General features: G+C 44.2%; 1 protein-coding gene and 2 long non-coding RNA genes across 3 annotated transcripts; 1 reads left to right on the top strand and 2 right to left on the bottom strand.

Moving 5' to 3' along the window:
* Positions 1-28,806: 28,806 nt before the first annotated feature.
* On the bottom strand, positions 28,807-69,442 carry PLPP4 (phospholipid phosphatase 4). Its single transcript, XM_075612059.1, has 7 exons — positions 69,332-69,442; positions 51,625-51,733; positions 49,489-49,579; positions 47,653-47,716; positions 46,227-46,351; positions 35,732-35,902; positions 28,807-35,355 (listed from the first exon to the last, which is right to left on the bottom strand). Exons 1-7 carry the CDS (start codon positions 69,388-69,390, stop codon positions 35,159-35,161), a joined length of 816 nt encoding a protein of 271 aa, XP_075468174.1. The 5' UTR covers positions 69,391-69,442; the 3' UTR covers positions 28,807-35,158.
* LOC142501750 (uncharacterized) lies at positions 31,763-128,419 on the top strand. The gene is made up of 4 exons (XR_012803565.1): positions 31,763-32,031; positions 125,909-126,015; positions 126,941-127,021; positions 127,861-128,419. It is a non-coding gene; the product is annotated as an uncharacterized LOC142501750 (long non-coding RNA).
* Positions 123,289-135,967, bottom strand: LOC142501749 (uncharacterized). The gene is made up of 3 exons (XR_012803564.1): positions 135,219-135,967; positions 130,404-130,587; positions 123,289-128,020 (listed from the first exon to the last, which is right to left on the bottom strand). It is a non-coding gene; the product is annotated as an uncharacterized LOC142501749 (long non-coding RNA).
* Positions 135,968-144,179: the final 8,212 nt, after the last annotated feature.

The raw sequence follows: 144,179 nt of genomic DNA, 5'->3' as shown, positions 1-144,179 counted from the left end.
ATTTTTCTTATATGGACTTTTTCCTGGCGGTGTTACACAGCTTGTACTGTACAACTGAGACAAGGAAGTACAGAATCAGTTGACCCACTCAGACAGTTGTTAATCTCTTTGAGCTCATCAGTCTGAGCTTGGTCTGTGAAGCAGGTTGTGGTGGCAAATTGGACACAATCAGGTAATGGTGGGTAAATAGGTGACAAAATCCATCTACCCTGCAGAGTACAGCAAGAATAGTTAACCCATGAGTTTATCTGCATGTCGTCCTACCCAGGTCCCTAAACCTGTTTTGGGGATCAGTGTGATACGTCTCTATTCCCAATAGAAGGAGCTCCAGTCCTAACACACCAGCTCATGAAATAGCTGTACTCCTGCCTGTACCAGCTCCTCAGAAGCAGTCCTGTCATCGGATGATAACTGTCTCAGTGTATAAGAATTGCCAGAAGCAAACAAGGCGTCTCGTACAGTTAGACCAGGGGTGGCTAACTCCAATCCTCAAGGGCCATCAACAGGTCAGGTTTTCAGGATATCCCTGCTTCAGCACAGTTGGCTCAATCAGTCGCAGCGGCTCAGTGAGTAAAGACACTGACTCTGACACTGAATTTGAAGCAGCGAACCTGGTTCAATTCCCAGTGTTGGCTCCTTGTGACCTTGGGTAAATCACTTTATTTCCCTGTGCCTCAGGCACCAAAAACATAGATTGTAAGCTCTACGGGACAGGACTGTGCCGACAAAATGTCTCTGTAAAGCGCTACGTAAAACTAGCAGCGCTATACAAGAACAAACACTTATGATTAAATATAGCTTCAGCACAGGGACTGTGCTGTACTGAAGCAGGAACACCCGGAACACCTTACCTGTTGGTGGCCCTTCAGGACTGGAGTTGGCCACCCCTGAATTAGACAATGGACAATTTCCCTTAATACATGTTCTGTAATACATCCTGCTCCTGAGTGTCACAAAGCATGTAATTGTGATTCTGAACCATTTGTGTCACAGCAAATCGGTTACAGTGATATTTATTTATTTATTTATTTATTTATAAAATATTTTACCAGGAAGTAATACATTGAGAGTTACCTCTCGTTTTCAAGTATGTCCTGGGCACAGAGTAAAACAAATAATACATGGTTACAAATACAGTTACATAAATGAACAAGGTATACATTTATATACAAGACATTGCATGCACAGTTAAAGAAAATATATATTATGAGCGTATGAAACATGAAGTCCCCATGCAAACACTGCTACTTAGCTCAACCTATTCAATTACAACACAGATTTGTGAATGTTAAACCAACAGTGTGTAACACGGTTACCCCCCCCCCCTCTCCCCCCAACCTCATTTAGGGACCCATGCTGGGGAATAGGCGTATTACCAGGTGTGCGTGATGCTCTACCTGTAGGCTTGCAGGAGTACAGGATCGGACAGGTCTCTGGGTTCTTCTGGGTTGTGTCAGCGCTTCCAGCTGTGATGGAACCCACGGGGTGTGGGAGTCAGCCCCATCACTGCACTATCATACCCCTCCTGCCCAGGAACTGACACCAGAGGCAGAGGTATCTCCGAACTGATTTTATTGTAGTACATGCTGCACCAGCTCTTGAGGACTGGAGTTGAGCACCCCTGCCTTAATGTAACCCCCCCCCCCCCAACAGGTCAGGTTTTTAGGAGCACCCCTGTATTAACACGTAACGGAGCTTGATGTGTCTGCCCCTTGGTTCTTTACACGAGTCACAGGCCAGCCTGTCCCCGGAGCATTGAAGACGATGAGACGATGATGTTAATGTGTTCAGTAGATAACAGAGAGTGAGGGTAAAAAGGTGTCCGGGAGGCAACAGTTTGGTAATAGAAAACTCAGACGCCAGGCGCGGCTATCAACTGGCGCAGAGTCACAAGGTGACGGATTCTCATTTGCCTGGTTTCGCTGACACGGACCATTTGTAATCAGTTTTGTTTCACTGTCTGTTTCCCTCTCAGCCCTAAATAAATGTTTGCTTGTGGGAGACCGTAACATATTGTTCATATAAGCAGCAGCCTGGCTGGAACAGCTGCACACAGAGGTGGCCACCTCCAGTCCTAAAGGGCCACCAACAGGCCAGGTTTTCAGAATATCCCTGCTTCAGCACAGGTGGTTCAATCAGTGGCACAGTCAACGACCTCATCGGTTTACAATAAAATATACTGGACATTTGCATTACTAGAAAGCAGAAATGACCAAACAAAAAAATATCAATCTGTTAAAATTCCAGAAAAACATGTAAGGAAAAAAAAAAAAAAACTAATTTTTCATTATCCATTCTTTCAGCACTGATGGAGTTAAAATATATATGTCCTAATTATAAGGCTGAAGGGAGAACTTCAGGTCATAATTCTGGAACCGTTCAGCCAACCTGAGCTTCACGCTCCTCTGCCCCTCCTTACATCTCAGCCCTAATTTCTCGTTATGCACCATCCAGACTCTTGCGTTCTGCTCAAGGATGTCTTCTTTCTACCCCCTTTGTATCTAAAGCCCTTTCCCGCCTTAAACCTTTCTCACTGACTGCCCCACACCTCTGGAATGCCCTTCCCCTCAGTACCCGACTAGCACCCTCTCTATCCACCTTTAAGACCCACCTTAAGACACACCTGCTTAAAGAAGCATATGAAATAAATCCCATAATCAAAATCCCAATTTAACAAAACGGGGTGGTGAACTTTTCCAAAAATTAGATCAATCCAATCACAGGTAAACAGGTTCAATTTATCGCTCAAAGACAATACTTATTAAATGTTAGATTTGACGTAACAAATGGCGTTTACAAAGAAACATGGCGTGAATCTGATCAGACAGTTTCCAATACAAGGGAAAAAAACAAAAGCCAAATGAAGTAAGAACTTCAAATAACTTGGAATAGGTTCCCCCAATGAGTTATGGGAAGATGTGAGACCCACACTCACAGGGTGTACACCCAGATAAATCTAAAAAGTGTGCCTCAAACACATATTTTTATACCCACTTATTGATTGATCTTTGTCGTAGAGTCCAGATCTTCTGATGGGGCCTGTGGGCTCGGGGGACCAGATATTCTGACAGAGCCTGTGGGCTCGGGGGACCAGATCTTCTGACGGGGCCTGTGGGCTCAGGGGACCAGATCTTCTGACGGGGCCTGTGGGCTCGGGGGTCCAGATCTTCTGATGGGGCCTGTGGGCTCAGGGGACCAGATCTTCTGACGGGGCCTGTGGGTTCGGGGGACCAGATCTTCTGACGGGGCCTGTGGGCTCGGGGGACCAGATCTGATGGGGCCTGTGGGCTCGGGGGAGACGAGATATTCTGATGGGGCCCGTGGGCTTGGGGGACCAGATCTTCTGATGGGGCCTGTGGGCTCGGGGGAGACCAGATATTCTGATGGGGCCCGTGGGCTTGGGGGACCAGATCTTCTGATGGGGCCTGTGGGCTTGGGGGACCAGATCTTCTGACAGAGCCTATGGGCTCGGGGGACAAGATCTTCTGACGGGGCCTGTGGGCTCGGGGGACCAGATCTTCTGATGGGGCCTGTGGGCTCAGGGGACCAGATCTTCTGACGGGGCCTGTGGGCTCGGGGGACCAGATCTTCTGATGGGGCCTGTGGGCTCAGGGGACCAGATCTTCTGACGGGGCCTGTGGGCTCGGGGGACCAGATCTTCTGACAGAGCCTATGGGCTCGGGGGACAAGATCTTCTGACGGGGCCTGTGGGCTCGGGGGACCAGATCTTCTGATGGGGCCTGTGGGCTCAGGGGACCAGATCTTCTGACGGGGCCTGTGGGCTCAGGGGACCAGATCTTCTGATGGGGCCTGTGGGCTCAGGGGACCAGATCTTCTGACGGGGCCTGTGGGCTCGGGGGACCAGATCTTCTGACGGGGCCTGTGGGCTCGGGGGACCAGATCTTCTGACGGGGCCTGTGGGCTCGGGGGGACCAGATCTTCTGACAGAGCCTGTGGGCTCGGGGGACCAGATCTTCTGACGGGGCCTGTGGGCTCGGGGGACCAGATCTTCTGATGGGGCCTGTGGGCTCGGGCGACCAGATCTTCTGACGGGGCCTGTGGGCTCAGGGGACCAGATCTTCTGACGGGGCCTGTGGGCTCGGGGGACCAGATCTTCTGACGGGGCCTGTGGGCTCGGGGGACCAGATCTTCTGATGGGGCCTGTGGGCTCGGGGGACCAGATCTTCTGACAGAGCCTGTGGGCTCGGGGGACCAGATCTTCTGATGGGGCCTGTGGGCTAGGAGGGGACCAGATCTTCTGACAGAGCCTGTGGGCTAGGAGGGGACCAGATCTTCTGACAGAGCCTGTGGGCTCGGGGTACCAGATCTTCTGTCAGAGCCTGTGGGCTCGGGGTACCAGATCTTCTGACAGAGCCTGTGGGCTCGGGGTATCAGATCTTCTGACAGAGCCTGTGGGCTCGGGGGATCAGATCTTCTGACAGAGCCTGTGGGCTCGGGGGACCAGATCTTCTGATGGGCCTGTGGGCTCGGTGGACCAGATCTTCTGACGGGGCCTGTGGGCTCGGGGGATCAGATCTTCTGACAGAGCCTGTGGGCTCGGGGGACCAGATCTTCTGACGGGGCCTGTGGGCTAGGAGGGGACCAGATCTTCTGACGGGGCCTGTGGGCTAGGAGGGGACCAGATCTTCTGACGGGGCCTGTGGGTTCGGGGGACCAGATCTTCTGACGGGGCCTGTGGGTTCGGGGGACCAGATCTTCTGACGGGGCCTGTGGGCTCGGCGGACCAGATCTTCTGACGGGGCCTGTGGGCTCAGGGGACCAGCTCTTGTGACGGGGCCTCTGGACTCGGGGGACCAGATCTTCTGACGGGGCCTGTGGGCTCGGGGGACCAGATCTTCTGACGGGGCCTGTGGGCTCGGGGGACCAGATCTTCTGATGGGGCCTGTGGGCTCGGGGGACCATATCTTCTGACGGGGCCTGTGGGCTCGGGGGACCAGATTTAAAAAAAATAAAAACTGGGGCACATTAAAAAATTATTTATGAAACAAATTACATCACTTAGAAGCAAATATTATAATGGTATTTGTCTAATAGTGTCCCCATTTATGATGGATTATTGATTTATTTATCTCTCTGTTTCCCCATTCTCTCTCCCTATCTCTCCATTCTCCCTCCATTATCTCTCTATCCCCCAATTTTCACTTCCCATCCCTCCATTTTTTCTCTCCCCCCCCAATCTCTCTCTCCCCTCTCCCTCCATCCCTACATTCTCTCCCTTCCCCATTCTCTCTACACCACTCCTCCCCATTCTCTATCCCTCCCTATTATCTCTCTTCCCCCTCTCCTCATTCTCTCGCCAGCCCCTCTCCAGAGCTTCTCCCCTCCCCCTCATCTACAACCCCTCTACAACCCTCTCCCCATCCTCTCTCCCCATTCTCTCACCCTCGCTTTCCCCCATTCTCTCTCCTTCCCTATTATCTCTCTTCCCCCTTCTCCTCATTCTCTCCAGCCCCTCTCCACATCTTCCTCTCCCCCTCCCAATTCTCTCTCCCCCTTCCACTTTCCCATTCTCTCTCCCCCTCTCATTCTCTCCTCCCCTTTCTCTCTCTCCTCCCATACCCATTCTCTCCTCCCCATTATCTCTTCCCCATTCTCCCCATTCTATCTCCCCCCTCCTCCCCATTCTCTTTCCCCTCCCTCATTCTCTCTCCCTCCTCTCCCTCTCCCTTCTCCTCTTCCCTCTCCCTATTCTCTATCATCCCCTGCCTCATTCTCTCTCATACCCCCCCCCCCCCATTCTCTGTCTCTCTTCATCCATTTTGTCTCAGCCCTGGCGTCAGACACCTGAAGTTCTGACTGACGTTCGGGTCGGACCACCGGGGTGGGGGTAAAATTTGGGACTAAACCAGGACATCTGATCACCCTACTTCTTCGGGCATGTCCTCTCAGTCTTTAGGGACACGTTTTCCCCCGTCAGATCTCCTGCTCTGAAAGCACAGCCGCAGACCACGGGTCGCGCCTGAAATGGGTGCACGCGCCGCCAGGCGCTCATCCAGCCGTGAATCCTGGGGCCGTAGCCTAAGGCTGCGTGGTTAAGATACTACTGCGCTATAACAGTAAATAAAAATCCCACTTGTGGCGCATTAGCAAGTCTCAGACAGGTCTGCAACCCTGTCTGTCCCCATTATCGCTTAGCATACAATGCTTCCACAGCAGCCAGGGATTCTGGGAAGTGACATGCAAATGAGCACAGTATGTCACTCTGCACTATAACGGCTGTCTAAGTCCCTACTGGTTCAATTAGAAATGACAGACTGGTGCACAAGGATTAAATGATAACTTGCACGTAGCAGCACATAGTAGCATTGTCTGTTTTGAGACTAGTTCACATTCATCAGCGCTTCCATTAATTACTCTTAGCTTCTGTTTTTCTAGCAATGAGAAATAATAATTTCCCAATAGAACACTAAGCTTCTTCTTTTTTTTTTCTTCTTTCTCTTATTAAAGACTCTGCATTAAATTATCTGAGCAGCCGCATAATAACCTGAAAAAGAAGATCTATCTTCCACATGGATCCTGCCAAACTGTTCTACCGGGATGTTTATTGTGCTTTTGTCAGGGAGTTTTATGACATTGAAGGTGAAAAGCAGACGCAATAATTCCCATATCCAATATGCATAGCACATAGATCTTCTACCCACAGTTCTTCTTCAGGACCACAGCCAGACCGACTACCAGCAGTCCCACAGCCCAGGACAGAAGTCTACATCTGAGTTCCCAGGTTGTTGGCTCGGGAAGGGGTAGTGCTGAGACCCTGAGGTTGGTCCACAAATAAAAGGTCAGACCAGGGTTGTCACCACGCAGGGCGGTAGTCAGAGGAGTTGGACGGCCGGGGAGGAGCGCGTCCCAGCGATCCAACCCGGAAGTCTTCACTGACTTCTCGGGGCGGCATCTCCCCCTGCATGCTCCTGTCAAAATGGCTCTGCGGCATCAAATAGCGGCGCGTTGCCATGATGTGATGTCACAGCGCCATGCCATGACAACGGGACACCCTGCGGCGTCACATTTCCATGACAAAGTGATGTCTCATGATGCCATGATGTTACGCTGTCATGGCAACGCAACGCCATTTGACGTCGCGGAGCCATTTTGACGGGAGCATGCAGGGGGAGATGCCACTTCCGCGGCCGGAGAAGGTATGATGGTTAAATATATAAATATAAAGATAAGTCTCTGGGTTATCACTCAGCAGAAGGTGGCCACCCTGGGTACGACCGATTCCAGAGGTTCTGTCCGCCGGCCTGAGGGCAGTTGGTCCAGTAGTCCCCCTGGCCACAAACCTAGGAAACTATCCCCTTGCCTGCAAAGTCCCTCTGACAATAGAAAGAAAAACGAAGGAGTTGGCGGTCGGGCCGATTTTGGCCGACAATCCCCGTAGAGGTGAAGGGAGAAAACTGCCACTTTGGCAGATCTAGAATTACCCCTAGGTGTTTAATGATAGTGGTTTTTTAAAGCTGCAGTCCCTCCTAAGAGCAAATTGACTTAATGGCAGTAACCTGTCAAAATACAATCAGAAAGGTATGTGTATTTTGAAAAACATTTTTTAAATATTGTTTTTTAAAAGTTGTACTCCAACAGCCGCAGAATGCACTGGGCGATTTATTACAATCTTCGTCGAAGATTAACCTTGGAATCTACAGGTACATTTGCTGTTCTCCTTTCATTTTCAACATATATCTGTCACGAACGGCACACCTGTGAGCACGTGACTTGTATATGTGACAAGGGTTAATACACACCGCTACCTCGCTGATTCACTTTACACCTACAATAGGTCCCTCAAAGGAATAATATCTACCCTCATTCCGTCGTAATATATACAGCATCTTTACTATGCTTCCTCCCCCAAAGAGTTACCAAATATTAATTTGCAGAATCTTTGGTCCCTGTTTACTAAAGAAAATATGCACTTAATTGTAGCAAAATGTGTCTGAAAAGGTAGTTTTCTCTCTACAAAGCGTGCAACAGTTCAATCAAAGCCTAAAGAGTTACTTATTACATTCTAGATTTAATATACCAAAATAGTACAGTAGTTAGGTTACACAAAAAGATTATTATAAGAACATACAGTACAATAAATGCAGACAGTTTCTTCAAATAAAAAGGTAGAAGTAAGGTTCCTATATGTTACCCCATAACATATATCTAATCTTTTCCATGGAGGGTGGAAGATGAAAATTCACGTATCTTTGTTGACATCAGACACTCCTCTGTTGAATGTCTATTTTTCTATTCACAAATGCAAGCTTTTTACCTTCTGCCTTGCAAACAGAATAATCCCACCTTTCTGGGCGTGTACCTCCTATCACCAATCTCTGCCACTTTTAAGATTTAAGGAAAGCAAAAACTTTAAAAAGTTACCTGGACATGTAAAACGTCCCACATCTTTATTTCTATAATATTTAGACGAACGCCATCTTCACTATTGCGTCTGTATACTTAAAATGCACGCATGGAAATGAAACGATACGGTTTTTTTTCGTGATCCATTTCAGTGACAACTGGATCTGTCCTTGGCATCCGCATAAACATCAAGTGTTTAGTATTACTGTATTTCATCCGTCTAATCACACCTGTAAGAAATATTTATTCATTATTCTTGCGAATCGCTGTCAGACCCAGGAGATTACAAATGTACATAGTTACATAGTAGATGAGGTTGAAAAAAGACATCCATCCATCAAGTTCAACCTATGCTAAATTTAGACGACAGATACTTATATCCATACTTAGAGCATATTGATCCAGAGGAAGGCAAACAAAAAACCCCAGTGACACATTATCCAATGAGATCTCATAAGGGGAAAAATAAATTTCTTCCTGACCAAGAATTGGCAATCAGATTAATCCCTGGATCAACATTCTTCCCGTTTACTTATTTGGTATATCCCTGTATACCTTTCCTTTCTAAATAGATGGCCATTGAACATATATATTGTATCTGCCATCACAGTCTCCATGGATAATGAATTCCACATTTTAACTGCCCTTACTGTAAAGAACCCTTTCCTTTGTTGTTGGTGAAATATCATTTCCTCCAACCTTAAGGGATGACCATGTGTCCTTTGTACTTCCCTTGGGATGAATAGTTCTTTTGAAATCTCCTTGCACTATCCCTGAATATATTTGTAAATAGTTATCATATCCCCTCTTAGATGCCTCTTTTCTAATGTAAATAAATCTAATTTAGCTAGCCTCTTCTCATAAGTTAGATTGTCCATCCCCTTTATTAATTTGGTGGCTCTTCTCTGCACTCTCTAGTTCCATAATGTCTTTTCTTAGGATTGGTGCCCAAAATTGTACTCCATATTCAAGGTGTGGTCTTACTAATAAAGGGTCATAATTATGTTTACTTCCCTTCCATCCATTGTATGTTTAATCCAAGATAAGATCTTGTTTGCCTTTGCAGCTACTGCATGACTTTGGGCACTACTGCTAAGCCTGCTATCTACAAGCACTCGTAAATCCTTCTCCATCAAGGATTCCTGTAATTTATCCCCATTTAAATTGTACGTCGACTGTTTATTCTTGTTTCCCAAATGCATAACCTTACATTTATCTGTATTAATCCTCATCTGCCATTTACCTGCCCAAGTTTCCAGTCTCTCCAAGTCCTTCTGAAGATACATTACATCCTGCTCTCATTCTATTACCTTACACAATTTAGTATCATCAGCAAAGATGGAGACTTTGCTCTCGATGCCAACCTCAAGGTCATTAATAAAAAGTTAAAAAGCAGCGGTCCCACTACCGATCCCTGAGGTACTCCACTCACAACTTTAGCCCAACCTGAAAAAGTTCCACTTATGACAACTCTCTGTTGTCTATTCCCCCCACTATTGATGTCAGGCTTACAGGTCAGTAAACTTACACTCTTTAGTAAACTTAGACCGCGCTTATAGTGACGGCGACGCGACCGATGATGTCACCCATCACCGTCGCGATAGTTGCATTTAAAGTTTTGGCGACGTTGCTGGCTAAAGGCCAGTGACGTCAGAAAAGGGGGAGGGCAGAGGGACAGAGAAGCTCCTGATTGGCCACAAGGGGAGACCATCGCCGAAAAAAAACAAATATCAGTGACGTCCAGATTTCTGGTAGCACTGTCGCTCCGTCGCCATCGTGTGAACTATAAGCGCCGACGACGGCGGCATTTGTTTTGACGCGACAGGCGCGTTGCCATCGCTGGCACTATAAGTGCAGCCTTACTGTCGTCCTGGTCACACCCCCGATATCCTGCAGAACGCCCAATGCCACCTCCCTTTCAAGTTAGCAGGAAGTTTCCACGAGGAAGAGAAGCAGAGCACAGCAAGAAGAATGGGGCTAACACCAATTAGTATGAGGTTAAAAACAACTTTTAATGCATGGTGAACATCTTGGTACAAAAGCAGGTCAAATCTCTAACGCGTTTCGGGCAGGAGCCCTTTGTCAAAGAGTGTTTGTATGTCACGTCTCTCACAGCTGATATAGATGTCCCCCCTCCTCCATCTGATGCGTGACGCGTCACCACAGTGGAGCGAAACCGGCTGGATACAACTCTATTGGTAGATGTAGATAACCAATGGGAAGTAAGCTCGGCGTCACAGATAAATGGATCGGGGGTTCGTGTATACAGCAGCTGCTATTTGTAAACAAATAAAACAAACAGACAAATAACATATTTAGCATCTTGTTCCATTGATCTGTGACGCCGAGCTTACCTCCCACCTTGAGAAAGCGCCAGCCCCCTGTGCGCGAAACGTACGTCGGGATGACGTCATCGCGTTGACGTCGTGGAGGAGTAACGGGTGAGATCGCTCTGGTGCAGTGGGGAGCGGTTTGTTTCTGTCTACTGCGCTATATGATATTGGTCTGCAGTTTATGCGGCGTTCACTGTGGGAGTTCCCTAGTTTGATTGCTCCTAGGAGTGTGTCCTTTACTTGCAGACCGCAGTTAGGGGGCTCCATTGTAGTAGCCTTTTACAATTATACTATTTTGCCTACTACGCACACTGAGACTTGGAGACCACCTATATACATATCCTACCCTGCACCCCACCCAGAGAGGGGAGGCTCTATTTAGAGACTGTCAGGCTATTTGGGTGTTAACTATATACATCTACCCACCCTGACATAGATATATATCTTGTTCCTCCACCTCTGATCTAGCCACCTATTAAAGGGAATATTTATGTATTGACTTTGGATTATCCACCTTATTTCCCTTTTTTTTGTGCCACCCACACTTTGTGTTTTAATTGTTTTTATGCTAATTCGAGTATGCGCCACTAACTATGTGTCGTTGTTTTGTTTATTAATAAAGTCTTTATTGTTTTGGCCATTATAGGCTTTTATTGGTAACTGCCCTCCCACAGCGCTGGGAGCGGTTACTTATTTGTACCCATTACAGCTTAATTCTATTTAATGTTAGTGGGTATTTGAACCCCTATTATACCTATCAGCCTTGTTGTGCAATCATTGGGGATCTTGTAGGAGAACTCTTTGTCTCCATATACTGTATGTTTGCGTTTATTAAAATGCTTACCACTTTCTGTCATTGATATTGTCAAGACAAACAAGAAAACATTTACTTTAAGGACAAGCACATTTTTCTAAGATAAAAAAAACAGGATTGGTAAATTGTTTAGAACAGGAGTGGCACAATGTCCCACGGCTAGCAGAGACTGTCTTGCAAGCAGCAAGGAAAACAGTGATGGTGAAATGGATAAAGCCTGAACCCCCCACTTTAGATATTAAACGATTATCTGAATCAATTGATGATGGACAAATTAGAACCTGAGACAAATAAAGAATTAGGAACCGAGAAAATGTTTACAAAATGGGAAGTTTATTGATACTATGTCACAACAAGATAGGGATTCAATCATACAGACATGAGCGCACACCTCCTGGGGTCTCCTCAGGCTGATTGCGATGAGTCACAGATAATTTCGCCCTTGAGGAAATATATTAGTATATTGTTGATGGGGGAGATAGTAAATGGGGAATCTTATGCCAGATTCTGTTAGTGTGGTGAGAGCTTTCATGTTAATCTTTGAAAATGCTATTGTCCGGTTTTTTCTTTTTATTATTATTATTTGTGTTAACGTGTTGCATTTTGAAATTATAAGTATGATGAGCAATACTAAAAAATAAGCAATACTAAAAAATAATTTTGTGTAAAAGTATGTGTTTCTGTGTATCTTATTGTATTTCTCTGTATTGTAATGTTGTTGTTTGATGCTTGTAAACCCAATAAAAAAACTATTAAAAAAAAGAACAGGAGTAGCCAACTCCAGTCTTCAAGGGCCACCAACAGGTCAGGTTTTAAGGATAGCCCTGCTTCAGCACAGGTGACTCAATCAGTCGCACCTTCAGCACAGGTGGCTCAATCACTGGCTCAGTCAAAGACTGAGCAACTGATTGAGCCACCTGTGCTGAAGCAGGGATATCCTGAAAACCTGAGCTGCTGGTGGCCATTGAAGACTGGAGTTAGCCACCTCTGACATAGAGGGTGAGGATGAGGCTGCAGTGACCTGTTGTTTGTGCCGTGCCATTGTGAGGCGTGGGGGAAAGCAGGGACTTCTCTGGTCACCTCTTATAGGACGCATGACACATCATCATAACCAGGGCCCGACAAACTAGGCAAAAACCCACTCGCTCTCCCCCAAAAGTCAGTCTCCCCCACCTCCCCAATCACGACACTTACCTGCGGCGGGGTCCGACGGCGGGTGCGGCCTTCTCTGTCTTCTCGCAGGAAGAAAGGTCCGGCGCCACAGCCAGTGACTAAACGAAGGCACTTCCGGTTTTGAACATGAAAACTTTATTGGCAGCCCATATGGACACACATGGACACAGGCTACACCACAGGCTCCCCCTCAACGCGTTTCACGCTTAGAATAGCGCTTCGTCTTGGAGTGGGGATCTGTGGTCTGAGCCTGCATTTTTAAATTGAAAAAAGCCCGCGAAAAACGGGATTTAAAATAGGTTACACATGTTTTATCAAAATTGTGATTAATGTTGACAGTGCTATTCAAAATCATCCCATTGTAATCTATTAAACAATAAAGGCACATAAGCCCTCACCATATAGGTAAAAATGTTTTGGGGAAAATGATTAATTGCACTGATGTATCACATAAGTGATACTCTTGGTTAAGATTAATTCACATGTGAACAGAAATATAAAAACACTGCATGCAACAGATCAGAATGAATTTAACTCCAAGGATCCTTAGTAAATTTTTAACCCCTATAATAAAAATAAGGTCTGAAAGATCCTATTGTAGTTTGGCTCTAAATGTCACTAGAGACATAATAAGCAATACAATAGTGATAACATTCTCTGTCTTCTCCCCTGCAAATTCATCTTTTTCCCCCTGCAGCTCAAGTTAAAACGGCCACGCGGCGTAAAATGATGCAGAGTTGCTATAGCAATGGCACGCAGTGACATAATGACATCATGCGGCATCGCGTAACGTGGCTCCAGGTGACGTCACGACGCGTCCCGTTGCCGACATCATTTGACACCACGCGGCCATTTTAACTGGAGCTGCAGGGGGAAAAGATGAATTTGCAAGAGAAGACCGGGAGACGCCGGTAAGCAGTCGACAACGGCCAAAATGCACACGCACGTGGTGACCAGGCGAGTGCATTTGTCGAGCCCTGATCATAATGCTACATGGCAAGCAAGTGAAAAGGGCACAAACAATAGCACAGTTGTGAGAAGGAAGGCTCAATTCCTGGTAGTCGATGAGGTGACTCAGAGGGTTTTGTGGGGGTGGTGTCACGGTAACTTTATGTCACGGTAACTTTATGATAAGATATAATATACACCAAAAATACCTGGGTTTAACTGAACACGGCTGAGATATAATAAAATATAATTTATTCCTTGAAAAAGGTGAACACACGAGATATACAAATAACAGACAAAATATAGACACTTACTTAAGATGGAATGATGAAACAGTCAAATCTGGACTGGCAGTTCATACAGCAATCTTCAAAATCACAAAGACACGAAAGACAATTGAGTAAGGGATGAGCCTGGTTTAAATACCATTTCAATCCCATCTCTTAACCCTAGGCGCCGAGCTGGCTAGCAGACCTCTTTGAAGTAGAATCTTTAAGTGTGAAGTATGACACTCACAAACCACTCAACTTCTTTGTTCCTGGCCCTAGTGGAAACAATCAGGGCGGTTAACCTTTGATCAGAGGGCTTATGCTAAACCATCCGGCTGCCCTTCCTGACCTATTAGCATAGCAGATGGGATCTGCATCCTCATCTCAGATCCAAAATACTATACACAGTTTAATATCTTCACATATTAATAAGTTCCGTTCTGTTGGGCTTAGTGGGTCGAAAATTGCCAGTTTTTTATGCCTACAGTGACTCTACATAGTGGCCAAATTTCAACTCTCTGCGACCTCCAGAACCGGAGATAAATAAATGCACTTTAAAACATTTTTAAAATACAGGATTCGTCCCTTTAAAAATGAATCTCTGCTTTTCACTCATTCCCCATTGAAACAACGGGCTCCGCCGCCATGGGCTTCAATGGAGCAACTCCGCCGTTGCAGTCAATGGAGTTCCCCGCCATAGACTTTCAATGGGGAAACCGCCGCCATTGAAGTCTATGGGAAAAACCACAATTCTTTACCTTTGCCCACACTCCGTCTGGTTGACCGGAGAGGGCTGGGAATGGCCATGCATTAAAGCCGGAACCTTGGCTACATGCCACCCAAATCCCATCTCTCTGGTCATTCCAGAACCGGAGATATGGACTTACATTTTTCACCATTTCGCACTTAGCCGTTTTTACGCCACGCGGCTTTTCCCCATTGGAATCAATGGCCGGCGCCGCCATAGACAATGCGTGGGCGCACGCCGCCATTGGATTCAATGGGGCCTCCGCTCCGCCATTAAAGTCAATGGCGCGACCCTCTATCTCCGCTCGACACTTTACGGGAGTCCCTCATTCCCGGATCCGGTGTGGGTCGTGTGCGGGGGTTCCTAGGGGCTAGGGGCAAAAATAATTTTATTCCCAGGTGCCCTAGAACCTAAGATTCCCACGCCAATTGTCATTGAACTTGACCGAAGTGATTAAACTCTTTTCAAAGACATTGTATCCGCTTTTGCGGTCTGCGGTTTGGATGGCTGCCAACCTGTTCCTCGAGGCTGGCGTCGAGGAATCCTCATTGAAGTCAATGGCCCCATTGACTTACAATGGGAAACCGCCGCTCCTCCTGTCGGACGCCACCTGCTGGTCGTCGCTGGAAAACAGGTCCAAAACCGCTACTTCTGCCATTAGAATGCATGGTGTCTCAATGGCGACCTATGGAAGGCTGCAAAATGGAGCCTGAAAAGGCGGGAAAAGGGAACAAAGGGCTAAAATCACTGAATTAACATTAACCCCTTCCCTCCCGCATCAACCCTAGTGTATGTGTTGGTGCAAACACTAGGATGAGACAATACATTTATACAGGGGAATAAACAGTTGGATTCTGAAACAAGATAAAAACATATTACTGGACACCAGTCCAGTTAACCCCTTGCTCCCCAAGTGAGAGCAGGGGGTGGCCAAATGGGGTGTAACCCCTTTAATCCCGGGCCAAACCCCCTCTCCCTTGACAGTGAAGGACATCATTCTGAAGATGTACTTGGTGGTAATAATGAGGACGAGGAGGAGGCGGCCGCTGTGCCACTGATTGAGCTACCTGTGCTGAAGCAGGGATATCCTTAAAACCTGACCTGCTGGTGGCCCTTGCGGATTGGAGTTTGCCACCCCTGGTTTGGAAGGTCTCTCGCCTGCGATGCGGGACGGTGTAATCTGTGTGTGTCAGTATGTGAGTGTATCAGAATGTGTGTCTGTGTATCTTGTTAGTGAATTAGTGGGTATCAGGTGGACGCTTTAACGGTCAGCACCTATAAAAATCCAGCTGCAACATTAACCCCTTCCCTGCTTTGCAATGCGTAGCTTGCAGCAAAGGATTAAAATTTGCCCTTCCAAAACATTTGCCCTGCCTGTCGCCCCAGCAGCCCTTAGATTTATACACGCGAGTTTAAGATGGGAGCTCAGTTGCTAAAGCCGCATTGTCAGCAGAGGGGAAGACATATAATGAGCATATATAATGAATATTGCACACACTTTCTGGTTCCATGCACTAGCAGCAGACGTACATTTTATGCTTACTGGTTACTTTTTTTATTTTTAAAGCTGCTTTGTGTAAATATGTGGGCTGCAGTAAAGAAACTGTTGTCATGACAACAGCCACAGAATGGATCGCCACGTCCTGATTTTAATCACTTTGATAGCAGAAGGTAATGAAACTCATTGCACAGCAGGGGTTCAGTCACCTCGCATTTGGACCCTCCAGCTAGAGACCGTTCAGTTTGACGAAGTATATGAGCTTATGAGTGTATATAGACCAGATGTTTCATTTCATATGGTCTCTTTGGATATGCTTCTTGGGCCTCGTCCTCACTGTGCGCGTGACAGCGTGTGCGTCGCGAACAAGATATGGCCCCCATGGTGCCGGCCCCATTCACTGCCTGCGCGCGCCTTCACAAAGCGCTTTGCGCGACCGCCTTTCCCAAAAGAAGTTTTTTGTCTTTTGGCGCGGCAGCCGAGCGCTGGCTACGTCACAGCGGCGGTTCAGCCAATGAGGGCGAACCAGCCGCGTGACGTCATGGCTGCGCCCCGCAACGATCTACTGCTGTACTCTGGACGCGTGTCCCAGACAACAGATCGCGGCTGAAACTGATGCACGCGCTCCAACGCGCGCCTGCACGCAGTGACTGGGGTAGTAACCTTGGGCAGGTAAGGGAGTGTTACATTATATCCTAGTAATGGCTACACCCCACCCCTACTCCCTGCACAGGGAAATACAAGCGGGATGTAAGCATATGTTGTGGTCGTACATCTCCAACCACCTCCTGCAGAGAGAAATGCAGAAACGTGGTTATCCTATGCCTAGTCACACATCTGTCCCCACCAAAGCCCAGTACAGGGGAATGCAGAGGATGGGTTATCCGATGCTTAGTCACACATCTGTCCCCACCAAAGCCCAGTACAGGGGAATGCAGAGGATGGGTTATCCGATGCCCTAGTCACACATTGTCATGATAGGGGGTTATGCCAGGCCTGAATAAAGGGGTCACCCCCCTCCCCCCCCCCGCTGGCAGCCCCTACAATCATGCGTGGGACACAAGGGGTTAATGTGGGTTGGGTAATAACTTGCATTCCCCTGTCACATCTGTTTTGTCCCCAGAATAAGGCTGGGGAAAAAGATGTTATATCTCTGGCGCCCTGCACATGTAAATAATGGGATAAAAAAGATATATACAACCAGGACTGGTAACTGTGTCAGATCCAGGGATGTACTCCAATCGATGAGTTGGTCATACATAAAATTAAAACAGATAAAAGCACATAGCGTGATACTGTATAGTAAATTCAAAGTCATCTATGACATAAAAGTTACAAACCATAAAAATTAAATTAAATTAAAAATAAGGACAAAAATCCAAAAACTAGAAACAAAATGCTCAGATGAACAACAGGTGACTGATATAAAAATAACACATTTAATAAACAATACAAAGTATGGACATAAACATATATAAAATTAGTAAATATAATGGAACGGGTCCGCTGGTAGATCTGCTGCTGCTGCTGCTGAAATAACTACTTACCGGACGTGAAGTGGTAACGAGCAGTGGATATTCAGAGAGTATCCCCTATCATCTGTGGCTTGTCAGCTCCTGGCGTCTCTGAGACCTGATGAACGTACACAACTGTTAAAAAAATTACACGAAAAAGACACACTTACTGTGGGAACTGGGGTACAAAACTAATCTTTTCTAGTTGCAAACGCACAGCAAAATAATCCCGGCCACTTTTCATTCCCGTAGCCTCTTGCTGTTGGATTCTGGTCACTTATCCTATGAGAAATTTAGATTATTTACTCAGAGCTGGAACTTCTCAAATGGGACTGAACGTCAGATGAATCACACAAGATGGAACTGATGAATCTCTTTACATGATAGAACTGATGGAACTCTTAGATGGAACTGACTTCCCCACTGACTGCACAAACTTTTAAAACTTTCACAGGTCCTATTTCCATAATGTACAGCCAATCTTTGGCATGGGAATTTTATCCCTGGCCACTCACACGCTTTGCCAGGTGGATAACTCCTGGCCACCCTGGCTTCAGAAAAGTGACAGAGCATGTGCACGAACCACCATTTTGCTCACTCACTATTCGAAACCCCCCCCCACCTGTCACTGGGCATATGGCATCCTGCTTTCTTAATGAATGCCGAACAGTCTGCCTCACTCCTGCCTGTGAACAAAGGTTTAACACCTCTAGAACAAAGGTCCCTTTCAACAGAGAACACAGCCTTTCCTGCTAATACAACAGATCGCACTTCTGGGACAAATGTCTCTTTCATCTATTAGCCATAAGCACCTGCTGGGTCTTTGCAGGACTAAAGATCCTGGCTAGTTTAATGCACAAAGGTTAACCATATCTTAAAACACTGTTGCTTAAAAAATATACTGGTTTCAATAACCTATACTTTTCTACAATTCTGTATTAACATGTACTATACCCATGTAATATAATATATTGTGACCTGTCTTATGTGTAGTAAAATATACACATTCTGCTGCTACAATGTGTTAGTTTTTTGATGCATGAAATAGAGTGTAACCCAAATGGTTCCCCTTACACTCGCCTTCATCTCTTACACACAGCAACTGGATCTTTAAACCAGGGGAGCGCAAACTTTTTGTGCTGCGCCCCCCTGTCTCTCTGCCCCCGGCTCTTGCGCCCCCTGCCTACCTTTATCCGCGTCAGATGACGCTGCGTGGGCGTGTGACGTCAGGTCACATGGAGACGCCGCGGCGACGCAACACAGACTGCTGAATCCCGGTAAGTAAACAGTTGCAGGGGCCTCACGCGATCCCCCGGCATTTAATTTAAATGCCTGGGGGAAGAGCGCGGGGCCTCTGCAACTGCCCGCGCCCCCCCAGCACAATCTCCCGCCCCCCCTGGGGGTCGCGCCCCCCACTTTGTGCACCGCTGCTTTAAACATTTCTTTACCCACCAATAAACTCTCAGCTTTTATCACCTAACTGGTGTTATTCCCTGAACCCCTAAACTAGGTTCAGTATACCTGGGCATGTATGTGGGTACCTCTGCTATACTGGGGAGCCCCTGCTATACTAAGGACTCTGTGTATACCTGCAGATATCTTTTAACCCCTTCATACCCATTTACCTTGTCTGGAAGATGTTGCAGCAGGGACTCTGGCGGTGAGTCGTAAGAACGTTTGCAGGGTCTGAGGTTGGTGGAGTAATGCACTTAGCTGTATCCGAAGATACTGTATCACTCAATCTCCAGATACAACTTTTGGGGTATCCCCTAACTCCGGAACCCCGCTACATAACCACATTCTGCTTAGACTTTCACCACCAAACCCACACTGAAACTTACAGCCTAGAAATCTCCTGATCCCAGCATCCCAGTAAAGGCCAAAAATCATAATTCTTTAATGTCGCAAAATCAATATACAGTTGCAGTAATACATTTTTGACATCTGGGTCCCAGAGCTGACACTCTTAAGACCCCAACACATGGGTCAGGGTTAACCAAGGGGGCTTGACCTTTATTATAAGCCTTGTTAACCCCTTCCCCGCCACACTTATATCCTGATTACACCTGCAATATATCCGTAAGCACTCCCCGCACAGAGTAATGCAAAGGGAGTCTATGGGGATTATTCATTAAACTGTGATAGTGCCAATCGGGGCACTATCAGACGGAAACTCCTATTGACTTTAATAGTCGTTTCCATGCAATAGTGCCTCTGACCGAGTAACCCTCTATGCTCTAGTGACACTTTTATTCACAGCTAAGAAAACTGTGCAAATGCTGTAATCAAGTATTCATTGAACGTATGCAAAAAAGGCATTAAAAATACTCCCTTTAATGTGGAAGCAGCTGATTGCTGTGATTTGGTACTTGCAGCTAACAGTGGGTGTGCAGGAGGCTTTTATAGGCAGTCTATATAATAACTGCTCATATTATTACTTATCCGTGTTGTTTTTTTAATCGTATACATACAAAAACATGTTTTCAAAATGTCTTGTTTCACACAAAAAAGGTATTAATAACTTACAGTACTTTTAAAAAAATGTAGGTTTCATTGACCTTCTAGACATAATCACACACAAGCTAATCTGAATACACACACACACAGACACATCACTTGTGAGCAAATTCACATGTCTTAGACAGGTCTGCACCTTGCCTTTCATCATTATATATATATATATATATATTTTAAATATATATATATATATATACAGTATATGGTTCAGAATAAATGAGTACTTCAGTATTAGGTGATACCTTCTTTATTTGGACTAACAGTTTGTCATAGGACAAGCTTTCGAGAGTTTTCCTCTCTTCCTCAGGTCAGCAATACTGATATACAAAGGTTTCTACGTCTTAGACAGGGATTGTAAAAAACATTAGGAAGAATGTAGAACAGAGAGATGTATATGAGGTGGGGTGGGGAAAGCACTATATATATATATATATATACATATATATATATATATATATATACATACACACACACACTAGCGTTTGTGCCCGGCTTTGCCCGGGGAATGGCCGGCTTTGCTCCCCCCCTCCCTTCTGGCACATCTCCCTGGAAACCCCCACCCGCTGCTGGATGTAGTGCGGGGTGAGATTTGTCTCTGTCTGTGTGTGTCTGTCTGCGTGTGTGTATATGTGTGTGTCTGTGTGTCTCCTCCCGCTGCTAGAACATGTCCCTGGCCCCCCTTCCCCCACTCGCTTGCGGCACATCTCCCCGTGCTGCTGTGGCATGTCCCCTCGCTGCTGGCACATCACCCCGCCCAACCCCCCCCCCGTTGGTACATCGCCCCCCGCTGCCGGCACATGTGTCCCCCCCCCGCCCCGCTGGTACATCACCCCCCGCTAGCTGGCACATCTCCCCCCCTCTCCCCCCCCCCCCCCCCCTGCTGGCACATCTCGCATCACACACACAGCCCCGATCCAGGCAAGGACACGCCCCCTCCCTTAGTAGCCCCGTCCCCGCCTAACAGATTTGCTGGACACCCGAGGGAAACTTAGAATGTCCATAATTTGGGAGGTGATTCACATTGGAAGCTCAAAATAGTTGCGTTGACCTACAAATCAGCAGCAGAATGTCCAGTGAAAGTTTTGTTGTGCTACGTGGTGTCGTTTCTGAGATTTCGATGCTTCCGACATACAATCAAACAGACGGAATCCAATTTAGAATTATGGTATAGATTACCATCCAGCAGGGCAGCAGAAAAGCAAAGAGAGGCAGCACTCAGAGGTAATAAGGAAGAAGATCCCTCTGGGGATCGAAACGTCGGATTTTTGTGTCTGTTACAATACAATTCTTTGTACACTTACCTCTGAGTGCTGTCTCTCTTTGCTTTTCTGCTGCCCTCTGGATGGTAACATACTCTTTACATTATTTATGGGACTAGCACCAGGTTTATTTGGATTACAACGTTGGAGTGCTTGCTGTTTTCCTTACCAATATATATATATGGTAATGCATTACCTGGAAAAAGGTCCCTCCCTGAGGACCGAAACGTTGGTAGCAGTGCCAGTATGTTTTAATACATCTTTTGGACTACAATATTGTATGCTGTCTCTTTTTACCAGCGTAAAATCTGTTTTATTTGTTCTATTGAATTTATATGGGACAAGTTTCTGGACTTCACTATATATATATATATATATATATATATATATATATATATATATATATATATATATATATATATATATATATATATATATATATACACACACACACACAGTGGTTGACAAATCACCAAAAAATCTACTCGCCACACAAAAAAATCTACTCGCCACCTAGTACCAAACGTGTGCTGCTTGGGCCAATATTTACTCGCCCGGGGGTTAAATCCACTCGCCCGGGGCGAGCAAATATATAGGTTTGTCGAACACTGTATATATATATATATATATATATATATGCAAATATAACTGTATGCTCATCTGCATGTCTTAGGCAGGTCTGCAACCCCGCCTTTCCCCATTATCACCCAGCATACAACACTTCCACTGCAGCAAGGGATTCTGGGAAATGACATGCAAATGAGCACACAGTGTCACTTTTTGCCTCAATAACCATTTTTAACATGGTTCCCTATAGGCTTAAGCTTGCTGCATGGTCACAGCTTTGAGCACAGCCAGGGTTAAGGTGCATACCCAGAAAACCACCCACAGACAGCCGTTTCAACCTTGATGGGTCTCATCAGTGTGGGGTTGATTTTACTAGGAATGCAAGAGAGGCTATGGGATAGGCTATATATATATATATATATATATATATATTTCATTCCCCTGTACCTCATCATGTGCATGAAATGCCCAGTGGACAGGGGCTAAACAAGAGAATGAATCTGCATCGCCAGAGCATCACAGGCGGAACAAGAGACAGTCCTGTCGGCGAACATTTTTCTGACTCTGGCCATAATATGAACGATCTGAAGGTGGCCATACTCAAAGGTAATCTTAGAACACTGAGGCGGTTCCATGAATATAAATTTATGCAACTGTTAGGGACACTTAGCAGTGGCCAAAACCGAGACCGCCGTTTCATAAGTCACTTCTGACACAAGAGAACTCTCTTCCCATGAGTGCTAAAGGCCATGTCTATACATACTGCTTATATGAATGCACACACAGCTGTCTCTTACACATACAAACACTCAATGTATTTCCATCCTTATATACCAATAGGGACCACATAGTATCCACACACACTTTTAGTAATGCAACACCCTCTCACATTTCCACACCTACCCACACCATTGGTATACACTCCCACTCCACACACACCTTTTGTAAAGCGCTGTATACATTGTGGGCACTTTATAAATGTACATTTACATACATACATACACACTCTTAAATCACTAACATTCAGGGACTATTTAACACCCCAGGTCATAAATCGTATACAGCACAGGGGAGGGATAGGTTTCAGTCACAGATAACATTCCAAGATGCACTGTTTTTACGTTAAACCTTACTTGCTTTATTCATTGTAACAACGCCGGAAGAAAAGATCATTGTATCTCGAAAGCTCGCACAAATATTTTGTGTTCAGATTAGCTTGTGTGTGATTGTGTAAAGAAGGTTTTTGGAACCAATATTACACCCCTATGTTTAGCTCAATTGTATTTCAATGCCAAAAGTGCCATAAGAAGATAAATGTTTTTGGAAGATCCTCCATCTTTTATTATTCCATTCCTAAATAATTAAGTCAATGCAGTTGACTCTTCGTCCTTGCCATAATTTATACTAGCACCATCCATACTAAGTAAGTATAAATGCAGTCAAACTTCCTGAAGACCACCTTTTAAAAGAAGGAGCATGGCTGTGATATGTGATGCATACCTTTTACTGCAAAATATACATATAAAAATATCAAAACTAAAATAGATTGTGGACAACACAGGGAAGTAAAACATTAATACAACCAACACAAAGGAAACCACAACCAAGACAGAGTCAAGTTTGTGTACTGGTGAAACTACAGTTAGCACTTGCAGCTAAATATGTATGCAAACATGCCGCACAGCACACGTGCCCCTTCACATACAGTGCACGTGTGTTTATTTAATCATGCGTGCAAACAAAAAGAGAGTTTTAGACACAGTTTGTCCTTTGGCAGAAATCCTCGCCCAGAGAGACGGCTATCTGAGCTGCCAAGCAAGATGCTCAATAATTAAACAAAGCCGACTATTACTGGTTTTCCATCCAGAATGTTAGGAGATGGACTGAACCAAATACAGGTATAAACAAAGCTGTTCAATACATCAGCCTGTTACATCCATAGGGTTATACAGGGGAGACGTTTGCCTGTTGTTACTGTGAAGTACATGAACTACATGTTACATATTAGGGGCAGCTCTAAAGAGCAGGAGGTGCTCAACTCCAGTCCTCCAGACCCCCAACGGGTCAGGTTTTCAGTATATCCCTGCTTCATCACAGGTCAAAGACAGAGCCTCTGATTCTGCCACCTGTGCTGAAGCTCGGATATCCTGAAAACCTGACCCGTTGGGGGACTGGAGTTGAGCCCCCCCCTGCTATAGCGCAGTATGAGCTATAAAAACATTTTGGGTCCCATTTGATGGTAAATTCAGATACAATCAATACAAGAGAAACATTTCTTATCATAGAGTGGAGTTTCAAAGACATGCTGATGAGAGATATGAAATTGTACTGGCAGCTTGAAATACATTGCAAAGCACAGATAAAGAATGGCTTCCTCCTGCAGGAAAGCATTCATGTATGGTGCTTTTTAATTTTATTGCCCCAATTTTCTAGCCGAGATTGCTGCATCCTTAAAAGAATCCATTTGTCCCTTCCAGCGTGACTGCGAATTTGTATATTTCTGAACTTCAATTGGCAGTGTTGATATTTTGCCCCATTAAATACAACTGCAATAATCTTGAGACAAAAACCAGCGCAAAATTCCCATAAAAAGGGATTTTAGAAACAAATTGTGGAAGAATTTAAAACCTATTAAGAGACCCTTTATGATGGGGCGAAGGTCTCCCAGAACGGGACCACTCGTGCGCAACTAAAAACATTCCTGAAGGGAGCAAAGTTACCTAGATTAAACAGAGAGGAAAGGGAAGCACTGCAGGAAGACTTCACAGGTGAGGAGCTGATGGAGGTAATAAAAACACTGAAGCCATCCAAAGCCCCGGGCCCGGATGGCTTCTCCAACCTATATTACAAAAAATTCCGGAAATTACTAGCTCCTCATCTACTACATCTATTCAATTCCTTCTTAGCGGGTGCCCCCATCCCTGGCCAGATGCTTCAGGCGTCTATCTCAGTGATGAAGTTCCTCAGTTGCTATAGTTAGACATATGCTAAACTCTGTATTTTGGAGCAGTCTAGTCAGTAGGTGACCAGTGTAAAAAGTGATGGAGTACTTATACCATAAGCTGCAAATATCACATTAATATGTGCAAAGTCTAATCCTTTGGTAAAGACTCCGTGTCCTATGTCCAACTGCACACGCGACACAGTGATCTGCCAGAGTAGTGGTATTCCAATCTGTCTAGTTGGGAATTGGAGGGGGATAGGTGGAGATGTTTTAACCCTTTGTGAGCTGGACAAGTATGAGCTCACTGTTGCTCAGTAATGTTGTCCTATGTTAAGGGAGTACTGTCAGTCATATTCAATCTGCGATGATACAGTAATGGTGTTTTGATCTCCCAAGTTAGGAGATACATGTAAATTGAGCTGAGATATTTTGCATGTCTGACTGCGCATGCGTCGCAGTTTGTATGCACGTATCGTGTTTATTATACCAGGGAGAGGGGTGACAGTAAAAAAGGTTGGTAAACCTTGGTAAGTAAATGAATTTATTTTTATGTCCTATAGTGGGGGATGGCTATGAGCCATATATTCATAGTGCTCTCACCCAGTTATATGTCCATTTTTAACCATACATATTATGTGAATAAAATTGATTTTATACTTAGTTATATTTTCCACCTCTGACCGCATTATTATATAAAGGTCTGCAGTGCGCCAATACCAGGGATCTTTTTGTATCCTGCTTTGGATACATTCCTTTAGTTTATATCATCACTCTCCCAGGCAGCACGCATATACCACCAAGGGGTTTGGAGCAAGGTTTTCTCTTTACATGTATTAGTCTATCTCAGTGATACATAAACAAGGAAAGGACCCAGCAGATTGCAAAAGCTATAGACCTATATCGTTGATAAATTCGGACACTAAAATCTTCTCCAAATTGCTGGCTTACCGCCTAAACAAGGTTATGCCAAAGCTGGTCCACCCTGATCAGGTGGGGTTCATATGCGGGAGAAAGGCGGCAGACAACACCAGACGGATAATAGATTTAATCGATTTGGCACAGAGGAAAAATATTCCGTCTATGGCACTAAGTCTGGATGCCGAGAAAGCGTTTGATCGGATTGATTGGCCCTACCTGAGAGAGACGCTTGGGGAATTTGGTATAGGGGGGAGAATGTTGGGCGCAATTCTAGCTCTTTATCGGGGACCGACGGCGAAGGTTAGGCACCAGGGCTTCCCGTCGGAGGAATTCCAGATAAAGAGTGGCACCAGACAGGGATGTCCCCTGTCCCCTCTTATCTTCGCATTGTGCATCGAGCCCTTGGCGGCGCATATTCGCCTCAGCCCAGACATAACAGGGATACAAATCCAGGAACAGTCACATAAGGTGGCCCTGTATGCAGATGATGTTATTTTAACATTATCAAAGCCCCTTACCTCTCTGCCGAATGTTTTTAGCTTGTTAGGAGAATTTAATAAGATCTGTGGTTTCAAAATCAATCAGACAAAGTTAGAAGCCCTAAACATAAACCTGCCAAAGGTCACAGAAAAATGAATCGATGTAAATTTCAATTTCAAATTGCAAGCCTCCTCCATTAAATATCTAGGGGTTAACATTACAAAAGAATATAGCGCCCTATACAAAGCCAATTACCACAGACTAATAAGGACCCTGAAGGAGGATCTCAAGAGATGGTCAGGCTACGGAATTTTCTGGATCGGCAGGATCCAGAGCCTCAAAATGAACCTTCTACCCAGAATCTTGTAACTTTTCCAGACCCTCCCGGTACAAGTGGCCAAGGATGACATCCTCCGTCTGCAGTCCTCTATGGTGAAATTCGTATGGGGTAACAAAAAACCACGCATTAAATCTAGTACGCTAGTTAGACCAACAATCAGAGGAGGACTGGCGGTACCTTGCTTGTTATCGTATTTCAGAGCGGCCCAATTATCCCAAATTACCCAATGGCACATGCACCCAAGCCTTAGACGGTGGGTTGAAATAGAAAGAGTGCTGTGCCCCTGTAGAATTACAGGACTTAATATGGTTGCCAAAACAGGTACTTAAAACCGTGTGTGAGCCGCTATCCGCATTGGGCAGCTCGTTGGCAACTTGGGAGGCTACCAGGTATAGGTGTGCCCTCACGACGCGGCACTCCTTAATGACCCCACTCGTGGGGAACCCCGATTTCGCTCCGGGTCTGCTGAGCAAGGATTTAGCAATTTGGAAACTAAAGGGCCTCACAAGGCTCTTACATCTGGAGGGTAGGAAATCAATAAAATCCTTTGAGCAAATTAAATCGGAAAAAGAGATGCCAAATTCTGAATTTTTTAGATACCTTCAGATACGAGCATTCTACACTAAAATTCCAAAACGCCCCGGGCGAGCAAATTTTGAGCAGCTCTGTTCAAGAGGGACGGACACCAAGGGACTTACTTCTAGGATCTACAGGGAGGTGGTCTGTCCTGCAAAAGATGACGACATTAAACTCAATTATAGGACTAAGTGGGAGATGGACTTAGGGGAGACACTAGAGGACGCAGACTGGGACACAATAGTACTGGCAGCGGCAAAAAACTCTATATGCACTACTTTAAAGGAGAATGCATATAAGGTCCTGACGCAAACTTTCTAAAGGTCTGGTCACCGTTGTTGGCCCAGTCTGACATTCCAGGGGTGGATGCCGCCAACATACTGCTCTGATAGCTCGAAATGCATTCTCCTTTGATGTGCCAGTACAGACTTTAGATAGGAAGGGAACAGGTAGGGCTGACTGGGTATAGCAACGATCCGATACAGAGTCAAGGGCCTAATGCTGGGGGCTTCACCAAGATGGTGCGAGCTAAATAGAGGACAAGGAGGTTGGTGCTCCCCGTGCGGCTTCCCCCCCCACCCCCAACTGTCGTTGTCTGTTGTCTTCTCTTGTCAGTTGGTCTCCCTTGTGAGTCAGGTTGGTTCACTTTGATGAAAAAAGAGGGGATGTGGATACAGAAATGTAAGACAATATGTTGTTTGACTCTGTTATGCATGTACCATACACCCAATAAAAAACTTTTGTTGAAAAAAAAAAAGGGATTTTAGTCAAATGTAAAATGTAAATATATAAAATGCACATAATAAAATACACATGAAGCACAAACATTTGCTAGAGGTATAAATGTGTAAACCATCAATGATACAGCGTTACCGGACTACCATGGTCATCATTGGGTTAGTGGTGTTTTCGTGAAGGGAACCGCCAAGGGCGGTAGACGAGGAATATGAATGTCCAAATTAGGTCCGTTAAGGAAAGCCCCCACTTCCCAGTCTCAGAGGTGAACACCCCACGCCCGCTATTTTTTTACTTTGAGCCCGTCTCCTGGAATAGCTTTGTTTCCACAATTCTTAGTCGCAATTGTCCTGCCTCCTGACGTCACTCCTGAATAACCCCGCCGTGGCTGGTGTGTCGACGGAGGTGATTTTATCTCCAATTATACCTGTTCAAATCGGCAGAGACGTGGGGCATTCACTTCTGAGACCGGGAGCATTCCCTACCGGAGCCCACCTTCCCCTGCCGTGCTGTGGGTGCCTGCCTGCTGGAGACCAGGAGTGTGTGCCGTGCTGAGTGGAGTTGGTCCTTTGTTTTTCATTGTCAACAGGACTATTTCTGCTGCCACAACCGGTAGCGGGGCTTTCCCTACCGGAGCGAATGCGCGTTCCAATTTTGACATTCAATTTCCTCGTCTACCGGCTTTGGCGGTTCCCTTCACGAGATCACCATACACCCAATGATGACCAGGCTGTATCATTGATGGTTTACACGTTTGTACCTCTAGCAAATGTTTGTGCTTCATGTGTATTTTATTATGTGCATTTTATATATTTACTTTTATATTTGACTAAAATTATTTTTTATGAGAATTGTGCGCTGGTTTTTGTCTTTAAATCTTCTTCTCTGATGCTCCAAGCCATCTATTTTGACTAGCTGCACATTCACATTTTTTTTGGAGCATTTCTATTTTTCCATTAGAAATTAATGTCATTTTATATACTTATATCCAGTATTTTTTTCTCATACTTCTCACTATTGTGTAGATTTCTAATATCAAGGTTTATTACAAGTAGTATAGAGCGCACTTCTGTCTCTACACAACTGCAATAATGCTATTATTCAAATATAGATGGGACAGGCAGGTTAACTCAATCCCATATATCAAGCAAGGGAACCTTCTTACTTGCTGAAGTGTTTATTTGGGGCAACAACATACAAATATAAAGGGGGGAAAAGTACTGAGGGAACACTGGGACATGAGAGCAATGGAGGGGAGGGGGAGCCTTGAGGGAAGTGGGCTAAATGCAGGATATAGGGATAGGTGAAAATCAGTAACTTAACCAGGATAGGAGAGATGACTGCTCAAGATGGCTGCTGATACTAAGAACCAGCATGCTGGTCTGGGCTGATGGGAAATTAACTTGGACAATACCACCTGGCACGGGGAGGGGGTGCAGTTCAACCTGGTAAAAGGCAGGGGGTTTCCAAGGCAACTGGTTAAAGCCAAGAAACCCACAAGGGATCACAACATTGTTGCAAAAGCTAGTCTGAGGAGTGCTGGCAGCCTGAAGACAGAGAAAAACACAATCCTGTTCCAGGACAAATAGTATTAAAAATGGTGCCAAGTTGAGGATACTTTAGTTAAGCTGTAATTTGACATATCAGAAACCTCGGTACTTGAACCCCAGGTAATACTGAATTTCTTAGGCTGAGTCCACGGTGTGGGAGACCGCGTGGAGGCGTCTGCACGGGGCGTGATCAGATTGCCTTAAGGCATTGATTATGCCCATAGACCGTGCAGGAGGGGGCACGCATTGCGCAATAAATCAGCTGAAACTGATTTCTTGGCGCGACACGCAGGTCACATGAGCGGTTCGCCCAATGAGGATGACCCAGCTCCGCGACGCCCCTAGGCACGACCCCACGGCCCGTCCACCATGGACAGGGAAAGCACCCACTTCACGCAGGTGACTTCACAGCCTCCGCTCGGGCGAAGGCCCCATGGTCTGGACCTTATACGTTAAGGAACATTCCCTTCTGTTTCTCAGCCTGACAAATACCTGTGGCATTTCTGCCGGACCAGCAATAAGAAATGCTTTGAAATATGTCCGATTGGTCGCAATGCCAGGATACGACTGCAGACTTCCAGCCATTCATATTTCTACAGCCCCATCTAAGAAAACAAGAGGTGATTGTCCTAGGTATGACCAAACTAGAAACGGCACAGTTGAAAGAAAGGTTGATCTTACCGCACTCCTTTTCAAGTATCCATAGGATTGTAGGTATAAATTCTGGCACTGGCTTAGAGGAATGGCCAGAATCCCACTTCTGCCATGAGTTGTAGTACAAAAAAAACAAGTATTTCTAAAGCCGCACTGTTCAGGATCTTAAGACTATAAACTTTAATTACATGTAGCCAGGTCACCTGATGGCTCCTATTCTGCCCTTGGGCTGGCAGTAAACCCTGGTACAATCAGGTTGCCAGTAGTTGATATGGGGTTTTCCCCCTCCGAGGAGCTGCATTTGAGTGACAGCGGGAGGCGGTGACATCAGGCCTGGGAATCACCAATCATGAGCCAGACCTGGTGCCCTCTTCTTGGCAGTACTTAAAGGCAGGACCGCCCTAAATTTGTAAGTTGTCCTTCTCCACTGAGGAAGGCAGGTCGCACAGTGGAAAGGCTGGGATTGGGCCTTCTCCAGTCCTCTTCCCTCCGGGGGAGAGTGAGTGTGGACTATACCTCTGCTAGAGAGGTGTGGAAGAGCTAGGACAGCTGCGGGTGCCCTTGGCCTGTAGTGACGGTCCAGGGACCATCCTTGAGCGAGCAGCCGAGAGTACTGCATCGGGCAGAACCTGCCTTGTTCCTGTAACTGTACAGAAGAGTAATGAACCCGTTCCTGTTGTTATACCTCCTGCTTGGTGCGTGACCTTACTGGGGGGAGAGGTAGTAAGTTTTACCGTGGGAGATCACCTTCAGCCACGGAAGCCTAAGGCAGATGGAGGTGCTGCACTGCTAAAGAGATATGTGGGGGTATAAACCCCAGAAGCCTAGTCCTTGTCCCCACTACCACCGGCGGACGACTCAGCCCTTCTGTTACCAGCAGGTATCATGCACCACACGACCAGTAATGGCCAAATCTCCCACCGAGTGGGGGAAACACCGTTACATACAGCTGTAAATATTGCATTGAAGGGGGTTCCCCCAAACCTTGTGCGCTTAAATCCTCTACTTAATAAAGCTTATATTCTTAAGCTGTCTTTGACCAGACCTATCCCTGAACAGTGCGGCTTTAGAAACACTTCTTTTTTTTTTTTTCAAACTAGAAACGAAGCATGTGCTTTGGTGCCCACATTTCTTTTATGTGTTTTTCTAATTATTTACGTTTTTCTTTATAATCTAACAGGGGTCAGTCAATATATTTAAGTTAAAAAATCTAAAATGTTATCAGAGAAAAAAAAGGGCCCAGCACTGTATTGCAAACAATGCTCTGTGTGTTAGGGTTGATGGTGATTGTAGAAGATGTGAGTTCCTAATACATTCCTGGGTGTAGCCCTCAGTTGGATGGCAACGCCTTTGAAACCAGCTATAAATTAGGGTTTAAGTAGCAGTATTGCCATGAGATTCCATGTCATCAACCCCTTCGCTGCTAGAGGGGCCATCAAAGGGGTTAAGTAAAGTAGTATGAGAACGGCAGCCAGAACCAGGCTCATGGGAGCACTAGAAAGTAATGGCAGCTTGTCCCAGAATGCACTGCGCACGGTACTTGGATTCAATCACTGTGAGATTAAGAAGCAGGCTCTAAATGTTTCATTCCCAGGCAGAGATGTTTATGGAGCATATGGCAGCCGTAATGGCCCCTATCTATTTTCGCTCTCCGAATGCAATTTGGAGAATCTACCGCAGGGAGTTTAACCACTTCACTGCTTCACTGCTGGATGGAGCAGCAGTGCACTACACAATGTGTCGAGTGTAATCTGTTGCTGCCCTTTTGCATCCAAGGGATTAGAGCACACGAGAGTCCCTAGGTGAGACTGGTCTGATTACGGAGAGGAGGTAAGATCTGTGGGAGGGAAAATTCTACTTGTGTTTAGAGCGGTTAAGAGGTTTATTTGGTATGGAGACTTCCTCTGGACTTTCATAATAAATGAAAATACGTGGCTACACAGGCCTATACATTATACACATATGTACATACACACATCAACAGGCATACAATCCTATGAACCTATGCGTTCATAAACACATGCATATTTATTCATGGCTGTACTGGTGGCAAAAGTGAAATTAACACAGAAATGAGAAGTACCAGGATTTTCACATCATTATATTGCCTTTTCTTCTAAACAGGTAACACGTTTACTAATCCATACACACAACACATGTGCAGGGATGCACACGCAAACAGATTCTAGGGAGAATTATAAATAAAAGAACCAATAAGAATGCCCACATACACACTGATATGCAGTGCTGCACACACAACACACCATGTGGTGCTCTCCCCCTGCTGCTCCTGCTGACACCAATACACTTTGTGCACTTTTATTAGTGCATTGACACATTATTGTTCACATAAAAACGGCATAAAAATACAGAAAACATGTTGACAAGACTTTGTCACGTTTACAAACCAGAGCTAAGCAGTGAGGCATCTTATGGCCAAATGAAGTGCCTTATGGTTTAGCGCCACTTAGAAAATATGGCTCTTTGCGTCACACACAAACCCCATGATCACCATGGCTACTGGAAGCCTACAATGCAGTGCTGATCTGCTGCATAGCACTCTGTAACACTGGCCTTCGGGAGGGAAAGGGTTAAAGAATGTATACTGACTATTCCAGGAGTCTAAGAGGAAAGTACCATTATTTACTCCGGATTGGAAGCTACCAGCCCACCTGAGAGTGAAGGATGTTTGGCTCTGACCGCTAGAAACATGTGACCTTATAGTTCAGAAAGCAGCAGGCTGTCTCAAAATGTTGTTTGCAAGAGCCAGACGCTGCAAATTTGTCCAACAGCAGAGCTGACATTCTATCAACTTTAAAAGGGTAATGGCGGGTAAAAAACATAAGTGACAAAACCCCTCCACCGTACAGCAAATACAAATACCACTTGTGGTACATTTGCATGTCTCAGACAGGTCTGCAACCCCAGTGCTTCCACTGCAGCCAGGGATTCTGGGTAATTACATGCAAATGAGCAACCAACCTCACACGGACAAGACCCAGAAGGTAAAAAAAGCTGTCTGAGAGTAGGCATACTGGCTCTGCACTTCTATAACCCAGGCTGTGCAGGAAAAGCGGTTAATATGGCAGGTATATGCTTATAGGGGTCCATGTTAAATTGGATAAGTAAAGAGTGACTCGCTGTCAGTGCTCATTTGCATGTCATTACCCAGAATCCCTGGGTGAAGTGAAGCACTGTATGCTAATAATGGGGCAAGGCAGGGTTAATGTGCTCACAACTGATATTTGTATTTGCTATCAACGTTAACAAATCTCTCTCACAATCAGTCAGACATGCCACCTTTGAAACAACTGGGATTGTAGTTATTTCTATTATTTTGATGTCATCCACTGTCTTAATCCAACACTTAACAGCCATACCAATGTGTACCAGCCCCATAACCAAGAGACACAGATGTACTTTTCATGTCATCATTTAGAATTCACTATAACCACTCTTTCTTCAATCTTTCAACAATTGGCAGTGTCGACACATCTGCAAGGCAACCCAGTCCTTTCCAGCACTGAAAGCATCAACAAGAAACAGAAACTTAAAGGAGGTCATATTATAGTGATCTCTGGGGTACACGTTAGATACAGGCTGGAGGCATTTTCTGTATGGAAAAAAAGATTTCTAAAAACAAATAACCATGCAATAAAACGGAAGGTAGATACTTGGAGGGATACATGAAAAATTACATTTCGACTGGAATGGCAGTGGCTGCGTGGAGCAAATACAACTTCAAAATATTCTTTGGATAGGCACATAGGATCCCTGGGGGTTAAGAATGAGGGAATGGAGTAGGGTCCACTATAGTAATAATACAGTAGTGGAGGGTCCACTGAAATAATGGAGAGACTAGACAGGGCAAGTGACCTTATCTGCTGTACACATTCTGTGGAACACAACAGAAGAACTAAGCACAGCACAGGAACGGAGAAATATATCGTGTGCATCATGCAACTGTAGACAAGTACATATTTCCATTTCTCGTTATTTGAGGGTTATTAATCACCATGTGTAGCAGGTACTCTTCTACACCCCCATAATGCAAAACCGACCAAGTGGCGCGGGCACATGGCGATACTGACCCCCATTGTTTTTGTTGCTACCGCTGACAGCAGCACATGTATAGCAATCCGCTGCTCTTATCCACATATAAAAGTGACACCACAACACGTTACATGCATGAACATCGTTTCATAGAGCATGTGCACATCTGCCAACTCCATTTACCCCTCATATACAGACCACACAGGACTGTGACATGCGCTGTGTGTCTGGGATGGGACCAGAGTGTCTGGTGCGTCCAGTCCTCATACAGCAGACTGTATTATCTGGCATGGGCGTCTAGGGATCTAGAGCACACACTGTGAAATATGAGACCTCTCGGAGAATGTCCATGTTGAACTGGTCCAGTCACAGACTCATGTTTTCAAAAATGTAAACGAATGTCAGAACTGCACAGTGAGACGTGGCATATTAGTGCTGTGATAGTGATATGAGGGAAGAGTTCTCCACTACACGGAACTAGAAGAGAAGATTCCTGCACTACTTAAGTGCTATGAGAGGGGGTCATTTTCATGTAACGAGAGGCTCGTGTCCAGACTACACAGCAATACCATGGACAGAATCAAATGTTGGGAATTGCATGGTGATTTCTGCGGGGGGGAGGGGTGGGAACAAAAAATGTTTGCTGGCAACACCATAGTAATGAGGCAGATGGCAAAACACGACACTGTTACAAAAGATGTGATATGAGCATTGCATATCAGTAAGGATGATGATGTCAGCACTGCGGGTTATGCTCCCTGGATTTCACACTGGTACGATGTTGTCAATGTGTTCGGTGCAGTGCGGCTGGTCACAGGGATGTGTGCGTGGTGCCATACACACAGTGTTGGAGATCCGGTGATGAGGCCGGGTGTAGCTATAAGTCAGGTAAGATCACTGCTGGTCATACAGGCCCCTCTGTCATGCCCTCATGTACCAGCCCGTCCGTGTTGTCTATGGCTGCTGCCTCCTCCTTCTGGGAGCTGATCTGACGCAGGCACACAGAGGGCCGGTGGCAGGAGATGTGCGCCAGGGGAGGGTAGTGCTGCCGGTAACACACGTAGGCTAAAACAAGGCCAATCACGCCACCTACAAAGGCATCTGGGAGGGAAACAAAACCATAGAAACATAAGGCGTGTTTCACAAACATACACAGCACAATGTGGGCACTCAGCCTGGCAAGCATTGTGTGTGTGTGGCATTTATCTGTACGCACTTCACTGGCCTCTCACATCACTCGCTGTGATCAAATGTGTAGGTACCATCTCCTGCTACCTTGACCAGCTGTTACTAATGCCAGCTATGCCAACAAGACTATGGGCGTCTCAACAACTCTGCCCAGATGTGTTTGATCATTTAACTTCCACAGCTGCGCCAGATGTGTAGAGGAGTCTTATCCTTCCAGGAAGCCTACATATTTCTGGGCCTTTTGCCCACGTGTGTAGAGGTGCTGTGCCCGGAATTGCTGAGCTCTCACCTTGCCAGTGGTGCTTGTAATCGCACATGCGTGACAGTGCGATCATCATGGCGCAATAGAGCGGCAGGAGCGCGGCACAGAGACGCCAGCTCTTCCCCTGCCCCATCTCTGTGAAACAGTGCAGCTTCCCTGCCAGGTACAACGAGGTGAATCCCAGCCCTGAGAAGGCAACTGGTAGAAAAGAGAAGGAGAGAAGAGGGCATGAGAGCAACTCAGGGAGAAGTCGGGAAAAGAGAAGCCTGGGAGAAAGGAGAAGGAGAGAAGAGGGCATGAGAGCAACTCAGGGAGAAGTCGGGAAAAGAGAAGCCTGGGAGAAAGGAGAAGGAGAGAAGAGGGCATGAGAGCAACTCAGGGAGAAGTCGGGAAAAGAGAAGCCTGGGAGAAAGGAGAGAAGAGGGCATGAGAGCAACTCAGGGAGAAGTCGGGAAAAGAGAAGCCTGGGAGAAAGGAGAAGGAGAGAAGAGGGCATGAGAGCAACTCAGGGAGAAGTCGGGAAAAGAGAAGCCTGGGAGAAAGGAGAAGGAGAGAAGAGGGCATGAGAGCAACTCAGGGAGAAGTCGGGAAAAGAGAAGCCTGGGAGAAAGGAGAAGCACGCAAATAAAATAAGAAAACATAGGACTCAACAAAGTACCATTACAGTGGGAATTCAGAGGATCCATCACACACCAAAACATGTTAACTCTTTCAGTGTCAGGGGAGCTTGCAACAAATTGCTCTGCAATACATTGTATTCCTCTCTGACACTGAAGTAGTTAAACTCTGGGAGTTACTTTTAGATTGCGTCACAGTTATAATACTAAGCAACTCTTGGCTGCAAAATGTGGTGGCTCTTTGTTAATTTGTCTTCCAAATCCTCAAGCACTAACATTACATTGTAAGCTCTTTGGGGCAAATGTTTTACTTTTGCTCCGGAGTGTAGCCAGGGTAGGGCCTAAAATTCAAACTGCCCAACTAAAACATCCAGCCCCTGATTGTTGCGCTGGGTGAGCTGTGGGCGAGGAGCAAGACGGAGATTCTCACGCTCACGCTCACGCTGCGTATCCGCATATAGAGGCAGCAGCACCGGAGTGTGAGCTTCACGTGAGGAGGGAAGGAGTATGCGGCGTTGAGCAAACACTACCCCCCTGTCACCACTGCCCAACCACGTCACCCACTGGTCCCCCATCACCCACTGCCCACCCTGTGTCACCCACTGCTCCCTTTGTCACACACCATCACATACTGCTCCATGTCACCTGCTTCCCATGTCACCTCCATCTTCCCTTCCCAATGTGTCCTCTTCCCTCCTCCCCTCCTCCCCCTTGTCACCCCTCTCCCATGTCTGTGACACCCCCTCTCCCTCCTCCCACTTGTACTCTGTCCGTGTATAGTGTGGTCAGGTTAGGCCTTGATTATACCAAGTGCTGCAAGGCAGCAGCGCTATTCTGTGACGTCAACCAGCGCTGCCGCCGAGCAACATCTTGATTATACTAGGGAGACAGAGGAGGCATGGAGGCGTGGCCGTGAGCGGTTCGCCCTCATTGGCTGAACCGCTCACATGACACAGCCGTCGCAAGAAAAAAACACATTTCTCCGTCTCTCCCGTAGCTGTCCACCTTGCAGTACAGCGCGCCGAGACCGTCAAATGCGATATGAGCACCTTCATTGGATGTAAGCTACTTGTTTTGGTGCCACGCGACGCCGCTACACGTGACGCCGCGCACGTTTTTTGGGTATAAGCACGGCCTTCTACTCCGTATACACTGACACAGAGTATAACCTGACCACACTATACACCGATGACGAGTATAACCACTGTATTCGTGCAATGCCAGGTCACCTTTGTGGCACGTTCCTTCCGGCAGCCACAGATGCCCCACCACCAACAAAAATGCCCTACTTCAGGCAAAGTCCAGGTGAAAGGGTAATTGGCGCCCTAGGCGAACCTTTCGCTTGATGTAGATTTATTAGAGAATGTGATGCAAAAGGTAATTATGATGGAAGGGAAAGATCTTTTAAAGGTCAACACAAAGGATAAGGAGGAGATGGAGAATTTTATTCCCTTCATCACTCAATATAATAATGAATCCTTCACCATAAAAGAGGATCATTGGCAAATATTGGCTAATATTAAAACAAGATCCAGTCCTTAGTGAGTTTTTACCAGATAAACCCCAATTTGTCTTCAATAAAGCGCCTAACTTGACAGATAAATTAGCACCAGGTGCTTTTCGGAGGAACCTTTGTACCAGCAAGGATCGAACATTTAAAAACAGGGAACATGGCTAGACAATAACCCAAAAGGTTTCTTTAAATGTATGGGATGTATGGCTTGTAAATTTGGCCTTGACAAAAGTAAACAGTTTTCCCCCTAAGATAACAGGAGAAGTATTTACTGTACCATTTAACGTTTGATCAACTGTAACACTGAATATGCGATTTATTTATTATAGTGCCCATGCGGCCTCCAATATGTTGTCCGCACTACAAGAAACCTTAACTTAAAATTAGAATTCTGGAACATGTCGGAAATATTAAAAATGGTCTGGAGTCACGATGTCTCTTGCACTTTAAGATCCATCATCATTCAGATCCAGGGGGGTTAAAGTTTTTGAGAATTGATGATATCCCAAAGAATTGGAGGGGAGGAAACAGAATTCAAACCATTTCCAAAAATAAAGTTTTTGGATATAAACTTAAAACTCTGAGACCTCTTGGACTGAAAGTTGATTTTGATATCAATGCATTTCTTGCTTAAAATGAATTCCAATTATGTCTTTTTGACGTGTTTAGATTTCAATCTGCATTTTTTACTGGGTTATTTTATAAATGCAACCATTCCACCCAACGTAAGGGATATTTTATCATTTACATTATTAATGAATTCTCATGTATTAGTAATTACATTAGAAATGTTTTTTTTTAAGTATTCATAATTGTCTATTAATATTGATTCAATTTTTTGCGGTTCTCATTACATTCAAATATCTGCCTTTTTAACACTTTTTAAATATTTTAAATCTAATTTTAGACTCTTACTTTTAATATGGATTTCTATTTGGATGACTACAATCCCCTTTTTGTGAACTATTTCTCCCTATTAGTTGAAATTTGTAATTTATTCAAGCCTAAATATAGTTTTTTTTTAATGTCATAAAAATTTGTAGGTTTGTGCGCGTGTGTGTGTATATATATATAATATATATATATATATATATATATATATATATATATATATATATATACATACATACATACACGATTTGTGTAATTTGTTATATTTGTCTAATGTTTTCTTCTCTTTATTATAGTTGGTCCACAATTGGTTATTATTAGAAATGGAATGTTATGTTTTTGTCACAGGGAGACTCCAGGAGGAGGAAGGACCTTGATTGCCAGGAACAGCAGGGAAGGCAAGGATTGTTGGGGTCACGGGCTGTGGTTGGTGGCAGAGGGCAAGCAGAATCGTCGGGGTCATAGGCAGGGTTCGTGGCAGGCACGGATCGTCGGGGTCCATGCAGGAACAGAACAGGGGAGCAGGAACTGAGAGGTCAGGGCACAAAACAAAGGCAAGGGAGGTACAGGAAACTATTAGGACAGAGGACAAGAGCAACAAGAGGAGACAGACAGAGGAGCCCCAGCGCAGACAGAAACAGCTGCACACCCAATAGACAGACAAGGAACAGAAGGGGAGAGGAGAACTAGAAAGACTGACAGTTTTATTAATTTATGATTAATAACATCTAGTTATATATTCTGTGTTTCTGATTGTCCATCAACGGCTACTAGGATTTCCAACTATATGATATTTTGTGTAGTATTAGGATTTGTAACTATATAAATATTGTGTACCTATTTTACTTGCATGTTCACTCGTGTATCTGTTTAGGCAAAATATTAGCCCCATAGCCTTTCCAAACATGTTTGATTGCAATTACATCTTCAATTTGATCAGGCTGAGGCAGTTGACCCTAGTAGGCATTCATTTTATTTATATTGTGCGACTAAGGAAGCCGGACAGAACGCCTGAGGAAGCCGCAAATGTGAGCGAAACGTGATGGGAATTGAGATTTTGAGGCCACCGTACCCACATAAAAAAAATGCATAAATAAAATCAGACAAATAAAAGTATTTAAAATGATTTGTGATAGTTTCCCCTTGTTCACTTTATAACTGGGGCAGATTTTACGCCCAACATTTCGTCAAACCCCAATGATTAGGTAATCATTCCTCCTTCCAGCGCTGTGCACCATCTAGATGAAGGGACAGAATAAGGCAGAGATAAGACTCACCTTATACTTTGGGTTAAAATGTTTACAAGAAAGCACTACAAAAAAAGTATTTTAATCTACTTGTTGGATATTTTTAAAAACAGGATAATCACATAGGCTATTCATATACCTATTAAACATAGTAATGCAAACAACTGCAGTTCAGCTTGGCCCTACGTGGGCATTTGATCACATTACCCTGTTCAGGTGACCTGGATTTATTTGCCATCACTGTACACAAGATATAAGGATAATAAGATAAGTGAATCATCATATTAATAATCGTCTGATTTCCAGCCCAGTGACGAGGCTGGCTCGTTAGAATCTCTCCCGCTGTCTGACCAGAATAACTAAATATTGCTTACAGTAGCTTTGCCTAAAATGACCCTGCATGCCTGCGTGTGCAGACTCAGAGCCACACGGCCTGCGTTAATACCTCTATCAGAACAGCGAGAGGCTGGCTAAGCTACAGTGCCGGCACAGAGAGCTGGGACCTGGTTAAGGGCTGACTGCTGTAGTGCCACCAACTTCAAGTATTAGTACTCTACGGGGGTTATTCATTAGACGGCGATAGCGCCAATCGGGGCATTATGGAATGGAAATTCCCATTTACTTCCTATTGAACCTCTATACTGATACAGTACAGCAGGGGTGGCCAACTGCAGTCCTTAAGGGCTACCAACAGGTCAGGTTTAGAGGATATCCCTGCTTCAGCACCGGTGGCTCAATCAGTGGTTCAGTCAAAGACTGAGCCACCTGTGCTGAAGCAGGGATATCCTCAAAACCTGACCTGTTGGTGGCCCTTAAAGACTGGAGTTGGCTTCCCCTGTCCTTTAGAAAGCAAATATGTCACATTTAAAGCCATACGACTACATTCATGTAACCATTAAAGTCTCCTTCTGCACCGACCCCTGATGGGACTTTAGCCGTGACAGCTCAGATAAAACTGAAACTCTTTCATCACTGATGATGTAGATCCGAGCATCCTCAGAGTAATTATCAGCTGCAGATAATTAACAATTCCAATCCAAAGAATGGCCTCGATTACAGAGCTGCGAGCCTCAGAATGACACAAATTGTCTTGTCACCTCAGGGAAATTAGTCATATTTTCATAGCGCTTAGAAAGAGGATACCACTGGAAGATAAATGTGCTGACAGTCTGCATATCAAGCGTCCCATTTATCCCTGGTGCAACTGGCTCAGCACCGGCAGCCAAGCTGAAATCTCCCTAATTATAACCACTCGTAGAACATGTAGCAATTTGCCCTAGACACTGCTCTACGGAAAGTAGGAAAAGGGAGAAGGAGGGTGTAGGTGATACACGCAGCGATAACGACAGGAGACTTGCGTTTGGCTGAATAAAAGCCTACATTTACTTTTCCAAAGTTCAGCAACTCAAAATACAGCTAGTAAAAGTCTATATGCATAACAGACCCAGTATCCCTCTGCAATCCTGGAACAGCTTGGGCTGCACTCCGCTCTCCTTTTAAACCTTTACTACTCAGCATTGGTTTGTTAATCCTCCCGGCAGGGATTAATTCCTTGCTGGCCGACACCCAAGCCTCCTAGCTGTTAGTAACAGGCTTGCCCCTTTTACGGGAGGGAGTTCATTTTGTCTTATGCACCTGCACTAATGTGAAAATAAGACATAATGGAAAGTGACTACCCGTGTGGGAGGTTCTTTAGTGGAGGTGCTCACATGTTTACAGTGATAGCTTGGATAGACTGACCTCAATGAGAGCCATGTAGTAAAGCGGCTGGCCACATGGCAAGAAAAAGTCATAAGTAACTTACCAATATAAATCGGACGTTACATATACCGGTAGTTACATAGTAACATAGGATGTATTTCTAATTACTCTTAAATGTTTCTTATTTTTTCAATAGCCATTTTCAATTTTAAAAACTGTAATGACTATTATAAGCAATAATAGATATTGTATTTCAGTGAATATATTAATAATACAGTAACAACAACTTGCAGCGCATAGGAATGTTACAGTCACAGTCCCTGCCCCGTAGAGCTGCCAATCTATGTTTTTGGTGCCTGAGGCACAGGAAGATAAAGTTATTTACCCAAGGTCACGAGGAGCCGACACCGGGAATTAAACCAGGTTTCCAATTCAAACTCGGTGTCATTGTTTAAAGACTCACGGAGCTGCTCCTTCTCCCGTATATATTCTAAATGCCCTATTTAGCTACAGGCCCAAGTCCACACACACGGGGCATGTACAGATCTTAAAGCTCCTGTCACTTTACGCTTAAAAAACAGGCATTCAACTCATCCATGCCCTGCAGCATTCTATGTGCTAGTATTACACAGCATGCTGCAGGGAGCACTGATTTGGACATCAGTACTGACACTCAGACACACAGTCTGACATCACTTATCGATTTTGCCCTGCGGATATCTGTTCCTCCATGCTCATGCACCAGATCAGAAGATAATTAAAGCTATGGGTCATTTACCTTCCATAACCAACAGTGTCCCTCCAATAAACCGGGGGTGCAAATTCAAGGGAAGGGACTGGTCCTGCACATTAGATTATCTTTACAAACACTTCTATTCTAGTCAATGGCTACATAGTGTTTGTGAAATAATGCGGGTTGTGGAAATAATAGGGTGTGGTGATGGGTACTTAATCCCAATCCCTTCCATCCCAATATCCCTGCATTTGGCCCATAAAAGCTAGAATCCAGTTTGCTAAGCTTATTCAAAGGATTATTACTTCTACTCTTATGGACAAGGTCACATCCCACAGATTAAGGGGTGGGCACTGCCACTGGTGTTTTCGTTCTATTACTACTGTGAAGTGCTATGTACATTAATGGCGCTAGACAAGTAAAGACATATATACAAAAGCATTTTTTTTTTTGCTGGAAATTGATTGGTTTTGTAAAAAATTATGGGGGAAAAAACCTCAATATAAGCAGGAATTATTTTTGCGCAAACTCAATTTCACCCAGTTTACAAGAAAAAACAAAAAAATGAATCCAAGAAGCCTTCCTTGGGTTTCCTATGGCGCAAAGAGAAAATAAAACATAGTGTAATCCAATTGGAAAATGATATGTGCTCCCCCACTCAAAAGAAATGTACTCACAAGAAGATTTATTTATGCAAGCGTGGTATCATGGAAATAATAAACCCCTAGACACGCCTCTGTTTCGCCTCCATAAATCTCCTCTGTATGTGAACACAAAGTAAGAAAACGCACAAATAGCACAATACTGTTTTAATGCTTTTAAAACATATAAAAGCTGTATGCTGGGCACTCACAATATAATGAATAAAAACCAGCATTGGAGAGAACAGCACGGAAGAAAACAGGACGGCTTGCGCCGTCTCAGCGCCAAGGACCCGGGTTGATGATACTTCTGCGTCACGTGACTTGGTCCTCTTGTCTGGCGGTACTTCTGCCTGGCTCTACCCCCCCCGTTACTTATCCCCAATCACCTGGGGCTTTCGGTTCGAATTTCACTCGGATTCAAACGTTTGTTACAATACTCGACGTGAACTTCCAAACGAACGTCGAAGTTGGCAAAGTGTGTATATCGAAACCGCGAGCCTTGCCATCCTTACCAGAAACAAATCGAGTTTGACGTTACTATGTATTCGGTGAGCTTGGCCAAACTGTGGTATCTGGATTTATGCTTGGGATACGCAGTGGTTCCCAACTCCAGTCAAGAACCACCAAGAGGTCAGGCTTGTGCACAGGTGGCTCAATCAGCGGTTCAGTCATTTTGACTGAACCACCTGTGCTGAAGCCGGGATATCATTAAAACCAGACCTGTTGGTGGTTAATGACGACTGCAGTTGGGACGCACTTCTTTGGAGGATTGTAACCTCCTCCTTTCGGTTTAAGCTCCACGCCCACCTACTCACAGGTGATCCACTTCATTGGTAGACAGCAAGTCTTCTTAAAGCAGAAATCCTGGCAAAGATGTCCATTTACTTTTTTTTTTTTACATAATTGGATCCGTGTGTGGGGGGGGGGGGGGTACTCCATACCTGAACCACTCTGTTCCTGAGATAGATACTTACAGGTCAACTTACTGGTGCTCCTTCATAGAGAAATCAATCTGCCAGTATTGTCCAATAGGAAGCTGCCACCAATGCTTTGCTGCTTCTTATTGGTCCGCTGATCTCACAATTTGCTTTTCCTAGGAGGGAATTTAAAACCTAGAACCTTCACCAGTAAGTATCCAGTACCTGGAGCTGAAAATATTTAGCTCAGGACGACCCTCAAGTTCCCACTACGTTATAAAAAATTGAATTAAAAAAAAAAAATCAAAAACATTCTACCAGACAAGGTTACTTCTTTAAACTGTAGAAGTCAGATCTTTCCCATGAAGAAGTTCAGACACGGGGACACTGTAAATATTTATTGTAGGACAGTTCTTCGACTGACCCAGAGATTGAGCAACTTGTGCTGAAGCAGAGAGACCCTGAAAACCTGACCTGTTGGTGGCCGTTGAGGACTGAAGTTGCCCATCCCTGGGGGATTGCCTGAGTCAAGTGGGAGGCGTTTCATGTTGTGGCCAAAATGTTTAAGATGCCCGGTTCTGAATGAAGAAACGTGGCATGAATGATTCTTGTGTCGTGCTGCATCCGCACAGACCAGAGAAGTGCTAACCTGTTGAGATTGAATATTGAAAATGCCATGCCATAGACTTTTTAGCATCAAGTAATCTTTTTGCGAACTTTTGGATCGAAGCAAACATTTTACACACAAAGAAAGGATTACAATTCTCCAACTTCTCTCCGGCCTGCGAGAAATGCACCCAGCTCTAACACAGGCCATTTGCTTAAACGTTAAGAGGGTGTTTCGGGTGAAATTGCAACAAAGAGGAGGTGGTGGAGAGAAGATTCTATTTATCTTCCTGTTGTTGGGACAGCTAAATTCCGAATAGATTGCCCCATCTCCCCAGACATTCGCTGCCGCCCAGACAATGCCACGAGTAATTTATCTCACGGCTTTAACAGCCCCATGACATCTAATTACAGCGAGTGGGGGATTTTTTTTTTACATGTCTGTGACAAATGATCAACCTCCTACTCAGAGCTGTATCTGGTGTCTCTCGTTGTGTCCACTACAGTTTTATAGGCAGTGGCACACTTTAGGAGTTGGGTTACCACTGAATAGCTCCTCTTATGGTGACAAATTATCCAATGGTGAGACCTTTAACCCTTTGGGTGTCTTGTGACGAAACCACTAGGTCATGGGGTCTGGCACACTTTGGGGGGCCCCTGACATAGTGGGTACTGTATGTCATACCCTAATTGTGCTCGTTTTCTAGGAGAGATCCCATTCCAGATCTGAAACTCAGGGAAATGAAGATGACAGTTCAGGGACGCCGTGATCACAATTTGCCGGTGGGGCCATGCCACTCCGGTGCGGCGGACCCTCAGTCAACCAAAGTAACCGGAAGGTTTTTGCTTTTCTAAATTACGAGTAAATCTCCAAACAAAAAAGGAAAAACCATCAGTCTCTTTAGCTCAACCTGCAGTACACTTATCTTATTCTAGGCTTTGCAATGCATTGCTGGAAGGATTCATTTATCACAGAGAAGAATCTCACGGATATGTGTCTTCATTACAACCAGGGTCCTCCAAATTCTGCGTCACCCAATTGTCACATCTCACGCAGTGATTACACTCCAGACACGTCTCCACTTCCATATTCTTCGTATTTTTGCTTTTTTTCTTCCACAACACCCAATGAAATAAAAAAAAAGGAAAGAGGAGAGAAAGAGAGAGAATCCTGTTTCCTCTTCCCTCAGAGGGTCACACTTGGCTCGCTGCTCCAGTTTTCTATCCGAGACACGATTTCCCTTTGCCCATCTGTGTGTGGCGACGTGCAACGCACTAATTAAACTGGCCGCTAAACTCTACCGTTATGTTTCATCAGGGTTATTCCAAGAGCTATACATCACCAAGTTCATTTAAGGAATTAAAAAAAACAACAAAAAACTAATTAACTAGCGAAGAAAGGCACATCTTGTATTCGAGAAGACAGTTAAGAGTACGCAAGACACTCTAGATGCCATCAAACATGTGACAGCAACAAACCATCCTGCCGTGTATTATTAACTCCTTTAGCTCAGTGGAATAGGAATGTAAGGGATATAAACCCAGAAGTCTTATTTGGTATTGGAGCAACTGCAATATACTGTGATCCTCTCCGTGCACATGGATGTGGGACACCAGAGTTTGCAGGACTTTTCTACAATGAAAGGTACTTACACGAGGAGTGGATGCTAGGGAAACTTTTTCTGCCCTCGGATACCAGGCTAGCATCACCTGTGCAGTGCATGTCTGCATTCATGAGTCCATCTGGAAAGCAGCGGTAAAAGAAATCGGGACGAGGTCTAAAAGAAGACACCACGGATATGTTCGGTCACTTTCTGCGCTTGGGCTGCTTCGGTCACAAGTCAAAATGTCAGCGATGGAGAAGGTTATTTACTGAAGTCTCCTGGTTGTCAAACTGCAGCAAAAGTCAGTACTTATTTTCTTTCCTAAACGTGACACTATTTAGGAAACAATTCTATATATTCCACAAGCAGCCGTTTGAAGCAGAATGGGCACCTTAGAATCTATAGGATAAGGCCATTAATCTGATGCTATTCTTTTACACTGGTATTAGCCCAGTTTTGCAACCAAGAGACTTTAGTAAGTGACCCCCAGAATGTTGACCCTCCCACCACCCTCATCTACTGCGTTTCCAGTCTTAGCTTTGCTTAGCTTTGCCCTTCCATTTTTCTCTCCCTCCCCGCAGTGACTCTCTTGCTTTTCCCTCCTCCTCCTATTGTCTCCCCCGCTCTCCACTAGCTTCCTCACACTCAAGCAAGTTATTGGTTTTAAAGGATAGAAAAAGAAGCAGGCCCAGCCCCAATAAAGTATTCATCACATAACTGCATGTTACAGTGAAAAAAAAAGAAATATATGGACAGCAGACTGGTGCTAGTAGCGATCTGTAAATCTTGTCTCATTACAAGTTACATCTGCAAAGGAAAATCAATGGACAATAATGGAACCCACTGCGTTTAAATGACCAATAAAAAGGATGGGGTTACACATACACAAACACAAATTTATTACAAAGGGAACACAACGATTTTTAATGTAATAAAAGGATGATGCTTAGGTTTTCCAATATGCCAGGGGGGGCCAACTCCAGTGCTAAAGGGCCACCAACAGGTCAGGTTTTCTGGATATCCCTGCTTCAGCACAGGTAGCTCAAGCAGTCTCTGCTTCAGCAAAGGTGGCTCAATCAGTGGGTCAGTCACTGATTGAGCCACCTGTGCTGAAGCAGGGATATCCTGAAAACCTGACCTGTTGGTGGTCCTTGAGGACTAGAGTTGGCCACACCTGCAATATTCTTTTCCCAGCTCCCAGAACTCTCACACATTGATATAAATCATATGCAGAAAATTGGCTGCCATGACAAATTAGGTGATAATTTCAGACACAAAGTCTTTCAGTAGCCCAGATGTTAAACACAATATCTGCAGGTAGCATTGGAGTGTGGAAATGCAAGGCTACCTTATCGAACATACTCGTTTTAACTCCATTGCTAGATGACTGCGTTGGGAGCAATGTGTTACTGTACCTCCAGGCAGTGAAGGGGTTAAGCGATTCAACAGTGATGGGAATAGTTCAGAAAACCTACCTTCCCACTATTAGTTTGATGGTGTTGGTGCACACTCCGTTCAGCGCCAACGCCAAGGAGACAGCTGCACAAGAAATCAGAAGGGAATATTCAGACAGATCAGGCAGATCTCCCAATGTAGCAATTCCACAAAGGAGGGGAAGTTGGATGTATCATCACACATCCTATGTCCTTTGATCTGACCCTGTGTGAAGTTTCTACTTATGTGAGATTGTGCAATGGGCTGGATGAGTATCTTAGATGTTGTGTCACTTGCCATTTTGAAATTAAACCTCTGTTGGGTAACATGCAAGAGAATCTCATCATATGCAATTAAAAATAATTTATGCCTGGCTGGCTGCCGGGCCCCTCTCTGCCTTGGGCAGCTGACCACAGCATTGTGAGCTCATCAGTGACATCATAATGCACAGAGTGTTGGTTAGCTATAAATACTGGTGCCTGCCAGGAGGAAGTATCAGTCATTGGGTAGCATGGAGCGAGGAGGTGGAGGATTTCATAGTGCCAGCATCAGCTTGGTTACCTCAATAACATCCTGAAAATCCATTGAAGACCAATGGAAGTTGAGAGAAGATGTGAGTGCAGCTCATTCTAACAAGGGGCGGGGTTGAATTTGGGGTGGGTTTTTTCATTGCATAAATATTCCATTATCTTACTATAGTATACAAAAAAAACTAACTTTCTTATTCAGTCTGATGTCATCGTGACCAAGTGTGACAGGAGAGATATGGGGGGGGGGAGGGGGGGAAGGAGCAGTGACAAGGGGGGGATTTAGTCTGACATCATCATCACCAAACAATGGAGCGTGATGGAGGGGAGTGAAAGGAGAGAGGGTGAGGGGGGAGTTACAGAAGTATTTAGTCTGATGTCATCATGACCAAATAAAGGAGGGTAATGGGGGGGGAGACCGGAGATGTAGGGGTGAGGGGAGAGTGACAGGAGATGTGGGGGTGAGGGGAGAGTGACAGGAAATGTGGGGGTGAGGGGGGAGTGACAGGAGATGTGGGGTGAGGGGGGAGTGACAGGAGTTGTGGGGGTGAGGGGAGAGTGACAGGAGATGTGGGGGTGAGGGGAGAGTGACAGGAGATGTGGGGGTGAGAGGAGAGCGACAGGAGATGTGGGGGTGAGAGGAGAGCGACAGGAGATGTGAGGGGGGAGTGACAGGAAATGTGGGGGTGAGGGTAAAGTGACAGGAGACATGGGGGTGAGGGGGGAGTGACAGGAGATGTGGGGGTGAGGGGGGAGTGACAGGAGTTGTGGGGGTGAGGGGAGAGTGACAGGAGATGTGGGGGGTGAGGGGAGAGTGACAGGAGATGTGGGGGTGAGGGGAGAGTGACAGGAGATGTGGGGGTGAGGGGAGAGTGACAGGAGATGTGGGGGTGAGGGTAAAGTGACAGGAGATGTGGGGGTGAGGGGAGAGTAACAGGAGATGTGGGGGTGAGGGGAGAGTGACAGGAGATGTGGGGGTGAGGGGAGAGTGACAGGAGATGAGGGGGAGTGAAATATTTCTTCTTCAGTTTCAATCATAACCAAATAAAGGGGGTGATGGGGGGGGGGGGGGTGGAGGTACCAGAATATTATTTAAATCGTAGAGAACATAAAAAACCTCACAATACAGGGATTGCAATTTTATTACATAAAAGCAGGATACTTCTAGATACTTCTAGTGCTCTGAGCACCGGATTGTGAGACGAGTACGGAAATAACAGCGGACTCGTATTTTCCGCTGCAGAACAAACAGGTTCCCTACTACTTTACGTAAAAAAAATACATGAATATACAACACATTGTAGGTCCCTCTGGCAGACAAAGGACTCATACAAGCGGCCCCCCACTTACCCAAACAGGCTTCCTTAACCTCCGTTCTGTCTGTTCGCTGGATTATTTTCACCACAAAAATCACAGCAAGAGGTGTCAGGAAAGAAATAACCTGTGGGTAAAGAAACAGGGCAGGAGTCCAATGTTACATAGTCCCATTTCCGCTTCGGATTTCTGTCCATGTCATTTAAAGCAACAAAAACATGAAAAATCCTATGGTTTTTTTTATATATAAATAAATCAGTTTTGTATTATTAGATAAACCAGCCTGCATTTTTTTTAAACTCCTAATGCCATGTTTAATGAATTTTTAAATTTACTGATCATCCTTTGATTGCTACAGCAACCATATAGAAAGTCATATCCACTTCCTCTTTTGAAACAGGCTCTGCCCGTTGGCAACAAAGTATCACAAAAAGATCTGTTGCTGTATTCCAAACAGCAGACTGTCTATTGGTCTGAAAGCTGTACCAATAATGTGTTACACTCAGAAATATAATGTTACATATCCGCTGCAGCATTTCACAGACTGCAACACAAAGTCAGAAGGCGGCCATTTTGTTAGACACACAATTAGGATGTTTACAGATTTATAACAACAGCACCAAACGATTGCCAGCTTAGGTAAGAATGTAGAATTATACATCGTCACACGCTTTACATGTAAAAAGAAGGAATGTAGTTTTGCTGCATTATTCCGTTTCCTGATGCCTCAGTATAAATGCATCTAGTCGACTAGACAATACAGACATACCCCGGTTTAAGGACACTTACTTTAAGTACACTCACGAGTAAGGACATCTCGCTCAATAGCACCACACCCCTGTGTCCGTACGCTCGCTTCGCGAGTACGGACACTTATTCTGCCCTACAGACCGCCATAGCAATGACGCGCTGATTCCCCTCGCCCAATAGGCAAATGGCAGCTCGCGCATGCGCCTGTCAGCACGTCCTGAACAGCAATACCGTCTCCCTACCTGTACCGAAGCATCGATAAGTGGAAAAAAGGTAGTGCTTCCCTTTAAGTACATTTTCGCTTTACATACATGCTCTGGACCCATTGCGTACGTTAATGCGGGGTATGTCTGTACTGGATTTGTGAGATCCATGGTCAATTTGCCCCCCCCCCTCCCTCCTCCATCCACCCCTGCTCTGTGCAGCCTGTATAAAAAGACAATCATAATCATCATCTCTAGAAGAGGCACTCATGGTCTTACAGTTGGTAACATGCCAGCACTTAGTATCAAGCTTAACAGCCATTATAGCACTGTTAGGCCACATCTGGCCAAGTGTCCTTATCCGTGGCTCAGACATGCTCTGTGTATAGAGCAGTGAACACCATGTTCAAGATTCAGTCCTACCAAGGACCAATAAGATTTCCTGCTAGTAAAACATTAAGGCCCATATTTACTAAGATGTGCTATGCCAGTGGTACTCAACTCCAGTCCTCAAGCCCCCCCAACAGGTTAGGTTCTACGGATATCCCTGGCTCAGTCAAAGACAGCCACCTGTGCTGAAGCAAGGATATCGGTAAAACCTTACCTGTTGGGGGGTGTTGAGGACTGGAATAGCACCATTTAGTAAATATGGCCCTGAATGGTTTAATTCCTGTCAACATTATCTTACAACAAAAATAGAGTAAATAAAGTACAAGTATTGTTACATAATTTTTTGCTCTTAAAAATGTCTTGTCACTATTATAAATTGACACTTGAGCACAGTGCACTGGCAGAGTGCAAATAAAAGTATATATACATACCATAAAGCAGGGTGCTCAACTCCAGTCTTCAACCCCTCCCCCAACATGTCATGCTTTCAGGATATCCCTGCTTCCGCGCAGGTGGTGCAGTCCTTGACTGAGTCGCTGGTTGAGCCACCTGTGCTGTAGCAGGGATATTCTGAAAACCTGACCTGTTGGGGGGAGGGGGGTTGAGGACTGGAGTTGAGCCCCCCTTGGCTGTAAAGTTCAGGACTTTGACTGTCACTCAAAGATTCTCAGTATCAACATGTAAGTATGAGCTTCAACACCCAACTCCAACCATCAGCTCTGCAATGCAAGTAGCGATGAAAATACGTTAGGTCGCAGATACAGACTTAGCCGTCGCATGGGCTTGACAATGGTATAAATCAACGCTCAGCCACTTGTATAAAACTTACAAACATGAGACGCGTGGGTATGTTGTCCGATTGCACCAGAGGGTTTTTATACAGCCAGATCTCCTCAGGCTGGATAACACGCTGAAAGGGGTCCAGAAATTCTGTAAACCTGCGGGAGATACACGGAAATGTGTCAGTTCCATCGCTCACGATATCTGCTCGGTTTGGTAGCACAGCATGTAGATCTGTGACATATCGGTTTGGTAGCACAACATGTAGATCTGTGACATATCGGTTTGGTAGCACAGCATGCAGATCTGTGACATATCGGTTTGGTAGCACAACATGTAGATCTGTGACATATCGGTTTGGTAGCACAGCATGCAGATCTGTGACATATCGGTTTGGTAGCACAACATGCAGATCTGTGACATCGGTTTGGTAGCACAGCATGTAGATCTGTGACATATCGGTTTGGTAGCACAGCATGCAGATCTGTGACATATCGGTTTGGTAGCACAGCATGTAGATCTGTGACATATCGGTTTGGTAGCACAACATGCAGATCTGTGACATATCGGTTTGGTAGCACAACATGCAGATCTGTGACATATCGGTTTGGTAGCACAGCATGTAGATCTGTGACATATCGGTTTGGTAGCACAGCATGTAGATCTGTGACATATCGGTTTGGTAGCACAGCATGTAGATTTGTGACATATCGGTTTGGTAGCACAGCATGTAGATCTGTGACATATCGGTTTGGTAGCACAGCATGCAGATCTGTGACATATCGGTTTGGTAGCACAGCATGTAGATTTGTGACATATCGGTTTGGTAGCACAGCATGCAGATCTGTGACATATCGGTTTGGTAGCACAACATGCAGATCTGTGACATATCGGTTTGGTAGCACAGCATGCAGATCTGTGACATATCGGTTTGGTAGCACAACATGCAGATCTGTGACATATCGGTTTGGTAGCACAACATGCAGATCTGTGACATATCGGTTTGGTAGCACAGCATGCAGATCTGCGACATATCGGTTTGGTAGCACAGCATGCAGATCTGTGACATATCGGTTTGGTAGCACAGCATGCAGATCTGTGACATATCGGTTTGGTAGCACAGCATGCAGATCTGTGACATATCGGTTTGGTAGCACAATATGCAGATCTGTGACATATCGGTTTGGTAGCACAGCATGTAGATCTGTGACATATCGGTTTGGTAGCACAGCATGTAGATCTGTGACATATCGGTTTGGTAGCACAGCATGTAGATCTGTGACATATCGGTTTGGTAGCACAGCATGCAGATCTGTGACATATCGGTTTGGTAGCACAACATGCAGATCTGTGACATATCGGTTTGGTAGCACAGCATGCAGATCTGTGACATATCGGTTTGGTAGCACAGCATGCAGATCTGTGACATATCGGTTTGGTAGCACAACATGCAGATCTGTGACATATCGGTTTGGTAGCACAACATGCAGATCTGTGACATCGGTTTGGTAGCACAGCATGCAGATCTGTGACATATCGGTTTGGTAGCACAACATGCAGATCTGCGACATATCGGTTTGGTAGCACAGCATGCAGATCTGTGACATATCGGTTTGGTAGCACAACATGGGGCAATCCAAAGGGCCATTTATTCTGTGATTTTCTTTTTACATGGGAATGAAGCAGGGGGTCCCCGGAGCTGAACCTCATTCATTGCAGCTCCGGGGACCCCCTGCTTTTGCAGATACAGACCTTATATGCTGTGCCGGGAGCTGCTCCCGCGTCACATGGGCCAATAGGAAGCCGAACCTGATGATTCACGGCTTCCTATTGGCCCGCAAAGCACAGGAGCTTTGAAACGTCGCCATTAACTGAACCCTGCTAGGCGAGCGGCTACCGGCACCCCCTACATGGGTCTGTAACTCCAGAAGCAGGGTGCCCCCAGAGCTCAAATTAGTGTGGTTCAGCTCCGGAGACCCCCTGCTTCAATCCTATGTTAAAAACAAAAATTGCATCCTTTGGATTGCCTCTTTAAGGATCATAATTTAAGCAAATTTGAGGCACTGTTTAAAAAAATGATTAATTTTGCACCATTTCCCATGAAGATACTTTGCATCAGTTTTGCTCTAATTGCACCAGTTAGCAATTTTGCATAATTTTTTTTATAAAGGGTGCGGCAATATTAGGCGTGTGCGTCAGTGTTAGGCGTGTGCGTCAGTGTTAGGCGTGTGCGTCAGTGTTAGGCGTGTGCGTCAGTGTTAGGCGTGTGCGTCAGTGTTAGGCGCGTGCGTCAGTGTTAGGCGCGTGCATCAGTGTTAGGCGCGTGCGTCAGTGTTAGGCGCGTGCGTCAGTGTTAGGCGCGTGGGTCAGTGTTAGGCACGTGCGTCAGTGTTAGGCGCGTGCGTCAGTGTTAGGCGCGTGCGTCAGTGTTAGGCGCGTGGGTCAGTGTTAGGCACGTGCGTCAGTGTTAGGCGCGTGGGTCAGTGTTAGGCGCGTGCGTCAGTGTTAGGCGCGTGCGTCAGTGTTAGGCGTGTGCGTCAGTGTTAGGCATGGGCGAATGTCTTTGCATTTGTTTTGCAAATGGTTTCATATTTTTCTTCTCAATTTCACATTTTTCGCATGACTCTCAGTTGTGCAAGTGTTAATGTCGCATGGGGAGAAAAAAGAAGGCAAACTTCGCCTGATCTGGAACTGTAGCCAAAATGTTGCACACATGTTTAGTGAATATAATGGAGCGGGTCTGCATCAATTCAACCTGCCAGGCCCGATGCTCCATTAATCTATTTTGCTCAGACCAAGAAGCTGAAATAACAAGCTTCATACATATGGAGCAGGATGCAAATTGACACAGATGAAAACCTTGCTCCATGCTCATACATATCCACCAGAAAACCTTTAAAGGTGCAGAGAAACTTTTTTTTGTTAGGTTTTAGGCTAAGTCTCCGCTAGCGCTGATCGGGCTGAGCTGGCGGCGCTTGCGGAGGGGACTTACATATATAGATATATGCAAGTCCCCGCTCACGCGGCGCTCGTGCGCTTAGGTAAACAAAAAAACTATACTTACCCGCGCGCTCAACTACCCACAATGCCCACCCCTCCCCCGCGAGTACAAGCAGGACACCCAGCGCTCATGCTTGGAGCACTCTCCAAGCATGAGCACGCTCAGCGCCAGCGGGGACTTAGCCTTAGCCTAGAGAGAAAAGAGCAGATTGGGTGACCCGCTCGCTGCAAGTTACAGGGAGGCGGAAGCGAATGAGATGCTTGAGCTTGTATTAATGATGTAGACAAGAGACAGCTGTGCAGAATGTGGTATATAAACGCGTGATGTAAACTGGCAGAAGCAGATTAAGAAATACATGTAAATGTTAGAGTAACGACACAGCAATAGTACTATACATTCCCCCTTTCTTACCTAAGCTGGCAATTGTTTGGAGCTCCTGTTATAGATCTGTAAAAATCCTTATGATGTGATTAACGTAATGGCTGCCTCAGTCAGTGTAACTCAGCAGCTACAATGTATTCTTATATTACTAAGGCGACATTATCTATTGTTACAGCTTACAGCTCAAACTGCTGGGAATAGTGTCAACAATTGTCACAAACAGGAAATTGTTGCAAAGATCTTGCACTTCTTGGAAGGTGGGTTAAAACATGCTCTAGAAATCAAAGGATGCTGTAAAAAGCATTAAGCGTTGAATATTTTTTCTAAAATGCAGTATCTAGTACTACAGAGCTGATTTTTTTTTAACTCATAAGATTTCACATGTTTTGCTGCTTAAACTAGATAAGAGAAAGAAGCAGAATGGGAGATAGTTGCAATAAGGGGCATGTTGTAATGAGAAGTGTATAATAAAATATACCTTGTTGCAGAGTTGGAGATGGCAGTGAATGTTACCGTGTGACACAAGCAGAATACTGCACACACAAGGAGACAAATAACAGGTGTGATCGCTGAGAACTGCCATTATACTGAATCAGCCCTTTAATATGTGTACAGTTACCATAATAATATTCTATATAGTGTAGTATTTAATTGTTATGGGATAGAAGCTGTCAAACAGAACAAGAGATAGAGTAGGTGGGTATGTTGTAAAGGGTGAAGAACAGAATGGGATATTAATTTGCATGAAATGTGGAGGCAGAAGCAGAAAGAAAGACAGCTGTGAATGTTTATCCGCTAGGACCAGGACAAGAGGTCGCTATGAACGTTAGAATGAAAATAGCGGTGCGGTATGAGGGAAGTTCCAGGTCCTATTCAATGATATGAAGCAGTGATCCCTTGCTTGGGAACATACATATACATATATATATCTATTCGTGTTAGCAGTGCTTAATAATCAAAAATGAAAAGACGCTACTGTTCTGTGGCTAACGAAATGCTTTTATTTGTGTGAGCTTTCAAGATACACTGATCTCTTCTTCCGGCGGTGTTACGCTGATCTCTTCTTCCGGCGGTGTTACACTGATCTCTTCTTCCGGCAGTGTTACACTGATCTCTTCTTCCGGCAGTGTTACACTGATCTCTTCTTCTGGCAGTGTTACACTGATCTCTTCTTCCGGCAGTGTTACACTGATCTCTTCTTCCGGCGGTGTTACGCTGATCTCTTCTTCCGGCGGTGTTACGCTGATCTCTTCTTCCGGCGGTGTTACGCTGATCTCTTCTTCCGGCGGTGTTACGCTGATCTCTTCTTCCGTCATTGTTACGCTGATCTCTTCTTCCGGCGGTGTTACGCTGATCTCTTCTTCCGGCGGTGTTACGCTGATCTCTTCTTCTGTCATTGTTACGCTGATCTCTTCTTCCGTCATTGTTACGCTGATCTCTTCTTCCGGCGGTGGTACGCTGATCTCTTCTTCCGTCATTGTTACGCTGATCTCTTCTTCCGGCTGTGTTACGCTGATCTCTTCTTCTGGCGATGTTACGCTGATCTCTTCTTCCGGCGGTGTTACGCTGATCTCTTCTTCCGGCGGTGTTACGCTGATCTCTTCTTCCGGCGGTGTTACGCTGATCTCTTCTTCCGGCGGTGTTACGCTGATCTCTTCGTCCGGCGGTGTTACGCTGATCTCTTCTTCCGGCTGTGTTACGCTGATCTCTTCTTCCAGCGGTGTTACGCTGATCTCTTCTTCCGGCGGTGTTACGCTGATCTCTTCTTCCGGCTGTGTTACGCTGATCTCTTCTTCCGGCGGTGTTACACTGATCTCTTCTTCCGTCATTGTTACGCTGATCTCTTCTTCCGGCGGTGTTACGCTGATCTCTTCTTCCGGCGGTGTTACGCTGATCTCTTCTTCCGGCGGTGTTACGCTGATCTCTTCTTCCGGCAGTGTTACGCTGATCTCTTCTTCCGGCGGTGTTACGCTGATCTCTTCTTCCGGCGGTGTTACGCTGATCTCTTCTTCCGGCGGTGTTACAATAGATAAAGCAAGAAAGGATTTTACTTAAAAATTATGCATCTCGGAATGTATCTGACTGAAGCCTATCCCTCCCCCCTGTGCAGTATGCGATTTATAACTTAAGGTGTTAAATCGTCCCTGAATGATGTAAGAGAGTGTGTGTGTGTGTGTGCAAATATAAATTTATAAAGTGCCCACAGAGAGTGTATATATATATATATAGAGAGAGAGAGAGAGACATATGGAGACCAGGGAATCCTGATAGCCAAAAAGAGACAGCACACTGCAGGTATGGTATCAAAAAAGTGTATTCAGTAACACAAGGCCGCCAACGTTTCGGTCCTCCCAACGGGACCTTCCTCAGGGCAGTGGACCGAAACGTTGGCGGCCTTGTGTTACTGAATACACTTTTTTGATACCATACCTACAGTGTGCTGTCTCTTTTTGGCTATCAGGATCCCCTGGTCTCCATATGTCTACATACTCTCTATGGGACAAGCATCTGCCTCCTGCAACAAAACCGTGAGTGCTAATCTCCATACCTGACTATATATATATATATATATCTTAATATATAAAATCGAAAGGTTGGTACTAGCTGTGGTGAATCTGATTGGTCCTCAGCCTCTGGCCAATCAGATTGGTGGCTCTATGATGTCACCCAACTCTCTCTCTCTCTCCCTCTCCCTCTCCCTACCCCCCACGACTCCCGGACGGGGGAAGCGCGGCGCGGCCCTCCTGCAGGACCCCCTTCCTCCTGCAGATGCCCCCGGTAAGATGGCGGCGCACAGCGGACAGGCGGGGGGTCGTATTCAGTCAGGAGAGAGGGGGGGGAGTTAGTCAGGAGAGAGGGGGGGAGGGAGTCAGGAGAGAGGTGGGGGAGTGAGTCAGGAGAGAGGGGGGGAGAGAGTCAGGAGAGAGGGGGGGGGGAGAGTCAGGAGAGGGGGGGGAGAGAGGGGGGGAGAGAGGGAGTCAGGAGAGAGGGGGGGGAGAGGGAGTCAGGAGAGAGGGGGGGGAAGCCTGAACAGCTGTGAAGAGGGGGGGAAGGGAGTTGAGAGGGAGGATGGGGGAGGCAGAACATTACATCACGGGCAACGCCGGGTATATCAGCTAGTATATATATATATATTACACTTTTGCCGTCGCTACTAATTCACAAAGGTGACACACAGAGCTATATTTACTACATTCTGTAGCCCCATTCATCTGAATAGGCAGCAAAACAATTATATTAAAAGAAGCAATTCACGCGATGATTTAAAAAATTTGTACACAGGTTTGAAGCAGGGGGTCTCCGGAGCGGACCCCATCCATTTCAGTTCCGGGGACCCCCTGCTTCCCGATATATAGATCTCCAAAGGGGGTGCTGGTATGTCGGTGAAGTTTAAGGCTCCCGCGTCACATGGGCCAATAGGGTGCCGAACCTGATGACATCACAGCTTCCTATTGGCCCGCAGGGTGCAGGACTTAGAAACTCCGCCATTACATGAACCCTGCTAGCTGTGCAGAGCAGCTAACGGCACCCCTACAAAAAGTAAGTATCTCAGGAAGCAGGGCTCCCCAGAGCTGAAATTAATGGGGTTCAGCTCCGGAGACCCCCTGCTTCAATCCTGTGTGGGAAAAAAGAAAAATAACTGAAAGGAAAATAAATCTCCAGCTTGGATTGCCTCTTTAATGAGCCGAGCTGGAAGGTGATTTATGGAGTAGCAGTGCTTAGTAAATATGGCCCACAGTGTCTCAGGTACCAACTGAGACACTCCTGAGGTGCAGTGCCCCTATCCCCACTACCACCTAAAGCTCCATTTGAGGCCAGATATGGTGTTTGTCCTGCCATCAATTTTTGTGATGTTCTGAGAAACACAAAATCAAGAAAGCGTCCTGCTAATCATCCCCTTGAACCACAGCCCATTTGGTACGAACCCCTAAAGAAGAGACTTGTGAGGTTTCGAAAGTTCTGCACAATATAATTTCACGAAAGAAGAACTCGCGTTGAAATATTAAAAGCAATGTGTATAGAGCTGAAAATGGAAGTATATCTTGTATCTGCTTACATTACCCCTGCTTTTTATTTATTCTTTAAGGCAGGGGTTCTCAACTCCAGTCCTCAAGTCGAAGACTGAGCCACTGATTGAGCCACCTGTGCTGAAGCAGGGATATCCTGAAAACCTGACCTTGGGGGGGGGGGGGGTGTGTCTTGAGGACTGGAGTTGAGAACCCTTGCATTAAGGGAGCTAAAAGGGTTAACATAATGGACTGAAATGTGCTCGAACCATAAAGGCAAAACCACGCTCTTTACTTCCAATTTAGCTGCACATGATCTCTGGGCCCCACATTTTCCACGCACAAAAGCTGTGGGCATATAAAATGCATGAGACATAGGACAGAAAAGAAGGAGAAGAACAGGACGGGATGAGGAATTCGGTTAGAAATTTGTGCCACAATGTGTGGGAGGCAGACAGGATCCGTGCAGACAGCTTTATGATAGTTTTATACATCCTCCCAGAGTTTTTTTCACTGTAATGATTGCAGTGTCACTTTCAGGCAAGGTTTCTGTCTCTGGATAGAACAGACTGGCTGCTCTGTGAGGGACCAGCTGTGCTGTAAGGGCCATGTACTGCAGTAATACATGTTATCAATCACCACCTTCCAACATCAAACGGTCAGCCTGTCCTGATTTAAGGTCTAGACTTGGCTGTGAGCCCTACCACATGAAGGATGGGAATTCGGGAACTTTGAAAGTGAACTGAATGAAAAGCCACAGTGTAACCTGAACATGAATGTCATTTCTAAAACACAGGTATTGAGGAACCCAGCTCATAAGGAAAAGGGGAGATAAGTTGGTACAGGTGAGGGGTCACTGCTCAGATGTTACAGGTACAGACAGCTACTGGTGAGGGGTCCTGGGTCTGACATTATAAGCACATACATACAGGTGAGGGGTCCTGGCCTGACATATGTATAGACAGTTACAGGTGAGGGGTCCTGGGTCTGACATTATTCGTATAGACCGTTACAGATGAGGGGTCCTGGGTCTGACATTATTCGTATAGACAGTTACAGGTGAGGGGTCCTGGGTCTGACATTATTCGTATAGACAGTTACAGGTGAGGGATCCTGGGTCTGACATTATTCGTATAGACAGTTACAGGTGAGGGGTCCCTCCTCAAATGATATTACAAGTACAGACCGTTATAGGTGAGGGATCCCTGTTCAAATATCATATCAAACATGATCAGACAGGTCAGGTGCCTCACACATTACAGGTATAGACAGGTGTAGACAGTTGTAGACAGTTACAAGGGGCAGGAAAGTGAACGTTATCTCACAGTCATTACATCACATCCTTTTGTGTCCCAGATACTTTATAACAGTTTGTCTTTGAGCCAACCCAGTTATCTCCTTTCTGTCACTCACCCTCAAACTGTCCTCAATTCTCACCCTCTAAGAGACAGACAAAACAGACAAATTGGATTTTGCTACATCAGCCAGTGGATTCAATAACCTTTGTAACAAGACGTGTCTCCCCTCTCAGCACACACTGTCAGCCTGGGATTAGTCCCTGCGAGATCTTCTCAAATCACTGAACAGCACTGTGCCCCGGTGACAAAAGCAGTCATGGGAACCGTAACTGGTCTGAATCATCCAGTATATACTGTACCTAATCTATTCATACAGGGGTTCTGAAGTGTAGTCTTCAAGACAAAACCCCTCTGAACAGGTCAGTCTTTGAGGATATCCTAGCTACAGCACAGGTGGCTCAATCAGCCACTGATTGAGCCACCTGTGCTGAAGCTGGGATATCCTTAAAACCTGACCTGTTGGGGGGTGGGGGTATTGAGGACTAGACGTCAGAACCCCTGTATTAATGAATGCACTTACGTGCAACACAATGCTCTTATTCACTGCACTTCCATATACTCCTGCTGTCTCACAACAAGAATTGCAAGCTCTTCAGGCAAAGACTTTCTATTTTCCAATATTTTCATTTATTTAATGTGCTTCCCCCTTTATTTCCTGTATGATATCCTATGTCTATAAATCACCGAGTGTAAGGGTGATGATATGAAAATAAAAAGGTATACATACATATAAAACATTCAGTGTGAATGAATGGAAAAAATTGTATTTGATTTGTCAATGACTGAGCCACCTGTGCTGAAGCAGGGGTATCCCTAATACTGACCCTTGAGAACGGGAGTTGGCAACCCCTGCAATACTTGCTTTAAAGGGTTGGTTAGAACCCATTTTACTGGTTTAATGCTGAAGTATTTTCACAGTTTACATTTTGAGAACCAAGTAAAGAAATATTGTTTTTAGAAAAAGTATTTATTATTAACAACGTTAATATATTTATTAGTGGCACAGTGCCCAGAAATGACGACTTCAAAATATATTATTATACAGTGGTTACACCTTTTAATTCAGACCGTGCACCGACTCTGCTTCGGATCAAACAATAAGTGATATAAAGGTTGGTAATCATTGCGTGAGGCTAATGTGACAAGGACATAAACCCCCCAGAGCAAAGCTGGAGCTATTTATCATGTCATCTACATATCATATATCCAGCACTTTGTACATTCTGTGTATTGTATTATTTCGTTTTACATCCAGACCTTGATAAGTAGCTGCTTCCAGCGTCACAATAACCAGCTCTGCTGCGGTTTACAGATGTTTACAAGTCAAACTGCCAAAGGCCAATTTGGATGCAGGAAGTGGTTTATAAGGCCGCGATTATAGTGCCCGTGTGACATCGCTCGCGCCGCAAATAAAATTTGTATTTGCCGCGCTACGGCCGGGTCAAGTGCGCGGTTCAGCAAATGAGGACGAACCGCTCACGTGACTTCACGGCCACGCCTCCCGATATCCTCAAGCCTCAGTGCATGTTTCGTGCGCGCATGACATTGCGCATGCGCGCCCCGACTATAATCTCCCCGACTATAATCTCCACCTAAGGAGTAACACAGTGAAGACGCTCCCTGTGGAGAAAAGTGTAGGGAAATTGCTGAGGCAGCGTATGCAGAAGGCAGCGCCTGTCCCAACACCATCCAAAATGCAGCTACCTGAATCATCTACATCACTCACCGCTCCACTTCTGCTGCTCCACTATGCAAATCCCTACACTGGCTTCCCATATCTGTTAGAATCAAATTTAAAACCCTATTTTTAATTTACTAAACTCTCAACAACGCTGCCCACCCCCCCCCTACATCTCAGCAACACAACATATATCCCTAAATGCCCCCTCCGCCTGCCTTATTACCTCTCACTTCCGCTTACAAGACTTGTCCCGTGCTGCTCCCTCTCTCGGGAATTCCCTAAGGCCAGGTCCCCGCTGGCTACTGCAGCGCCCAATGTGGCGGACGCTGCAAGGACATGAGCCGCCCCACAATGGGGCCGGGCCTGCTGCGAGGGGGGGGGGGGGGGCGGGCCTGCTGCGAGGGGGGTGGGGGGCGCCGCGCTGCGCCAACAGAAACTCCTGCTCTCAAGAAAATTGAGATCAGGAGACGTGACGGAGCGCTAAGCTACACCCCCCACCGGTTTAGCCAATAAGGGCGAACCAGCCGGGTGACATCACGGCCGCGCCCCCGTCACTCCCCCCCCCCTGTCTTTCCCCCTGCAGCTCACTGCAGACCGGGGGACTCAGCTGCATGCGCCGCCTGCCTCGCAGACGCGCGTGCAGCGCAGGCAGCGGGGCCGTAGCCTAACACGCACCATCAGACTCTCCCCCAGCTTTCAGATATTAAAAAACTCTGAAAAGTCACCTTTTCTAGGAAACCTATCTGGCATACACCTAACATACACCCCTCCCAGCCCTATTGGGACCTGCTGTGCAGCTGGATCAAACCCCTCACTAACACCCACAAGACTAAATGGGATCAGCTGTGTGGCTGGACCACACTCTATCCTGAAGCACGGTCCCAAACCGAGCAGCCACTTTACCTTTTGTTTCAACATTGTCCCTTATTCCCTCTAGCTTGTAACCTCCTAGGAGCAGAGCCCTCATCTTCTGCATGGGTATGTCCTTATTTGGTATGTCTTTCTGCTTACGTCATTTATATCATTCTGTACCCGCTACGAAATATGCTGGTGCTTTACAAATAAACGAGATTATTACTATCTGAAGACAGCTTAGCCAGAAGCAGAACATTTTTAATTTCCATTTTTATTGCAAAGGTTTTATCATTTTTGGGCTAAGTCTACAAAGCCCTGTGTGTCCATCTGCAAACAGTTATTTTAATGTGTTTAAAGGTGCAATTCCACATAGCTGGACAATTGAATTTCTTAGGGACCTCTGCATGGGGAAGTATTTGTCACTCAAGAGTTTTATTTCCCCTTATCAAAGACCCAATAAAGTTATTAGCAGATGGGGAGGGGGGCTCAGGCTGCACAGGCGCTCACTGGTCACACAGAGGAAATCAAACCCCCTTCCAACTAACTTTAAAATATAAACCAAAAATACTTACAGGTGTCAGATTTTGGTATAAAGGGTAACAATTACCCAGATAAGACCCCTTCAACATGTCACTCGAATTGGATCACTTTAGTCGTAGGAGGGATTGCCCCTTTTATAAAGTTCATGTGCATAACTGACAATAGACTCCAGATCAACTCTGTAATAAAGATCCAGTCGTGGTTTTGTATTTTCATCTGCACCTCTTAGCAACTTTGGTATACAAGAGCACAGTGAAGGAAGAGCAGCCCCTTACCCCTCTCCCCAACAGGTCAGGATTTAAGGCTATCCCTGCTTCAGCACAGGTGGCTCAATCAGTGGCTCAGTGGCTTGAGGGATATCCTGAAAACCTGACCTGTTTGAGGGGGGGTGGGGGGAGCTTGGTGACTGGAGTTGAGCACCCCGATATACTTCCTGACTGAATTCAGCAGCGATAAAACACCCTATATTGCTTTGGGATACACATCAAGCAGCCCTGAATATCCTACTCACGACTTTCACATTTATGCCCATAAAAAAGGCAATCGCGGACCATATGTGATTGAGAATTATTAGCTGGGAGCCAGCAGTCTCACAGAACAGTTGCCATGAAATATGCATGCTGTGAGATGTGTGCGATTCTATGAGTTACAGTTAGACAATGAGACGGGCGGCTGCAACGTGTGTAAGGAAGCAGACACGAGAAGATGGGGTTCATTCCCATTACTGCAATGAATACAAAACCAATATAAAACTGCAGATATTTGTTGCACTGTAAAGCAGACTTCTAATACTGGTTTATAAATGTGGTAGAAGAATTCCCTACGATTTCTTATTAAATCCCATATTACAGGGGTTCTCAACTCCAGTTATCAAGACTCCCCATACCCCCGCCAACCCCAACAGGTCAGGTTTTCAGGATATTCATGCGTCAGTACTGGTAGCCAACTAACCACACTTCTAAACTTTTTCTTAAAATTGATTTCAAATTTGGCTCGGGGCTTTTTCCATCCCTCTTTAGAAAAACAAGATATGTAGGTGTAATTTAGAAAAGAAATTCACACTTAATTTTTAATTATTATTATTATTATTAATAATAATAAAAATAATAATCTAAAAGGTGAACCTGTTCTAAACCTGATTAAACTGCAAGATCATTGTGTTGGAATTAAACAAGGGCTAAAATGAATGTGTCAAAATCCTACCAGTTTCCCCTCTGACTTGGAGAAACGCAATTAAATATTAATATAATTTCACCTCTACTGGAAGATAGGGTCCTTTGTAACTGCCTGCAGGCTCTGAGCAAAATCACAGCTAGGGAGAAATCCCACCCAATGCATAGTCTGAGAAACAGTGAGCTACTGTACTGACTGTACATGGTCCCCTCAAATAATGTCAGATTGAAGTTACAATGTATTGAAAGTATTCAGCCATGTAGCACAACACATTTGATGGATTCTACCTTAACTAGGTGAATATACTCAGATTCCAAAATGATCCCCGCCTGAGGTATTATTCCTTAGAACAGGAGCGGCCAATTCCAGTCCTCAAGAGCCTCCAACAGGTCAGGTTTCCAGGATATCCCTGCGTCAGCACAGGTGGCTCAGTCATCATGACAGCATCGCCTGTGCTGAAGCAGGGATATCCTGTAGTCCTGACCTGTGTGTGGTCCGTGAGGACTGGTGTTGGCTGCCCCATGTGTTAGAAAATACAGAATGGTGGCCACATCTAGTCGTAAAAAAATATTCTGCATCAATATTTCTCAGAAATCGCAAGATGCAGCAATAATTGGCAATGAAAAATGCGACCGGATGAAACCATGAATAAGTGCAGGCATTTTATTTTCTAAAAGAAAAAATATCCTCGAACCGTTAAGCTTTAAAAGGGGTTGTCATCAAATATTATTGGTATTAATCAGTAGAAGTACAGTTAGTAGGAATATGTTCTCTTATAAAAATCAGTGAGGGGTGAGTGGATACGAGTGGGAGCAAACAAAAGGAATGGCTGTTTGGTGATGGGAAGTATGCTAGAAAACAAGAGATGGATGGATAATTGGATAAATGGATGAATGGTCTGCAGTGTGTGTCAGAGCAATGAGTGACAGACCTGTACAGAGGCAAAGGCTGGTTTGAATAGACATGTAGTGGCTACACTTATATTCTATGGGAAACAGTACTAAGGTGCATGATATTAAAGGAGCAATTGATGCAATATTTTTTTTACACAGGTTTGAAGCAGGGGGTCTACAGAGCCAACCCCCCCCCCCCCCCCATTCATTTCAGCTCTGGGGACCCCTTGCTTCCCGAGATACTTACCTTCAAGAAGGGGGTGGTGGTATCTGAGCAAAGTTTAAAGCTCCCTCACCACGCAGACTAATAGCAAGCTGAACCTGATGACATCATGGCTTCCTATTGGCCAGCATGGCGCCGACGCTTTGAAACGCCGCCATTAAGTGATCCCTGATATCTGAGCACCCCCTACGGAGATAAGTATCTTTGGAAACAAGGGGTCCCCGGAAACAGGGGGTTCAGCTCCGGCAACCCCAAAGTATCTTTGGAAACAGGGGGTTCAGCTCCGGCAACCCCATGCTTCAACCCCATATGAAGAAGAAACACTGCCCAGTTGGATTGCCTCTTTAAAAGGATCTACAGGTAATACACACCGCTCAGGTTAATGTCACGTAGAGAGGTCGCCTTATTGTGAGGGACAGGCGGAGTAGTAGTAAAATCAGAGAGTTGTGGCGGAAACACAATAACAGAAACTCACATTGAAATGGCATGTATAAAAAGGGTAATAGGCTTAAGCAGAGAAATGACACGTATACACAAGATAAAAGGCTTAAACATACCAGTGACAGGTGTATATAGGGTAATATCAGGCTTAATAAAAAAAAATGACAGACAGATTCATCTGAGGCTCAAATAGAGCAATAGCAGGTATACTTTATAGGGTAATTTGCTACACAGGGTAATAACAGTTATGCTACACAGGGTAATAACAGTTATGCTACACAGGTTAATAACAGATATGCTACACAGGGTAATAAAAGGGATGCTACACAGGGTAATAACAGGTATGCGACACCGGGCAATAACAGGTATATTGCACAGAGCGATAACAGGTATACTACACAGGGCAATAACAGTTATTACCCTGTCATTACCCTGTGTATAACAGGTTCACACTAAATAATTTCGGAAGCACAAAGGGAAACCAGAGACCTGTGAAGTGGTCAGCCCAGAACAGATATGGAGTAAAAGACTGAAGGAAAGCATTAATATACAGTGTATAGGCAGATACATATGTCCACATTAATGAAACTGTGCACACAGTGTTTATTGATGGTGCTATTGGTATTGAGTGAACTTCCTGCTTTTGCACTTGATAAAATCTTCCCAATAGAAATCAATGCCAAGAGCACACAGGGAAAAGCAGACTCAAACTGAACATGTGTGCACAAGCATTACGCTAAGTGACAGGGAAAAGGTGTTGTACTGTTGTTGATTTCAGGACTGACTAGTTATATTAAATACAGCAGAGAAGCTACTTTCAAACTTGATTTTAGTACAGTTTATGCTACAAGAGAACAAAATGGGAGCTTCATTTAATATAATTTGAGCTTCCTTTAGAAATGAGTGAATTTTTATTTTCGAAAGAAAAGTTGTATCAGCATCGCTCCCTAAAACCACAACACAGATAATGTTACACAATTACAGCATGTTCCAACTGGGCAACTGAAGAAATTCAGCATTGTAGGAACAGGCAGAAAGGGGACAATGCCTTTACTGTGGGAGTTAGTTATTCATTAAAGTGTGATGTGCCTCTTGGGTATTACTGCAAAGAAGTCCCATTGAAGTCAGTGGGAGTTATTGTGTTGTTGGTTTCCAATCAGCACTATCACACTTAATAAATATATTAACCCACAAAGTCTGAATCAGGTAAATGCAGAAACATGACAGTGGCCTAGTGCTTTACTGTGTCACTGACATTGCATAGGGCTCCTTGTATCTTTAAGAAATCTCTTAATGTGTTATATACAATATCAACGCTATATACACTTTAACACCATTATAAAATGTGGGTTAATAGCAGGATCACACAACCCTGAAGTAATACAATTTACTCCTGCAAGTTGTGGAATAATATTGTTATCATAAACAAGACTAAAATGAACAGTTCATGCACACATCCTAAGATAAGGTAATGAGAAGTCGGTTCTGTAGCAGGAAGAGAATTCCACACAAGGTAAAAAGAGACTCTCAAAAAGGTCACACAAAGTATGTAACAGATAACAGGGAAGGAAACATGGTGTTTAGACATAGAGTAATTAGACTAGAGATAAGAAGGATTTGTCATGTGATCCGGCCCACAGACAGAAGATAATAAGAGGATTATATGTGGAACACAAGATGACAACAGACTACAGTAATGCAGATGTGCTCAAATCCAGTCCTCATGCCTCCCCAACAAGTCAGGTTTTCAGGATAGCCCAGCCTCAGCATAGGTGGCTCAAGCAGAGGCTTAGTGAAAGACTGAGCCTCTGATTGAGCCTCCTGTGCTGAAGCAGGGACTGATTGAGCCACTTGTGCTATCTTGAAAACCTGACCTGTTGGGGGGCTTAAGGACTTGAGTTGAGCACTCCTGAACTAATTCACAGTGCAACAGTCACACACACTATGTGACAGTCACATATACAGTAACAATGGAACAGACACTCAGCGGGGTGATGTATTGAAGTAAATTAAGTGTGAATAGTAGTTTGTTTTGACACATTGCTTGCGTTTCAGTCAAGTTGTTACCCAGAAAAGTTGTTGCCACTTGGGGGATGTATCTGATGCAAGCGTAATATGGTAATGTGATGCATTCAGACGCAGAACACATCTCATAATTCGTGGGCGTCATAACTTCTCTTATTGTCACCCGCTATTATTATTGTTTATTTGTAAAGTGCCAACATATTCAGTAGCGCAGTACAAACCCTACATCACAAGCTGACGTACACAGTGCAAAACATGGGTCAGTCCTTAATATATTCATGCAGACACACAAAATAAAAATTATACAATTTGGCTTAAAGTCATCAAAGAGTGGTGCAGGGTATTCTGATGGAGGTGCAGGGTATTCTGATGGAGGTGCAGGGTATTCTGATGGAGGTGCAGGGTATTCTGATGGAGGTGCAGGGTATTCTGATGGAGGTGCTGTCCATTCAAATCATTCAAATCAATGGCAGGTACGGCCAGATTGGCTGCGATATCACTCATTGAGCTTTGATGACACCCTGGCCTTTGGTCACCTCTATTGTGTATCAATGTAACAGTAATAACAGAATATCGCTGAGGGGGTATTGTGATAAGTACTTGGGGTATACAGGTACACATAGGGGGTATTGTAATTAATACTTGGGGTATACAGGGGGTATTGTAATAAATATTTGGAGTATACAGATATACAAAGGGGTATTGTAATAAATACTTGGGGTATACAGATACACACTGGATATTGTAATAAATACTTGGGGTATACAGATACACAAAGTGTATTGTAATAAATACTTGGGGTATACAGGGATATTGTAATAAATACTTGGGGTATACAGATACACACAGGGGTATTGTAATAAATACTTGGGGTATACATGGAGTATTGTAATAAATACTTGGGGTATACAGATATACACAGGGGTATTGTAATAAATACTTGGGGTATACAGATACACACTGGATATTGTAATAAATACTTGGGGTATACAGATACACAAAGTGTATTGTAATAAATACTTGGGGTATACAGGGATATTGTAATAAATACTTGGGGTATACAGATACACACAGGGGGTCTTGTAATAAATACTTGGGGTACACACAGGAGGTCTTGTGATAAATACTTGGGGTACACACAGGGGGTATTGTAATAAATAGATATACACAGTACTTACACAAAGACCCCAAATAGCAGAGTCCGGACCCCGAGCTCCTCCAGCACAGCCCGCATCATCCGGCATCAGAGACACCGCACCGGGGGAGAGACTGCACGGGGGGGGGGGGGGAGACTGCACGGGGGGGTGCACAGGGGGGGGGGAGACTGCACCGGGGCGACTGCACGGGGGTGGGGGGAGAGAGACTGCACGGGGGTGGGGGGAGAGAGACTGCACGGGGGTGGGGGGAGAGAGACTGCACGGGGGTGGGGGGAGAGAGACTGCACGGGGGTGGGGGGAGAGAGACTGCACGGGGGTGGGGGAGAGAGAGACTGCACGGGGGAGACCCTGCACCGGGGAGACTGAGAGAAAGAGAAGAGAGACAATGAGAAAGACTGCACAGGACCGCCTGCCGGGGAGGGACTGCTCACACCGGGAGATTCAGAGAGACTGCTCACTCTCAGAGACTGCTCTCATCTTTACACAGACTGCTCAAGCGAAGCTGCTCAGACTGAGAGACTGGTAAAAGAGAACAGAGATCTATTTTACCGAGACTCACAGCTAACTCACTCCGAGACAGACTTAGCATCAGAGTGCAGGAGAGAGAGAAGAGTGTAAAAGAGACATTAGAACGGGAGTGCTCATCTGTGCGAGAGAGAGAGAGAACTATAGTGAGCCTGTGTATGAGTGAGAGATTAGAGAGTGAGAGTGCCTGTGTATGAGTGAGAGATTAGAGAGTGAGTGTGCCTGTGTGTGAGAGTGCCTGTGTATGAAGGTGACAGCGGGTCTGTTATGTCTGTGTGTGTGATAGAGGGATGGGGTGGAGGGGGAGTTTACCTTTTAATATTAATTCAAAGCATGCAACATGGTGTATTTTTAATAACCCATTACAAGACAGTAATAATATTCTCGGAGACAGGCATTAATTATCCCATTATAATTATACACACAGGTTCCCTGTGATATTAAAAGTAGGGATCACCCTCAGGCGCAATGTGTTAGGATTCCCTCATTATAAACACACTACTATCACAATACAGGGGTTTCCTTTCTATGGGATTCCCTCCCCCCCTATAACATCTCAGACATTCCTCCTCCATTATAATACCTAGGAACTGCCACCTATAAATGTACAATGATCCCTAGCTATAAAAAATACCATTTGGATTATCCACTATAATAATCCCTGTGATAATACTCCAGTGAGATGTAATGATAATGTAATGTAATGATTCATGCTGCCCCCCACTGCAGCATGAAGATAAATGTGCACAATTCTGCGCCTTTATCATTTAAACAAACCTCATCACACATTCCTGCCTCCCTCAGCATGTCCACACGTCATCAGTTCTGCTGAATTATTTCATCTGTTTATACTTCAGCTTTATTTAAATTTTTTTTTCTTCCAACCTTTTCATGTCTTGGAAATTATCCTACAAGCGACAGCTCAAGATCTTACAAATGCCACAATAATCTGTCACCACACATGTCACGACATCAGCCCTGAGGTGGAACGCATCATTCTGAGTGCAGTGACAGCAGGGACTCGCTGAGTGTGGCAGAAAGGGAATTATGTGGAATAGGTTTGGGGCGATACATCAAGGCCTGTGCCTGGTTAATGACATTTAGTTCTAGCCTGCGTAATCTATCCAGGAAACCCCAAGGCGTGGAAAACAACCTTAATACAAATAGCATATTAGGCCATAGAGTAACTTGGAGAGGAGTAGATCTCGTCATTGCAGGTTGTGGTATCTTTTAGGATCAGCAGCAATAAAAAAAATATCCTCAAGCACATTAGGGGTCTTAAAATACAATATGTATTCAAGCCGTATTAAAGTAGCATATTGGTAGAAAAGCAGGGCCCAAATAAAGTCCAGAGGACACCACCTCTGTCTGATGAAGCATCCTGGTGTTGGGAAACACGTAAGGAGTATTGCATTGGAATTATGCACGTTATGTAAGCCCCTTTTTTTTCTACCACTATGCAAAGTTAATATGGATTGATTACATTTTGTATTTTAAGTCCCCTAATGTGCTCGAACATATTTCTTATTGCTGCTGATCTTTGCCGACAAAGGGAGGTTTGAGAATTTCGTGGCCTTCACATCCTTGAAGCCTCTATGATTTATCTCTATTTTTCTGGTATCTTTTAATAGATAAAAGTAAAGGGAGTGGGGAACATTAGATGGGTCAACTGCCCCATAGCTGCTGTCAATCTCTTTGCTAAAGCAGAGGTGCACCCTTTTCTACCAAATAATCTCTGGGACACAACACCTAAATCGCCCAAAAGGCGTGTAAAATTTTGGGTGATGCCATTTGCTGCCATTACAGCTGCTTGATTATTGGGTTGGATAAGGTATTTCAGATGCATATTGAAGCATTTCCATCTTCACACATTACCTGCTCTCACAGCTCTACCTCCGCACACTCCCACTTACTGCTTCCCCAACCCCAACTCCCTCACACATTACCTGCTCTCACAGCTCTACCTCTGCACACTCCCACTTACTGCTTCCCCAACACCAACTCCTTCACACATTACCTGCTCTCACAGCTCTACCTCTGCACACTCCCACTTACTGCTTCCCCAACCCCAACTCCCTCACACATTACCTGCTCTCACAGCTCTACCTCTGCACACTCCCACTTACTGCTTCCCCAACACCAACTCCTTCACACATTACCTGCTCTCACAGCTCTACCTCTGCACAATCCCACTTACTGCTTCCCCAACACCAACTCCTTCACACATTACCAGCTCTCACAGCTCTACCTCCCCACACTCCCACTTACTGCTTCCTCACACATTACCAGCTCTCACAGCTCTACCTCCACATAATCCCACTTACTGCTTCCTCACACATTACCTGCTCTCACAGCTCTACCTCCACACACTCCCACTGCTTTCCCAACTCCCTCACACATTACCTGCTCTCACAGCTCCACCTCTGCACACTCCCACTTACTGCTTCCCCAACCCCAACTCCCTCACACATTACCTGCTCTCACAGCTCCACCTCTGCACACTCCCACTTACTGCTTCCCCAACGCAAACTTCTTCACACATTACCTGCTCTCACAGCTCTACTTCCGCCTAATCCCACGTATTGCTTCACCAACACCAACTCCTTCACACATTACCTGCTTTCACACCTCTAAGGCCTCGGCCAGTGTGGCGCTGAGCTGGAGCGAGCGCCCGCGCCTGTTCCGTACTTAGCTTCTTACAGAGCAAGCAAATTTGATTTTGCTACTCGCAAGCGCGTCACGTGAGTGGTTCGTCCACGAATCGCCCGGCCGAGCAGGGCGCAGTACACGAGCGCCAGTGCGCCCGCTCCCTGCCTGGCCACAGCCAACCTCTGCATAATCCCACTTACTGCTTCCCCAACGCCAACTCCCTCACACATTACCTGCTCTCACAGCTCTACCTCCCCACACTCCCACTTACTGCTTCCCCAACCCCAACTCCCTCACACATTACCTGCTCTCACAGCTCTACCTCCCCACACTCCCAGTTACTGCTTCCCCAACGCCAACTCCCTCACACATTACCTGCTCTCACAGCTCTACCTCCCCACACTCCCACTTACTGCTTCCCCAACACGAACTCCCTCACACATTACCTGCTCTCACAGCTCTACCTCCCCACACTCCCACTTACTGCTTCCCCAACACGAACTCCTTCACACATTACCTGCTCTCACAGCTCTACCTCCCCACACTCCCACTGCTTTCCCAACTCCCTCACACATTACCTGCTCTCACAGCTCTACCTCTGCACAATCCCATTTACTGCTTCCCTCAACGCCAACTCCCTCACACATTACCTGCTCTCAAAGCTCTACCTCCGCATAATACCACTTACTTCTTCCCCAACCCCAACTCGCTCACACATTACCTGCGCTCACAGCTCTACCTCCATTCAATCCCACTTACTGCTTCCCAAATGCCAACTCCCTCACACATTACCTGCTCTCACAGCTCTACCTCCGCATAATCCCACTTACTGCTTCCTCAACACCAACTCCCTCACACTTTACCTGCTCTCACAGCTCTACCTCTGCACACTCACACTTACTGCTTCCCCAACACGAACTCCCTCACACATTACCTGCTCTCACAGCTCTACCTCTGCACACTCCCACTTACTGCTTCCCCAACGCCAACTCCCTCACACATTACCTGCTCTTACAGCTCTACCTCCGCACACTCCCACTTACTGCTTCCCCAACACCAACTCCCTCACACATTACCTGCTCTCTCAGCTCTACCTCCCCACACTCCCACTTACTGCTTCCCCAACCCCAACTCCCTCACACATTACCTGCTCTCACAGCTCCACCTCTGCATAATCCCACTTACTGCTTCCCCAACGCCATCTCCTTCAAATAACAAGCATCTCTCCGAAACACACCAACCTCCTTATCCCGCTGTACCTTATGTTTCCACGTACCCATCCTTATAGATTGTAAGCTCCTTAGCGCGGGGCCCTCCTTACCTACTGTAACAATGTGTGTTTGTGTGTTACGTATTGTGTTTTCGTCCCCCAACCTTATTGTACTACACTACGGAGTATGTTGGTGTGTTTATAAATAAATGATAATAATTAAAAAAAAAACATTCTGAGGCCGTACATTCAGTTTTTCTGTACCGCCTGCAGATTTAGGCAGCCCAACATTTAATAGCCAACATGTCATTAAACAAAGCAATATGACCATGCTCTAAGGACAGAGAGCTTTTCCCAATAAAAGCACCAAAGTCATGAACTGTACGTTAGTGTTTGCAAATAAACCTCTTTATTTCCAGCGAGGCCAGCAAGGTCCAGAAGTCTTGAGACTCTTAACCTCCACAAATGGCCAATATACTTCTCAGTGAGAGCTAACACTGCAGTGAATAATTCCCATTTGACATAGCATTAAAAGGTCTTCATCTTCCTATGAACTTGTGCTTTTAATTCCCCTGTGTAACGGTGCGGGTGCAGGGTCTTCATACACTATCTGAAAGATAAATCTGTTGTTTTATTTCATAGGATGGAAAGTCAAATGAAGTCACTCAGGTGTGAAATGCACAAAGTGAGCTAGGGGATAATAAAAAAAAACTGTCCAGTTGTGGGGCTGTTGTCGCCACTGACGGCGTGAAGGGGAGATCGGTGTGTTAACCATAAGGAAGACTGAAAATAATTACAGTGCAATAAAGAACTCGGAGAGACATAGGGGCCCCTTTTCAATGTGCTGTGAACACTTCCCAGTTCCAGAGAAGAGATCACGCCAATTGTACAACTGGCACTAAAATCTTCTCCAGCACAGGGGAGTGGCTTCCCAGCATACTGAGTAAGGGCCAGATGTGTCAGTCCATCAAGCAGATACCGTAGACTCCAAGAGTAGCCAACTCCAGTCCTCAAGATCTACCAACAGGTGAGGTTTTCATGATAGCCCTGCTTCAGCACTAGTGGCTCAATCAATGGCTTAGTCAAAGACTGAGCCACTGATTGAGCCACCTGTGCTAAAGCATGGATATCCTGAAAACCTGACCTGTTGGTAGCTCTTGAGGACTGGAGTTAGTTACCCCTGCCTCAGACACTGTCAGTTACATGTTATTCCACCATTAAAGTTACATCCCTCACTACTCTTCTTCCAGGGGGCAAAGCGACACAAGGGGTTAAGAACACATTATTGGACTGGTACAAATGTTTTACATACTTGTTTGGGTGACACTACTAACCGATAAAATGTAGCATTTATGGACTGTTGTTACAAGGAGGGGCTCAGTGAGTAAAGGCCCGGACTTTAAAGCCCCCACAAAACTGGATCACCTCCCAGAGCCAGCTCCTTGTGAGTAACCTTCGGAAAGTCACTTTTTCTCCCTGTGCCTCAGGCGCCAAACTTAATTTGTAAGTTCTGTGGGACCGGGAGTGCGCCTGTAAAATTCGACGTGCCACGCTGCAAACCGTGTACTGCATTGTGAAACGCTTCGAAAGAAATACATTCGTTTAGAATAAAGTTATCATATTTTAGAATTCTGAGGATGTAAAACTCTAACATTTGCATGATGAAATATAATTCATTAGCAGCCTAGTTATTCAATGCATGGATATGGATATACCAGTTTAAAGATTTTTTTAAAAAATATTACCCCTAAATATTATTTTTTTTAGAGGCAGTTGAAGCAAAGGGGTAAGGGTTATCTAGATTTTCTTGTGCCTTCCTCAAAATAGTTTTGTGGGGTTATTTTGTAACGGTAAAAGTTACTTGCCCAAGATCACGACTCTGCAATTTGAAAAAAGGGTGAGCCACTTAAGGCCCTGACATTATCCGCCACACTCCTCCATCACTCATCCTTTTCTATGGAGGCATTCCTGATTCCATACAATTAGAGAAATACTGTAGTAACTTGTTACTCTGATAGATGTTACCCATCCTGTATAGAGCATGAATATAGAATAGTATGGGTATATAACTGCATGATACAGTATAAGGAATTGTTAAAGGATACTGCAGGCATGTCTGAGAGTCTGTGGGTGGGCTGGAAGACTCATTAGTAACAACTGAAGGAATAGCTGAAAACAGAGAGGATTGCGGTCAGAGTTTGCCGAGGAGTGAGAAAGCACAGAGGAGTTGTGACACAACTGCCTGTGCTCTCCCCAATCAATAAGATAATAAATACAACGCATGGGTGAGCTTCCCAGTGCTAAGAGGACGGCAGGTTTCCTATGCACATACAATGCGCTCCAATATCCAGGAATTACTGCTTAATTACTTAAAGCTGAGGAGAAGCTAATTGTCTTATGAGTGCTCATAAGGGAACCTGGTGATTCTAGGCTTTCATACATCAATGGACTTTAGTGCCTGGTGGGAGTTTCATAGGGAAGGTTCTTGAAGCCATCTGGTGCTGAACCGATTGCTAGCAATGCAGAGAAAACCCTGCTCGCCCTCCGCAGAGAAAACTGCACTCATCCTTTATGTTTTTGCCTCAAGTTAAAGTCTTTGCTGCCAGTTAGCAGCATTGTCACTTATAATACTTTTATAACAAACTTTTCTCCCAAAGGGACTACAAGCGCGTCCACTTAGATTGTAAGTTCTTCAGGGCAGAGTCTCCCTTTCCATGATGTTGTCATTTACCTATCGTGCTTACCCCGACTGTTCGTATTGATGTTGTAAGTTTGTAAAGCACTGTTAGCACTATTTTGTGCTCAAGCACCGCACCCCCCCCAACGGGTCAGGTTTTCAGGATATCCCAGCTTCAGCACAGGTGGCTCAGTCTTTGGCTGAGCCACTGATTGAGCCACCTGTGATGAAGCAGGGATATCCTGAAAAGCTGCCGTGTTTGGGCGTCCTGAGGACTGTAGTTGAGCACCTCTGCAACACAGCACACAGCACTGTACATAGGATTTCCACGCGCACAAGCCCTGCACAATTACAATATATGTTTGATGCCTAAGGCTAGGTCCTGGTACATGCTGGAAACGAGAACTGCTCCTCAATGGGGCGGGGCCCACTAGCTGCCTTGGCCGCGGCGTTGCATGACCAGATTTTTCTGAAGACAGTAAATTAGTCTTCAGAACTGGCGACAGAGCGCTGGCCACGCTTACCCCGCCCCCCCCCCCCCGCCGGTTCAGCCAATGAGGGCAAACCAGCCGGGTGATAACTTGGCCGTGCCCCTGCCACGTCCCCCCTCGCAATCTCCTGCAACTTAACCGCAGACCGGAGATCACAGCTGCACGCACCGCCCGCCTGCAGGGCGCGCATGCAGCGCCGACACCGGGGCCATAGCCTTGGACACAAGAGGATAAAATAACTTGTCCAAGGTCCAGATAGGGGGATTTAAACCAGTCTCCCCCATTTGAGAGTCAGTGACTTTACCCAATGAACCACTTATTCTGCAACTGGAGACGACACGTCCGTTGGATGGTGCAGCTCCATCTGAAGTAAAGATAGCAGCAGAAATACAGACAAATACAAGGGACTAGATTCACTACCCTGTGCAAGCACTTTTATTTTGACATTTGCTTCAGGAAACAGCGCTTGTCTCAATACCGAAGCTCTGCATTGCTATTCCCTTGTGAATAGACCATTATGGTTCAAGGCATTTGCAAACCAAGCGAATGTTTAGGAGTGTCAGCAGCATCATGCAAAGGAATTTCATTTCCCTTTTGAAAGGCAGTCTTATTTGGTTTTAAATACTATTTTTTTTATCCTAACATGGTGTACTTTTTTTATTTACATGTGTATTGTATTAATTAGGCCGCGCTTATAGTGCCGGTGACGCAACGCTGACGTTGCTGGAAAAATCAAATTGAAGTGACTTCCCTCGATTGCGACCAAGCCGTCGCGTCGTGTCTACTATAAGCGCACGTGACGGCGTCAATACATTTGTTTTGATGCAACGTTGCTGTCGCTGTCGCCGGCACTATATGCGCAGCCTTAAGCTCTTTGCTGCCAGACTGACCTGCATCCCATTGCAAAGTCAGACCTGCATCCCATTGCAAAGTCAGACCTGCATCCCATTGCAAAGTCAGACCTGCATCCTATTGCAAAGTCAGACCTGCATCCCATTGCAAAGTCAGACCTGCATCCCATTGCGAAGTCAGACCTGCATCCCATTGCAAAGTCAGACCTGCATCCTATTGCAAAGTCAGACCTGCATCCCATTGCAAAGTCAGACCTGCATCCGATTGCGAAGTCAGACCTGCATCCCATTGCAAAGTCAGACCTGCATCCCATTGCAAAGTCAGACCTGCATCCCATTGCAAAGTCAGACCTGCATCCCATTGCAAAGTCAGACCTGCATCACATTGCAAAGTCAGACCTGCATCCCACTGCAAAGTCAGACCTGCATCCCATTGCAAAGTCAGACCTGCATCCCATTGCAAAGTCAGACCTGCATCCCATTGCAAAGTCAGACCTGCATCCCATTGCAAAGTCAGACCTGCATCCCATTGCAAAGTCAGACCTGCATCCCATTGCAAAGTCAGACCTGCATCCCATTGCAAAGTCAGACCTGCATCCCATTGCAAAGTCAGACCTGCATCCCATTGCAAAGTCAGACCTGCATCCCATTGCGCACCCCTGAGTTAGGCCATGGTAGGAGGTCCCATTGCGAAGTCAGTCCTGCATCCCATTGCGAAGTCAGACCTGCATCCCATTGCAAAGTCAGACCTGCATCCCATTGCAAAGTCAGACCTGCATCCCATTGCGCACCCCTGAGTTAGGCCATGGTAGGAGGTCCCATTGCGAAGTCAGTCCTGCATCCCATTGCGAAGTCAGACCTGTATGTAGGGTTGCCATGTGTCCAGTATTGAACTGAACTGTCCTGTATTTGGACATTCTGTTCAGTAAAAAATGAGTGGTAATACTGGACATGTGTGTCCGGTATTACCTCTCTGGACATAGTGACCTGACCGGCTTGGGGGGCTGCGGGATTTCCCCGAGCAGGGAGAGAGCAGGGCTGTTGCTAGGGGCCTAGGCAGCTTCCTCCATCCTGATTGGCTGCTGCTGGGTAAAGCAGCCAAACAGGAGGTGTCAGGAGCTTGAAAGTGGAGCCAAGGAGAGGAGGAAACTGCATGGACTGGAGAGAGGTGTTTGTGTGTCTCGAGCGCGTCGATCCTTTCACCATTAAGTCCAGTATTTTTGGAGAAGCCACCTGGCAACCCTACCTGTAACACAATGCAAAGCCAGAACTGCAACACATTGCAAAGCCAGAACTGCAACACATTGCAAAGTCAGGCCCGTGAGCCTGGGAGAGGACAACATGTTGGAGACTGGGGTTTTCCAATTCTCCACTGGTTCCTTTGCTTATTTGCGATGCCTTTTATTAGTCCAGCATAAAGATGATACAGTGACACTGCAGCTGTGCACTGACTTTTCTATAGGCCAAATATTTATTACTTGACTAGCTTTCACAAACGGAACTGCATTAAAGCGGGTGCTGGAGCTTTAAATCAACACAATAAAAACAATGTTCACTCAACACATTTTCTGATACCTGGGCTTTTAACGCAATGCAGGTTCCGTATTTGTATGGCGCTGACATATTCCGTAGCGCAGTACAATGTGGGAGGGAGGACAATAACATTGTCTGCCATAAAGAGTACCTATAAGCTAGGACAGGGGAACGCAAACCTTTTGCCCTGCGCCCCCTGCCTGCTATCCTCCACTGCTTGCGCCCCCCTTATCGTGTCTTAAGCGTTAAATGATGCAGGGGGGGGGTCATGTGAAGTGACGCCGCAATGGCGACGCGTCGCCTGAAGCTGTCTGAGTCAAGGTAAGGGTTCTTGTAGAGGCCTCGCGTGGTCCCCAGGCATTTCATTAAAATGCCTTGGGGAAGACCGCAGGGCCTCTGTAAGCGCCGCACACCCCCCAAAAAATCTGGCGCCCCCCAGTTTGTGCACCCCTGAGATAGGACATGGTAGGAGGTCCCTGCCCCAAAAAAACTCATAATCTAAAAATTCTGGCAGTGAAAAGGTTACAGATAGAAAGAACACAATACTTAATACAATCCAAAAAACATCATTTGTGCCGCAAAGAATATTTGAATTGTGTCTGCATTGATCCTTGCCCTTATTGTTTGTGCTTTAGATCCCCAAAGATATCTGATTCTATTTTTTTCCCCTTTGTTATTAAGAGAATAAACAACAGTGAGGCGATTGCTGGCGAGAAATGGAAGCAGCGCAGGTTGTTTTCAGGATTAAAATTATGTTACTTTCCTGTGTTTTCCTCCAAACCATTTTTTGTACAGGAAGGTGCTTATTACTTTATAAGCCCTATGGGTTAACGTGTTGCAATAAGTTGCCCTGGGAGTTAAGTTACCCTTTGAAAGCAGAGGCTGGATCAGGGGTGGCCAACTCCAGTCCTCAAGGGCCACCAACAGGACAGGTTTTCAGGATGTCATTGCTACAGTAGAGGTGGCTCAATCAGTGACTCAGTCAAATACTGAGCCACTGATTGAGCCACCTGTGGTGAAGCAATGATATCCTGAAAACCTGTCCTGTTTGGTGGCCCTTGAGGACTGGAGTTGGCCATCCCTGGGCTAGATGATCGGAAGTCACCTGGTGGTGGCTGGAAAGGTGGTGAGGTGAAAGAGTTAATGAAAGCTGGCAAGCAGAATAGTTTTAGGTCCCCTGCCAGAAACTACCAGAGCAAAGCGAGAGACAAGCGGACAAGCTCCCTGAGGCAATTAAGGGAAAGCGATTAGCTCGTGTCACTGTGGCTTCAAACTCAGGCGTTGACTTGAGCGCTGAGCTAACTGGGCTCCATACTGTGGCAAATCCATTGAACAGTAATAAGATTAGAGAGGGAGAACAGTGCTAAGTAGTCAAACAGGGTCCACAAAAAGCACATCGAGTACCTTCAACCAAATTAGGGATCTGACTTACTAATGATCTTTTAGATTTCATTCCAGCCTCGGCTCCGTGCACCATAGGGTGAGTCACGTTATCTCCCCTGTGTCTCAACACCACACATTAGATTGTCAGCTCTTTGGAATTAGAACGTATTGTACATGTGCTATTCTACTCTACACACAGCAATGTACACACCAGCGGGGTGGTAACAGAATAAGGTAGGATTATTCCTCAGTGATGCTGTCTTGCATTATTTATTTATAAAATGTTTACCATGAAGTAATACAGTGAGAGTCACCGCTCATTTTCAAGTATGTCCTGGGCATAGAGTTATGATGACAAATACATGGTTACATTAAGTTAAAAGGGTTTAACTTTATATACAAGACATTGCAGGCACAGTTAAAGATAGTATATATTATAGGCGTATGTAAAAGTTACAGCCCAGATTAAAATGTGAGCCAGCTATAGATTTGAAAGAACTTAGACTGGTGGCGGATGTGAGAGTCTCCGGTAGATTGTTCCAGTTTTGTGGTGCACGGTAAGAGAAGGAGGAACGTCCGGATACTTTGTTGAGCCTTGGGACCATGAACAGTCTTTTGGAGTCAGATCTCAGATGATAAGTGCTGCATGTGGTAGGGGTGAGGAGCTTGTTCAGGTAGACGGGTAGCTTGCCCAGAAAGTATTTGAAGGCAAAACAGGAAAGATTGGACATTTCAAACCTTGCCTATGATGTGCAGTTACAAAGGCACCTTTCACTAGGATGACACCATTATTGTCTGTGCTCTTTGTGGTTCTACTTTTTAACTTTTAAGCTACTTAACATAAATTTGCAAAGCTACTAAACATCTTACATTATGAAACCACTGTTAGAAAAGGTAGAGCTGATAGCTGTTCTGAAATGTCAGTATGTTGGTGAGTGAGAATGCACGTCTATATATTCCATTAAGAAGTAAATTATTCCTATATGTCAAAAGGATACATCTCCCCAGACGCCGGGCTCATCTCTCTAACCGCCGCCGTTCCGTCGGCATTGTGTGAGCGCACCCGTGTGTGCACCCAGCCAGGACACATTTTTAAATTGCTCTGCTGCCGAGGAGAGGGGTCGAGAACATTTAAAAATGGCGGATGGCAGGAGACAGCAAGGCGCCTGGAGGCGGGTTGTCCTGGCGGTGGTGCACCGGTGGCGATTTGGTCGCGGCCAAACGTCCTAGAGCACCTATTAAGCAGGCACACCACGTTTTTGGGTGCAATACGACCAGCGGTACCTATTAAACAGAATGGTTTCGTGTGTGGTAAACTGCATAGATGAGGAAACTTCCGTAGGGATTGCTTGGACGTGTCACCGTCCAGCATGAGGGACTTATATTTAGGTGCAAAATGTTCAGGGAGTCAGCAAAAGAAATGGAATCTCACTGGTGTTTTACAACAAACAATACATTTTACTTTTAACTTGTATAATTAGTGGGTCTCTATATTCACGTCTATCCTTTCTGCATGTCAAGTTGTTTCCATTTTACTCTTTGATAAAGCAAACACCACGGGAGCTTGGGTCTCATCTTCCGGGTTTTGATAGGAGATTTATGGACCACGTGATGCACAGATAAAAGATGGAGTCTAGAAGAAAGCACTGATTCATTCTATTGCATCCTCAATGTCTGCGGCTGGCGTCTATAATCTCTTCAGAAGGGGCTGCAATGTTTCGCGCAATGTGTTGCAGGCCGCTCCAGCAGTGAAAAGATTAAAGTTTAATTGAAGAAAAAGCTTGAAGGCGTCAGATCTCATAACCCAAGAGGTTCTGCTAAGGGCCATCTTCCTGTCAGCAGACGCATCCGGGAACCGTTGCTATGCAACAGCCATTATTCCTCTGTGAAAGCTGTCAAAATTCTCTTCAACTTATTCTCTGAGGACCGCATGGCTACTCTGACACTGAGTAACAATGTCAGCGTGGATACACGCGGAAATGTGGCCCATTCTGCTCTGTTTTTGTGACGCCCTGGTTAGGAGAAACCTGCTGCTGCCAGGTTGAGTAAGCAGACCCAGACACCCGCCGGATCACCACTCTCTCCAGTGGTTGCATGTATGGGGGCCGAATTTATTTCAAGATCGAGGTGTTGATGTTTAAAGCCCTACATTATCGGAGTCCCGGCTACCCCAAGGAGCTCTTGGTTCCATATAGTCCCACTCTCTCACTTCTCTCCGCAGGTGAACTGCGGCTGATACAGCAGTTCCTAGAATATTTGACATCCTTTTGGGGCCCCAACTTTTAGCCGTGCTGCTCCTACTCTCCGCTGCCTGGTACGATACGAGACGCTCCCTCTGCGGAAATGTGATGAACGCACCAACCTGACATGTAATACTGAACGTTCCACTCGGGATTTTTCATTCTGCTACACTAAGCAGTCCCACCCATGTTATAAACAAAATAACTGTCTGACTGGAAGTGTGTTAACACACATAGGTGATATGACATGACACGCCTTACAGACTATTGGAATGAATGGAATAGCACAGCTTATTAAATATGTCCCTGTAACAGGGACTTATCACTGTTTGAGAGAAACTGCCTCTAAATCCAGCAGTGTGCTGGTTAATTGCACACAGGCAATCAACCAGACTCCACCTGGCTGATTAGGACTCTTAAAAAAAGCCTGATGTGAGATACAGGAGGGCGATTCCTTAGCTCACATTTGGGCTGACATAAGGAGAAAGATGACTGCAGAGATTTCCTTAGCCCACAACTGGGCTGACCTGAGGAAAATATGATGTCTTGATTAGGGAGACCAGATGTCCCGGTTTAGCCGGGACAGTCCCGGATTTACTGCACATGTCCCGGTGTCCAGACAATTATTTGAAAATGTTTAAAATGTCCCGGTTTCGGCTGCAGAGGAAAAGGGGCGGGGCCAGGATCGGCAGGAAGGAGCTGGAAATATGAAGAGAGAAACATGCAGTTACAGCCACAGGGGGTGCTGCAAGGCTGCTCCTCAGCTGGTTTATGTGGGACAGTGTGTGTGTGCTTGTTTGTGTGATGGTCATTCTTTGTGTGTGGTGTTTGTGTGTCTGTTCAGGTCAGTGGCTTTGTGTGTCTCTGTGCAGGTCAGTGGCTGTGTGTGTCTCTGTGCAGGTCAGTGGCTGTGTGTCTGTGCAGGTCAGTGGCTGTGTGTGTGTGTCTGTGCAGGTCAGTGGCTGTGTGTGTGTGTGTGTGTGTGTCTGTGCAGGTCAGTGGCTGTGTGCGTGTCTGTGCAGGTCAGTGGCTGTGTGTGTGTGTGTCTGTGCAGGTCAGTGGCTGTGTGTGTGTGTCTGTGCAAGTCAGTGGCTGTGTGTGTGTGTCTGTGTAGGTCAGTGGTTGTGTGTGTGTGTGTGTGTGTGTGTGTGTGTGTGTGTGTGTGTGTGTGTGTGTGTGTGTGCAGGTCAGTGGCTGTGTGTGTGTGTGTGTGTGTGTCTGTGCAGGTCAGTGGCTGTGTGTGTCTGTGCAGGTCAGTGGCTGTGTGTGTCTGTGCAGGTCAGTGGCTGTGTGTGTGTGTGTGTGTGTCTGTCCAGGTCAGTGGCTGTGTGTGTGTGTCTGTGCAGGTCAGTGGCTGTGTGTGTGTCTGTGCAGGTCAGTGGCTGTGTGTGTGTGTGTGTCTGTGCAGGTCAGTGGCTGTGTGTGTGTGTCTGTGCAGGTCAGTGGCTGTGTGTGTCTGTGCAGGTCAGTGGCTGTGTGTGTCTGTGCAGGTCAGTGGCTGTGTGTCTGCAGGTCAGTAGCTGTTTCTGTGCGTGGTCAGTGGCTGTGTAGGGCTGTGTGTCTGCATGCCAGTGGCTGTGTGTCTGTGCATGTCTGTCTGTGATAAGGGGACATGATCTTCCCATCGTTCCCCATTTTCCCCATCGTCCCCCATGATCTTCCCATCGTTCCTCATTTTCCCCATCGTCCCCCATGATCTTCCCATCGTTCCCCATTTTCCCCATCATCCCCCATAATCTTCCCATCGTTCCCCATTTTCCCCCATGATCTTCCCATCGTTCCCCATTTTCCCCATCGTCCCCTATGATCTTCCCATCGTCCCCCATGATCTTCCCATCGTCCCCCATGATCTTCCCATCGTTCCCCATGATCTTCCCATCGTTCCCCATTTTCCCCACAATGGGGAAATATGGGAAGATCATGGGGGACGGTGGGGAAAATGGGGAACGATGGGAAGATAATGGGGAACGATGGGAAGATCATGGGGGACGATGGGGAAAATGGGGAATGATGGGAAGATCATGTGGGGTGATTGGGAAAATGGGGAACGATGGGAAGATCATGGGGACGATGGGGAAAATGGGGTACGATGGGGAATATGGGGAACGATGGGAAGATCATGGGGGTCGATGGGGAAAATGGGGAACGATGGGAAGATCATGGGGAACGATGGGGAAAATGGGGAACGATGGGAAGATCATGGGGGCGATGGGGAAAATGGGTAACGATGGGAAGATCATGGGGGATGATGGGGAACGATGGGAAGATCATGGGGGGCGATGGGAAAAATGGGGAACGATGGGAAATCATGGGGGACAATTGGGAAAATGGGGAACGATGGTAAGAACATGGGGGACGATGGGGAAAATGGGGAACGATGGGAAGATCATGGGGGACGATGGGGAAAATGGGGAACGATGGGAAGATCCTGGGGGAAAATGGGGAACGATGGGAAGATCATGGGGGAAAATGGGGAATGATAGGAAGATTATGGGGGACGATGGGGAAAATGGGGAACGATGGGAAGATCATGGGGGACGATGTGGAAAATGGGGAACGATGGGAAGATCATGGGGACGATAGGGAAAATGGGGAACAATGGGAAGATCATGGGGAAAATGGGGAACAATGGGAAGATCATGGGGAACGATGGGAAGATCATGGGGGACGATGGGGAAAATGGGGAATGATGGGAAGATCATGTGGGGTGATTGGGAAAATGGGGAACGATGGGAAGATCATGGGGACGATGGGGAAAATGGGGGACGATGGGGAATATGGGGAACGATGGGAAGATCATGGGGGTCGATGGGGAAAATGGGGAACGATGGGAAGATCATGGGGAACGATGGGGAAAATGGGGAACGATGGGAAGATCATGGGGGCGATGGGGAAAATGGGTAACGATGGGAAGATCATGGGGGATGATGGGGAACGATGGGAAGATCATGGGGGGCGATGGGAAAAATGGGGAACGATGGGAAATCATGGGGGACAATTGGGAAAATGGGGAACGATGGTAAGAACATGGGGGACGATGGGGAAAATGGGGAACGATGGGAAGATCATGGGGGACGATGGGGAAAATGGGGAACGATGGGAAGATCCTGGGGGAAAATGGGGAACGATGGGAAGATCATGGGGGAAAATGGGGAATGATAGGAAGATTATGGGGGACGATGGGGAAAATGGGGAACGATGGGAAGATCATGGGGGACGATGTGGAAAATGGGGAACGATGGGAAGATCATGGGGACGATAGGGAAAATGGGGAACAATGGGAAGATCATGGGGAAAATGGGGAACAATGGGAAGATCATGGGGAACGATGGGAAGATCATGGGGGACGATGGGGAAAATGGGGAATGATGGGAAGATCATGTGGGGTGATTGGGAAAATGGGGAACGATGGGAAGATCATGGGGACGATGGGGAAAATGGGGGACGATGGGGAATATGGGGAACGATGGGAAGATCATGGGGGTCGATGGGGAAAATGGGGAACGATGGGAAGATCATGGGGAACGATGGGGAAAATGGGGAACGATGGGAAGATCATGGGGGACGATGGGGAAAATGGGGAACGATGGGAAGATCATGGGGGACGATGTGGAAAATGGGGAACGATGGGAAGATCATGGGGACGATAGGGAAAATGGGGAACAATGGGAAGATCATGGGGACGATGGGGAAAATGGGGAACAATGGGAAGATCATGGGGGACGATGGGGAAAACCAGGAACGATGGGAAGATCATGGGGGATGATTTGGAATGATGGGAAAAGCATGGGGGATGATTAGGAATGATGGGAAGATCATGGGGGATGATTAGGACTGATGGGAAGATCATGAGGGATGATTAGGATTGAAGGGGAAATCATGGGCGATGATTAGGAATGATCGGAAAATCATGGGGGATGATTAGGAATGATGGGAAGATCGTAGGGGATGATTAGGAATGATGGGACAATCATGGGGGATGATTAGGAATGATGGGACAATCATGGGGGATGATTAGGAATGATGGGAAGAACATGGGGGATGATTAGGAATGATGGGTAGATCATGGGGGATGATTAGGAATGATGGGAAGACAATGGGGGATGATTAGGAATAATGGGAAATCATGGGGGATGATTAGGAATGATGGGAAGATCGTAGGGGGTGATTAGGAATGATGGGACAATCATGGGGGATGATTAGGAATGATGGGAAGATCATGGGGGATGATTAGGAATGATGGGAAGATCATGGGGAATGATTAGGAATGATGGGTAGATCATGGGGGATGATTAGGAATGATGGGAAGACAATGGGGGATGATTAGGAATGATGGGAAGATCATGGGGGATGATTAGGAATGATGGGAAGATCATGGGGGATGATTAGGAATGATGGGAAGATCATGGGGGATGATTAGGAATTATATTGTATGTCGTTATTTATATAGCGCCAAAAGTGTACTCAGCGCTTCACAAAGAATACAGTACAGGGAATTATAATTATACAATAAGTGCAGCAAAATCAGACAATAGGAAAGGAAATCCCTGCCCCGAAGAGCTTACAATCTAAGAGGTTTAATGGGAATCTTACAGAGACAGTAGGTGAGGGAGTAAGTGCTGTAGATGGTAGTGCTTGGTCACAATGGGTGGTAGGAGTGGCTGAGTGTGGGACAATAGCCATGAGCGCAGGATATTGGGATACTTGATTTGTGGGGTGAGATTTAAGGCTGGTCAGTTTTAAATGAAAACGTTAACACCATTTACAGGGGAAGAGGTGGCAGGGAGGCATGAGTGAGATCAGGTGTGTATGTCTGGCTGCAGGCTATGGGGAGATCCCCAGCAGCGGGAAGGAGTAGATAGAGGGTTTGAATAGAGGATTTGTGTGGGTGTTTTTTGTTGCGGGGTATAGAAGTTGTTGGGAGAGAGGTGTATAAATAATGGTGCAGTGGGGAGTGGGGAAGTTGGAGAGAACAGAGACATTCAGAAAAGAGTGAGAAAACAGTAAACGGAAAAATCAGTAGGGAGGGCACAGTAAGATGCAGGAGGAGAGACTTCACAGGTAATGGAGGATAAAAAGTGAACAAATAATCACAGATATTAAAAGTTAAGTTCTCACAGTGGCAAAGTTGTAATGCAGAGTCCAGATCGTCCTCCAATCTTCACTTCCAATTTCAACTCCAAAATTAACTCTTGTAGACACTTTAGATGTGACTGTAAGGATTCAGGAGTCACACCGCTCGCGGCGTGCTCCTCACTCACCTGCAGCCCTGCCAGGGTCTCCCGCGGCTCACATGGATTCCTCCTCTAAGACGCCGAGCTCCGTTTCCCCCGTGCGCGCGCGCGCACGTCAGTCCCCTTCTTCTGCCCTCAGTTCAGGGCGTGTGCCCGCACACGCATCCACAGGCGCAGCCACACAGAGGCGCACCAGCCTCTTAAAGGCACTTTTCCAATGCTGCAATTCAATACACCAATTCTTCTAGGATCTATAGCTCCTCCTCCAGGAACTCATCTAGACCTATCCCTGTCTCAGCCTGGCCCATTCACACACCCCCACCTTGCTACTCTGCCATTGGACCCTCTTGCCTATATATACCCTGCAGCTTCATTAACTCATCGGCTAAGCATAGAACCAGTTGTTCTCATCACTCTCTGCCTCCCTAGTCCTGTCTTGTCCTATCTTGTTTTGCAGTCTTCCTCGTGTACCGAACCGGCTTCCGCTACGTCTACCCGCACCTCTGGCATCCCGAACTCGGCATACGGCAACACGACTCTCCGCACCTCTAGCATCCCGATCTCGGCAAACGGTAAACGACAACGTCCCTCTCTCTAACCCCGGACTTGGCAAACAGCACCCTCTACCATCCGTACCTCTCCTGCCCCGATCCGGACTTCCAGACCACTCTACTCTCAAGACGTGCCCTCGTGGCTGTGGGTGGCGCTATATCCTATCCCACCTCAGCACCACGGTCCCGTCTCGTTTATGGTGAGCACGCCCTGACAGTGACTCTTTTGATGTTGCACAGCCAACTTAAGACACACTTGCTTAAACAAGCATATGAATAGCACTGTGGATAATACTGGACACATGATACATAAAGCTTAGCCCCCTACAGACGCACTTACCAGAACTCCCTCCTACTGTCTCTGTACGTTCTCCCTACCTACCAATAAGACTTTAAGCTCCTCGGAGCAGGGACTCCTCTTCCTTAATGTTACTTTTATGTCTGAAGCACTTATTCCCATGATCTGTTATTTATATTATCTGTTATTTATATGATTACCACGTGTATTACTACTGTGAAGCGCTATGTACATTAATGGCGCTATATAAATAAAGACATACAATACAATACAATACAAGACCTCTATACCAGGACACAGAGTGCTATAGCACAAAAGAATTCTGACCCAGGAGAACAAAGAGGCCTTCCCCTACAGCTACAACAGAAACAGATAAGAGACTTTCTTGTTGGAGTGTTGTGTGTGTATATATTTATGTGTGTGTGTAATTAATATATATATATATATATATATATATATATATATATATATATATATATATATATATATATATATATATATATATATATGTGTGGGGGGGGGGGGTGTTAATCAGCTTAACTACCCACGAGGGCTGGAGTATAAATTTAGATATTCTCCAAAGCGGAGTAGGCCTTTATTTTGTTTATTTTTTATATTTTGCCTTGTTAAAGGAGAAGGCGCAACAAAGCCAGGATTTCATTTCACCCTAATCGGTCTCCATTAAATGTACCTCTGCCCACATCTCTTACAGTCCCTTAGCATCTTTATGGAGTGAAGCAAACACTCCTAAAATGATTACTGTAGAAAGAAGATGCAAAGTGAAGCTAATCTTGGGTTTCTTACCCTCTATGTGAGAATAAGGAATATCGGCGAGCACTCATGGATCAAGGAAAGGGTTCTTTACAGTAAGGGCAATTAAAATGTGAAATTCATTACCCATGGAGACTGTGATGGCAGATACAATAGATTTGTTCAAAAAAAGGTTGGACATCTGTTTTAGAAAGGAATACAGGGATAGACCAAATAAGTAAACACGGGAAGGATGCTGATCCAGGGAGTAATCAGGAAGGAATTTATTTTTCCTCTTATAAGATATCATAGGATGATATGTCACTGGGTTTTTTGTTTGCCTTCCTCTGGATCAATATACTGTTAAGTACGGATACAGGATCTGCCATCTAAATTTAGCATAGGTTGAACTTGATGGATATATGTTTTTTTTCAACCTTATCTACTATGTAACTATTTAACTATCATCGCAGTTATTTATCAGTCATCTTTCAGCGGATAATGATACACAGACCTGCATTGCCTACGCGTTTCGCTCCCAGCCAGTTCCAGCTGCTGGGCTCAAAATGTGGTATACATACAAACATAAAGTCCTTCTTCTGCCTCCCCCCCCCCCCTCTAGTGGTACATCAATGCTGCGTAGCTTCTGCCACTATGGCGTGGAATAGTGATGTCATTCTGTCTCTATCCTGAATGCCGCTTGGTTACCATATCAACCATTTGTTAACAGAAAAGCACCATGACCTGTACAAATAAAGTATTAACGCATATCAACCTAAACATCAAACCGTAAAAGTGAAATAATAAAAGATAAATCATTTTTTTGACATATTTAACTGAAGTATAGAAGCAAACAGCTTATTTTCCTTCACAGTAGCAGTACAAAGTTTTTAATTCTAAACTTTGATGTGGCAGGTGCGGGCTTGAGCAATCCCCAACCTCACCGTTTATTCAGACCTGGAAAGAACAACACGAAATGAGAAGTTATCTTGAACCCAGGACCCAGTTTCACATGAGCAGGTTGTGTCCATTTGGAGTCACAGCGCTCAATCTGAAAATCCATTCTGCCTCTTTCTCCAAGAGAATTGTCCCTTTGTCCAGACTTCCCCATCCCCCGGGATTTAGTGATCTGTTTATTCCCCATGAAAAATATATATAAATCTATAAAGTAGCACTCCAGGGTAGTAATCAAGTGGTCAGTATTTATTCATCCAGCACAGTAGACCTTTCTCAAGGTAGAGAAACCTGGATGAGTAAATACTGATCCCTTGACCACTACCTTGAAGTAATAATCTTTTCACATATATATCTATAGGAATTCACCATTGAGTTTCAGCACCCGTAAGTATTGTTTGTTCTGAGTGCACGTATATTCTTTCCATATTCCCCGTAATGTTGACGATACATTCTGTCCATGCGGTGCTGTGTCTGTATAGTCTCATCTGTTTCCTTTTTCATTGTACGCTTATACTCTAATTTTGTTTAATATTTACTTTTTACATAGTGCATGCGTACTCCATCTATAATTTGTTTGTTATTTACCCTGCATCCTATGCTCTTAAAAGGATTATTAACAACAAGTTGGGTAACCATCTGGAAATCCGGTGAATCTCACGGAGCCAAAACATAATAAATGGGCACGAACAGGAGTGCAGGAAATGATTTTTCGGTTGGAGTGCAGTACATAGGATATTTGTAACTTAGATACATTACCATAATCTATAAAATCAGGGGGGCTGCAGCATGCCCTATGCCCAGGAGTACAATAAAACGTAAACAAAACCTCATCATGCATGGGACTAATAGATAATAAGGAATAAATAGATTACACAGACTCCCAAACATAGTTATCATTGTCTCTTACTGTAATAACAGAAATCACAGTGATCGTTTCTTTTATTGTTTAATATTAAACAATGAAAGGTCACTGCTTGCTATGCTGTGCATAACAGAATAATACAGGTATATTGGGATCTTTGCTTAAAGCATGTGAAATCTATTTGCCAACGATACCCAGAAGGTGGCATTAGTTCAAGGTCCACAGTTGTGATATTATATTCTTTCATTTGGTTACATAAACTGGAGGTTAATGGTACATTAAATGGCCATACCGAGACTTTAGTGAGTCTGGGCCTTAACTTTCTTTGTTACATAGCTCTCTAAAAACACTGGAGTACAGAAAATACCTTAGTGCAGGAGTGGCCAACTCCAGTCCTCAATGCTGCCACCAGGTTAGGCAAGTGTGGGCTTGGAGATAGTGGGAATCCACTAATTTGGGATAGTGGGGAATCTGCGAGAAATACTGTAATTGCTCTTTGTACCAGGCTGCTTTGTGCATTTGTTTTTAAGTCTCCTTATCCATGGGAATGTTATCCCAGTGAGATGTTGTACACCAGGGGAGGCCAACTCCAGTCTTTGAAGGCCACCAACAGGCCAGGTATTCACAATATCCCTGCTTCAGCACAGGTGACTCAATCAGTCTCTGCTTCAGCACAGGTGGCTCAATCAGTGGCTCAGTCTTAGACTGAGCCACTGTTTGAGCCACCTGTGCTGAAGCAGCAATATCCTGGAAACCTGACTTGTTGTTGGCTCTTGAGAACTGGAGTTCCACCCCTGCCTTAGTGTGTGATGGACTCCTTGTTGATAGTTCTCTCAGTTAAATATACTATGAAAGCTGCTATTTGTTTTTCTTCATATACTGTAGGTCAAAAAAAACTAAGGCGCTATCTCAAAAGGATAAGTATAAATAAGAATGAAAAAATAACAGCCAATACTACCGTACAAAAGGACCCTTAAGTACACCCCAATATTGGTGCCGCTTAAGGAGAGTAAAATTCCTGTTGCTCAACCCAGTAGGATCTATCCGTGATCCTTAGAAGTGTATAGACAGAAAAAATAGGCAGCACAGGGTCAGATATCGTTGGCAACTCTTCTCACTCTCTGGTCTATCAAACACCACATGAGCCATTCATTATGGACGTAGAGTTAGGAGACATAGAACCAGAGATGGATACCGCAGAAACAGAAACAGATACCGTAGAAATTACCCTTAGCATCTTTGAAAAAAGATTGCTGAGAGGTAAGGACATGGTAAGCAGAATGAAAATCACAGAAAAGAAGAATGATTCAGAAATTGTAAACGAGGAATTCGATCTATTAGATAAGCTCCTAAAAAAGGAAATTAGGAAAGTATTAGACATGGCATACTTAGAAGAATACATTAAGGTCAATAGGGTGCCACGAGGACTAAGAGTCAGTAAAAAAACCTCCTTTGACTTACACGAAATAGAGTTCACAGTGAGGTGGGAAACAATACTAGACACGTGTGGTAACGACCTCATGAAACTTTTAATAGAACACCATCAATTCACCCTAAAAACACTAGACGAGGAGATTAATGTAATAAGAGCCAAGTTAGAGCCCTTGAAACATTGTCCCACATTCAAAGAAAGAAATAAAAAAACTCTCAGGAGAAATAGATGCCCTAGAGAAGAGCCTCGAGATTTCTAAAAATCTGAAATTTAAAAGAGACGAGGAGGACTATAAAGAGGGACTTAATAAAAAATGGGATAAGAGTGGACAAAACAAACCTAACGATAAGAATAGGGATGGTAGTATCCACACACCAAGAAGATCCAGATTTAACTCCACTGACTGTAAACCAACAGATCATGTGGACAAAGAAATCCCAATAAAAGACCCCCCTACTAGGATTGATAAGAGGAGCCCAGATAGACACATAGATAGAAAACAAGGAAAGGAATAAAGGCCACCCCAGGAGAAAGAGGCAAACCATACACATAGATATTACCATCAGGAGAGGCCCCGACACTTTTGGGAAGGGGAGAGAAGATCTGACTACAGAGATAGAAGGGACTATTACCGTAGAGATTATCAGAGTCAGGAAAGACGCCATGGCTGGGGCAATAGATCCCATTACGAAAGGGAAGCCAGAGGGGAAAGACAAGAATGGAGAGGAGAAAGGGAGAAATACAGAGATAGGAGAGAACATTCGAGACAGAGAGAAAGAGAAGCAGAAAGAGTGAAGCGTTTGAGTAGATCACAAAACAGAAGTCCAGTATGGGAACGCACAAAAAAGGGAGCAACGGTGGCTTTTTTGGAACAGGGCACATCACACCCCCACACATCGAAACACAAACCAATAATTTTCACAGACCCAGGGACGGAAGAAAGGAAACAGGGGGAAAAAAGAGAAAGAGAGGAAAGAGAGGCAGAAGGAGGTCTCCAAAAAAAACAAATGAAGTAAAAGGGGTTTTTAACATAAGTAAAACTAAATTGACAGACAGACAACTGAGTCTCATAGCTAGGAGCCTCAATTTCGCACAGGCAACTAGACCAAGCGGTTTCACCATGTTTATGGATGCGAATAAATTTTTGAGGCAACTAACTATGAGGAGGTTCTTCCTCAATAAGGACGCTCAAACTAGATACACGATCAACACCAATTCGGTGGGAACGGTAGAAAGAGAAAAAGACAATTTTGTACACTCAGAGTTAAAAGCGAAATCTAAGTTTAACCCCACTGGCAGCAAAGGGCATCAATTAGAGGTGTACCATCAGCTGATACTAGAAGATCTTGAAAAACTAACAACTAATAAAAAGAACTTCAGAGATAATATAAGCAAAGAGGAGAAACAAGCACTAGAAGAACTATCAGAGGACAGGTCCATCACGATCAAGCTGGCAGACAAGGGTGGCGGCGTGGTGGTGATGGATACAGATTACTATCTTTTAGAGGCAAATAGGATTTTGGGGGATACGACAACATACCAGAACTTAACTCATGATCCCACAAAGGCTCACAAGCATGAATTAGATATAATCCTGGACAGAGGCAAGAATCTAGGAATCCTCAACGATAAGGAATGGGGGTATATCCATCAAGATAACCCAATCCTACCTGTATTTTATTTTCTGCCAAAGGTGCATAAGTGCATGGAAACTCCGCCAGGCAGGCCTATCATATCAGGCATTGGATCCCTATTACAGAATCTGTCAGAGTACTTAGATCATTTCCTACAAAAGTATGCAACAGGGGGAAGGTCATATCTTAAGGACACAAACCAAGTCATAAACTTACTTAAAAATGTACAATGGCAAGATGACTTTATATTGGCCACCTGCGATGTCAAATCCCTGTATACTAGCATCAAACATAGGGATGGCCTTGGGGCAGTTGAAAGGACTATAACAAAGGACAGTTTGATTTTAGAGGAACAGCGTAATTTTATAATCGACATCATTAAGTTTATTTTAACCCATAATGCTTTTTGGTTCAATGGTCTTTTTTACCTCCAAATGTGCGGAACCGCGATGGGGACCAGGTTTGCACCCAGTTACGCCAATATTTTTTTGGCGGACTGGGAGGAAGCAAACATTTGGTCTACGCACCCTTTCAGTGCAAACCTGGTCTCCTGGCACAGGTATATAGACGATGTACTATTCATATGGAAGGGGGGAGAGGCGGAACTTACACAGTTCATTGAATATATCAATGATAATAATGTGAATTTGGAGTTTACCTCTGAACACAGCAAAATGAACATCAATTTTTTGGACTTAACAATTTACATAGATCACTCAGCCATTAAGACAAAAACTTTTTTTAAACCCACTGATGCTAATAATTTTTTATTGACATCAAGCTGCTATCACCCAAAATGGCTCCAAAATATACCTTATGGACAATTTAGGCGAATAAAGAGAAATTGCACAGATGACAGCATATTTAAGGATCAAGCCCAGACATTACAAGGGAGATTCTTAGAAAGAGGCTATAAATCAGATCTAATAAAATCAGCAGTAGATAAAATGAACAAACTACCACACAGTGATTTATTGAAATCAAAGGTGAAGGATAAAAATTTCGATTTTAACATACCATTTATCACCACCTATAATTCGGACGCCACTAAAATACAACAAATCATCAAACGACATTGGCATGTGGTACAGACAGACCCTGTTCTGGGAGACCACATTCCAGATGTCCCGAGAGTAATTTTCAGAAAAGCCCCATGCATAAAATCAAAACTGGCCCCTAGCGTCTTCAGAAAAGGAGACGTAACAAAGACCCAGAGTTGGCTACCTCCGCCAAAAGTTTTTTTTAGCTGTTTTGGCTGTAAGGCATGCAAACAAGTTACAAAGGGGGAAAAAACGGAATTTACCTCCAATATTACGAAAGAGGTCTTTAAAATTAAACAAAACTTAAATTGCCGTACAGATTACATTGTGTACCTCCTGTCATGCCCATGTGGACTCCAGTATGTGGGCTGCACTACAAGACCTTTGAGGGTCCGCGTGCTGGAACACATGGGTAATATACGTAAGCAGCTCATGACACATAGTGTTTACAAACATTTCAGTCTAGCCCATGGAGGTAACCCAGGAGTCCTAACTTATAAAGGGATAGAGAGAGTAGACGCCCACTGGAGAGGGGGGGACAGGTTGCGTAAATTGTGCCAACGGGAAACGTTTTGGATTTACAAATTGAAGACGTTAACACCAAGGGGTCTCAATATAGATATAGACCTGGGGGCTTTTATGTAACCACACCACAGCTCTCATTTACCTTCATCTGTATGTACCCATCTCGATAAGCATTCGATAAAGTAATTTTATTAATATTATTAATATTTGATCCCTCAGCTGGAAACGACCACGTCATTATCTTTTTATTAGTTTATTAGTCTATACAACAATTATAGAAAGATTCCGCTTAATCCATTGGGTTCACCAATTCCCCTTTCCTGGATTTTCTCCCTTTCTATTTTCCTATTCTTCATTTCTTCATAGATACACCTACATCTAGGTTAGATTGGTCCATTTTTATTGTGGAACATTCAGCCCCAAAAACTGATAGATAGATTTGTATTGAGTGGGGTGACAATTCAGTTCCATTCTCTGAATTAGTATTATGTATTTATTTTATTTTATTGTATCTATCACATTTTTGATTTTATTTTTATTAGTAATACAAACTACAAGTATAACAATTCAACAGCAGCTATATTAGTTATAGGTTTTTTAACTCTATTCATATGTAATAACATATTTCAAGGCTAATAAAGCATTTCTCAGAAAGTTTTTTAGATAGATTATTTATAGGAACTTTTTGAAATATTTTAATTACAAGCTTTTACTATGTATGGAGAATATACTTTCTTAACATTCCTGATGGGTGTTTGCAACCATCCGTCTATGTATTTTAGAACTTCATGAGTGAACTCAACAACATATGGGAGCGCACACCATACGCTATCCCGCTCAACACAAGAAAGACTATGGGAAGCTCTAAATCCAGCATTTTGGACGAACTTCCAAAGCGCAGGTGCAGAGCATTGGAGTGGAAACACGCCTCCAACTACGAGGGCGCCACTCACAGACGTCATACCGGGCACCCACTGCAGGATGCGCGCGCATCCAACAAGATGGCGGCGCTCCGTCGCGCAGGACGGTCACATCTAATTGAAAATTACAGAGGACTGGCACGAGTCTATTTAAAGAAACTAAAACTCAGCCATTCCACTTTCTACGAGCCTGAGGAAGCCCTGTTCAGGGCAAAACGCGTAGCTCTTCATCGATAACAGCGTGCAGCGATCAGAGAGGAACCAGAGGTGCTGTGGAAACTCTCCATCCGGACGCGGAGATAAGAGACTTTTGTCCACTTACCACCAAGTGACTCCCTATGCTGTTTACATTTCCCCCCCTAGAAGCAACAGCTGCTTCTTTGTTTTTAACTTTTAAACCCTTCACCTTATTTTTTAATCCAATTGTATAAATACCTGTCATTACTGTTTGCCCGTTTTTTCAATAAAGTCATCCCCACCCATAGACCTCAGTGTCCCATAGTCCATCCATGTTTGTATATAGCCCCTAGGAGCTTTTCATCACAGGATCTTGGAGCCCAAAGATACTTCTACGAGTGTGTGCTCACACTGGCCCGTGTGAGTATTTTGATATATCATTTTATTCCCCTCTCACCATTGTTAACATCCGACCTTTGGTCTGTGTTTATTCACCTGAAGACCTGTTATCTACATGGGTGCCAACAAGATACGGCTATAGGAGATCACTAACATTAGGCCGTTCTCATGAGAGGCGAATTACTGTGAAGAATCCATCCATTCAACGACAAACATCCAGGACGCAGTGAGAAAAAAGGATCGGAAAGAAATAAGAACTATTATCCAGAAGAAAGATACGAATGCAAAAGAAACCTTGATGGGATAGAACTTACACAAGGCCGTGTAAGTGATCCAATTATGTATTTTGCAAACCTACACATTTACGTGAACTCCCCACCCAAGGAGTTAACCATCTCTCACTGAGGGTTCAATAGAGGTGTTAGCACCTCATTGACCATCAGCAAAAGAAAGTACACTTCAACCTCATCTTTCCTCACGCTGTGCTCCCCCATCTCTTCTTGTGTTCCATTCAGATATCGTAACGGAAGATATAAAAACACAAAATTATGACAGATAAACAGCAGGATGTCCTGAGATAAACAACAAGATATCACAAGAGGTGGTGTAACAACAGTGTTGGTGATATATGAATAGTAATACTCACCCGGCCATGTGTAAGCACAGGAGTTGTAAATGGTTTCTTTAGGGTCTTCCTTTCCCTGTTGTGTCTTTGGTTCTCTGCAGTTGATGGCAGACTTCCTCTGTATTTGTGGTGCATCTGTCTCTCCAGGCTCAAGTGCGATCCCACAGTTCAAATGGCACAACGGAGAGGCAATGGGTTAAAAACAAATAGTTTATTGCACAAAATATATCAAGAACTTACATATAAAACTGAATCTGGCAGCGACAGCACTCTCAGGTTCACCATGCTGCAGCCGAGCCCCTGCTACCACGTCCGGTATTAGCTGCTGGATCATAATTTTGTGTTTTTATATCTTCTGTTACGATATCTGACCCTGTGCTGCCCTATTTTCTTCTGTGTATACATTTGTTTTTCTTCAGCTGTTTTCACTTCAGATTTCTTTTCAAATTTGCCAACCCAGGACATACTTAAAAACAAGAGGTAATATTTCCAGGTAAAATAAGTGCATAAATAAAATGGTGACCTATCCACTGCTCGCCCCAAGCAAACAATCTGCACTTATCCCCTGCTCGCCCCCAAGCACACAATCTGCACTCCAAGGGTTCCTTATCCCTCCAACAACACGTAGGTTCAGAACTTAAAAAGGAATATGTAATCAATTCCAAATTTACTATGTTCAGGACACGCTTATAAAGCACTTTTTTTTTTTTACACAAGGTTTGCCATTATTAAGACTATCCGCAAAAAAATGTTTTGACACTGTTATTACTTGGACTGAGCAAGTGGATGTTACAAAGAAGCAGCCCAGGCAGCGGGAGTCCATTCTTCATTCGTCTGTCATTATCATCTACTGAGATGCAGGGAGAGCTTCATTTAAACTGAAAGCTCCCGATGTTTGATATATTCTCTTGCTCATTTCTCTCCTGCTGTAAATCCTAGAGAAATAAAGCAAGGTCTCAGCCTTTCCTGGCAGCCGCAGGCGGGGCATGTTTAACAGATCCACCAAAGTTTATTAAACGCTAATGGAGACATGAAATATATATGACCAATGGTACGCTGGGGGAAATAACCGCAGAGGCATCTGGGAAATGGGTACATGAAGTACTGAATTGGAAGAGGAAATATCACCTCCGCTTGAGACTCTTATTCTCATCCTGACCATATCTCACGCACGGAGCAGATCTATGGGAGAATCACTCAACAGCTTTCATAGAACTCACTCCCAGAACTAATTTAACCCGTTCCCCGAGGAGCCTACAATTAAGTGGCTAAGGAAGTCAAAATTAAACGTTCAATCTCAGAGGGGCAGGCAATCCACTGCATTGTAATGCATACATAGGTCAAAATGAAGAAAAACATTCATTTACTGTAAGGCCGCGCTTATAGTCCCGGCGACGGCGTGACATCATCCATCGCCGTTGTACTAGCGATTTCAGAGTATAGTGTAGGAGACAAGAGACAGCGACCGGGGGGCGTGGCCGTGAGAGGTTCGCCCTCATTGGTTGAGCCGCTCACATGCCGCTGATGTCACGTGGTGGTTGCCGAAAAAATCAACTTCCATTGACTTCCAGCGACTTTGGTCGCGCTGTCGCGGTCGCGTCCACTATAGGCGCACACAACGGATTCAATCAACTTGTTTTGATGCGACGTCGCCGGGACTATAATCGCGGCCTAAAGTGGAAAAAAGTTAAAGTTTTTATTTTTTAATATGGTTGTAAAATCAAATGTATCCCTAATACATAGGCCTGAAATCCATTGCGTTATAATGCTTATCTGACAGTGAAATGGATAAATTGTTACAATATACAGGAAAATTAACACTATTTTGTTAAATAAGACAACTGATTAATGAAGCGTTGCACATTATACTAATACTAATACTAATACTAATACTAATACACAACACAGAGTTTTTTCCATGAGACTTTGACAAAAAGCCCTCTCTCCCAATTAATGATGGTATCTAAGGTCAATGGAGCGGGTGACGTCTAAATTCATGAGTAGTTGGCATTGGGATCTCCCACTTCAATTTCCAGTGTCCTAGCAGAATATGCTCTGCAACAGGGGCAGCCAACTCAAGTCCTCGAGAGCTACCAACAGGTGAGGCTTTCAGGATATCCCTGCTTCAGCACAGGTGGCTAAATCAGTGGCTCTGTTGAAGACAGCACCACCTGTGCTGAAGCAAGGATATCCTGAAAACTTCACCTGTTTGTAGCTCTCGAGGACGGTCCATCTAACTGTTCGTACTTTGCATGCAAAGTACGAAGAACAGAGATGGCAGCTTTCACAGACATCTAAGGCCTCGTTCAGGGTGCAGGCTTCGGAGGGAGGGCGTGCTGCCGTGAGAGCTGCCGTGGGACACAATGTATTCAAATTGAATACTGGTTGTCAGGGTAGCAGCTGCCCTGTCTCCGAAGTACGGAGTTGACGCTGGCTACAGTTTCAATAAACAAACCAATTCGTTTTTTAAGCTGCAGCAGCGTCACTGGGACCTCGGCAGCCAATGAAATCATTCTTGAGAATGATTTCAAGACTGCAACTTGGATCCCTAACCTCAGGTCTGTAGCCCCCTCCCCGCCTCCTGAACTCCTGAAAACGTCTCCTGGGGAGGATGAACATACATCGCCCAGCAGACTGCCGCCCGCCCTCGCGAACGCCCTCCCTCCAACTCCTGCCTCTGGCACCCTGAACGAGGCCTAATAATAGTTGCAATTCTTTTTTTATTCAGTGCTGACAGTGTGCATACAGACTAATGGTACCTGTGCAATGGTAAATTAAGCAATATGCCCAAGATCACACAGAATGACCCAAAGGTCTTGTGTAGCCCATTTGAGAGGCTAGTGTCTTATCTACAAAGCCATCTCTATGATGGGTCTACTATTCAGGTTCTCAATTTGTATGGAAATTGGAAGCCGGCACAGGAGCTGAGAAGGTAGTTTCATACACACACTGATGCTGATTTAATTCCATGCTGAACAATAGGTGCAGTAGGAGACGCCCAATTATTTCACATAGTTTTTTAGACTGACTTCCATCCCTTTTGAGACATTTAAGTACCCCAGGCATTTAAACAGTTTACAGGAGTTAGGAAGTATCAGAAGAAAGCGGCTCCACCAAGAGGGCATGGTTATAGAGGGAAGAGTAGATTAAGATGGGAGAATATACATCTTTACCAAAAAGGTAGTACCTGTAGATGCATGGAACAATCTCACAGGGGTTTGGTCAAATATTCTAACTTTTTTTAAAAGAATGTATGGTCTGACACTAGAAGATGCCCCAGTTCCTATATCCCAGAAAGAAAGGGTACATGTCAAATGATTGCTAATATATGACAAGAAATTAGAATTCAAATAGAGAGGAGGATGGGTCCATGGTTGTATATTGAAAACCTAAAGTTGGAAAATCTCTATAGCTTTTATTCATACATTTTATGGGACAATGTTTTGAAGGCCAATTGAGACTTAGGGCCTCATGCAGTAAGCGACGATTATGTGAAATCGGCAAGCTTATCGATTAGTCATGTTATTGGCGTTTTTCCCTCTCCGTATGCAGTAAGTGCCGAATACATTCAAAATCAAGCCGAAAACAAATCCGCCCACTCTCACGATGATGAGCCGATCACACACAGGTGTATCGGCGTGCGTGGCGGGGTGCTGTTAGGTTGCACAATCACAAATCTTGCTGAATCAGGCGAAACAAGCATGTTTTTGATTGCGCGCCATATTTAAAGGCAACGTGTACTGCTAATCATTCTCTGTGTTGTTGGGAGTGAGAGAGAGAGAGAGACGCACAGAGCTGGACGATTGAAGATTTGCATATTGACTGAGAGACTTGTTGTGTATTGGGAGAGCTTTGTCCTTTGTTGTTTTGTTTACATCTTTGTCTTGTTTTATATGTGGAAGTGGGTCGTGTGATTGCCTGTACATTTCTTGTCTGTTTTTTGTGAGTGCTGGAAGTATGCCCGCAAAGCGTGGGAAGAGTGATGCTGGTGGGAGTGGGAGTGCTACTCGTGCGAGTACGCGTCGGAGTGAACGTTCTGTTCAGGGGAGTGATGTTGCTGGTGCACCGAGTGGTGTTGCTGGGAGTGGGAGTGCTGGTGCTGGGAGTGGGAGTGCTGTTGTTGGGAGTGGGAGTGCTGGTGCTGCGAGTGGTGTTGCTGGGAGTGGGAGTGCTGTTGTTGGGAGTGGGAGTGCTGGTGCTGCGAGTGGTGTTGCTGGGAGTGGGAGTGCTGTTGTTGGGAGTGGGAGTGCTGTTGTTGGGAGTGGGAGTGCTGTTGCTGTGAGTGGGAGTGCTGGTGCTGGGAGTGCTGGTGCTAGGAGTGTGAGTGCTGGTGCTAGGAGTGTGAGTGCTGGTGCTAGGAGTGGGAGTGCTGGTGCTGGGAGTGCTGCTGGTGGCGCAGTTGCTGATGGGGTGTCTGGTGGTGGCGTGCTTGCTGGTGGCCAGCTTTTGGAGGCTCTTCCATTGGAAGAAGGAGAGTCCAGTCAGCACCAGCCAAGCTCTGACCCTAAACCTGCTCGGAAGAAACGTGTGGAGAAGCCACGTAATCCTCGCTTCAATGACCAGGAAAATAGGGCTCTTGTCACTGGCATTCTGGAGCACTATGACAGTCTCTATGGACATTTAGTAGGTAAGTGTACCTTTACATTTATTATTCAAATACATGTGATCCTAGGTCATCTGAGTTTTGTTCATATGCAAATATGGGTACACAATATCTTTCTATGTTCATTAGTGTGGAAACACAGCTTTTTATCATGCCTTACAAGGACAAATAAACACAGGCGGTCAATTTGCCAGAACTGCATACAATATGAATGCAACCTTGCTTACATGTATAGGTTTAGTAGTGAATGCTCATGTGCTTCACATATTACACATAAAACAGCATGTTTGCTATCTCTTGGAACAGCTAGCAGTGTAGGAAACTGGTGCTTATATTATTATTAATTTACCTCATATCTTTTATATGTTTTTCAAGGGCGGACAAGTGCAGCAAGCAAAAAAGAAATGTGGGACACAATAGTCATTGGTGTCAATGCCTGTGGGAATAGTGTCAGGGACAAGTATCATTGTCGGAAAAGATTTGATGATATTAGGTCCAAATTGAAAAAGAAAATACAAGACCAACGCGTGCATGCTACTGGCACTGGAGGTGGGCCCACACCACAACGTCTCATATTGACTCCATTGGAGGAGCTGCTTCGGCCAAAATTACTTACCGTCGTCGTGGAAGGCTTGGCTGGTGACCGTGACATTGGAATTTATCCGTCACAATTTCCAGCAGGTGATAAATATTACTGTACTAGGCGTGTCGTTGCTTACAGTTATTTTGCATATTTACACTGCTTTTTATACTGTCTTCACAATATAAGCATACCTGCATCTATATATGTATATGTCTGATTCTGTATATATATATCTCAAAATAGACATATATGTAGTAGTCCTACTAAAAGCAGTAACTAATATAGCACGTGCCATTGCGTGCTCATTTACATGTGAATTCCCAAAATGCATAGCTGCAGTGGAAGCAATTGATGGTGGGCGAAGATGGGGAACAACAGGGTAGTACACATGTGTAACACATGTTCATGAGAAATTATTAGTAGCTACAGGTACAGAACAGAAATATGTATCATATTATTGTGTATTTTATTGATTTTACTCTGACAAACATGACATTACTGCCTATTTTAAGCATGCATCAAAGAAATTGCATGTAACGGCCTACAAACATCACTGGCACTAACACATCTATAGTTGCTTATGAAAAGGTCCATTTTTGCTTTATGTCATATACAGACAGCATAATGAGGCACACGTATCATATGTTATGTCATTGTTTTCATAACTTAAACACTGCAGATGACTACTTAGCTCATCTACCATTGTGTTAAAGCAGCTGCAATTAATATCTCATCACAGCATACACTTCAACAGAGGGGGTGGGGTTCAGCACACACACTAATTACAGCCTCATTTCACGGTCAACTTAGTTCACACCATTTTCACCTGTTTCAAGTAATTGAAAGGTGTGGCTGATTAGGCTTTTTGGGGAAGGGAATACCTTTCTTACAACCTGAATAGCACAACTGAAGTTAATCACACTCATTTGAAAGCTTAACTCTAGCTACTAAATGCCCCAACAACTCATTACTTATCAAAGCGTACGTCACACATTAGTTCACTCATATCTATAGTTGAACTACTATCAAAGACACATTATCACACACTGCATGTGTTGTCTTGTTGAGTCACAGCCACATTCAGGTGTGCCACATCTTCGATTAATGTACCACACATATCCTCTACCAAAAACAACACTTTTTGCAATATGACCACCTTCATGATAACCATTGTGAATGGTCATCTCATGATAGTTATGTACATTATGATACTGATATCACTACACAACATATGATTTTTATGTACTAATTTAATCTATTTATCCTCACGCATTACTGCAGAAACATAGTATGTTGTATGTTAGGGAACTCAAAACTTCTAAGTACACAGGCATGTACAGTGTTATTACAACTATTTATGTTCACTTTCACACACATTTTCGGTTAAGGAACTGATGTTGTTAGTTAATCATAAATACAGAACATACAATAAGTGTTTGTTCAATATTTACACATGTAAATGTAAAACTTATGTTATTGTTATATATAGTTGCCCCTGGAGGACATGTGTCACCTGAGATGGAACAAGTGTCTTCACCTGGGTCAGCCAGCTCAACACAACTAGAAGGTGAGTGTATCATTTGCTGGCCATATAATATGTGCTCTTCTATATGTTATGTTGTCATGTTCATTATTTGTTTTGCACATCTTCTTTAAATAGGATTACTTAGTGTCAGTGCAAATTAAGTGTAAGGCAACATGTATTGTGTTAGTGATGTGAACTATCATGTAGGACTTCTGAGTTTAGAGCAACTTTTCATTCATTCATATTTCATACTGAGTCCAAACATTATTCGTAAGTCAAGGTAGTTTTTAATGTGAGGTTATAAAACGTATGCTAACATGTTAGGTGTTACTTAGGACACAGTACAATTACATAGTAACACAGCATACATTAACATGCCATTTAATAATGTGTACATTTCTTTTTAGAACATCATGGTGATGAGGATGATGAGTATGATGAGGATGACGCCGCAGAAGAGACTGAAATACAATCATGTGACCATGAAGAGGTGCCAATAGAAACTGTTGTACCGCCAAATCGTCCATCAACTTCCACATACGATGCAATTGTAGCTTCAGAGGGAAAAATAGTGGACGCAGAAAATCGTCGCCATTCAGACATGATGACAGTGCTGGAAAGGATGATTGGACTGCAGGAAGAAACAGTATCACAATTGGCACATCTCCACAGAGTCTTCATTGAAGTGCCTAAACAGTTGCAAAAAATCAACACCTCATTCGAAGCATTAGTTGTTCAGCAAACCCAAGCTAATTACTTGAGAATGACTAATGTACCCCAATTCAACACCTCACAGGCTGGATCATTATATGCTGGCAACTTCTCACCACATTCATCTGATCTTCAGTCACCAGGTCCCAATGTTACCGGTCAAGTAGCACACATTGGTGTGCATGTTCCTGACGACATCCTACCGCTGCCATCTGTACTACATCAGCAGCTGACACCTACAAAGGAGGCCACAAAAACAAAACACAAGCAGTTACTACTGACCAGTTTTTGGTCAAAAACAAAAAAAGACTCACATGAAACAGACCGACCATCACTTGTGCAGTGTCTACCAACTTGCTCACATGTGTCAGTGGGCACAAGCTCTGTCGGTGAGTCACTTGCCACAAGCCCTGTCCGTGAACAGTCAGTACCCACAAGCCCTGTAGGTGAGTCACTGCCCAAAAGCCCTGTAGGTGAATCGCTGCCCAAAAGCCCTGTAGGTGAATCGCTGCCCAAAAGCCCTGTAGGTGAATCGCTGCCCAAAAGCCCTGTAGGTGAATCGCTGCCCAAAAGCCCTGTAGGTGAATCGCTGCCCAAAAGCCCTGTAGGTGAATCGCTGCCCAAAAGCCCTGTAGGTGAATCACTGCCCAAAAGCCCTGTAGGTGAGTCACTGGCCACAAGCCCTGTAGGTGAGTCACTGGCCACAAGCCCTGCCCGTGAAGTGCCAGAGGCCACTCAAAGTGGCTCTGTTGTGCCTAAAGTTGGTGGCAAAAGAAAAAGGAAAATTCAAGAGACAACAAGCAGGCCTGTTACTCGCTCGCAAAAGGAACAAAAAAAATAAATGTTATAATTCAGAAAATATGTCTTTGGCCTTGTTTTGTTGACTTCAGATTATCTAATTACTATTGTATGTATGCTGAAGACTGTGTTGTTTCCAAACTTTCAACTATGTTCTTGTACACGTGAAGTTTTGGAAATGTTAACACTCATAATTAATTGTGTTATAAATATTTATGTTTTAATCGTCTGTTCAGTAATGGTCCACCAGGAGCCAGTTGCTAAGTTTAGAGAAGCTGCCATTGACTTTGCAGCAAAACATTGCATTTGGGTGTGTTAATTGATGTAAGAATTGCATATGCATATTAGTCACATGCAATTATAAAAACACCTAAGTAAGTGCAAACATCTTTCTTGTACGTGTACAGCAGGATTATGTGTAAATTATTACTTACCTTTGCCTTGCTTGGCCATTGTAATTTTGTCCTTTAATAATTTGTGTGTTCGTTTCAATAACATCTCAGAATGTATAATAATATATATACACACACACACTGAGTGTGTGTGTGTGTGTGTGTGTGTGTGTGTGTGTGTGTGTGTGTGTATATATATGTATATATATGTATATATATATATATATATATATATATATATATATAGTACTATATAAACTGGTATACATGTATTTTACAAACTAATACACTTCATGCTTCCTTGTGAAAACACTATTTTAATAATACAGGGCTAATGTTTGAGAAATATCCTAAGTATGAGACTCTAACAGTATTGTGCTTAAACAAATGTTTATTACTTAATTCAATCATGTTTCTCACCATTTAAATAGGTTTCATACAAGGTATACTTAATGCCATCAATGTTGTGTGTACTCCTGCAATATTAAAAAAAATAAAATATAATATATAAATATATATATATTTTTATAAGAGAGATATATTTATATATATATATATATATATACACACGTATTTAAACTCATGCAGACAGGGAGTTAACCAGACTTTCACATACACACAGAAATGTAAGCGGGGAAAAAACATTTCTTTTTGCAGGTGTGTGTTTTTACTGATATGCCTGGCTAAGAAATATTTTCACACAGTGGTCTTTGTTAGTTTTCAAAAAAACACTATGTGAACGCATTCAAAGTCTAGGGATGTTTTTCACAAACGAGATAAAAGAAGGAGAAATGTTTCTCCCACAGTCCCATATCACGAACCACAACTGTTAACCCAATTAGACAAACAAATCCAATTGGCGTTTGAAATAAGGAGTCAAAGTAGTTAGTTTTGTTGACCTTGACAAGGAAAAACAGGAGTTTGTTAGCCATTCAGCACATTCATTTTGATGAGCAAATAACACAGACCTGCACACAGCTTTTGTGCTACTCAGACATGGCTGATGAATTCGTTAACAATATTAATCCCCTTTTAGGGTATAAGTACATGATCTGTGAAGCCATCTTGAACAGTCGCGGACAGAAAGCAAGCACACGCCAAATCGATGATTTCATTCGAGCAAAATATCCTTATTACCAAGACCGTAAGCATGCACGGAATTTTAATTCCTCAATAAGATTCACTTTATCAAGTAATGACTTTTTTGAACGTGACCAGGATAAGCTACAACACACCTATGGTTTCTGGAAGATTGCCCCGGAAAAACAATTTCTCCTGAAAGACGGCACTTATATTGTCGTGAAAGGCATATTTATTCCTAATGGCAATAGCAATGTATCCGCTACTACTGATCCGTTTGAATCGATACGTGCTGCAATATCTGCAGCCTCCATTCCTGAAACCCACATTGTACAAGAACAAAAGTACTATGATTATGTACCAAGCCTTTCAGCTGAAAATGCATTGGAATGGGAACCCGAAGAAATGAACCTACCTCCCGACCAATTATTTGAAGAAAGCAGTGGCGATTCCTATGAGCGCATCCTGGAGGAGATATGTGTCATACTGGATTCAGCGGTTGGGTCAAGCGTGGATGAAAATGCCTTGCATTTCTGGAGCGACCAGTTGCAGCCAGGCGAAGAGTTAATTCTAGAAGAATGGTAAATATAACAATCGTTATGCGTTGACTCTGCGTTTAAATTTTTTTTTTTTTTGTAACCACCATTTTCACTTTCAATGCGTGGATACAGCGTAACATTGCAGACTGCATAACATGTAGCGATCACAAACAAATTGTTTCCTAATACAATATAGTAGAACCTGAAAGAGTAGTACACATTGCTGACGGAATAAATATACGTACTTTCCTATCCCTTTAAACATATTAGCAACATTTTTCCATTACTCTAACACATACCTGTTTTGTTATCATGCAACATCTACAACATTGAAAACCGGGTCCACCACGTATGACGTGGGACCCTTGTCATGGGCCAAGGCGTCCTTAAAAAGGATTACTGATGTAAGTCCCGCCCCCAAGCGACGTGCGCGCCTCAAAGCCTATTGGCTGTCATGTTTTGTTATAGTAACGGTAACTGCAGTGTGTGATGCGTGCGGCTCAGTGTTTGTAGGCGTACCCTGGGCGTTAGCCGAATGTTAATTGAGTGGGAGGAGTGTTAGCGTGCGTTTCACGCTGGCTTAACATGACGTCACACGTATTGCATTTGCGCATTGTGTTATCGGCCGTGCTTTCTGTTCAAACACGTCTGTTTAAAAAGAATACAGATGTACTCGTTTAGAACGAATGTAGTTTCGTCTTCATTGTATTTGAAATAAAGATGTTATGTTTACTGGTATTTTCAACATGTATTGAACGCACAACGTACGCTTTGTTTTGCGCATGCGCTAACAGTTAGTGGAGCCAAGCGTGAAGTGCGTGCGCACACAAAGATGTGCGCGCACATCTTTCAGTATACAGGCAACGTTCACTTCTTATACATAGTTATGCCTGCTACAAATTTAAAGAAACATTACATACTGATGAACAGTTTTACTTCTAACATATAAGTGAGTGACGTGTGTATCTACACAATCATATAGAGCTGCGTAACGCGTTGTCACGGATGCATATCTAGTAAGGTGCCATCTTTGACCATCATGTGTTTGCTGTATTTCAGAGATGTCGGGGAAGATACAATCGGATCAATGTATGATTTCAGAAGAGTCTACCTTTATATGAGATGATTGTGAGGAGGAGCCACCGACTACTATACTACATATGGAACTAATTTTATATTGCTTGCAGCGCTTATTAACAAAAAAGTAAAAATGTGATACCCTTATGCCTATATTGCATAAGCACTTAATTAACATAATGATGTTGCAAAAGAGTGCCTCATGAATTTTTATTGAGTGTTCTTTAATGACTACTAACATTTTATGACATGGTGTGTTTTATATATAACAACCATTCCCACTCTGCTAACACATTTGTGTATTCTAATATGTAATGGAACGTATGACTGTCGAAACTATGTAACAATAATAATAATAATATGAGCATGTTCATGTATAGGGCTGCTAGTTGTACGCAGCGATTTACAGACACATGTTTCAGCCTGAGGTCCCTGGCCCGTGGAACGTACAAATGTTTTTTTGCCGCATGAGGCACAGGGAGATAAAGTGACTTGGCCAAGGTCACAAGGAGCCCACACCGGGAATTGAACCAGACTCCCCTGCTTCAAACTATCAGTGCCAGTGTGTGTCTTTACTCAGTGAGCCACTCCTTCTCCCAATGTAAAGGACACTTACAACCAAGTAGCCATTTATTTTTAAAATCTCTTGTTACATGGGTATGTAGATAAAATGGTTTGGGACTGTAGCAAATAATGTTACTGGCCAGATGTTATGGTCCCCTCCAATGCATGATGTTCTGAATATGACATCACCATCATGTTATGAAGTACGTTTCTGTGTATATTTCATTAACCTAACTAACTATAGTTTACTGTGTTTATTAATCGTTTAGAAATACATAGTATAGTCAATATGATGATATAAGCTACCATAATAAAGCTGGTGTTATCATTTGTCGGTGTTATACATGGATCCTACACCAATTGATACACACACAAACAGTTGTCTTAAAAAGTGTGTCTATGCTAGTGATGAATGTGCTCCCGTAAGTAAACAAATAAGTACAGTTATCCCCTTTTCTCCAAACACCTCTATATTACATTAATGGAAATTATAAGGAAACATACATAAAATGTGATGAAATGTGAGTAATCATTTTGTAATACAATGCACATGAAACCTCAAGAGTAGCTAAATGCATATACATGATACAGAAAGTACATATATGTAACATTTGTGTTTAAACCAATATGTTGTGTTTTTAGTTCCAATAATTATAGGAAGATTGAGGTAGCCACATCTTATGAGAGATGTCAGCAAATATACATACCATGATCAGTCATACTGCAAATATACCTATAATGCAAAGGAACAATATATAAATTGCAAACATTGACATGCCATCTTCAGTACCGTAAAGAACACATCAAAGTGTGTATTTGGTGTTAAATGTGCAACACCATGTATATTTAATGACATTCAAAATGTAAATCAGCCTGGTGTACACATCATCTGGATGTACATGTTACACTGCACCAATAACATTGTATGTAAGCATACTAGAAGCATGAATGATTATGGGCATAATATGTGTTTTGTCTTAGCATAAGGAATAACACAATGCTAAAATATTATTGCTTTGTTACCCAAGTTGTATTCACATACACACAACTAAAGTACAATTGAAGAGGGATTATATAACCTGTGCAACAATAACATACCGGTGCCACATCCCTTTGTGCACACAGCAGAGAAAAGAAAGGTGTGCAACCCATATTCATCTGTGTCCTAACAGAAGGTTATATAAAGAAACATTATTGTTAATATAACATAATTAAACTATAAAAGTAGTACTAGGAACATATGAGTTTGTACTTACAAGAAAAAAATGAATTGATGAGATTCTGTCGTGTCTGGCCACCACTGGCTGTTTGTTCATTTTCAGCAGCTACATGGGTGGGATGCTCGTCTACCAAAGCCTCAGCTAGGTCTGACTGTACATTGTGCCTGAGTGCAACATTGTGCAAAATGCAACAGGCAAGGATAATATCAGACACTTTTTGAGGCTTGTATAGAAGAGCCCCACCAGTTCTGTCCAGACACCTAAACCTGGTCTTGAGTAGGCCAAATGTCCTCTCTATAACAGATCTTGTAGATATATGGGCTGCATTGTACCTCTCCTCTGCTTCAGTTTGAGGGTTTAGCACCGGAGTCAAGAGCCACGGCCTAATTCCGTATCCTGAGTCACCTATAATGAATGGAGCACACATAAGCTGACATTAGTGATCAAATTGTACAATGCCAACATTCCTAAATCAAAATGTGTTTTGTGTTAGAACATGTAAATGTGTACTCACCCAGCAGCCAACCAGGTTCAAAATGACCCTCTTCGAACGCATGGAAGACTGAAGAGTTCCTCAGGATAGAGGAATCGTGACTGGAACCAGGGAACTTGGGTACCACATGCATTATCCTCATCGTGGCATCACATACCACCTGTACATTGAGTGAATGGTAGTGCTTACGATTGCGGTACACATGCTCACTCTGACTAGGTGCAATCAAAGCAACATGTGTGCAATCGATTGCACCCAGCACAGATGGTATCCCTGCTATATTATAAAAGCCAGTCCTGACTTCCAGCCACTCTGTTGCCTCTGTAGGAAAATGAATATAATTCCTAGCGCGTCTATTGAGTGCATAGAGAAACTGGGACAAGGCCCGCGAGAATGTAGATTGCGAGACCCCGCCCACTATGCCCACAGTTGTCTGGTATGACGCGGAAGCAAGATAATGTAATGAGCACAGCATTTTAACAAGCCCAGGGACTGCACGACCTCTGGCTGTGAAAAAATCTAAATCCCCCCTTATCTCCTCATAAAGAGATAAGATTGCTGCTGAACTCAAACGATAGCGACTTACAATCTCCTCCTCACTCATCCCATCTAACAGGGTTCTCTCCCTGTACAGACGCGGACGAGGCACAAGTTGTCTCCTCTGTCTTCTCCTCTGATCTCCTGTCCCTCTACCTGTCCCTCGGCCTGTCCCTCTCCCTGTCCCTGTCGTATCCGCGTCACTGTCACTGTCCCTCGGTGTGTCCCTACCTTGCCCTATATCATTCTCTTGATCAGCAAGCATGTCATAGAAAAGAATGTTCCTGCGTCTCCTAAACATTCGCAACATTTTGAAATGAGTAGCTGTGAATGAGCAGGTAATGTGCGTCCTTTAAATAGGTATGTGATGATGTCAGGTGACATAGTAAAATGCAAGGTGTTACATTAACATAATAAAGTACTTCTGTGGCAAGCTGTGTGCACTTGTTGTTCTAAGTATTTGTTGTGTGTATTCTGCAGGGAATGATGATATTTGGCAATGATGTGACGTGAAGCTTTGTACAAAGATTGCTTGCAAATAAATAGTTGCATGTGCAATGCATGTAACACTTGTGAACGCAAGAGTCAGTCATGTAATGAGACAAAAAGGCTGAGATTGACGTGGGAAAAGTTTTGTGTAACATGTGTAATTAGCCATGTTATTGTCACATGTTGCCAACAATGAATAGTCGTGTGCATATGCATGCATTTGTGTAAGGAGGATAGTTGCTATAGAATGAGTTTACAAGGTGTCCCAATGATGAATTACTGTACATGTGTGTATAAGTTAGGTTGAAGTGCTTGTAATGCAACGGTTACAATGTAAACATGCAATGTGATTGAGCGTCCAATAAGTGACGTCATGAAAATAGGGAGGACCCAAACGTAGATGTAAACATGAGAATTTAGATGTACATGAAGGTTTAAAGATGCGTGACACATTACAAGCATTGTGTAATGTAAAGGAACATGAATATACGGTGTATGTGTGACATGTGTGACATCATGTAAATAATTGTCGCTGAGTTGAGTAAAATGTGTGATATGATGTGAGGTTCTCCTTTAAGAGTGTAGTATAGTATTTTCCCTTGCCACATCATCACATGATGAGTAATGTGACCCGCAAATGCTGAAAACATGTAAAAGTCGAATGTTATGCAAATAAGACACATCAGCTGTGACACAATGCAGGGAATGCCCCCACACTGTAATGCAAATCCCCCTTGTATTGTGAGCAATGAAACGTAAACAGTACTATACTGTTATACGTCCCCGCTCCATTGACTTCCATTGATGTACAGAAGATTTTTTTTTTCTAAGTGCCGTTCCGGCAGCCTTAGCGATCGTTCTCCCGTCCAAAATGCCAACTTTAGTTGGCGGGAGAAATCGGCCATAACATCTCAATTTCGTAGTGCCGATCAGCCCCGATAAGCTGTTTTTTTTTGTTGAATCCAGCCGATTTAAAAAAGTGGCGATCAGTGTCGAAAACAGGCTTATCGGCAGGCGACTGGCCATAACCAAATTATCGGCTCCGAAACCTGGCGATATGAAGCACTTATCGGCGCTTACTGAATCTCAAACCCAATTTTGGCTATAAAATGGCCATATTTCCCTTATCAACGCTTACTGCATGAGGCCCTTAGTCCAAGTGTCATTAAATCCCAGATCACACACCTATCACAGTCCCATCAATGGGTTGAGTGACTGTACGGTCATTACCATCTTAGAGCCTTCATATTACCAAAGGCTATTTAAAGATTCCTTCTTTCTTTCCTCATGATATCACAGGATATACTGAAACAGTTCTTCTCACACTGGTTCCCTTATTAATTTTTGACCTGGTCTAGTTTTCAAGGACAGCTTTTGCAGTTACCAGCACTTGTGGCACCAAATTATTTTGCACAGTACAAAGTGGCTACAGAGGACGATATATCAGTATAGATCTCTTGGCTACTGTATAACCCCCAACTCTGTGTGAGCAATGGCTTCCTCTAACCGATAGCAACATGTGATTGGAAAGGCAATGTTATAGAAAAGCCTCATTGAGCTGTGAAGTTTAAGAGGATAACAGACCCTCTACTAGCTAGCACTCAAGAGCATCTGCAAGAAGGGTTGGCTTCTCCCCGGCAGATATGAGCTAATGTATTCCTTTTGAGTATGAAGAGGCAAGGTCTCAATTCTGATCAGATTCTAAAGGGGCTACACACACACACCAAGCAGAATGCTATTTAGCACACAATTAATTATTTCATATTTTAATGTCTGTGTCAGATATGTCAAAACAGACAAAAAAATGAAGAATGTGTTGCCAAAAAAATAACTGAAAATTTCCCAGTGATATTTACAGGGCTTTCAAAGAAGACAGAAGATGCAAAGCAGGCAGATGAGTTTCCAAGATGTTCTGGTCGATTTGGGTTGTCTGGATGTAACACAATGGCCCCATCTCCCTTTTGCTGGCAATAACTGTCACTAGTACTTATACCACTTTCAGATGTTTTCCGCTGTTATTGACAGGAGCCGGGAATCCTCTTTTGTTCCTCTCCGCTCTCCATCTCACATCACCATATGTTGTTGGGCTTCAGATCCATTGGGAAAGCTGATGAATGTGCAATGTATGCCATCTGCATGAAAGGCCACCACCAGGGCTGAAAAAGCAATGGAAATAGCACTGGGACCCAACGCAGAGTGATTCACAGGAGAGACAGGGATGGATTCAGACCACTCTGTTAAACAATATTAGGTAACACAATCCATAAACATTAAAATCTCCACAGCAGCAAAAGAAGCGAACTAAGTATACAGATAAATATATAAGAACTGCACACAAACAAGGACAATTATTTTGAAAATATATAATAACTAGGTTATAATATAAACCCTCCTAAAGTTTATGGTTCTTATCTGTAATGAAAAGGAATCAATAGCTTAGCTGAGCTGACAGTACTACATATAGAAAATGATTCTATATATATATATATATACATATATATATATATATATATACTGTATATATATATATATATAAAATGAGAGAGAGACTGTGTAAAATGTATCCTTAACCTCAATGCAAACAACCCAAGATAATTACTGAAAAGTATGAATGTTTATTTGGAACATGAACTCCCCTGTTTTAGAAGACTTAGTTGTCTGTTGGTGATCACAATTCTTGTAAATTACTAAAAAGTAGACATTTATTATATCGTAATTTATAAATTGGATCCAAATCCCTAAACAATAATATATCAGCATAATAATAATATGGGAAATGACGAGCAAACAAATCAAAAACAGTACTTCAGTAGCTTTGTGGTTTTGATTTATTGTTTGCATGTCTCAGTTCCCATGTTTTTATTATTATGCTCACTCAGCTAAAGATGCACAATCTATTTATCTCTTATTTCATGCTCTGTGATTTACAGTACTCGATGTTAGTTTGCCTCCACTTCTGACATTACAGCTTGATCTGTTATGCAGAACGAGTTAGTATTTGATGCTGGTGAAGCTTTCCCTGCTGTTAGCCACTGAAATACTGCGCTTCCCAAGATACTGTAAGATTGCCCTACAGCTCTCCCTGATATTTAGTACATGCATTTCAGTCCTTCCTTCTTTCCTTCTACCTGCAGCACCTAGCATCCATTCATGATTATATTTATACAATGAATCAGTAAGTCAGAAATGATCTCTAGATACTATTGTAAGGACCAGAAATATAAACAATGCCATGTGTAGCCATCCTGATGAAGGTTTTTTTTTTTATAAAGCAGGAACTAGTGTAGAACAATACGTAGAGGGGACCAAGTAGCTAGAAGTGAAATTTAATGTGTACAATAGGTAAGAAGATCAATGAGAAATAAGTACTGTATTAGAATCCAATAGAAAAGGAGCTGACCGGGGTGCTGAAAGTCAAGGCATAAAGTGAGCCAGGATAATGCAGTATTTATAATATACACTCTGGCCCTGTTCTGCTTGCTATTTATTAAGGTTTCCTCTCATACCTCGGTTATGACCTGTTCGCCTCCATACAACATGTAATTTACCGTAATTGTAAGGACCTGGCAAGTCCCACTGATTTTCTTTGAGTCTAACTTATTGTAAATCTGTCTCAGAAAATTTCAATCAGTGCTCTCATGAAGGTCAGTGGAGTCTCCCTGCCGGACGGCAGGACTTTGCCATTAATATACGAGTACTTCAGTATTAAGTGATACCTTTTTGAAGTGAAACTTCTTTGCTGGCACCTACAAAAACTTAGCTGGCACAAATTACCTTCATGGTGACAGAAGTAGAGTGACGGAAGTGACGTCACTGTGGGCAAAAGAGGCAGTGTGCTGGCTTGGCACGCATGAGCAGTGCCCAGCAGCTCAGTCACATGCGCAGCGTCCGCCAGCTCAGGGCACATGTGCAGCGCAGGAGCAGCAGCAACCTCAAAGGAGACCACACACACACATACACGAGAGATACACTAACAAACACATATACACAGAGACACTAGGAATTCAGTTACTATTAATATAGATGTGCACATAGCTAAAACAGGGGGGGTGTGCCAAGCACGCACGTTCTAAGTCAAACTTCTTTGCGTTTTGTCACTGAAATTGTGTTTTGATTTTTAATTAAAAACATCACCATCATATAAGGTCCTAATGCGGTGGTACCTCACCCCAATGAAATTAGCCAAGTTCGTGCCTGGATCCTCCTCGCTATGCCCCCGGCAGTGCGGAGGATCGGCCGATCTGTTACATATGCTGTGGTCTTGCCCGCGGATCTCCCCACTATGGGAAGAAATTAGACATTGGATACAGAGGGTCTTCGACCTCACTATTCCCCCAGACCCATGGCTATTCCTCTTGAATAGACCACTAATGGGCCTGTCCAAAGCAAACAACAAACTCATAGCACATTTTGCAGTAGCCATGCGGAGCGAGATCGCAGCACTATGGAAACGCCCCGAAATTCCAAGTATCCCAAAGATTCGAAATCGATTGTGGTTTATCTGCCAGATGGAAAAGTTGACGAGTCTAGTTAACGACACTGGCACCAATTATCTCAAAGTATGGACGCCTTGGCTGGCACAGACGGATATCCCCGGGGTTGAGAGGAACACAATCTGGCTATGATAGATGCAGATGCGTTCTCCGTTAGGAGTGGAAACTCGACTCACGACGACTACACAGACAAATAGACAGAAAGCCTAAAGAGGTGATAAACTGGAGAGGACGTAACCCACAAAGAACCTTACTAGGAGCGGTGGAGAGACCTAGCACGAGTGGATGCTCCTTTCTCGGCCGCGCCGCCACTTACTCCCTCCCTACCCTCCCCATCCCCTTTTTTATTTTTTAAATTATTTATTTATTTATTTATTCTAATTTTATTTTGTTTTTGTGTTTGTCAATTTGAATTAATTGTATTATGTAAATTATGTTGTCTTTATTGCTAGTCCACCCAAAACAAGCCGGTCAAGTAGGGCCCGAAAAACCGGGATATATCTCACGAGCTGACATAAAAAATGAATGTAATGTATACTGTATTCTGTTTCACCTGTTTGGAAAAACTACAATAAAATTTAAGTTACAAAAAAAAAAAACATCACCATCACAAATACAATTTCAGAATAAATCATTGCAATTTAAATCTATGCAAAGCTTCCATGTAGAAATGTGTTATTCTTGAACTCCTCCAACCTCAAAATAGAAATAACTGGTCTTTGAAGTGAAAGAGATTGAATGGTAAGCCAGTGCCAGGTCAAGGTCACGAGTACCATCTTCTATGGCAAATGTATTCAATTTCTATGATAAAATCTTTAATGCAGGAACGTATTAGTCTTGTGTAACTGTGCTTCATAGATATAGATCTTCACCCTGCAGTTTAACATCCATTTAGTCCATTACCACTCCTTATATTACACGCTTATTTGATAATGAAGCATGTTTTAAATGCTCTGTTTGCAGTCATGTTGCTTGTATCCTTTAGGTGTCTTTTTGTTCTACTGTTCAATAACGCAGAAGTAAAAAATAAAAATGCTACCTGGTAAACCCATTACTCATTCTGACATCAGTAATTAACACTACAAATTAGTCCATTAAAGCAAGGAGCAGTTTCCAGAGGGAAGTAGTGACCCCAATGCCCTTCTGGACAGTGATTAAAGCAGTGCTTATTTAAGGACAATTATTTTAACCTCTCCTAGGCAGTTCTAATATCAGTCTACAGAGGATAATCCAATGCACAGAGGAGAATGATTACAATGAAACATACTGTAGACCGATACCAGTGGACACTCTCAGAATCTGAAGACCTTCCCAAGGGAAGGAACAGACAGCATGATCTGTGTCAATGAGTTAGCACTCATTGGGAGGACATTTGTTGGGCAGAGTATGAAGCAGACCACTAGGAGACCCTGAATATATTGTTAGCAATTGATTACGGTTCAAACATCAAAGGCCAAAGTCTTGGAGATTTCTCTAAGCACACAAAACACACAGATTTATAACATGCCTCAAAGGCAAGGACCAACAGACAGCTATAAAAAAAGACTTAAGTAAGTGGTGCATGGGTGCGCTACATATAGACAGATATTTACATCACATCTAGCAGGAAAGGATAAGGAAATGGAAAAGGTCGAGGCAGAGCTAGAATGTGATCCACCAAGCAATAAAAAAACAGAAATAATTAATTTAGGACTCAAAATATGGATTTATCATGTTAATATTTATCTGATCCATCTAGTGAACTAATAACCCAGAGATCGTAACATAAGGTGCATGCATTACAGGGGATGATAGGCTCTCATGTATTCTGGTTTATTTATCACATCTACTAGGTTTTTGCTTTGGTGTATTCAAATTTTATGACTTTGCCCTGTTATCTTGTCCCCCCTTGACTAACTGGAGATGGGTACACTATAGCTGTATTTTATTTTACCCATAGGCAGCTACAGTATCTTTGAGTTCATATAATACTCTTCATCTCATATTGAAACAATAGTTTATTCATCATGACACTTTGAAAATACAAATATTACTGTACTTCGAAGTAAAAGACTGAGTCAGCCTCACCAAGCCTTGAACCTGTGAATATTGGGGGTGCACAGATGTTACAGCTGTCTCATGTAGTGCTGACAATTGATGCAGTGCTGTGTTTATAATAGCATTATCCACAGAGAAGAAAAGACCCTTTTACGCTAAACTCAATAACTTCATATTTAAAACATAACTTCACAGTTACAAACTCCATGAACATAAACACTTCTATCTGGAAAATATTACTCACAACTAGAAAAACCCAGATTGTGTATGATATATCTCTAATTACTTTGAGGATGAGAGACTGTGTATTTTCTTTACCATGTAGTGGGAATATTGCTTATGATAATGGTGTATCCTGTAACAATTAAAAAAATTTAGATAGCTATCTCAAGTCTCCTTTATTTACTCTACCAGCCTATATGTGCACTAAAAAAGATTTAGTAAAGGTTAATAACCTAATAAAATGTCTCATACTGGCAGCTTGTATAAAATCCAATGTGTTACTTCAGGATAATAGAGCTGAGGAGGAAAAGACCCACAATGTATCACATCTTTTAATTATCATAATACTCTTACTGATAATTCCGCGTTATCCTGTAATTATCTGTATATATTAATATCCAAAACACAGTTCTAATGGTTACATGTTATGAGGAGATAGCATTGCTCCTATTCAGCTCAAAAAATTGCTCCCACAGAGATATATATATAAACAGCAATAGTGGAGAAGTAATTACACAAAGTGATTCCAAAGAAAATATCACTGTGCCTCACACTCAGACCCCTACAGTAATAAAAACATATTATTATTATTTTCCCTACTTTAATTGATACATAGTTAAAACATTATATAATTATTTATGAAAAGCCGATAAGGCGTAACTACATGACAGATGTGAATGTGGCAATATGCGAATGTAGAAATATATCTGTCTCCACACTCCTTGCCCTCCCCATATTATTTGTTCTACAAAATATGTGATGTGTTAAATGTATGTGTAACGGTTTTTCTGGCCCGGCCTGACCCACCCAATCTCACATTGGCCCCTGTGGTCTAACCGGTCCCCATTACAGTATGGTAGTGTCGGGTGGTGCACCTGTTGGCTACAGGACTCCTGAGTCTCCCGCATGATGGTGTATGGGGAGGACCCGTCAGACAGGCAGCTGAGGTAGTGTGCTGAGTCTCACCTAGTTCCAGTGCAGCGCCTCCACCTCATCAGGGTCCCTGCGTCCGCATGGGGATGATCCTGGTGAGGAACTCCTCGGTGGTGCAACCTCCTGTGTAATCATTTGACTCTCACACACAGGGGTCTTTCTGATCAGCTCCATCTTTATTGTCACGGTGGGCATAGCTGCCCTCCACAATGGGGTATCTTCAGCCAGTCATCGTGCCCGTGCTTCCCTTTGACAGGTATGCCTCCTTGATCAGGGATTCACTGCTCTGTGCCAGGTCCCTGGACACAGACTCCTATACCAGCTACTATAACATTATCATCCACTAGTCTCTGAACTCTGCAAACACCTTGCAGGAACTTGAACTCCTTCCACAACTGTACTAGCCTTGAACTAACTGTTTGACACAGTGCTGTGCCTTATGTAACTTCTGAGGCTGACACACCTCTGACATCACTAACCATGGAGTCAGAGCATGTGACCAGTCCCATCCATACACAGGGCACCCCACCAGGGTGTGAGGGAAAACCTCCATAATTACAGCTGGCATGCCCACACTTACCAGGCCTTGCTGCCAGCAGGAGAGATGACTGTAGGCATTTTACATGACCGCTACATTTGCAACATTTATTGTTTTTTTTTTAATATGAACTTCCGGTTCCACTCTCCGCACCGGAGGTGCGGTTACTATTGTGCCGGGGGACCAGAGTGTGGACGCACATCTTCTGTGCTACCCGACAGAGCATACGGAAGAGCTGACCACGCACTCAAACCGCAAGTTGCAAGCTCCCAATCGGCAGATGACCACGGGATTACAGAGCTTCTGTCCAAGGCTTTTGTTCTATTGAGATTGTGTGAGTGAACTGATTTTAGCACTGTGAAAATAAACTATATATATATATATATATATATATATATATATATATATATATATATATATATATATATATATATATATATATATATATATATACACACACACATATATATATATATATATATATATATATACACACACACATATATATACACACACACACACACACACACACACACACACACACACACACACACACAGAAGAAGAGAACCCCCAAATTAAGCACTCTGATCAATAGAGAAAATACAAAAAGTTTATTTATAAGAACAATGCAACAAAGAGAGCCAAAATTAAAAAAGTCAGATTGGGACTGAACGGGGATCAAGGAAAAGCCTACAAAAATTATGTGACACATGGCGCACTGACACTGAAATAAACAGACATAAGGAACACAAACCAAATTGCAATAAAGTGCTAATATAAAGTACACAGCAAAATGAAAGGGAAAATCCCTATACAGACAGTGGGATCAGAATGGTTCACACTGAGGTAATGACCAGCCGGTCCACATGGCAACAATGAAATGCTAGAAAACAGTAATGAAAGCAGTTGATGGAATAGAACACAGCTATACTCAAATGAAGAGAAATAGCAAACGGTTAAAGTGCATACACAAAGTCAGGATCCACAGCATGATAATGGGATCCCAAAAGGTGTAAAAAGAGCAAATATGATCTAGATGTAGCTAAATCTAGAAACTACTGTAGCAGATCTAAGATCCTGAATAGTAACAACATGAGATGTCCATGAGAAATGCATAGTAGTATGTAGTGAGCAGTATATCACCATCGGTAGCAGCTGGTAGAACATGATTAATTTGAGCACTATACTGTATATAAAGAGAAGGGATGTGTCCCAGTAATGTCTGAAGTGACAGAGGACGTGTAATCTTCTTGAAAAATAAAGTAAATGCCCCATGTATGTATTAGATGGGAAGCAAATACCAGAGCAGTGAAGAGACAAATAGCAAGCTATGTGCTGAAATGTAAGTCCAGGATATGCTGCAGAGAATGAGAGGTGTATATCACTCAAATCGCTTAGTGGCTGGGTGAGGGGAGAAATAATGTATCCATATCACCCAAAGTCATCCGCTCCTTGATCCGCACATCAACCCGGTCCACTTGCTAACTGCTCACAGAAAAGGAGGAAGATTAAATAAAGGCTGGATCCCCGCTGCAGACACTCCTACGCAGGGTACAGCTAGTATATACTGTATGTATGTATATAAATATATATATATGAAGTGTTGTGTGCTGGGTGATAATGGTGAAGGGCGGGGTTGCAGACCTGCCTTAGACATGCAGATGAGCATACAGTTATATTTACATATTTGTATATATATATATATATATATATATATATATATATATATATATATTTGTGTATATATATATATATATACATATATATGAGCTTGAGACAAAAGGTGGCACTGTGTGCTCATTTGCATGTCATTTCCCAGAATCCCTTGCTGCAGTGGAAGTGCTGTGTGCTGGGCGATAATGGTGAAAGACAGGGTTGCAGACCTGTATAAGACATGCAAATGAACATACAGTAATATTTCCATTTGCTATATGCTTTACTGTCGAGGGTTTTTGTCACTTTTTTTACCCACCATAACAAGTGTGGGATATATATATATATATATATATATATATATATATATATATATACACACACACACACACACACACACACACACACACACACACACACACACACACACACACCCCCCCCCCCCCCGGAGTTGCACAGGAATTCTAAGAAACCAACTTCATCCCTCCCCTCCTCCTTTCACCCCCTCTCTCCTTCTCTCTCCTCCTCCCCTAACCTTTAATACCTTATGATGTCCCCAATTATTTCTGCCTCTCTCTCCTCCAGCATTCTTTCTTTCTCCTCGCAGGCCAACTGACGTTCTCTCTTTCTTTGTCTGCTTTCTGTGTAAACTTTTATAGCTATCTCATTATGATGTCATCGGTATGATGTCACATGCTTGATAGCCTACAGGCTACAAAGCCCAGTGGCTAACTTGTTTAGAGAAATTGTAATAACTCATTGAATTAAAAATAGATTGTATCCAAAACAGACAAACCCTGCTCCTTGATCTCAGGAACCATCATACAAAATGTGTACAATATCTTTAGAGGTGTCCAAATGCATAGCAACAGACATGCAGCTTTCCAAAATATATAGATGTGGTCCCACTTGGAACCTAATGTTCTTAGCAGCTCCCCCTTTGGAGTGTTCGAGAGGATCCAAACCATGACTGTTCTCTTAATTTTGCTACATAAAGTAATCCTACCAAGTGTGATTGTTCTAGGTCTTATAGTTTGGGCATTCATAATGAGACACACAGACAAACATTTTGAAATATCAAATATATATTGAGAACACAAGAGTTGCACCAAAGAGCGTCTCCACACCATGCTTCCCCTTCACTACTCCTGTCTGCTAAGCCAGTATGAACAGGGTTAATTTCATCAAGAAAAGACAGACACAGACACCAGAAATACCTGGAGTTTGTCACATTCTCCTCCCCCTTGCATTTTTGCTGGCAGGGTCTGTTTGCTTTCAGCTGCTATCATTTCACCCCAGGACTCTCTTTGATATGAGAACACATGAGTAGCAACAAAGGTGGCAGCCAAAGGGTGTCATCCATGTTCTGCCATTCGCTGGTGTTAGAGATGCACTATTACAAGTTCCATAATCATATATTATGTCTGAAATGTCTGTAAATTGAATGTATAACCCCGTTCATTTAATGTAACTATGTATTGTCACCATAACTATGTGCCCAGGACATATTTGAAAATGAGAGGTAACGCTCAATGCATTATTTCCTGGTAACTCATTTTAGAAATAAATAAAATAAATATACCAGCATAATATACCGGATAGGTATCCAAACCGCTTCCCATTTCCTTAATACAAAAGTTTGAGAATGCAACATGCACAATGAGTTTATGACTAAATTACTTAAGTTTGTACTCACACATAAGTATCTTTTTTTTTAACAAAAAAATATACCATCCAATGTGGGGCACAGCCATGGGGACCACATGTGCCCCCACCTACGCAAGCCTTTACCTATGATGGTGGGAAGAGTGCAGAGTTTTTAATGAGAATATGGAATGTTACACATCATCCGTAATTTTCTGCATGAGGTATATCGATGATATCCTCCTCCCATGGCGAGTTACACCTGAACTGCTTGGAATTTGTTGGGACGCTGAACAATAATAACCTAAAGTTAACACATGAAATCAAACAATGGAAAATGTATTTCTTGGACCTCAGAATATTCAAAGGGAAAGAAGGAGAACTTGAAACAACTGTATACTGAAAACAGACTGCAACAAATAGTCTTCTTCAGCCAGTCAGTCATCATCCGAAACCCCAGATAAATGGTATTCCAATTGGACAGTTCCTCAGAGTGAAAAGGAACTGCTTGATGGAAGTGGAATTTGAAGCACACGCGGATATGATGAAGTCCACATTTTTGGAAAGAGGGAATAGTGTAAACGGTGTGAGAAGAGCATACCGAACAGCAACATTTACCCCCCACAGAGATGTGTAAGCCTACAAACAGAAACCGACTACAGATGAAAATATCATTAGGTTAGTTGGCACATACAGTATAATAACCAATGGTCTCGTATCACTAATATCTTCAAAAAGCCCACCCTCTCGGTAATTAGAGATATCATCCACAATTTGGGTCTTTTTCATAGTGAGCAATATTTTTCAAATAGAATATATATATATTTTTTAAGAAATGTGAAGTAAAAGTTATGTTTTAAATGTGTACTACTAAGTTATTGAGATTAGTGTAGAAAGGGTCTTTCCTTTTCTGTTTATATTGCAGTTAAAAAAAATGTTATCCTTCAGCCATTACATTAATTATTGTCTAGCAAGAGATATATTCACCCAGATGTCAGTGCTGTACATAGAATTATGCAAGCACGATTCCCAAACGAGATTACAATCAGATTTTGGTTCCTGAGATACAGAAAGATAAAGTGACCTGCTTCATGGGCAGTGGTCAACCCTTTATGCTATTCTGTCAGTTCCTGGGAATGTTACATGTGTTACAATTGGAAATCTGCAGACGGTCTGACTAATGCTATATTTTATGCTCAGTTATTTAGCGCTTTGTAACTTCTCAGCTTTGTAGTCACTTAAATAGTAGGCGATCACTTTTTAATTTGCACAAACATAATAGAAATGTAAAATACGCTCAACAGTTATAATCTCATCTTCGGGTCAAGCAAGACTGGACTACAAATTAGCTTTACTAAGCTTAGAAGCAGAGATGCAGTGTTGATAGAGATCAGGAAAATGGCAAGAACAGGAGGGGAGGATAAAATATCAGTAGACAGGGAAATGGTTATTTAATCATGTAGTTCCACCTGCTACTGACAAATGTTTTTTGTTTTCATCTAGTCTTCGCCTGAGCTATTGATTGAACCACCTGTGCTGAAGCAGGGATATCCTGAAAACCTGACCTGTTGGTAGCCCTTGAGGACTGGAGTTGGCCTCCCCTGCTTTAGGTATTGACTTTATTTTTTGCTTTTAATTCAGGTGAGCTTGCTTCGTTGTTACAGAATTTTGTGTTCATATATAAGAAAGCTACTTTCTAATTCATCTTTTTGGTTAAAACATATATTGATGCAATAAATGAGCTGCTTTCCTCCTCTGGCAGTGAATGAGTTAAGAATTGACAGAGCATACAGGGTCATCTCCTCCTAACGTCTCTGGAACAAACTGTTAAGATCTCCATATCCATAAGACAAAGGATCAATACACCATTTTCTTGCTGTACTTATTGTCTGTTTCTGTGCATCTCCAAAGCCACAATTAAGGGGAAGAAACATTTCTCTCCAATTTCCTTGTGAGTGTACAGCATGGGAATATTGTATTCTTAAACATACACTGAGGAACCATTAAGATACCAGTCCCACAGTATGCACCAAACTGCTTATAGCTGTAATAGGACTCCTTAAAATATAAACTAATATTATATAATACATTGTAAAATAACAATTGGTCATTTTTTTAATGTAATAATCTAAGAGGTTAACACACCAAGAGAGTATGGTTTTAATCTACCATTACCAACTTTCTGTTTCATTCTGGGGTTCTATTGAACACAGGTTGAAAACCACTGGCCTGATGTAGAATGTTTTGGAATGTGGAAGGATCCCCCCGGTACTAAAAGTGCTAGAGCTCAATTCATCTGCCTGACTCGTACATTGTCATTGCTATTCTGTAAAATGTGTCCTTGTTAAATGCAGAATCTCTGCCCCCGGGCAAAATGATACCAACTAAAAGGCTGCCTAACTTTGCAAAGACAATCGCTCATCAAAGGCATCTGCATCCCGCAGGCAGCGCTGGAGGCCACAGATGGCGAGAGGATCTGCTTTTTATAGAGTCTCTGTCTGTAGATCACAGCTGTTTTCACTTCTCACTCACCAGGTGCTTCTAAAGCTCAGCACGGAGGGTACAGCATGGAGGGCACAGCTCACTGCCAGCTGGTTAGAAGAAAGTGAAGAATCAGTAAGTTTTCCACCTGACTCCTCATAGAAGGGGCTACTTTACTCAGGGTTGGTTTGTTTAACTTGTATGTATTTCATTTTTAAACTTTTGTCTAAACAATATACAATTGTGTGTGTGTATATATTGTGATGCCCACATCACGTCACAGTATCTTTTAGTCCCAGATTAAGGCCGGAAACATTGTTTTTCTCTACACGGGGTTTATTTACAGGGTTAAATTCTACCCTAACTATAATATTTATATTCTGTATTGCTATATTTATAATAATAATAATTATTGTTATCTGCACTGTTGGACTACTTCTTTGGGCACATATTTTCCAACTACTTCACATTCACGTTGGTTTAATATATATATTTTGGCGCTATTAGAACACACACACATATATATTATATATATAGATATATTGTGATGTCTCCGTCACAGCGTAGGATCTTTTGTCCCAGATTAAGACAGGAAACATAGTATTTCTCATAGTTGTGTGGTGCTGAACATCAATCATTCAAGTGCCTTCTCGGTTAATTGCAATTTTGTTGTCCCCGGAACCCATAATGTTTCATAATCAGTACTTTTTAACTAAAGTATTTTTTTGCGTTCCTAATTTGAAAAAATACTGAGTGAATTTGAATAGTGAATCTATGTGGGGTTTATTTACAAGGATAGATAATACACTAACAGGCTCACCGTTCATTTAAGCCAAAACAAAATCATAAAATAAACTCCTACTCCTCTTAGGAGACTAACTATACATTCAGCTTCCAAAACAGGTACTATTGTAGCTGAACATATACAGTATCTAAACACAGCAATAAAATGTTTCACTTATCTGTTATTCCAGAGTTTGGAGCAGACGTCCCCTCTTCGACACGGTCTTGCTTCCTTCCTTCCTAGGGGAGCCCAGCCCCACGAGAGCTCAGAGAATCTCTCCTCTGTAAGTCCAATGTTAAAGACAGGTCATCCCTGCTTCAGCAAGGTCTCACGTCCTTCCTTCCTTCTTCCTGGGATTAACAACACAGGCAGTCCCAGCAGGTTATGTAACCACCATCCAGCGAGCCTAGGGGACTGCCAGCTTCACATAGCTGGGGAGAACTCATCTCTGTTCCCCTTCTCTGGGAACAGCAGTCAGTCTCATTGTGTATAGTCACTTCCTGACAAAACTCCATGAGCAATCAGGAGTTCAGCCTGCTCAATTAGCCAACAGCTGCTGCTGGCTTCTCTAGGGAGATTGACTCTCTGTGCTAGTGTTGTACCGGTCCTACTTAAAAAAAAAAAAAAAACTTTGTAACGGGTACACGGCCAAAATTAAATGATCTACCCGGCCGGGTACCCGGTTATCACTTACCTGTGGGTGGAGGAAGACGGCGGCGACATCTAGGAAGGTCAGCAGCGGTCCTGTGGCGGTGGCAGCATCAGAAGTGTGTGATCAGCCAGCGCGGGAGCTGCAGGAATCCATAGCAGTGTGAGCTGGGGAACCACGTGACCGGAGCAGGAGCAGAAGCGTTCCTATTGGACACACTGCTAAGGATTCCTGCAGCTCCCGCGCCAGCTGAACACACACTTCTGATGCTGCCACCGCTGCTGACCTTCCTCATGGGTCTTCCTCGCTGACAGCAGGTAAGTGATGATGCATTTTTCAGCTACCCTGACATTATCCGACGCCGGGTATTACCCGGCGCCTGGCCCACTTCTCAGTTGCCGGGTCCGGGTAATGTCCGGGTAGCTGAAAATCTGCTGGGTAATTCCAGGTACTCGGTACAACACTACTCTGTCCCATCGCTGCTCTATTCCAGCACCTAGAGGACAGTGATAGTATCACAATATATATATATATATATATATTTAGAAAAACAACATTACTATTCTCTCGTCCGGTAAAGAAAGACTGCACTCGGTTCAGTAATCATGAAAAACTGTATTGGGCATCTGAATAGAAAAGATAAGTCACCCAATCCGACGTTTCGGTCCTGGAATAGGACAACACACACACACACACACACACACACACACACACACACACACGTACGTACGTTTTGGTGCTTATCCCATAAAGCAATAACAGACCATACGATACCGGTTGCAACACGACATCAAGGGACAGCACGCAGGTAAGTAAATCATGAATTTTCTATATTTGATAAAAGACACAAAAATCGACGTTTCGGTTTCGTTTTTTGTGTCTTCTATCAAATATAGAAAATTCATGATTTACTTACCTGCGTGCTGTCCTTTGATGTCGTGTTGCAACCGGTATCGTATGGTCTATATATATATATATATATATATATATACACACACACACACACACACACACACACACACACACACACACACTCACACACACACACACACACACACACACACACATATATATATTTTTTTAGACACAGACACGTACACACTTGTCCTTCTACTGCTGGATGAAGGCTCCCCAATGATCTTCCAAGTACTGCGGCTGCGAGCACAATACCCAGACCCAGAATATTATATATTTATTTGTGTCACTTGGGGTGTCACTGGGAAAGTAACCGATTATACTGCAATAAACAAAGAAGCCACAACGCAAATATTAAAAAAATATGTTTAAGAAATGATTTAGTACATTACTATATGTTTTTTCTATATTTTTTTCTTCTCATAACTTTTGGTCATTTAGTTCAATCCTTTGGTCAAAACATTTCCAGCCTGCGACCATGTCACGTAAAACCCATCTCAGAGGGTCTTACACTACCTATTATATACAGTGTCCTTTGTATTTCTTCCACTGGAAAGAGAAACAGGAAACTAAACAATAATATAACCGATAGCATGGGATACGTGACATGTATTCGGTGCCTAAGGGGGTAACATTTAGGAGTACTATGTGTGCTACTGTGCAGTTAAAACTGGTTAAAAACCAGGAGTGCCCTAGTGAATAGGGTGACCAGACGTCCCAGTTTTTGGCCGTTTGTCCCGGTTCCTGACTTTTCTGCCCATTGGCCCAGTTTTTCTGTGCGATCCGCGCTTGCTGTCTGCGCATGCGCGTTCCGCGCTTGCTGGCTGCACGTGCGACTGGCACGCTCCGACCGCGCATGCACACAAGCAGCCGGCAAGTGCCAATCGCGCCTGTGCATAAGCAGCTAAGCGTTCATCACGCTTGCACAATTGGCACTTGCGTCTGCATATGTGCGGCATTCGTCCCGGTTTTTCTGAATGTGCACTCAGTGCTCGCCAGTCGTGCATGCACAGTCAGCGCTCGCTGTTCACGCCATCGGCGCATGCTACATTTGTCCCAGTTTTTCCTAGGACAAATATGGTCCCCCTACCCATTCACCAATTCCCCCCATGTATAATTCAGCCTTTACCCTATCATTGTTTACTATTCTATCCAGTTCCATAACTCACCTCCAAGCTCTCTCTGCACTCTGACGGGATTTTTAATTGGGCATAATTAACTTCCCAAGTGGCTAAGGCTTCCGTCTCTTTAGTCTGGAGATGCTGCAATCAATAATTCAGGTCTTTTAATCCCTGTGGGTCTCTCCGGCAAATGGAGGCGTTCAATCTGCGATCAGCACTGGGTAAATCTGTCCTATAACATGGAGCCGGAAAATTTAGGGCTGGGGTAATTGGTAGGGATTAAGCAACGAGAGAATACAAGTACTTGGGGAACAGCCATCCACTTAATGTGATAGTCATATTTAATCAATGTATAAACCAGGAGTGATCAATTACACTGTTCAGACAAGATGCAATGTGATGATACTGAGATACTGTTTTAATAGGTGGGGGAGGGAAACATCTTTCATACACGTTTGCTGCTAGAAAAGCCAGCAGCACATGTTTCCGCCAAGCAGTGTGTCACGGGCCGTGCTGCAGCAAAGCATGGGAATTATGGTCTCCTCTTTCACGTCTTTTCCCTTCCTCCTCAATCACACAGTATAAGCCTCCCCCTGAGGCCTCATTCGCATTATACGAGGTGTGATAGCACCAGGAAGACAAAAACCATCACAGAGACACAGCAACAGGCAGCGCGCCTCCATGATGCAGCTCGGAGCAGCCGGCTTCACCAATTCATCATTCAAATGCATCATTTACATCAGGGGCTCAACTCCAGCCCTCAAGCCCCCCCCCCCCCCCCCCGCTTTGTGCACAGTAAAATGAGACACAGGGATGAACAGGTATCCCTGTAGCTGATGGAATCCCTAGGTTAAGGGGCGTACCCCAGTTAGTGTTAAGGTGTCCCAGCACCTGTATTGAATTTGTGGGTGCCCCAACCGAATATGAGGTACCCCAAAATGTATGCTGTAAAAAAGTATGACTTATTGTGTTTTTTAAAGTTACTATAAAGGCTCTATGCAGTCAGCCTGGGCATATGTTTAAGTGCCAGCTAGTCTGCATAGAATCCATAGGATGAAAGAGGAGGTCCGAATGTTGAGGTGTCAGGGTGCTAAGTGGATGGGGCAGGGCGGAGGACTGGATCCGGAGAACAGAGACCCCTGTGGGGGGGACCCTCTGGTCTGCTAGACTCAGTGGCACCTGCCCAGCAGGAAGCAATGGGCTGGATAAGGAAAAGATGGCGATTGTAGGCGCTTTTCCTATTGACCAGAACATATGTCCCGACCACGGTGCATCCCGAGCTGGCTCAACACACCACCTGCCTCTGACATCTTCAGCCAGATGAGCCTCGCTCTGATTGACTGGTGGGACACGTTCCCACGCCCGGATTGGCTGCAGAGTTCTGTGAATGCAACTCAGAAGTATTATAAACCCCTGAGCCAATCAGATTTGTAGATTCTAAGCACCAAGTCCAGTGAGTTAAAAATCCAGACCTCTGGAGAGAGGGGAGGGGTGGTGCCTGGAACTGCAGGCTGATTTTAGTTCCAGGATGTTGAAGGCTAAATCTCAGTCGGGAAAATCCTTAGGTAGAATTCCCTGCACCTAGGATAGTCTAGTTTTGTACTTTAGTTCCCAAGTAGTTTGTGTAACATTGTGTGTTTGCCATTTCCTGTGAATACATTTACAATTTATTTCATTAACTTGTTTTGCTCAATGCATGATCCTAGTAAAAAAAAGTGTAAAAGCCTGGTCTCCCGTGACATTAACCGATTAACTTGGCTCTAAGCATCACGAAGATATTTTGCCCTGTAAACCTGGCCTGCTGATTATTCTCAAGTGTCCTTATTCTGCCAGCTCCGATACCGCCAGTATCACGCAGAAAGCTTTCCGTGCAACACCGCCGGATTGGTGGTATCGGAGCTTACAGAGTAAGGGCCAAGGACTCAAGGTGGAGATCCCGAAAGTGCTCTACGTATGATCACATGAAAAAAAAACATTTCATGTACAGCAGAGCAGTTTGCTGCTGTGACCCCTATCTGGTCCTTTAAAAAAAAAAAAAAAAGTATTGTGTTTGAATTGAGCCGGTGAGAGTTAAAGAATAAATCACCCGCAGCTGATTGCCCGAGAAGCAATATGTTAGTTGGCTATTGTTTCCCAGTAATCACCGAGGCTAGGTAAGCATTTCAGACCCGGCACAAGGGTTTTTATAAAGAATGGCTAACCTGCAAAACCCTGCCGGCTGCCACTCCATACACAGCGCTACTTTGCTTCACCTTGATGAATAATATTGAATGTTCCTTTGAACAAAATAAAAACGGCCATAACCAAGACGGGGACGGGGTCCTTAGAAATATAACTGTGTACCCTTTGCAGTAATGCGCTGAAACAATGTGTTGGAGAGCAGGGGAAATGTAGGGATCCACTGCTCCCTCCCTGTCAGTCCCGTTAACATCTTCATTGCTGCAACTGGAAAGCATTTTAGGAACCTCCGATACTGACGGAAATGTGGCCCATGTTTACTAACCAGTGCTATATTTCTATAACACCTCCCCAGGACCGGAAGATATCTTATGGTCTACTTAAATGAATGGGTCATATGATGTCGTTCAGAGCAGGGATGGGTCTCATGGCATAGCACAATGGAGATAACATGGCCTTATACGAAGGGTGGGCACTTCCACGGTGTTGGTTTGGGTTCTACACATTTTTTTGATGTCCTGGTTTTGCCAAAACTCAATTTGCTTTGGATTCTTCCTGAATTTTTTGGGGAAAAAAAAAAAAATAGCAGACAAATGCTTAATAAAAAAAAAAGGTCAGTAATGCTTGAAATAAGAATGAAATCATAAAACAATTAGAAAACTAAAATATTAATGGAAAAACGTAAGATAATTAAAAACACTATGGCAAGAAACACCGAGATGGGCAGTGGGTCTGGTTTAGACTGTAAGGTCCAGAGGTGCTCAACTCCAGTCATGAAGCCCCCGTCAACAGGTCAGGTTTTCAGGATATCCAGTTTCAGCACCGGTGGCTCAATCAGAGGCTCAGTCTGATGGCTTCAGCCACATGAGTCCTCTCCGAAACAGGACACAATCGCACAACAAAACGGTGGAAGACTGAGCCACCTGTGCTGAAGCAGGGATATCTTGAAAACCTGACATGTTGGGGGGGGGGGGGGCTTGTGGACTGCAGGTGAGCACCCTTGGTCTACGCTATACCTTCCCCTCTTTAAAAATGCAAAGAAAGAGGTGCCACCTTTTTTTTGCCCCGGTTCCTTTGCCCCGGAGGTACTGTGCAATAAGAGATTTCCCAGCAAATGTGTGATATAGAGCACCACATTCTCACCATTTTATTTGCTCAATTATATGGTCTCTAGGCAAAAATAAAATCAGATTGTTTAGTATTCGGGTAATCAAATGTCATGTTAATCTTGTGTGCAGTAGGGAGAGGGAGAGAGGGAGAGAAGGGGAAAGAGAGAGAGAGAGAGCTGCAGGGAGAGAGAGCTGCCAGTAGAGAAAGCGAGAGAGAGCGCGCTGCAGTGAGAGAAAGAGAGCTGCAAATGTTTGCAAGACCCAGTCTTCTGATCTGAGCAATTACTAATAACTAATGACAGTGGTTTTCTGACATACCTTAGGCCACGCGTATAGTGCCCACGACGGGCGACGCGACGGAACAGGTGACATCACCCGTCGCCGCTAGCGAAAGTTATATTTAGCTTTGCGGCGGCGGCGCAGGCATACTGGCATTTGATTGGTTCAGGGGCTGTCACATGAGGCAACAGCCCTTGAAATACATCACCACTCTCAACCATGAGCGCGGTCCGAGACACGGGGGACGCAGCCTAAGTGGAAGAGTGTGTGTAAGAGGGAGAGTGTGTGCACACGCGCAAGGGGGAGTGTAAGGGGGGAGAGAGACAAGGGGACAGGAAGGGGGGAGAGACGGGGTGACAGGAAGGGGGGGCGGAGAGACGGGGTGTGGGGATGGAGAGACAGGGAATGAGAGACAAAGGGCGAGTGTTGGGGTTCTCCAGAATTTAAAAATCGAATTCTGGGGTTCCACAAACTAAAAAAAAAAAAACAAGTTGAAAACGACTGCCTAAGATGCTGCGGTTATGCAGTGTTGCTCGCCTGTGACACCAGATTTAAATCAGCCCCCCTCTCTGCTGCTTTATAGGGAGGGTCTCCTATACGGCCTGAGTGGAATGGGGTGATTCGACACGCCTGTTTCGCCACTGTAGGTTTTAAGCTTTTTACAGGTTAGGTTTTTTAGAGGTTTGAGGTTTAGATTAGGAATATCATAGTTAGGGTAAAGGGCAAGGGCAGCTAACTCCAGCCCTCAAGGGCTATCAGGTCAGGTTTTCAGGATATCCCTGCTTCAGCACAGGTGGTATATGAGCCACCTGTGCTGAAGCAGGGATAATCCTGAAAACCTGACCTGCTGGTAGCTCTTGAGGACTGGAGTTTGCGGTTAAGGTTAGGATTATGGTTAAGGGTTAAAATTAGCAAATTTAGGATTAGGGGTTAAAGTTAGGATTTAAGATTAGGATTGGGGGTTAAATTAAGGTTAGCAACATTAGTATTAGGGGTTAAGGTTAGCAATTTTAGGATTAGGGGTTAAATTTAGCAAGAATAGGATTAGGGGTTAATGTTAGGATTTAGGATTAGGGGTTAGCAATATTAGGGTTAGTGATTAGAGCTTTTAGGGTTAGGATCCTAGTTTGCAGTTATCGGCATTAACGTGATGCCGCGTTGCCATGGCGTCATGATGCTGGCGCTAAGGTAAGGAGGGGGGGTGCAGGGGGGAAAGATTGCGCTCCCCTGCCCCAGAGACTGCTCTTTTAAAGCAGCAATTACAGCTTGATTTTGTTTGTTTTTTTAACCCACCCACCTCAAAAACAAATGTATACGATGGGAGCCTGGGGGTCCTCAGAGCAGAATCACGGTATTTTCAGCTCCAGGGATCCCGCCTGTGGAGTTACCAGAACTGGAGTCCTCTCCAGTTAAATAAAATGGCGATTTCAATCTTCCGCATCGCGCAGATCCACAGGACGCCACAAAACCATCTGTTGCAGCTTCCTATTGGACCGCCATTTAAAACCCAGCCGGTAAGTATCTCGGAAACAGGGCAGTCCCCGCGGCTAAAAATAACAAGGTTCATATCCGGGGTTTCCTGGTTCCCACCTGTAAGAAAAAGTGGGATTGCGGTTTTAACCCTGTTAATTAGGGTCAGTTCTCGCTGATTTTTAGCCTCAGGGTCTCTCACGCTTCAGACGAGTCGCACCAGGGTCGCCCCCTTCTATTGAAGGCTAACCCAGAGACTTTTTGCAATAACATTTTTTACATTTATTTTACTTTATATATTTATTTCTCTTATCTTCGTGGCGGCGGTGACATCTCCCCCCTGCAAGGTCCAGTCAGCATGGCTCCGCCACGTCAAGTTGCCAACGTTGCCATGACATAACGGCATCATGCGGAGTCAAGTTGCCATAACAACGGGATGTCTTATGGCGCCATGTGACGCCCCGTTCTCATGGCAATGCATGACGTCCCGTTGTCATGACAACAAAGCGCCATTTAACAGCATGCAGTCATGTTGCCGGGATTTGCAGAGGGAGACGCTGCCCGGAGATTTTTCAGGTAAACCCATAGCCCGGAAATATTATTTATTTATAAAATGTTTTACCAGGAAGTAATACATTGAGAGTTACCTCTCGTTTTCAAGTATGTCCTGGGCACAGAGTTAAGACAAATAATACTGTACATGGTTACAAATACAGTTACATAATGAGCAGGGTATACATTATATACAAGACATTGCGTGCACAGTTAAAGAAAATATATATTATGGGCGTATGAACCAGTTACAGACCAGATTAAAATGTGAGAGCCTTAGATTTGAAAGAACTTAGACTGGTGGTGGATGTGAGAATCTCCGGTAGGTTGTTCCTGTTTTGGGGTGCACGGTAAGAGAAGGAGGAACGTCCGGATACTTTGTTGAGCCTTGGGACCATGAACAGTCTTTTGGACTCTGATCTCAGGTGATAAGTGCTGCAGGTGGTAGGGGTGAGGAGCTTGTTCAGATAGGTGGGTAGCTTGCCCATAAAGAATTTAAAGACAAGACAGGAAAGGTGAACTTTGCGCCTAGACTCGAGTGATGACCAATCTAGTTCTTTGAGCATTTCGAAATAGGTAGCCAAGACCCGTAGTCTCCGAGCCAAACCCAGATTGGTGGCAACCCTGGGTCTCACTGATGAAAATCAGCAATTTTCTGTTCATTTTCTTTTGGTGCAGAACCCTTAAATCTCAGGATTTTGGTCCTTGGCAGTTGACATCTCACTTACTGCTCAACCGTAACACCAAGAAATAGTCTGCAACGTGCTGGAGAAAAGGTTACGAGGGCTACGTGAGCTGCAAATCCCACAACTTTCAAGAGCGCCAAATCTCCTTCAAGAAAACCTAATAAATAAGATAAAATGTAATGTACCCGGGGTGGGGGAAGACACCTCAATAGAGAACTGCTCGCTTTGGTGTCCCAGCGACAGACCGTTCCCAGCTGCCTGATGGGGAGTGAGGCATAAAGAAGATTTTCACTGATTTAGGTCTGGCTGGGAAATGAACAGATCTCCTATGCAAATGCAGAATGTAAACAGCCCTGGGCTCCTCGTTCCTGCAGTGTCTCTGCTCAGAGATTCTGGCAGCAGCTGCGCGATGCTCTAACAGACAATAAAAATACTGTGTTCATTATCCTCCTCCTGCTTAATCGCTGCCAGGGGTAAAGAGGCTTAAAGCGGTGGTTGGAGTACGATGGCAGGGGTGGCAGAGAAGCTCACTGGTGAGGTCATTGGCTTTGAAGCTGGTGAACTTGGGTCATATCCCATGGTCTGCCGTCCCTGGGCCTCAGGCACTGAAAGAAGATTGTGGCACTTATTCTGTAAACGGTGATACCACGGTTCCAGAAAGTCTCACTGATATCAAAGGGGCTTTCTGTGCAAGAGCCAGATTGGCACTATCGCAGTTCCCATACCAATATTCTGTATACAGCGCTGTGTACATTGTGAGAGCGACATAAGAAAAATATATTATTATTATTACTACGACAATCCAGAATAGAGGAAGACTACTTTCTTTTGTTTTACTAACTCCGCCACTTTTCAATTCAGATTTACAGTTCCAAAAAGGGATTTATTTGGGAACGGCTCTTTCCCGCGGTTTTTAGTACCCAAGTATTGTTGTATACATCTTTCTAAAAGCAGACACAGAGTCCCATGTTCGCTAAAGGGTGCTAAGCTTTAGCACAACCTAACTCAGTTAGTTGGGCTGTGCTGAAGTTTAGCATGATTTAATGAATATGGGCCAAATATCTCTGCTCTAATGTTTATTGGTGTGATGATCTCAAACTCTGGCACAGGACCACAACTTAAATCCACTTCAACTACTGGCTACAAACACAATACCAACACGTAATGGAATAGCAATGAAGTCTGAGCAATGAGGCACAGATTGCAACTTCTTAAGACCCCATCCCAACCATGCTCACAATGTCCTGCACCTTTTTCCCGGCCCCCCAGTGTGTGCAGCCTGCTGGACATATCAAGATGTAAGGCAAGAATACAAATAGCCCCCTGCTCCAAAGTAGCAGAGTTAAAAATAAAATTAAAAAAAACCTTTGTTTATTAAGCATACCTTTCAGACATCAGGAGACATTACACAAGTCAGCTGACTGTCCTGATAGCAGACATGCTTAAAAGATAATTTTAACGCTTTCTGCTACTTTGGACCTGTGAACTATTTTTTTTTTTTTAATATTATCAGAGTATTTTTGACATTTCTCCATCCTACGTACACTAGCCACACTTTACATGCAGCAGAGCTCTCATTCTTATCTTGTTTTTAGAAGGGATCCTATTGTTTGCCAGATAAAAGGGAAGGACGCGTTTAATGAGAACTAAAAGGGACTTATTCGCAAAGACACTGCCGTTCTAGTATAAGTGGATGCACTATACAGGTACTGAGACTTGTGAATAAGCACCTCATTTTAGCTTTAGCTTCTACTTTTTAACAGGGATTCTCTATAGTATAGAACGGAATGGCCTAATCAGTGGCTCGGTCGAAGACTGCACCACCTATGCTGAAACAGGGATATCCTGAAAACACCTGACCTGTTGGTGGCCCTTGAGGACTGGCGTTGGTCATCCCTTGTATAGAACCTCCCCTTGTACCTTCTGTTTGCACTTACCCTTCCTTATAGATTGTAAGCTCCTTGGCACAGGGCCCTTCCTTACCTACTGTAAACATATGTTAATATTTGATATTGTATTGTTCTCCTGACCCTATTGTACTGCGCACCAGAATATGCCAGTGCTTTATAAATAAATGATTATAATATAATGTTAGCTATACAGGCTACATAAATCTAAAGCTTCCAGACAATATCCACAGAAGAAGTGAATAAAATGACTGTTCATTTACCCACACCCACGATGTTGCTAAATGGAGTCTAAACGCCGTTTAAGAAATGGAACAAGTGTGTTTGTCCCTATAGATGGAAAGTATATAAAGTTTCAGTGGTAAATACTGATATTTTGGATTAACAACAGGGACATCATCTTAGTCTTAAAAACGTAGAGGAGTTTTCAAAATAATAAAAGCAAACAAATACATTTGTCAGTGAAACCCATGAGGCGCATTAGGACAACTATTAGATTAAAACATGGGTAATTTATGTGTTGACGAGAATTCCCATTTCACTCTGATTTATAGGAAGATCTGTGCTATAGTAATTACACCAGCGAGAACGCAATTTCATTTTTATTATACTACTTGATGGAATGCAAATTAAAAGTAAATCTATTTAGCATCCTTGGAAGAACTGAATGGTTATTGATGCTAAAATCTTGATCCCTTAGTTGAAACATTATTCCGAATAATGTGGTTTGGCAAAGAGGGTAATGATCTGACCCGAGATATACATGGTTGTGAATTCAATTGTTGGCCAAAAGCACTGCATGAACCCCATTTTGCCCATATATATATTATAATTTTACCCATATAATTGTTCCCATCTGCACATTGCTCTTATTAGAAAACTGAGATTGAGCAGCGTGGAATCCACCCCAGAGTAGGGTTGCCAGGTGCCTTCTCCAAAAATACTGGACACAATGGTGAAAGGTGCGACACCCCCCCCCCCCCCACACACACCCCCCCCCCCCCACACACACACCCCCCCCCACACACACACACCCCCCCCACACACACACACACACCCCCCCCCCCACACACACACACCCCCCCCCCCACACACACACACCCCCCCCCCACACACACACCCCCCCCCCCCACACACACACACCCCCCCCCACACACACACACACCCCCCCCCCCCCCACACACACACCCCCCCCCACACACACACACCCCCCCACACACACACACCCCCCCACACACACACACCCCCCCACACACACACACCCCCCCACACACCCCCCCCACACACACCCCCCCCCACACACACCCCCACCCCCCCACACACACCCCCACCCCCCCACACACACCCCACACACACCCCCACCCCACACACACCCCCACCCCACACACACCCCCACCCCCACCCCACACACACCCCCACCCCCCCCACCCCCACCACACACACACCCTCCCCCCCCACACACCCCCCCCCCCCATCCCACCCCCCCCCACCCACACACCCCCCCCCCCCCCACACCCCCCCCCCCACACCCCCCCCCCCACACCACCCCCCCCCACCCACACACCCCCCCCCCCACACCCCCCCCCCCACACACCCACCTTTCTTATAATAATTAAACTCTAAATTTAACCTTTTCACACTGTAAAAATCCAATTACACTTCCCCAAAAAGTCCATTTACTATCAATTGAATTGGAGTACAAGAACTCATTTTAACGCCTTACAAAGACAAAAACTCAGACTATGACTTTGATGGGAAGTATTTTTTTCTTTTGCTGAAATCCTGTTTATTTTGTACTGCAGCTTGTTAATGCTATTACAGTATACTGTGAATTTAATAAAAACACACTGCATCCTTCCACACATTAACCATTTGTATTCCAACTCTTCTTTAACCATAAAGTCTCACCCCCCTGGAACGCTCACCCAATCTTTATCCCTCATGCCTCATATATGGCACACATGGAAGGGGTTGGACCAGATGAAGGACTCAGAGAAGTTCAAAAGCTTGTAACATTAACTACTTGTTGGTCCAATAAAAGGTATTATACCCTCTACTTGCTCATTACTACATGGAAGAACCAACATGGCCTCCAAAAATAATTGTTTTCTTATATCAGCATACACAGCACTGTACATAGAATAATGGGCCAGAATTAATGTGTTGAACAGAATCAAGTTATCATTTGAATTTAGAAAAAGCAGAACAGTACAATTGCAGATGTTGGGTCTTGTTTTACTCATATAGGCCTTATTCTATATTGTCCGAAACGGCTGTTTTCAGACTATAAAGAATTACCCCGTCTCTTACTCTAGAAATCCTCTTTCTGGATATGCACATTACAATGCGGTTTAGGAATAGGGAGGGACGCATACTGCAAAGTTGTTCTGAACACTGTCAGTTATTTTAAGTAAAAAGACTCCTCCCAACCTGAAACCAGTTTTGAACACTGCATACTTTCATCACTAATGCATTAAAAAGCACAAAGGCCTAACATTTTACCTGTATTGTTAATAGTTTATATTGTTTTTCTTTACCTGTATGGTGCGGACAGTTTACACAGCGCTGTACATATCATTCTGTAAGCGCTGTACATATCATTCTGTAGCCTGAGGCACAGGGAAATTGAGGGACTTGCCCAAGGCCACAAGGACCCGACACAGAGATTTCAACTGGGTTCACCCACTTCAGAGAATGAGATTACCACCAAACTATTCCCCATTTGTAATTCTGGTGTTCCCATTGATTTTATATTACGTATGGGAATGGTGTACTCATCTCTAGGAGCACCCGGCGTGTTCAGTTATTGATTTGTTTTTGTGACCTTTATGTTGGCTGAACTTTTCCTTCTTGATTCTTCACAGCCTCCGACAGCTGCAGACTTGTGAATAACGGGACCTCTGCCACGCTTAACATGCTTCGCTGCATGTCATCAAACATACATTACAGGTAAACTCAACAGTGCAACCACGGACAGCGGCCCTCTGTGCTGGTCTCAAGCCCGACATGGAAATAGTGAGGTGTACTGTACGGCGCTGCATGCATTATTCCTTTTGTAGGGGCTAGAGAGCAGAAGCAGAGCAACAAAGTACTGCATTGCGAAGAGCCGCATCAACAAGAAAATGAAGTTCAACTTGTTCCAGATCAGTAAGCATGGGCAAAATTAATCTAATCCCTTCACGATCAGGAGGTATCTGCAACACATTGCAGCAAAGATCCATCAGGCAAGCCAGATGACGCCAAATAAAGTTAAATTAATAGCGTAGAACAGGGGTGGCCAACTGCAGTCCTTAAGGGCCACCAACACGTCAGGTATTCAGGATATCCCTGCTTCAGCACAGGTAACACAAAAAGACAAAAGCGCAAACGCACATAGTGAAGTTTGTAAAAATATAGGTGTATATTAATTAGGGTATAATATCTGCGTACATCAGATTAGTTGGTAATAGACATTTCATGTACAATACATGAGTTTACCACACGCCGCACTGCCACTTCCAGGTCTCAGATTGTCTCTCTCACAGCATCCAGAACCGTCTGTCACAGCTGTAGCATGGGATCTCTGCCGCACTGCTGCCTTCCGATCGATATCCTTCCCCACTCGCTGTCGTCACCACCGCTCGCGGCTAGGATCTGCCTCCGACCGCCACTATGCTACGGAGCAGTGTGCTAGTGGGTCAACGTGTCCCGCGGGGTTTTGCGACTGGCCGCAAAGGGAGGTTGAGGCGTAAAGCGTGATGGTGGCTTTACTGCAATTTGCCGAGTGCAGCTTTGGCATGAAATCAGTCCAGAGCAGATATTATCACACAGACTGTGGAGATGTATTTCTAGGGCTATAAAAAACTTATCCAACGCGTTTCGAAGCTTACGCTTCTTCTTCAGGAATCTGCTTAATATCTGCTCTGGACTGATTTCATGCCAAAGCTGCACTCGGCAAATTGCAGTAAAGCCACCATCACGCTTTACGCCTCAACCTCCCTTTGCGGCCAGTCGCAAAACCCCGCGGGACACGTTGACCCACTAGCACACTGCTCCGTAGCATAGTGGCGGTCGGAGGCAGATCCTAGCCGCGAGCGGTGGTGACGACAGCGAGTGGGGAAGGATATCGATCGGAAGGCAGCAGTGCGGCAGAGATCCCATGCTACAGCTGTGACAGACGGTTCTGGATGCTGTGAGAGAGACAATCTGAGACCTGGAAGTGGCAGTGCGGCGTGTGGTAAACTCATGTATTGTACATGAAATGTCTATTACCAACTAATCTGATGTACGCAGATATTATACCCTAATTAATATACACCTATATTTTTACAAACTTCACTATGTGCGTTTGCGCTTTTGTCTTTTTGTGTTACAGTGCCTAGGGGTTTTCCCCTGTCCATATAGCTGCAGATCACCCATCGAATTAGAGGTTGTATTTAGTTTTAAATTGACACAGCGGTGGTGAAGGGTTAAAACACTAGAAATAATAATTTGCGCACTTTTTTTGTTTTGTTCAGCACAGGTAGCTCAATCAAAGACTGAGCCACCTGGGCTGAAGCAGGAATATCCTGAATACCTGACCTGTTGGTGGCCCTTGAGCACTGCAGTTGGCCACCCCTGGTATAGAACATCTCACTGGGATAACATTCCCACGTACAAGGAGACTTAAAAACATAAATCCACAAGCAGCATAGGTACAAAGAGCAATTATTTCTCGCACAGTTGGATTCCCAATCTCTCCAAGCCCACACTTCCCTCACCTGAGACAGAGAGCCATTTAAAGCTGCATGCCGTTACCGCAAACTTGGAAGGAAATGGACTTCTACAGGTATCAATAAAGGTACAGGCAGGACGCACTTAAAAAGAATAATAATGCTAGAACAAGTTGTCACATATGAAAACTAGACGGTGGTAAACCAGCGGGACGGGACGTGAGAAAATACTTATTGGCTGAAAGGGTAGTAGATTCATTGGCCGCCACCAGCAGATGTTGTAGATGAGAATACAGTAAAGGAATTCAAAACATTTTGGATCGTCAAAAAGGAAACTAAATTGGGGCAAAGGTTTTATAGTATGTAGTTGAAATGACCCAAATGGTCCCAATAGGTCATCTATTTATAGTTTATTTATTTGTATAGCTAAACCATACTATAGCGATAAGACAGAAATAACACTAATGCAGCAGCAAGAGCAGCATACGACCAGGATTTCTAGTCCATGTCCTTTCAAAAGTAGTGGATATTGATGTCCTGATGTAATGATTAAAATAATATTATAGAGCTCAAGTTGACCTCACATCCACATACTGGCAAGCTCAGTATGAGAAATCACTCTCGCACATAAAGCAATGACACTAATTCTGTAAGAGTGGAAACGGAGCCCCATTCTGCTTAACTGCAGAATTGGGTGAAAAGAGTACATACAATACCGTTTAAACAGCATTTTACTCTCAGGTACAGGATCGCCGCCTAATGAGAACCTCAGACAGCTCCATTTATTATATTATAGATATTTAGGTTGGGTGATTTACTAATTTGAAATGGCAGAGTCTACCATGGCAAACCAAATGTGTAAAACACTCACCCCATTAATCTTTAATCGTCGAGTGAATACTATGCTGGTGGTGGTCTTTTTGGTACTGTTAAATGCTAAACTAACATGTTT

The sequence above is a fragment of the Ascaphus truei genome, chromosome 8 (assembly GCF_040206685.1).
Source record: "Ascaphus truei isolate aAscTru1 chromosome 8, aAscTru1.hap1, whole genome shotgun sequence".
In the NCBI taxonomy this organism is placed as follows: Eukaryota; Metazoa; Chordata; class Amphibia; order Anura; family Ascaphidae; genus Ascaphus; species Ascaphus truei.
This window is presented reverse-complemented; position numbering and strand designations above follow the sequence as displayed.

Coding starts and splice junctions, on each gene's coding strand:
- PLPP4 (XM_075612059.1), bottom strand. CDS start 69,390: ATGATGCGGGCTGTGCTGGAGGAGCTCGGGGTCCGGACTCTGCTATTT. Junction 47,717..49,488: donor GGTTAAGGAAGCCTGTTTGG/GTAAGTGGGGGG, acceptor TTTCTTGTGCAG/CTGTCTCCTTGGCGTTGGCG. Junction 35,903..46,226: donor CCCTAGCATCCACTCCTCGT/GTAAGTACCTTT, acceptor CTTTTCTACCAG/TTGCCTTCTCAGGGCTGGGA.